Below are 127,818 nucleotides of genomic sequence, written 5' to 3'. Positions count from 1 at the left end.
AGGTCATTTACATGAAGAAAAATGTACAGGCGTTTATGAATAATTTTTTCCAGAATTTTAGAAATACTAGGTAATAACGATATTGGTCTATAATTTGTTAAAAGAGAAGGGTCGTCTTTTCTTTTGAAAATTGGAACTACTTTCGCAATTTTTAATGAGTTTGGGCATATTCCAGAAGACAGTGAAAGATTGAAAATGTAAAATAAAGGTGTGGTTATTTGTTTGATGATTTTCTTCAGTATATAAACACTTATTTCATCATGGCCACTAGATCTACTTGGCTTTAATCTGTTAACAATCTCCAGTATTTCTTCCTCATCTGTTGGGGTAAAGAAAAGGGATTTGTCGCAGTTTGGTGGAAGAAATTCAGTAAAGTTTGAATGAACATGTTTGTTTTTTTTTATTTTTGAAGCTAATTGGGGGCCAATATTTACGAAGCATGAGTTAAAAGCATCAGGGGTTTATGAGTTCTTTGTTGTCATTATAAAAAACGGACGATGTTTCCTTATTATTTTTACCTGTTATTTCATATATAGTTTCCCATAAGCCATTTACGTTATCCTTTTGATTATCAAACTTATCGGAATAATACATTTTACGAGAAATACGAATCAAATTACTGAGTATATTTCTATACTTTTTGTAATCTGTAAAATGTTTTGTATTGTGGGTAGTAATCGCCAGTTTATACAATTTATTACGGATTTTTATTGAATTGATGATTCCCTTTGTAATCCAGGGATGTTTGTTCTTTCTGCGTGTTTTTTTCTTAACTAAAGGAATGTTTTTTTCGATAATGATATAAAAGTTTATCTAGGAAAATATAAGCTTTATCGTAGTTATTTTGAAGATACACTTCTTGCCATTCTTCCTTCACTAAATCAAGATTAAGTAATTCAATATTCTCGTCTGATTCTTTTCTGTACATTATCGGCCTGGGTTTTGAAATACTTTTGACTTTTTCAGAATAACGAAGAACAATGAATATCGGTAGATGATCAGATATGTCATAATATAAGATACCATTAATGAATTTATTTACAGAAAAGTTATTAGAAAAAATATTATCCAACAAGGTTTTAGATGTTTGGGATATTCTTGTTGGGTTATCAATATGGGAATGGAAAGCATATGAAAAAAAGAATAGTTTTTAATTTTACCGCTAAAGTATCTATTTTCGTCATGTCAATATTATAGTCGCCCATAATATAAATTTCCTTATTTTCTTGTGTAATCGTGTTGAGGCATTCATCAAAATTTTCTAAAAACATTTCGGTTTTATGATTTGGTGGCCTGTATATAACACCAATTATCTTATTTTTCATTTTATCATTAATGATTTCCACAAACAGGCTTTCACAACCTTCAATATCAATATCAGTTCTTATTTTTACTCGCAATTCGTTATATATATATATAGGGCTACCCCTCCCCCTCTACCTCTCTTACGATCAGAGCGAAATATTTTATATCTATCAAGGCTAAACAAATTTGGAGACGTGTGCCCTAGCCAAGTTTCAGTTATACCGATTGCGGAAAAGGGAAAATTTTGTAAAGAAAGAAGAAGTAGTTCAAATGAATCAAAATTTTTGTTTAAGCTTCTAGCATTCCAGTGGAATAAGCTAAAATCTTTAATGGGGTTATAATTAGTGTCATCATTCCTATTTGTGGAATTACTACGGGAATTATTAACATGACTTGCAGTGGAATCAAGTGAAGATTTGAACATATTATTGAAATCCGAAATAGTGTAGTATTTACTGTGATTACTTATGATACCCTGGTCAGGATGATCGTTGTTATGAGTCATGAGGATTTGAGTGCAAATTTGAGAATGGTTGTTCTGGGGCCATGTATTTTGTGTAGTACGTTGCAATGTCTGTGCGTGAATGTAAATGTGAGTGTGTGCATGTGTGGGGGTGTGCAGTGCATGTGCGTTGATAATAACAATAATGATACTGATACATTTTTACGTTATACAATAGAACAAGTTTAATGTGAACGGATCGTCCGATTTTCCTCAACCATTCGCTGATGCATTCTACTTTATATGACTACTTTCGCTCCATCCACATTTATATTTGGACTTGGGTTTTCCTTGAATGGTTTCTGACAAATTAGATGCCGGCAGTTTCTGCGCAGTGTAATGGTAAATTTACCATGTTTATGTTAATATGCACATCAAGACAGCCTATGACATTGTGTGACACTGCAACAGTATATACTTAACAAAGAATTTAAATTTCAGAGTCATCTAGCCCTCTGTCTTTACACACTGTGTGTCATTTCACCTATATAGGGTGGGATTTCACGGAGTACGCGAACGATTTGCGAAGAACGCGAATGGCAAAATCCAGCATTCGTATTTTAGTCTGCAAAAGATCGCCAAACGAACGTGAGGGTTCGGAAGCGTCGTCAATTGTTCGCGAATGTCGTTTTTACTTCGGCGATGATTTCAAAAAAGTTTGAAATTTTTGCGAACCTTTTCCGCACACTTGGTCGTGATTTGCACGTGAATTGTTCTCGAAAGTGTCTTTAAAGCCTCGTCATATGCGCAAAACCTTCGCAAGACACGCGCGATATTCGCAAAATGTTCGTGAAACCCCAAACAGACTCCGAAACTTTGGAGAATGTCTCGCTATGTTACGCGAAATCTGCGAAGTTTTTTCCGATCATTTTACGACGTATAATCGCAAACTGTTCGCGTACCTTTTGAGACATTCTCGCGAACGTTTGGCGCACGTTTGGGGATGTATGACCTATACGTTTTCTACAAATAAAAATCGTATAAACATCAAACAATCATCAACACAACTACAGTAACAAAAGAAATTAAAGACTACCAAAGAAAAAGACATGTTTGGTATACCAAAAAAAAAAGAAAAAGGAAAATACACTTAATATTAATCTAAAGTATGCAAAATTTCATTTGAACTGTATATAGAGATTATGTGTTGGAGGAACTGCAAAAAGAAATGAAATGCTTTACTAGTGGAGATAGGTCCTAGGAAAAAAAATGTAGGCAAGCACACGATAGAGAATTGAGAGAAAAAGAAAGGAGAATAGAGGAACGAAAAAAAAATCAACTGAAGACAGCTTCCACCTCTCCTTGGGTACTTTTCTCCCATGATTATTGAACATTTTTCGTTGTTCGCATTTCCGTCGCGTGTTCTTCGTGTACGTAACATGCTGTGCTTTAGCAATGATACACACGACATTCGCACATACGTCGTGGAAACTTCGCGCAAATTGCGCAAGAATAGTTTTCGGCTTCATTGTCGGAACACATTCGGAGAAAAACTTTTCCGAATGTTGGATTTTGTCATTCGCATCCTTCGCAAATCGTTCGCGTGCTCCGTGAAATCCCACCCATAGGGAAGCATACACATCTATTTCTATGCTGATATTCTTGTGTTGTGCACATATATACGTATGTCTGTTTGTGTGCCTCTGTGTGTGTGTGTGTGTGTGTGTGCGCGCGTGTGCGTGTGTGTGATATGAGTATAGTGATACAAGGTTATCAAACAAACATTCAACAGAGCAGCCGTCACAAAAGCGATATGATAATAATATTGTTGTTGTTTTTATGGTAACTTATGCTGCGGTCATTTTATCATGGTGTTTTTGGTGTATCTATAGCATTTAGCAAAATTGTTATTTTGATAGATCCTTTAGGGCCTCACTGACCTCTGGTGGGGCTACGTGAGTGCTCACCTCGCCACAATCTCTTCTGATTTGCATAATAGGTGATCAAGGTATCCTCTCGGATCTGACCTTCTGTATCTCTACTGATTCTGTTCTTTATTATAATCATGTGACTGTCATCCATGCCACTAATCTGGCAAAACATGTGAAATCTCATCAATCAAAACTTCCGATATTCTGTATCTGGTTTTATGACGCTGTTTCGTTCGCTTGACTTTATTCTGCCTGCCAAAGACAATCTAAACAAGATTACGTGACGCGTGTAATCGCATGCGAAAACATCAAACACACACATACACAAAGACAGTAAACGAAGACAAGAACGTGATGAAAACAAACCATTAAGATGGCACATTGGAAAGGACAACGGAACACTGGTCGGAAAACAAAACCAACAAAGGTAGAATAATGATCGATAACTTCTACAAGGCAAGGAATCAATAAACATAGTAGACATCCCCATGAGAACTCCACAACAGACAGTCAAAGAAATTACGCGCGAGTTCGTCAAACTCTTTTGAAAGAAGAAGGTGGATAGTGGCGTGCAGAAATCTAAACATTTTCGATCGATGTGAACAATGTCATAATGTTAAAAGCCTTGAGTCTGCGGTCTTCCAATGAGCATACTGAGAATTGATACAGCCACATCAATGTCACGCATTGTGAGGTGTCGTATGCTACGACTACTATTATTTTGAGCAGGGAAGTAAAAAGGAGTCTCCCTGCACCACTTCCGCTGGGCCTGGTCTGAGCTTTGGCGTGCTCTGTACATTCATCTATTCCTTTTCAATCGGCTGAATGGAATAAACGTTATACAGCTGTATCACTTCATTACATTCCCATATTTTGACAGCGATAAAAACATGTATGATTAAATGAAGAGTGAGAGAGAGAGTATACACAGAAAATATTTTAGATAGTCGATATCTCGGCAAAGTGAGCTTTATTATTCTGCTCCGTTGCGCAAAGGGTGGATTTTATAGAGTAAATCGAGAAAAAAAAAGCCCAGAATCCTTGAGGTTTCATGAGAACCGGACATAAACTTGAAGCATAAAAAAATGATATTAAAGTTTGGCATGTTTTTCACGGAATAATGATGTCACAAAGGAAACATACCTATGGTGACAATCTGTCAACGCCTCGCATGTCTTACACCGATCTACACACAAACTTAACTTTCACTAAATTTCCTTTTTTCAACCATGCCAAAGGAGAAAAGAAGTTTCAGTTTTCTTCGCATCAAAGGTTGTCGTGCTTTGGTATACTTGTTAACAATATAGCTTTGAGGAGGTATGATGCCATTTTTGGGTGTTGAACTATCTACCAAATCATGAATTTATGATATCTTTGCGTGCAAACCAATGAGACAATAATAAATATGGCTGTGCAAGGCAGGACATAATCGGACAGCATCTGATTTGCGTATTCTATTAACCGACAAATATTATACACACAGAGAAATTAGGGTTCTTTTAGGGTTCTTATTTTCACCCTACGAGCAAATCTAACTACGTGGCACCTTATAGGGTTCGGGATGGATGTAGGGGTGCAAATCCGAACCCTAAAGGGAGCCAAGTCTTAAGGGTTCGAATTTGGAACCATTCCATAGTCTTTCCCGAAAGCTGACATGTGGGTATTGAATGGTGTTTGCTTAAAATGCCACACTATTTTTGGATATTATCGTATATTTTTATTTGAAAATATAACTACACGTTGTTAAAGAGTAACAGTGTCATCAGTAATACTGTACTCAAAAAATTACTACTTGAATTAAACATTTGTTTTTTCTTCTCGCACCGGGATCAAGAATATCATTTCAACGACGTTATCATAGAGAGAAAGCAAACGAGTACAAGTACACGTGTTATGCGTGCACGCGTGGACCGTTGAGCACTTGGTCAATGGCAAAGCTAAAATTGCATGCGCACGCCACGCCGTAGGTCGCGCGGTATACGTACGTGCATACTACTGAAGTTCCTCGTTTGGAATGGACAGACGACCGTGAGGTTGGGGTGATGAATTAATCTTTTTGATGAGCCAAACGTTGTGAGTAGATAATTGTACTGTAATTCCGTTGAAAATATTTCACAGTAATCGATGATGATATGTGTGAATTATGCTCATAGAATGCTGAGTGGTGAAAACTGATGCGAAAGAGTTGTATCGAGGTACATGTGTACTAACATGTCAGAAGTGCGATCATACCTACAGTAAAGCATAGCGAATAAGTCAATGAAAGTGCACGGTAATACGGAAAGCCTCAACCAAGGTACTAACTACGACCAACAGCCCCATACGCATAGCGTAATTACGCTATGCGTATGGGGCTGCTGGACGCAGTTACCAAGGTATGTACGTAAATAGGTGACCGGATATAGTCGCATCATTTTCGTTAATGGGAATTATTACGTTTGAGCCGAGTTGAGGCTCAGTTGGATATTGGTTTCTGTGAAGTTGACAGAAAGAACGATGTATGCATGTATGATGTGCCTAATGAAGAAAAATAGTGTTCCTGGTTCATTTAGGAGAATTTAAGACATGTATGAAGATGGGAAGTCAGAAAATTTAGGTTGGCCTTAACTCCTTGTTGTCTATCAATGAAACTAGAATGTGTGTTATAAATTAGCAATGCCATAGTCACAGAGCATAAGCAATGATACACGATATGTGAATTTAGATAATATCCACTGGAGAAGTTGCATGTGCTAGACATGACATAAAATAAGTCACACAAACAAGGTATGTAATGTAAACGGTAAATCACTTCAGAAGTACAACCACTTGATCCCATACTTTAGCAGGTAGATACATGTAGGCCTATTCCAATATTGATTGTATGTTGAACTTTGTTTTATTCAATCACAGGTTGAACCTTGCTGATCCATGCTGATGCATGGTGTTAGCTTGGTCTCATACTGGGCCAAAGGGACCTGTGTTTGATTGATTATTTATCATCGAGTTCGCTATGCATCAAGTTCAATAATGGTCTTCAGGATGAGTGATGCAGGTCAACCTCGAGAGACTGGTGAGCCATATAGGATGCCAGAGCTGGAGATGGAAGATGTTCAGGATGTCAATCCTGGTTCCTCGTTGAGTCAGTGTGGAAGCCATGCCAGTTCTTCTGAGAGTGATGGCCTGAAGGGCATACTATTTGGCAGCTGAAGCAGCTGCTATAGAAACGCATCAAAAACTAGAGCTCGAGGAGTTTCGACTTATGCAGCGTAAGATGAGATTAGCTATGAGACCAAGCTGCAGGTTGCTGAAGCAGAGGAGCAGATATACCTTGACTACGAGAACAAGAAGTTGGGAGTCGGCTTTCCTGTGAAAGCAGAGGATGAAACCTTGCTGTATCCAACTGAATGCGCCAACCAACCAGTACACACGAGTACACCGATTTCCCTGACTAGAGAAGTAGCAAAAAAGTTATTTTGAAATTTTCTTTGACTTTTAGCAGATATAGTCCAAAAGCCAATAAGATCATCAGCATCATGTAGTATCCCTGAACCAGGTTTGATGAAAGCACATCAATCTTTCCGTAGATACATCCGTACAGACCGGGAGACAGACAGGCAACCTGAAAACATATGCCTCCGGCACCATTCAGGGCGGAGGCATAATAATAAGACTCCTATAATATGTCATGTATGTTTAAACCATATAAAATTTGAGACGGGTCACATTGAATCTCCCCCCTCCCCCCCCCCCCCCCCCCCATTAGAATTGCTAAACACCACGGCTCTAGAAACATCTTTCCATTTTAATCCAGAAAGTAATCAACTCCCTGTTTTTAGCCGAGGGTGAGCATGAAGCCACTCCATGAAATGAAGATTAGCATTTTTTCTTTTGCAAAATATATGTGAAAATGTTTAATTTCATAGATAATGATAACTATTTATTCTGTCTTTTAAACTGTTGTCAGGTTATTCCCTTTCTTAGAATGCACTGGCCTTGAATATTTACAAGAATACTCTAAAGAAATATATAATAGAAAAATACAAGAGAACGAACTTAAGAGAACTTGACTTCTATTCACTTTTATCTTCTTTTTTAGGGGGGGGAGGGTGGATTATGGATGAAAATATGAATCTGCTAATGGATATAAAATACTCAAAGTATGCTTTCCATTATATTTCATACTACATAGGGTTAGTTTGTATTGTTCATATTTTAGATATTTCTTCACCATCGATAGCCTCAGTGCTTCAACAACACCTGCACACTTTGAATTGATTGTTTAAGTAGAGAACAAAAAAAAAATAAGTCGCCTGATGTTTTTTGTAGTAGACAGCCACACAATGTATGTCAATTTTGGGCAATCTCTGGCAATGCAATGTCATAAGTTGAGTAGCTTTGTGACACTTGACAAAAGCATGATTTTCTCACAAACCCTTTATGTATGATATAAGGATTGAAAAATAGAGTTTGTTCCAAAACCTGAGAAAACTCAACATATCATATCTACTTTTTTTGCATATAAAAGAACACTGGACTTCACTCTTTAAGAAGGCAGAAACTATTATCATTGCCCTTACGTCAGTGACTTGTCGAGGAAATGTGCATGTTTTTCCTAAGAGAAAAGAAATGTGAAATTCTCTTTAGGTTTTCCTTGAATTGTTCTACGCATGCGACTGCACAAAGGATTTAAAGATTATTAACTTTTGAATTGAATGTCCGCTTTTCAATTTTTTTACTGATGTGTTCTAATCGTATAAGCCAGTGCGGGGTACCACTTTGAGCATGTGCGAAAAAAAGGTTATTTGTACCGAGAGACAGGTTGTTTTTTTAATTTCACTGAGATAAGCATCTGTAATGCTAGGATTATTCATGGAATCCTTATAAATGGTGCCTGCCAGTACATCCACTTGACAGCAAGCCTGGTATTTGGCAATGTTAACACACAAAAAAAGTTTGTTAACATATTCAAAACAGCACTTGATAAAATAGATGATTCCCTAAGTGTTGATTGACGAACCATACTGGTCACTTCATCTACACTGGTTAGGTTCATTCTTTCTTTGAATATGAGTTCCATAAATGGCTATGGTGGGCAAGCTGCTGCATTATGTCACTTTGAGTTGAGTGAAGTGCGTAACCAACTGAGAAAAATGAAAGGTCATTTGTACCTTTGTGCACATGAGCTATCTCCGGACTGGCTTATTGCAGCGCATTCACTCAATCCACATGTAGGTCTATATGAAGGTGGACTTGCCCTCTAACTCTGATTATAATTTTAAGCTTTCTTTAAGTAGGTTGTATAAAGTGCTGATATATTTGTGTAAGGTTTGGTGAAAATTAAGTGTTAAAATGATTAGAAGAGTTGTGAGACTGTATACATCAACACTTGAGGTATTTCTCATGCATGATCATAAATCTGTAAAATATTAATGGTAATAGTAATAATGATAATAATGATGATAATAATAATAATAGTAATAAAAATATATTTTGCTCCTGATCATTATGCTTGTGATGGTGCCAATACCAATACCTGCTTTATGAATGTGAAAAATCGACTGCTCTTTACAATATTTTGAATGTTGGGGCTAAACTGCATACATTGTGTAATTATATTTATGGTCTACTGAGTACAATGTGCTTCTTGTTTCCATCGCTTGAAAAAAAACCCACAATGTATCAAAAAATTTGTTTTTAAACTTGTCTCACAAGACATATTCCTTCCTCTTTATGTCCAGTTTGTAATACCACTGATTGGTTAACCTTATTTTCCCTTTCTGAATTAACATTTTCTGTGGAATTGTTAATGTTAATTTGATGCAATGAAAAGTGTTTTCAGATGTGCTATTCTGCCCAAGATTTATAACTGGGACATATCTTTAGCTGTGTGCATAAAAAAGTAACCAAATTTAGATGTGCATTCTTCATTTTTTAATTCTTTTTTTCACCTTTCTTATCATTGGTGTAATTATATATGAAAAACAAAATGTGAAGTATACTAATTGTATAATGGGGCACATTTGCAAGCTCTCAAGCTTGGAATTGGATGGAATATGTCAGTACAAGTAGTGAGTTTCAAATATATATGACAAAACTTTGCCATACCCTTCATTGTTTTGGCAATAACTTGTGTACCAGAAATCAGAGTTGACATATCGCTGTTAATGTCTAAGAGCGTCATAAAGGTGCTTTTGATTACCGTAAGATGTACCGGTAAATTCAAGGTGCATATCTATGATCCATTCTAGAAGTAGAAGGACAATGTGAAAGATATTTGTCACATAGTTTACTATTACTCTGCGCAAGCTTCAGGGATTTTTTGAGTAAAAAGAATTAGTGCTTTTTGTCAATGTGGTAACTTCCTTTAAAAGAAGAAAAGGTAATCATGTGATGAAAAGAACGAATATTATTTTTCTTATTCAATGCACTGACCAAATTTCATACATTTTTGATTTACATTGCCCTTTTTATGACAAAATATGCATCTCGTATTAGAATTTGTAGAAATACAATGTATATTTCATGTTCACTTTAAAGTAAACCATGAAAAAGAAAATCGCTGTTAACTTGTCCCTCTTCCATGAGACATATATTAAAATGTTAATAATCTATATGTAAGTATGCACTGTATTCATCATGTTTATGTTCTATTTGTTGTTGAATTGAAGTCTCTGACTTCAGTTTTCGAAAGATTGTGGATTTAATTGACTGAGAAACTGTGTGTAAATCTACTGTATGCATGCTATTTTGCTTCATGTCTGGAGTGTTACCTTAGTTAATTGTGAAGTCAGTGAAGGCATCCAGTAGACCTTAGGTAATTGTTTGTGAAGTTAGTGAAGGCATCCAGTATATAATTATTTTGGTTTTAACAAAAAGGTTGTAATTTTCACCATATGGGGTGCAGAAAAATAACCCTATATACAGACGTGTGCAAATTGTATTGCATCCTATATTGCGGTGACTTTATCACCCCATAGGGTGCAAAATTACAGCAATAACAATATGAACCATAATGGGTGCAGGCATGAGGTGCAGAAGAGGAACCCTGCATAGAGGTCTATATTTGCACCTTTTTGGGTGTTGAATATAGGGTGCTAAATAAGAACCCCCAAAAATAGAACCCTAAATGGAGCCGCTGGTGTTACAACGATATGAACCAGAAAGGGTGCAAATTTGCACCTGAATTTTTGTTCACCCTATGGGGTGCAGAAAGGGAACCCAATGGAGGGGTGCAAATATGCACCCCAAAAAAATAGAACCCTAAATGGAGCCGCTGGTGTTACAACGATATGAACCCTATTGGGTGCAGAAAGGGAACCCAGTGGAGGGGTGCAAATATGCACCATATATGGTGTTAAATATAGGGTGCTAAATAAGCACCCCCAAAAATAGAACCCTAAATGGAGCCGCTGGTGTTACAACGATATGCACCCTCTAGGGTGCAAATTAGAACCGTAATTTCTCTGTGTGTACTGCTTCATGAAAACCAAATCAGGACGTCATGACATCATTTTTTTGCATCTTCCTTTTTAAGAGCTAACATAGCAGGATCTATTTTGGGGAAAAAGATAAAAAGATAATGTCATTATGGCATTTGCTTTTTGTAAATCATAATGTGGATATATAGGCCTATACTTTTAGATTGATATTTGCCCACACGTTCACTTGAGCTTCTTCATATTTATATCTTTATTTTTACCTTTAAAAAGAAACGACTTACTTCACTGATGTAGATTTGGTGATTGGACTACTGTGGCCTTTCTTTTCGGTTTCTAACGTGAACAATACTGGCAGTTTACCGGTCTTTATGATCAACTCCCGTTATGTGACATGATGGAGTAAATAAATCAAATACTCTAACACTGTCATTCTGTTACCATTCTCTCCATTCATTCATTCGTTAGATTAGTCAAGAGCAGTAAATTCTGGTGACAATTAATTATTTTCATACATGGGTTTCATATATGTATATATATATATATGTATATATATATATATATATATATATATATATATTATGATGTATGGTGTTTCAAGGTAAATACATGTTATACGGTGAAAGGGCGGATTGGGTCATTGCACGATTTCCTGTAATGTTCTCATTATGCTACTAAACTACACCTGATTTCCGCTGCATTCAATCATGATACTTGCTAGTATACAGGTACTACGCTACACTGACTGCTTCATGCACTATTACGTAATAATCCACTGGAACGTGAACTTGAAACAGTTTAATCAGGTTTAATGCAACGGCGAGACGGGAATACGCAAAAGCTTCGTCTACTGCCTGAACTTGACTGGCTAAACCTCCATGCAGTACTAACTCTTCATTCTACCACAAACCGCACTTCCGAAATGTACTTAATCTCCTCAAAATTCATTCACCCTGCAAATTGACTTTTGGGCATAAGGCTTTATTCTGAAGATACTTTTAACTCTGGGTTGTTGGTGGGTTTTTTTTGTGTGTGTGTATTTAAAAGATCGTTTATCAGAATGGGTAACGGTACGAAAAACGATAGACAGCAATATACTATTCACTACTCCTTATATATAGTATGTCCTTGTTGTCTTTATAAGTTGTTGGCCCAGTATGGAAATTGAAGCTTTCATGCAACAACTGGCTGGCAAAGGTTTGTCGAAATCAGTATGAGGTGAGGAGTGACAGAAAATTTGATCGAAAAAAAAGACTTTTTTTCGCAAGAGAATGGAAGGGCTTCGAGACGACGACAACCTCTTCATCACCTTATCTAGTTTGCATATTAGGCCTTGTGGTAAATGGGGTATCCGTGGGATACTTTGAAATTCAATATATAAGTTATTACGTGTTTTTTTTTAACTTATTCAGATGTTCACCATAATTAAATTGTTGTCCAAGTTTGGCTCCTTTTCATTGCCAACTTGAACATGTGGTGGAGTTCAGCGTTAAAAATTATTATCTGAAGAGGAAGAAAGAGAGGAAACAAGAAATGGGGTTATAGGCATTAATTGGTAAGATATAGGTAAATACGGGTGCAGAGAGGGGGTTGAAGGTGTGAGCCGTATGCAGGGCCTACCTGTGTCATTGGACGCAGCTTCTGTCCCATGGAAGGAGATGAGTTGCAGGACTAGGGAAAGCCACATCAACGCACCGGCTCGAGATGTCCTCAAACTGTTCATCTTATGCGATCTACTTCTAACGCTGATCTTTGTAACTCTGAGACGTACAGCTTTGGAGGGTAGTAGTGATGGAGAAAGCCTCCCTCAGTCAGGGCGGTAGTTCTTTAGACTGATCGCTGTTGATACCCGTCTCGCTACAGCAAGCATTCGCTGCTCTATACTCTCACCTTGAAGCTTTTTGTGTTCGATTTCTGTCAAGGAGACAGGCTCATTATACGAGCATGGCCATTCACGGGACTCCCCCCCCCCCCGGGAGGGGAGGGGGGAGGGGGGGGGGAGGGGGGGAGGGGGATGCTCGATATGGGGGGAGGGGTTCACCGGGGATACCCCCGTCCCTTCCACACATCAAGAGAGATTTTGCCGTTTTAGAATGAAATTCAACGATCGCATTGGTGCACATGCACTTCTGGTCCAATATTTTGACAAAATCTTCAATAAAAAGTAAGAAAAATACTTATATTCTTGGAAAATATGAATAACATTATCATGTTTAATATATCTATCACATCTAGTTCCGCCGGTGGGTCCTTACTGCGTGTACACTAAGTCTATGGAGGTGGATATAGAACTCACCGGAAAATGACAAACTGAATAGCAGTGAATCGAGTGTATATATATATATATATATATATATATATATATATATATATACTATATAATGATAATGTTTATCTCATGCTATGTAAGATAACAATGTATTTAGCGAACACAAATACACACACACACATACACTAGATTCTGTAATTTTTTTCATTTACTGATCAATTACTGATTATCTGAAAATTGAAATTGTTTAGTATCCGCGTCTAAAGAGAAAGGGGATTTTGAAATTTTCTGTAAGAGGGGCAACTAACCCCCGCCCCCTTTTTGCCACCACCGGAGGTAGAGCTTCGAGTCCTAAACCTGTGATAAACGTATCAGCATTTCCCCTCCTTCTCTTTCCCTACGATAAGGTCAGTCGCGGCCATTGAATGGTATTCGTCAGAAAAGACAAGGGCATAGCCTTGGGACGGGGCATCGTGTCCTGAGGTTAATCAATCCGCTTTGCTCCCTCCCTGCATCGAATTCATTTGAAATTAGCCCACCACATGGAGAACTGAAGTCAAGTATTGAAGGGAGAAATGAAACCTATAAAGCTAACAAAATAATACTGACTTATTATCAACATAAAAATAACTGCAAACGAATCATCATCAGTTCAATTGGTAAAAAGTTCTGTTTTTTTTTTTTTGATGATAAAATGTGATGAATCTAAAAAGTTATTACAACATGGCATCAACGAGGCAGCGAAGCAAGGATGAAAGCTATAGCGCTTATCCCTGATGAACCCACGATCAGTCGCGCTTAGGCGGCGCCACGACGGGCATTATAGTATACTACATTTTCGGTCATTGTCATACATTGACCTCTTCGCGGATCACGGAACACTTTGCTTGATGGTCGATTCCCCCCCCCCCCCCTTTTTTTTTTTGCCTTTTTTTCTCGCCACGACCAAGCAAGTGAACTTTTATCGGCTGAAAGGACGAGATCAACAGAGCTCATGAAATCAATCTCTACCACTTCCGATTTAGGGTAGAGGTCAGCGGGGATTGTAATCTAAGAGGCAGTTTCTCCAGGGGCCAGCCTTTTTTTCACAATTAATAAGCATACAATAAAGCCGCGCATATAGGTTTCATTCTAAATAAACAATAAAAGATATATGATCACCAAGAATTAAACCAAGATTTTTTTTTTAAATTACTGCGCTGACAATAATTCGTCTTTTGAGAGTAATAAATGAGCTTCGACCTTTCATATATACAGGTCATTTGATTTTGAGGACTTAATCGATATCTTATTTATTTAGAAGAAAAGCTACAGCAAAACAAATGCAACAACATTATGATGATCTTCTACTCCTTCAATCATGCACTCACTTAAGTGTACCGTTCTTGCAGTTAGTCGTATAAATACTAGTAGGACAGAACGTATTTCGATCAATACAATTCAATTCAATCATTTATTGTCCATACCAGGATATCTGTTTTGTTTACATGCTTTTTATACAAAAATATACAATACATTACATGAACAACATTCAAACGGCATATCGAACATTAGCGTATAGAAAAACACCATTTTTGTCGAACATGAAAACGTGAAATCATTCAACATTTTGGTATATTTCTCATACATTATATGTAAACTGTGAATACAACAAACAACACTAAACTGATACGGGGATATACTTTTCATGTCTCGAAGGTGTACAATAACAATACCTGTTTAAAATTTTGCAAATCATTTAATGACCGGATGGAGCAAAGCAAAAAGGAGTTAGGGTACAGAGATGTTCTTGCTCTGTTGGATTTCAATCTCCTCCCTCTCCTCAACATGGGGGCGCTGTGGCATAGCGGATAAGACTCCCGATTCCCGATCGGAAGACCCGAGTTCGATTCTCGCCCGCAGTGCAACGTCTTTCGACAAGATCTTTTTTTTAAACCTATTCAATGCCCCTCCCGACCCAGGAGTATAAATGGGTACCTGACAATGCCAGTGTAATGGCAGGGTCCTCTGGTAGAGCAGTGGCAACACTGAAGAGGCTACCCTGGATAAATGGATGGAGCGGGCGAATGTCATCGGTTACAATGGATCGGGCCTTGTCTGTATACACAGCCTTGTCTTTACTACCTTTGTTTAATTCATCTCTGCTTTTTAAATTTTTTCCCTGCCTAGTATAATATATGACCGAAATTGAATGTACGGATGTCATCCGCCGGGATATGAACGAAAAGTTCTTATGAGTCAGAATTACTTTATGATTTAGAGTATTAATGTCTTTAAAAGATTTCCAGGAGTGGTTGCGTTACTGAGCACTTCCAAATCAAGTGCAAAATAGATTTTCGACACCACAACAAAAGGTATGTATAGGAAAGTAAAAATTGGGTATATCGATCTCAATGCACTGACACGGAGCATATCATGTATCGAAAATGTCAGGGGATTCCGCTGCCAATGGTACCTTCCAGATGTTTCGACGGTGAATGCCGCAGCAGATATTATAATTCATCTACATGTCATAAACTTCAACACGGAACCATCATGGAGCTATAAGTACGTAGTTCCATGCTATGACAAAGTCGTGACTAGATTGTCCCAAGAATCAACTTATGGGCCCAAATCTGACTTTACCGATGCATCAATGTTTTTCAACGGTCCGTCCTTCTCAATGACCCTCATAATATGCTACCAGTCGTGATCGGGCCGTGTTCACCGTTTGGAAATTGCTGCTCGATGGCCAATAGTTTGGCCCGGTGTATCCTCTTGGCTGTCAGATGGTCATCGTGAGGTGTGTTGTTAGCTTTGTGCATTTTATCATCATTAGAATGCACTTCTTCAATGTAAGTAATTGCGGTCCGCTCGCTTCGATAACCAGAACGGCGATCTAGCTTGTAGTCGATGACGTCCAGGCGAAAAGGAGGGCGTTTACCATGTCTGTAACAGATGTATTTCGTTGACATAATAGTGTTAAAGTCATCATGGCACTGTGAAATAAAGATTTCATGATTATTCTACTAATAACAATGACAAAATAAACAGGAAGCAAGGACATAAGTTTCATTTAAAGGGATTTAAGTTTTGATTTTAGTAAACTATTTTGAATTGAAACAAAATAACTTTTAAGTACCGTCAACTGAACCTTTAATATGTAGGTCCTTGTTTTGCCATGACCAGACACATGTTTTTACTTACACATACAACACATGCATACAAAACATTATGTGGTAACCAGAGTTATTATACTCTTGTACTTTTAAGCTACATCTATTCGATACTAACAACCCACATTTGAGAGGCAGTAATTACCTTGACAAACGCTCCCCTTTCAAGCCCACTGGCGAAACGGTGAAAATGGGCTGGTCAGAAGCAGACACATCTCGGGCCAGCTCCGGGTCGACTAGGACAGGGCGGCGGCGGCGGTGAGTGCACCGATGACACTCGTGAGGGTGTGGATCCTGTAGGGATAGTTTTCTTCGGTTGACGATGGTGTACACGCCGAGAATGAATATGCCTATGCTTTCGACGACGACCACCGACAGGGTGACGAAAAGGACGATGGCGATGTTCTTGGGTTCGTTTAGGAAGCCGTAGTCGTTGTGGTTGCCGGACGTGGCTTGTCCTGAATAGCGTTGGAAGGAAAGATATAAATGTTTTTGTTTTAGTATCATACTAGTAAATGAGACATAATCAAAATGTACTAACTTATTCGGGGGAGCGTTTGTGCTCATTTTGTATGAACATGCAGGCGTGCAGAGAAAATGGTGCTCCACGTACACAGCATCGTGACAACAAGAAAAGGCCCCGTCCACTGTTCGAAGAATGATTTACAATAATAATTATGTCAAATATAAATTCTATTTTTGTTTCAGGTAAAACTCACCATTGACCACCATTATTATTCCTATATTTCACATTTTTTATTGCTCATTACACCATTTACATTGCACATTACAAAATTATTATTCCTTTTCTTGCTCATCATCTTTGACAAAATCTATCAGCGCAACATGGGTTTACTTAAAAAAAGAGAAAAAATATAGGGAAATGATGATAATTGCTAGCTGATTGCAGTGTACTGGTCACTACAGTAGCAATGCATATCATTTCAAACCACACAACTGCACCCGCTTCGGATTGCTTGACATCAATTAGCCACATTAACCAGAATGCATTCAAAGTAATCTTATGATAATTATTGAGACATATGAAAACAGTAGATGTCGCACGATGCCGGATGGTGGTAGAAACTTTCGACGTCAGGTCTTCGTCAGCTCTATTGTCGGTTTATATCATATGTATGTATATATATATATATATATATGCATGTGTGTGTGTGTGTGTATGCATACACATATTTCGATATAAACACCTCATACACATGCATTATAAAGGGTACGAATCAAAAATGAGGCTCTCCTCTATATGCATCGGAAAAAAAAGAAGAAAATAGATGAGATTGTGAACAGGGAAGAAAGAGCAGATGACACGTTTGAAGTCTCATCTGGAAGATCGGCATGAAAGTGCATCTTTTCTTCTTTTTTTTTTGGGGGGGGGCGGATGACACAGTTGATAAGTTTCATGAGTTATATCGGATTGGCCTTCCATCAACATACAGCAAACACGCACATGTCGCATAGATAATAGGGTTATCAAACTTTTGTCATTTTATTTTTATAGAGTAGAAACTATAGACACCCCCAAGAAAAGAAAAACTCAATGGAAATATTCAAACGCCATTTTGTTTGTAAACAGACTGAGGTCTAGAGTAATGTCACTTCACTTTTGTGAGGCCAGATATTTGCCCATTATACATGACAAATAAGAAAGATAGAATTATATGTTCAGAAGTGGTGATTTGAACACCTTTGTGTGTAAGCGAAATCTAATGTAGAATGTATCATTCAAAACCATCTCAACTACTCAGTATCACATGCATGAAAACATATCTACTCATGAACTTGGTCATGACACTATCCTGCAAATGCATGACCTTGAAAAATCCAACAGAAATACGATAAACTTTACAAATATATGTACACATTCACGTGAATTAGAACTTTAGACCAAATTAATGGGTAAGTGAACACAATGCTATTTCAGTCAACCATGCTTTCGAAAGTCCGTAGATCAACAAAATATCAAAAATATGAAGGATTAGCAAGCACTAAGTCATATGAATGGTGGTGTTTTTTTTCAACCTATAGCTGTCCATGCCTCAATAATAATATTGCCCAACAAAATTGAAAGAAGATTGAGTGCCGACGTGCTAATTGACAGATAAACCTGGAAGAATATTCACCATTTAGTGACGTATATATACCATGACAATGTATTATTCACATCAGTTTCAACCATAGCTGTCCATGCATTATTGTCCGTCAAAGAAGTTTGAGTGCAAAGGGTTAATTGATGAATAAAACTGGAAGGAAATTCGCCACTTATATACCATAACGATAAATTCACTCCAGACCTATATAATCAATACATTGTATTAATGGTATATCATACCCAACTCAACTCATCCCTGTTTAGATAGATCTTAAGGAATATCAGCCCACAATTTATGTGAGGCAAGGAAAAACACGTAGTTCGTAATATTCTTGAAAAAAAATAAATCATACCTACAAAATCAATCGTTTTGCCCCAAATCTATATTTCCAAGCCTGTAGAAACCTTTAAGATCATGGGTTGTCTGCACTATCTCAACAAGCGATTTGTTTGAAATGTTGCATTATTATTATCATTTATATAAGATGAATGAAAAAAATGCTCGGTAATTATCGATTCTGGAATCCTCGGAAAAAAGTACATCGACGAACACTGGTTCTTAAACGAAGCAACAATTAGAACTCTGGATTTCACCCTGAAAATGCGGGTGACCACCATACTACAGACAGGGCCAGTCGTCTCTTTTGATTATAATGGCTTTATCTAATTGATTGATTTTCTGAGAGACAATAACTGGGAGTGGTCCTTATAGGGATGGTACAGTTTCGGTTGAGATTAGTCTTCAGGTTTCCAACTTTTTTTATGATGATTTTTTTTTTTTTAGTTAATGAAAAACCGCTTGAGAAATATGAAAGAGCATAACTAGGCCTATATGATAATTCTAAGAGGAATTCAAAGTTTATTGATGAAAATTCGTTTTGAAATGGCTGAGGTATCCAAAACAAAGTGATCCTGCCAAAGGTGGGACCCACTTTTTATTATAGGATCACTTTGTTTTTACTTTGTTTTTGGATATCTCAGCCATTTCAAAACCGAATTTTCAATAAATAAACTTTGAATTCCTAAAATGCACGCATGCTCTTTAACATTTCATAAACTTGTTTCTAAGTATCTCGCAAAAAGTTAAAAGCTGAATCCTCAACTCGACCAATACTATATCATCCATTTAATATGTGGAGAAAAAATAATCACGTACCTTCGGTTGGCGCGACGTTGTAAACGAGAACCAGCAGTGAAAGCAACCCGTAAGTCCGGGCGCTAAAACCTGATGGTAGAGTCCTCCACATTGCGTTGTCTTGTATAGAGATGAGAACGTGAAACAGAAGGGGACAGCGATGCTCAACCGTCGATGAACCGAGCACTTAATGCGGAATGACTTAAAAGAATGCCCTCCTACATGTATTTCATACTAGCGGTATCAATTTATATATATACCGCGAGTAGTCAGCGTATACATGTGACAAAGCACTCACGTGTTATACAGTCTCATTTACCTTGAAAAATATCATGAAGAAAAGAAAATGTCTGCCTGTGTTTTAATCCGTATCATGCATCGATTGTCTGCTGGTATAAAGACTTTTTTTTTAAGTATCGCGTGTATCACTTTCATTTATCGTCAATTTTACGGTTCATGGAATTGGTTCCAAACTGATTGTTATTGTTTGTGGTATAGTTACTTTTTTGTTGGCGGTGTTATTTCTTATTTTTGTCACCAGGAGTGCAGATGGCGGCGATTTCATGTTGGGATGGGGGGGGGGGGGGGGGGTGAGAGAAGGTGAAATAATACCCTCACACAATGATTATAACGCCCGAAGATACTAATATGTAATGATCGTATATATTGTTCATTGGCGATAAGCAGGAACTTGGGGTGGGGGGATGGGGGTTGAGGGGTGGGGGAATGCAAGTGAGCAGTGTGCATATCTTTGGTGGAAACTTTGGAAATTTTTCAATTAAAAAGTAAAAAAATATTCAGGGACAATTAATATGAATAGCGAAATAGCGGTATCTAACACATCTTTATCCGCGAGTGCGCCGAACTTCATTGTGTAAGGTAAAGAAGGACTGAAGGGGGAGGGTGTGAGAAAAGAGTATCATCCCTTAACAGTGACAAGGCTTTTGCATCATTTTAGAATTGAAATTCAACGATCTTGGGGTGTTTTCATCAACGTTTGTCAGCGCTGACAATTTCAGCAAAATCCTTGGTTTTGATTGGCTGAGATGCGCTGGTCACTGACTTTTACTATGGTGATTGTTAGCGCTGACAAACGTTGATGAAACACCCCCAGATGATTCCAGGAATTCCGCAAAGGGGGGGGGGGGGCCTACGCGCCCCTCCATTTTTCTTTTTATTTCTTTAGTTTTAGCAAATCATAAAGGGGCGAGCCCGGTGCGCCCCGTTTGGATCCGTCATTGTGTTTGATGGAATGCTTGGATTTTTATCAATTAAAAAAAAAAACACTAAGAAAATGAATGTTTAGGTACATTAGTGGTGTATCCAGAGGGGGCGCACCGGGCACGCGCCCCTCAAAATTTGTTGTTAAAACAAATAAAAAAGATCAAGAGAAAAAAATGAGATGTAACCCGGAAGTAGCATCAGAAATATTATTGGTAATCCCCTTTACGGAATTCCTGGATCCGTCCCTGATTATATACGGTAGGAATGGTTAATTCGGTGTATCTGTCACCGCTTGTTCACGTGTTCGTTTTTAACTAAGTTTATGGAGGTTGACCGAAGGAAAGGGTGTCCCTCCGACACCGTCGGAGGGAGCTTTATATTTTTAGGATTGAGATTCAACGAACCTGTGGGCACGTTTGATGGAAAATTTTCAAGCAGAAGAAAAAAAAGATACTCGTTGAACATGAAACTTTGCAGGTATAAATATCCTCGAAAAATACCTGTATACATTAACCACGTATGCATGTCTACGGATACACAACCATATACCCCATGCATGCAGTTAATGATTCACCTTGATAAACTTGATCAAAGATATATTTTGCAAATGTGACCCGAGCTTGCCTGTTTTTATTGCTTAAATATTCCCTCCTATATCAAGTCCTGGAAGGGAAATTATTTCCTACTCTTTGCAGGATATAGTACATACTACATCAAAATCATGAAAGTATTCACACTCTTTATTTTATTCGAACTACCCTGAGGGTGTGTACAGTTCTGGTCAAGGTGTAGATTTAGCTTTTAACATTTTGCGAGATATTCAGAAACCACTCTATGAGATGTCAAAGAGCATGCAGTTCTATAAAAGGGGTATCAAAAGTTTATTCGATGAAAATCGGTTCTGAAATGGCTGAGATATCCAAAAACAAGGTGAAACAAAGAGATCCTAATAAAGTTGGGGCATGTCGCCTTTTATTATTAGCACTTTTTTGGATATCTCAGCCATTTGAAAACCAATTTTCATCAAATTAACGTTGAATCCTTCTTAGAATTACATGTTCTTTCATATTTCATAAGAGGCTTTTCATTATCTCACTTAGGAATGTTCAAAACATGAATCCTATACCTCAACCAGTACTGTACAGTCCCTTTAATCTCAAGAGGTGACCTTTATAGTCACTCAGAAAGAAAAATGTATAGAGAATTCAACATTTTCACTTTTCTAGCATAATGAAAGAGCATTTGGCTTACCTCTTTCAGAAAGCAGGGGGAATAACGTCACCCTGTCGCAGTCCCCATCCTTATTAAGGGTGAGGGAAAACCTTCAAACAAAATGTGGTCATTGACCTAATGAGAACTTCTTTCTTTGTCGGAATTTCGGAGCTTGGGTATTTGTTTTATGTTCATCGTGTCACTGCTGGCAACCAGGGACAGCCTGGTGGTAGTGTCGCTGCCCTGAAAGTAGTAGATGACAGGTTCGAGTCGTACTGGTTCCTTTTTTCCGACATGTTTGTTAATTTACAGATCAGCAGTTGCGATCTAAACAAATATAATTTGTAGAGGAAGACAAAGTGAAGAAACTCGCACCTGAACTTCTTTCTTCTCCTTCTTCTTCTCCTCCTTCTTAGTTTTCTTCTTCTTCTTCTTCTTCTTCTTCTTCTTCTTCTTCTTCTTCTTGCCTCCTTCAATAAGCTTATTATACAGACTGTTTGTGTTTACAGTACTAATTGCCGTACTAATTCACTTCCATTCGAGTGTTATTTACACGTTATGCAGGTTATCTATATTCCATAATTGAATCTATCTTTCCTAATTTTTCTTTAGCGCTCAGAAACATTGTAATAAGCGCTTTATAAAATAATGATATATATTATTTATTATTACATTATACAATACATAGCAAATATGAAGAACAAAGACTAGCCACTGTGGTAGATGTGGTAGATGTGGTAGACGCCCATATTATCTTTCGCTTTTCAAAATCACTCTTGTCTCATGTTACACTGCAGTCTATGCGTTGATGCCAACTCGTAATCATAATCGTGCACTATCATGTCTGGACAGCGAGTAAAAAATGTAAACAAAACCACGCCCATCCCGATGTGATCTGCGCGCTGCGCTGTAGCCATGCACGCTGGCAACGTCTACTGAGCTCGCTCGATGCATGCATGACCAATCAAGTGCTCTTCCTCAGGAGCGCAGGTTGATCGCAGGCTAACACTACGTCTTCCGCCTTGAAAGAGTAATAATAATAAAGATAATAACCAGAATGTCATCGTCTGGAAGAAAGTGCATCTCTCCCGCCATTGTTTTTGTGCTGAATATGCTCATCAGTGGTTCCGAAGGTAAATATTGTCAGAGGACGTGCCATACATGATTTGGCCATGACGCCAGCGTGTGTAGTCCCACGTATATACATTTATGTTCTAACCTGAGTTACCTTCCAACTATGTCATTGTCAGTTTTGTTCTTTCAGATTTTCTGGAACGATGATGTAATTTAAGTTAAGTTAGAGTCTGTTCTTCGATCAAGGTTGATTTCTTTTCTCTGTGAAATAAGATGTGTGCATCGTTGTCGTTGATCCTGAGTTTTGCTGTCTTTCCAATTCCAATAAGCCAGTTCGTACACAGGGGTTTTTATAGCTCATAATTCATGAATTACCATTATCACTAACTACTAGTATGTCTATACACAGTCCTGTCGCTGTACACAAGTGTTGCTAGCGCACGGCGTCTGGTCAGGCTACATGTGCACGTGTACGTTGGTACAAATGACCTTTCTATTTTCTCAGTTGGTTAGGCACTTCACTCATATTCAAAGCAACATATTACTGCCACTGGCCCACAATACAATTTATGGAATTGCCAGTTCGCGTTAAACAAAAAATGATCTTGCATAGCGAGACCAGGTGACCAGAATGATCCGTCAAACAACCCTCGGGGGAAGGATCCATTTCTTTGTTTTGTATTGAATTCATTAAAACATGTTTAAGATTATATTCATATTGCCAAATACCAGGTGCAGGTTTCCAGTCAGGTGAATGTAATGGCAAGTATCATGTACAAGGATTGCATGAATAATCGTTATATGACAGCTCATGCTTAAATTTATCTTTGTGAATTTAAAAACCATCAGTAGTCGCATCATGCGTTTTGGTATGAATGACCTTTTTCTGCTCATGCTCAAACTACGAACTGGCTTATTGCACAATTGGCAATAAAGTTTGAAACTGAAGAACGCAGTAAATTTAAATTTGAATTATGAAACTTTAAAGGTACGGTATGGATAGTCTACTACAGATAGCTTTACAATTCTCCTGTACTATCTGTAGATCTAAACTGCTATATTTAGATTTAGGCCACTCTAACTGTGACCAGCATGGCAGCCAGAACAAAAATACAGCACAACTGTACAATGGAGTGCCCTGGGCGGGGTTAGTAGGCCACATAGGCACAATGTCTAGACTCGTCGTGAAACATGTTTAGGGCAGAGACTCCAACCCCAAGCACCTTCTGATCTAGAGATTCTTCCGCCTGAAACCCCTAGCAAACGGGAGACTCAAACTTGATATGCGCGCTTCGCACATTACTAGTGTGAAGTTCCTTGCGGCCAAGGTCCAGGGCTCTAGGGTTTCAGATGCTCTCTTGTGCTATCTAAGGCTTATTTTTCAACATGTGATGATACTAAGTAAGAAATCATTTCAAGCGGGAGACACAGAGCCAGGGCGGGAGATACTGAATCTCAAGCAGGAGAACGGGAGATTTTGCAAAAATGGGCTTTCGGCGGGAGATCTCCCGTCGAAAACGGGAGAGTTGGAGTCTCTGTTAGGGCCTTGACGGGATCTAGATCTATAAAGTTTATTAATAAAGCTTTTTATTATATACAATTTAAGTGGTAGGGAGAGATGCCAGTTGCTGGAGAGTGAGAAACTTATAGGATTCTAATGTCATTATCCCTAATCTGATGTAATAACATCCCTCAAGTAGACTCTACTCATTTAACCAAATTCTAAAAGGCATTCATAGAAAAAGCAGAAACCACAGTCTCTTCTTCCACATGTTGACTGCTCTGTTAACCTATTAAGGAGGAGCCCTGAATATGAAAATGCGCAAACAAATTTCTATGGGAAATGGGTGTTGTAGCAAAGTCAGCCTGTCCTCAATGAGTAAAGAAAGCCCCGGTATGTAATCTAGCATATGATATACATGATAGAATCTAGATCTATATGTTTACTGACTGTAAACAGTCAAGGTGAAATGATTTTAAACTTGGAAGTAAAGTTTCTGATGTATATTACCGTCAAATAAAACAACCATAAAATGTACTCAAAGGGAGTAAGTTTACTGCCTATAAGATCTAGAGATGGTGTCAAAAGTCATGATTTGCATCTTTTTAAATGTTTCTTCAACAGTGACAACAACAACAAAATCTTGGCAAAATGTTTACAAAAAAAGAAGATATTTGACTATAAATATATCCAACCTCCACAAATTCTGAATGTGTCTCTGCATTTTTCTAACATTTGTACCTTTGAACTTGAGACTACTGAAGATAGATTCCTGTACCCATGCTTTCAAACTGATGTGGAAAATATGTAATGCATGTTGTGTTTATCATTTCATATGTTTCTTAGCTGCATCGGAGACCACTGCCATTATTGTGCTGAGCGTTGCCACGGCGATTCCTGCCCTTTTCCTGCTGACATGCTGCGGCACCCTGATCTTTATCTGCCGCTATCGTAACAAGATACCCATCTTTAAGACGGCGGTGCGCCAGGCCAAGAAAGGTGGCAAGTCCTCGGCCGGGGGGCAGACACCTAAGAGTGCTCCACCACCACCACCCGGCTACCCCTACCAGCAAGGCCAACCAGGAATGCCTCCCCCTGCAGGTCAGCCCACTGCACCCACTTCGGAACAACCCTCCGCCCCTCCGGCAGAACAACCACCCGGCGGTAACGGGATGGAGAATCCAGTGGACGTCGATGAAGTCGTGGTGCCGATTCAGAAAGACTGAGTGCATGTGCAATGGAAAGTGAGTGTGACATGAGTAAAAACACTTTTTTTTTTAAAACCAGAAAGATAATGAAGTCTTTCACACAATTCTATTTAGCTACACACTCTATTCCAATGCAGTGTTTGCTTCCATTGGCTGAAATATTTATCCAAAGTTGTTTTGCAGCACATCCACTTTGGTGAAGGCTGAATTTTGTGTCTTGGTTAAGAACAATACTCAAAGAGAGCTGTGTACCCAAGAGCTTGTGAGAATATGAAATATGATTACCTTTGTTTGTTTTTTCTTAACAAAAAGAAAAACTGACATATAGAATGGAATCAAATATGGCAGGGTATCGTAAGCTCCCATCTAATTAAAAAAGTAATAATTTCACAAATTTCACTTCTATTATCACAGAACTGCCATAGGTAATACTTATGTCTCTAAACTTTTCAACTTTTCTAGTGAATTGCTATTTTTAGGTGCATGGTTTTAATGAAAAAGAGTTGAAATGGACAGTTTGTGCTCCATTGAGTACTTTCTATATGTGAAGAAAGCAATGTCTCACAGGCATGCAGTCCATCTTTTTATGCCTGTAATCACATTCTATCTTAGATTTTAAGATTTTATTATCAGAAGATTAACATTTCATATACTCTTGTTTTCTAACCTTTTTGTAATTTGCCATTAAGTAACATCATAATCTCATCTAGTGTCAAATGTGGCATAATAAGCAAATAATTTGTAGAGGGCAAGGAAAACTCACACCTCAACAAGCAAATAATTTGTCTCAAAGGTGAGATGATTATTTTGCTTGGCTACAAGGTTCATATGTAACATATTTAGATAGCTAAATCCAGCATTCAGTAATCATTTCACCCCCTCCCACTAAAAAAAAAGACATACAAAAGGAGAAAATAATGTCAAATACCTGATTAGTCCTGTACAATATTCATTTCAGTAATGGCAAGTGTGCGATTACTCAATTTGTAGATCATGCATTCTTCTGTGAAGCTAGATATCTTTTGAGCATACCTAAGTCTTCAGATACTACATCTCTCTAACCATGCAAATGCGCTTGCTCTGAGCTACAACATAATTTATCTAAAAACTCTTTTTCATGGGGGGGGGGGGGGGGGGAGGAGGGGTGGGTAATTTCCACAGTATCTTGACTGCAATTTGAGTTTGTGATAAACCTTTGTGATAATGTTGCAAGCCAACTGACATGCTAAACCACCACAGCCCTCCACAAAGGACACTGGGACACAATGGGGTTATAGAGGATTATCTTCAAGTAGAAATCCATGGATCCCTTGAAAGGTCGATTTGAGGGATCCGAGTACGTGTAGGTAGCGTTTCTAGTGACATTATATGTGATGCAAAATTCTCATGTCGCAAATGACATGGTGAAATAATGGTTGACTGCACTTGGCAAATAAACATCAGGTTTGATGTTCAAAATCACAACATTCTGAAACCTCTACTTTGCTTATCAATCTGTGTGTAATTACCAGCATACTTTCTCATACATAGCCATAGACATAAGGACCGACATTAGCCCCCACCCCCAAAAGAGGAAAATTGTCATGTTGACATAACCTGCCTTATATCATCATAAAGATATCCCTGCTCCTAGGTGTTGTTTTTTTAATTGATATGGATAATACATATATGATCATTGCCTGTGGAATAGAATTTGCGGTGCAGAAAACAAGGAAGTGTTTTTGGACCGAAGAGCTGTTTTCCCAGCCTGAAATATTTGCTTCAAGGAGCTTGGCAAGACTCTAATCTCCTCCATTTTTTCCCTTTGAAATGAGAACTTGTTTGGGTGATATGTATGCCTGTACTGCTGCATATATTGCTCAATGAAAGCCATTCATATCAGATGTATGCTCCATTAAACACAAACAAACAAACAAACAAACAAACCCTACCTAAACTTATTTTTCAGTGACTCTGATACATCATTATTGTTTTCTTGCCTCAGCTTGGACCTGGTTGGACCGAGAAAAAAATATAAACAAAAGCTCTAGAGTGCTCAGAAGATTCCAAAATTGTGGTTAGCTTTTAGATTGTTCACCTTCTTGTGTGGTGTGGTGTGGAGCAAGCAGAATTTAACCTGCATGAAATATTCAGTCATGTGAAGAAAGTCATTTTTGTGTTGATGAAATGCTATGACAGTAAAATGTGTTGTGTGATATCGATGAACTGAAATGTGAGCCATCTTTGCATACCATAGTGATTATAATCTTATCACTGTGGTTTTATTCCTAGAGGGATTATATTAGTGACTGTAAATCACGAAAAAAAAAAGGGATTATCAGATTACCCTGATGATGCATGTTGCCTTCGTTCATTCTATGTTGGTACGGGTACTTTGTGATTTTCCAGTTTAAGTGAACCCCTGCAGTAGATCTCTATTTTATGTGACCCCAGATTTAACATGCATGTAATAAACCATCTTTCTGGTTTGTAAGGTACCTGGGAGAAATTTCATTTGTCGTGTTGGCAAGCAGATTGGAGCAGAGGAATGTGCGTCCATGGATAAATCTGCGAGGTAATTTTGATGTTAACAGTTGATTTTGGGGAGGCTGCCATGGTACTTTGTAAAAGATCTTAGAAGATTTGAATTGCCATTGTCAGTATTTGAATAATAATGGTACTCTAAGATGCCAAAACTAATAGTTTTTAATGATAATTTGTAAAATTTCATCACTTACGTGAAATCCATGTGAAATACACCCACATCATTTAATTAAAGTAATATTTCTGCCATTAATATTTGTACCATTCAAAAGCTGTCAGAATTTTCCCAATTCATATCCCCCATGCAAGACACTCCTTCATTGAGTTCTCTGTTCATGACCAAATTCCTGTGTACTAGGATCCTTCAACAAATGAAAAGAAAAACAAAACAAAACAAAAAACAAAGGAAACAGTAAGTTCTGTCCTAGATTATTGAAACAAGGACACTTTTTCAAGGCAATGTTTACTGCAGTATCCAACTTAATGCCCTAATCCATTAGCACAGATATGTGGTTTTGAAAGGGGACTATTCACTATCACACCTTAATCCAACATTTTATGTCATTGAAGAGAGGCATCTAATAAGTTGGCCTGTGTTAAATCCCCATCTAATGCTCTAATTTCAGGAAATGCACAGATAAGAGGGTTTGCTTACTTTTCTTGCCAACTGTTCAATGTCAAATTGATGTTAGCAAGAATTTCTCACTAAACTGCTTAAAATGTAGTGTTTAATTACTGAGTACATGTACAATGTTTTGAGAGATATTATTAACTCTGTAGGGTTTTAGTCAAAGTACTGTGAGTGTGTATGAGTGTGTATGTGGGGCTCAACATTAGTGGTGGCCCAGGGCTAGTAAAAATTGATGTTAGTTAGTGTCAAGCCCTTGTGTATGTACTTGTATGTTGCCATCTGTTTTAATTTGCTGTTTGTTACTGATCTGACTTAGTACCCGATACTTTTATATTGAACAAATTCTCACTGTGTAAAAGACTTCTTTAGATACCGTACTGACTTTACACTGCATTTTGGAGAACACACTTTAATTGGCATGTTGAACACTTGAACTGCATGAAATCAGATATTTATTGCCAAGGGATGTTTTCTCCTGTACAGACCTGGGCCTCATTTCATAAAAGATGTTAGGATGGCAACTCTTGCTGGAATGGCAACTTCCAATAGCAACAGCCAATCAGGACGCTGGATTTTTGTCGTTACTATGACAGTTGCTATCAACTTTTTATGAAATGGGATCCTGGAGGGTGTTTCACAAAGAAGTCGATCTTAAAATTTAAGATCAACTTAAAATTACATAAATGTGTGTCTTCATTGGTGTTCCAACTTCTTAATGACAATTGAAATTTTTGAGACCTTTTCATGCAGTCATAAATGTACAAGATGAACTATTAAAGTAACAAAGGAATTATGTAAATTTTGATCAGAATTTGAAGTGGATTTTGAAAGCTTGATAAAACTTTATAGGGAAATTAGTAGCATACCATAATTCTAAAGTTGATTTTAACTTTTGAGATCAACTTTTGAGTGAAACATCCCCTTGAATTGAAGTTTGCAGTCTTGAAGTTGTGTCAGCACGATTGTTGAACTGATGTGTTAAGATAGGCATGATGCTGCACATTTTTGATCATGGCTGCTGTGTTGTTTATATACATTTTCAATGCACTATGGAAAGTTTCCAGCTTTTACAGTATTTGCTTTTGGAGAATGTGTGTGGTGTGGTGTGGTGTGGTGTAGTGTACCTGAATTATACTGAATTATAGTGTGGTGTGGTGTTTGTGCATGCTTCAGGACACTACATGTGTGTGTGCGCCATGTTACTTACTGACATAAAGGTAACATCTGAGCATGTCCCAAGGTACATTGTAACTGTCATTTTCAGAAGGAAAAAAAAACTTACTGTAGTTGTACACTACTGTCAGGGCAGTATGAAGTGTTTTGTGTAAAATGAAATTAGGCATTTCATATGTCAAATATAGTTGTATGTACGGGTCGCCACACTATGAAGGCAAAATTAAGTTGATAAGAGCACACAGGCTTTCCAGTCTTCTGTTTTTGTTGTCAAGTTATCTATACGAATTTATCAATATGTTGTACGAGTACATTGTACGTATGTGGTAGCCAAGAGCATTTACCATTTGTAATGTCTGTTAATCCAAGAAGTTTCTTGCATTTCTTTCTACAGCATATGTAAAATGTTAAACTGTCAAACATTGCAAAATGAAAAAAGAAGAAGAAGAAAGTTTTAGGGCTTGTGTATGATTTGTGCACACGGGGGAGTGGAAAGACTTTGAAACTTTGTTAGAACAGAGAGCCATCCCCTCCAAAGATTTTAAAGTTTGCCTGCAACTAATGAGAAGTTTTACACATCAATGATTGCAGCTGTATTCATATTTTGTTTGTATGGGAAGAAGATCCACATCAGGGGGCTTTCTTGTTGCAGGGAGTCATGTGTGCTACTCTACAGAGAAACATTTTTTTTTTTTTTCATGTATAATACCCAAGCATGAAGCTTACAACACATCACTGCAGTTGTGTAACATACTAAAGTTGACATATATGGCTGACACTGATATTATCCTTTTAAGAGGCTTTGTACTCACCTTGATGATAATTGATGAGAAAATAATGTAAGTACATAAAAAATCTTGACCACATCATTTGTATCTTTCTTTCATGCTTTAAATTTCCAATCTGCAATTAAAAAAATCAGTGTGGTACCTTTGACAAGTATGTGACAAAACTTTGCGATCTATCAAAATGATTTAATACCATTGAAAATTATTTGACATAAAGGTTCATAACTTCTTGCCTCATGAAAGCTGAAAGGAAATTTGAACAAACCATCCTTGTCATGTTAACTTTGTGATGCCATTTTCTTTATAACTGTTTAAAAAATAAAGTAATCCTATTATGTGTATATATTTATAGTACATGATATATAATTTTGTATGCAATTTTGTACTTTCATTTGATACTGTCTCATGTACAAGATCAAGCTGTTTCAAAACATTGATTTAACACATTAGAAATTGAGACAGAATATTTATATGCATGTTTTTTTGTACAAATGTATAGTATGAATGTATGTATATATGTTAATGGCTCTTGGTTTTTTTGTGTACCAAAAGCATATGTAATAAAATCTTTTTATCATTTGATTATCTGATATTACATTGTACAATGTTTGCATTTCTTCTATTTGTGTTCACTTTCTTCCTTGTCTGGCTAAAACTGTCAATTCTGGGAATCAGAAAGCAAACAATAATTTGTATTTACACTGAAATAAGTCCCTTAGCATGAAGGCAAGATACGTGAAACAGCATCATCAAGGCATACATGTAAATTAATTTTGTAATTCATTTTATTACAAATTTCTGTGATATTCATAACAGGTGTACATTACTTGGACAAGCAGCAGAATTTACACTGAACCATTCACGTGCCTACATGTATAAGCCTAGATGAATACATGAATTCTAAAAAGAGGGTAACAAGACTGTGCGTCTTTGGGTGCGTTTATGCTCAATTTGCGAAGACAGAATCAGCACTTTGAAATGCTGATCCATTCAACACGATAAGAGAGAATCGCCAATCATAAATGCACCTTTTTGTGCATTTTACATCTTCACTTTAAAATGGTTCTCATATCAGAGTGAGCCGGAACGCAACAGTGTTTTGCGCTAATCATGTTTCGAAACGCCGATTATGGCCAAAATAAGTATTGCATGAACGCACCCTTACCCTCTCCAAGCAGAAAAGCTTTCTTCTGTCCATGACTAATACGCTTGGTCTCAATCTTCATAAGTACACCTCTCCATTTGCCTTGAGAAAAGTAAATTTCAGCTGATGCTATTTTGAAAGCATGAAGAAAGCTCCCACCTGGCCTTGGGCAGTCTCTAATTAAACTCACAAGGAAGTCTTGTCCATCCTTTATTTCTGAACCTTTATACAATAACAATGCGTAAACTGTTGATAGTGTCCCACACTTGTTGATTGATATGTGATGCGGACCTCCCTGTCACTGGTGAAAAGACATTCAAATTCCTGAAGTTTCCCCCCAAATATTCATAAACTTTCTACCATTGAAGGTTCTCCCAGTATGCATCCAGGGGTCTAACCTTATCATTTTCACTACAGGCATGGTATCTAACAAATTATCTTGATGTTTCATTTATACAGTGTACACACACTTCTGTGCAAATCTGTGATCGATGTAAAGAAAAAGAAATTAGACATTTTGGGATGAATGACTGGGAATAATAAATAGGACCTACATGAGTTGTAAATGATAAAAGCTTCGGGCTCTGACACAGTCAACCAACTGCAAACCATTTCCCAACTTGATTACATTTTGTAGTAAACACATCAACACATTGCCCTTGCTCAGAAGAGATGATAATGTCACACTAGCCATTTGATAACTATCATTGGGGGATATTGACCCAAATTTACAAAGTTTGAATTTGATCAACATGTTAGCTTAACAGTCTTTAGGCTAAAACAAGCCTGAAATTGGTATACCTCGTACGTTGTGCATGTCAGCGTACCTTCATTATTGCATACTTGTTGGCATATGCTTACAAATTATGTCATGCACATTTACCAGCATGCAATCAACTTACAATGTATTTGCATAATCCACTAACTAGATTTGAATTAATTTGAGAAATTTTAAATATGTATGTGAATTCTGCATTCTATTATCTCTGGGCCATTATGTTCATCAGCAGCAGAGTTGCCAAAGGTAACGACAAGAAAATATGACTGCGATATTACATTTTTTGATGAGTGCAAAATGCTGGTGTTAATTTGGTCACAAGAAAACTTCTTTTGGCAATCTGTTAATGTGCACTAAAAGAGCAACTCTTGACAAAGTCAAAGAATAGTAATCTAATTACAGTTGAACCTCTCTTATCCGGCCTCCCTTTATCCGGATCTCTCTATTATACGGACGCAATCTCGCCGTGATTTTCTTTTTTTTTTGATAATTATGGAAGGAAAGGGGGATTCCCAACTCCTTGAGAACTCCTACACAAACACACATGAATTACATATACTTGATACATTTCTTAATAATTATTTAGGTAAATCATCCCAAGAATTTATAAAAGAAAATGATTTCATTCTTGCAAACACGAACCTCTATTTTGGGGTCTGTTACCGAGTGTAACAATGAAAAGGTTGCAGTATACACATTACTACATGTGGTACTACAATGGGCTACATCAGTACATGTGTATGTATATGTACATGTATTCCGTAAAGCATTGAGTCTCCAGTATCCGGCCAAATCCCTTATCCGGATGAGCCCCGGTCCCGACTTGTCCGGATACGAGAGGTTCAACTGTACATGAAGAGGATAAAAACCAAACTCTGCTGCAGGGAACAAGAAATCTATTCCTTCTGAGCCACACTGATATGCATGAAAGACTGAGTTTTTATAGCAGTAAACACTCCGCGTCAATTTCTATCATGAGAACCGGATCAGGCTGCTGATATGCTATCTTTTGGTGAAATGAGATGAACAGATTACAGGTTATCACTAGATGCTGAGCAATTTCCCATTCACTGCACAACAGAAGCTTGCATATGAAACCTCCCCACCATACAACTACAAAGGTGAACATGAAAATCTGCAGTAACCACAACCTGTGGATCTCTCCAGAATAAAGATGTGTTCCTATGATGCCAGGCCATGTCGAGCCAGAGAGTTTCACACACCGTCAACATTCCATTGGAGGTTACCAGTAATTGTAAGCAACTTCGAAAAACACTGACATTGACATGAGCTGGTCTAGGAGACTTTTAACATTAAGGGTAAAATCCAACCATTGCTGATGGTATTTTCTTGAATGAATGACAGCAGAGAAAATGACAGTGAAATTGAAACTTTTAGGTCCAGAATCTAAGAGGAGGATAATGTTATCTAAATGTAAGTAAATTATCTAACACAGCATACACTATACAGTACTATGGTCTTCTTCGAATACCTGTACCAGTCATGCCAGAATAAACTCTCCTGTATAAACCCTCCAGTTCTGGGGACCAACCATGTTTTGTTTTTTGTTATTTCCTCAACTGGATTATTTTCTGTAAACCTTAACCCAATTAATATGACTCCACTTGTCCTTCTACTCAGACTGGGGATAAGAGGATACGAGTACATTGTATTGAAATGTTAGTCAATCATCTAAAACAGCATACACTGTACTATGGTCTTTGAAAAGCATTACTAGTACCCAGTCATGCCATCGTAAACTCTCCCGTATAAACTCTCCAGTTCTGGGAGAGTGTTTTTGTTTTGCTTGCTCTACAGGATTATTTAGCACAGACCTTCACACAGTTGCTATGACTCCACATGTCCTTCCACTAAAAATAAAGTTGTTGTGTCCACATTCTACGACTCCTGCTGCCCTCTATCTACAGAGGAGGTCAAGGTCACTTGACATTAGGCCCATTCACATAGTCGACAATAGCCGCTATTATTTGGGTCGCGATTTAAATCGCTAAACAAAAACTTTTTTAAAAAAAATGTGTGTGGACATACTAACTGTGATTATTAGTGAGATCCAAATCGCTATGCATGCACCACTACAAGCGCAATGTTTCTGAAATAGTCATGCTTTTTTCTGAAAAGTCGCGATTATTTGTGGTGCAAAGTGTGTATGAACGCTACGCAAAATGTCATCAGGTTTTCATATCCCATTATGTGTGGTGTGCAGAACAGTGGGGTCAAAGTCGCGTCAAACTCCGAAACCGCAGCTTGACCTCACTCAAATCGGTGTGATTTGAGTTGCTGTTTATCTTCGTGAACTTGTGCAATTCAAGTCGAGATTTTGTGCATGCCTGTGTTTGTGTGAACCAGAGCATATAAAAAGTGTGACTTGAATCCTAATTTCTGTTAAATTTTTTCAATGTGTCTGAATGGGCCAATTCTCAGTGTCATTCAATGCCTCATTGCAGCAAGTAATACATACACGTTAATCAACCAACATACAAAGCAAAAAAACAAAAGAAATCATAAAGAGTATTACACAACTCGTAATCTGTGCCATAAATAAATTAAAACATACTCCTCATCGATCAGTTATTAACTTGAATCAGAATATGGACAATAGAAGCACGATTAACAAATTTAAGGGTGGCTGAAACATTGCCTTTCATTTTCTATGGAAATAATAATTCATATTCTTGATCTCCTTCTGACAGCTCTTCACTGTGTATCACCACTCCCAGCAGTACATCACACATTAACTTCATTGTGGCAACACTCTGGGAAATTTGCACTAACCCCAAATACTACTATACATTAATTAAACTTGACAAAAAAACAGTTGTTGTTGTTTAAATATTTCCCTCATCCTTCATCGTCTTCGTCAGATGAAGCACATGTTAACTCTGTGATGAAACCTACTCTACATCAATTATCAACATCAGACGAACATAATAGAAATGACACCAGCTATGTTTCATCTACATCTATGAGTCCTCTTCTTTGATAGAAAATATACAGACTTTTCTCTTGCATTTCATGCATGGCATTTATACAGTACTTGTGTACAGAACATACGGTGATACATTATAATACCAATTGATGCATCCAAAATTTATGAATCACATTGTCGAAGATCTAAAAGAATCAGGCATTTTACAAATGTACAAAAGACCACATAAGTCACTGATTCCCTTTACACATATATATTAAGAACAATTCTGTTTTTCTTTCATACAACATACACAGAAGACATATGGAGGGTAATACAATAATATAAAAACAAAAACAAGAGGACATACAGTATAGAGAGAATAACCTCTTGTTCCACCAAGAATATACTATAATTGGAGGGGGGGGGGGGAGTTGAAGGTTGGTTAACATAGAACAAAACAGGATCAGGATGGACAGTTTACCTTGACCCAGAGAAGCAAACTGCTTGACATACAACAGACGGAATTTCCTTTTAAAAATCTGATTTTGGAGAGGAAAATCACATTTTCATGAAATTTTGACACCACCACTAGCCCACTGACCCTGGGCCTGTGACATGTCAAAACAACAACAACAACAACAACAAACAAACAAAAAATGCTTCCCTGGTAAGAATGGGCAAGTATGTCAAATGTTGCTAATTCATTGACACTGATCCGAAAATTGTAAAGCATCTGCACATTTCCCACCCATTTAGGCTCGTTATTCAATGATTTTGTACGGGTTGCAGGAATTCCATCTTTCTGTATGATGATGCAATTTTCCGCAGTTTTGAGTGGTTTATATTCGCTTCATTTTATTTTCATTTGAAAGATGAAAAGTCATACTTTCAAGAGGCAATATCGTATTATCGTATTTCACTCTGTTTATCATAGTAAATACTGTAAAATCGTATTGGCTGGCATCTCTGTTAACCCCACTGTCTTGGACATTATCCATCCGGAATTCTTGGTCACGCTGCCACTTGTACACGTGATAGCAGGCTAACCCATCCGTTAGCATACCTGTGCATAACTGCATTAACTGGTTGTACATTGAGTGTGCCCCAGATTTCCATGCACCTCAATCTATTCATTCATTTATAATAAAGGTTTCTTGCTCTGTGGTCATGCATATCCCTAGCTGAATCATGCGTGACTGATTATGTGAAAAGTAACCAAAAAAACAAACAAACAAACAAACAAACAAACAAATGAAAATAATAATAATCCTCTAAAACAAAGGAGGCAAAGACTGACTAAAAATATGTGAGGAGACTCTACAACCTTAAAGGGATGGTATAGCTTTGATTGAGACTTGGCTTCAGGTTTCTATCTTTTTTGGGAGAGATAATGAGAAACCTCCTACAAAATATGAAAGAGCGTGTAATTCCTAGGGAAATTTGATGTTATTTGATGAAAGCTAGATAGATACATAGATAGATAGATCTTGGTTTATTTCATCAGAAGGAAAATACATAGCATCAAAGTACATTTCATCAGAAGGAAAATACATAGCAGACGGAAGATACATTCCAACCAACATACCAATTAAATAGCCCGAAAATACAACCAACCTACCAGAAAGCTGGTTTTAAAATGGCTGAGATATCAAAAAAAAAGTGATCTAGATAAAAGTTGGGACCTACCTTTTATTAGCATCACTTTATTTTACTTTGTTTTTTTATATCTCTGCCATTTCAAAAATAATTTTCATCAAATGAACTTTGAATTCCCCTCAGAATGGTATGCTCTGTAAGATTTCATAACCCAATTCTTAGTATCTCGCAAAAAGTTAAAAGCTCAATCCACATCTCCACCTCTACTATACTATCCCTTTAAACAGAAAATAATTAACGTAAAAGCTTCAAGAAAAAGCTTTAAAATGTTTTAATAGATATTAGTCCAGGCTAGGCTCCATAGAAAGTGCACCTAACCTTGTTTTTTGATATATACAATGTTTTTTGATGGTTTCTTGTCAATTCGAGGGTGCTGATTCCAAATCCGATTGATGCCACTCGCGTAACCTTGAGCATTTTCGGCAAAACGCAAAAATCCAAAATGGCCGCCAGATATGCTAATTTGGCCATGATAATCCCAGTTATGTCAATTTTATGACAAATTATTCCATCAAATTTTATAAATGTTTGTACCTAGAGTAATTCTACTTGCACATGCAAGAAATTTTTCATTTGAAGAGGTACATTTAGTATTTTAAGCTTATTTTCAATTCAAAATGGCCGCCACTCCTATACTCATGTACTATATGAATGGCAAAAAATATGCATAGAAATAGAAGACGAATTTTCAGTCACATACCTACGCTTTTACCAAGTTTTGCATGTGCAATGCAAATCTGATGAGTGCCACTACCAAAACAAGCAAACAAACAGGCAAACAAACAGAAAGTTTATTGTTTATAGGCTTATTATTATTCTTCTTAATACAAAACTTCAAAATGGATGCCACTCATATACCCCTGCACAATATGAACGGCAGAGCGTGTGAAATACACAAATTTTCTCTTTTTTTTTCCTGTCACTCAGGTACACTGTTTACCAATTTGTGTGCTGATTATAAATCAGAAGATTGTTACTAACAAAGGCTGCTTTATTTTTTTATGCAAACATCCAAATTTGCTACCTCAATCTGAATTTTTCTCTGGGTATTTGGAAAAATCCACCAAAACTTGAATTGACGCCAACATCAAGATCGTTTATCAGGAATTATTAGATATGAACATTTGATACTTACTTGCCTTGAGATGTTCAACATCAAAATATTCATTCTGATTTACTGAATTAAAAGGCTGAATCCTAGATGATGACACAAATGAAATTTCCAATTAACTGTCCTCAGTGTTCTACATTATCTAAAAGCGATATTATACAAACTTTTCAGTCCCCTCATCCGAGAAAAAACATGAGGCAGGGGAAAGTGGAAAAAGGGACCACCTCACTTCCTGAACAGTGTATTGTCAAATCTCTGAAATGAAAGCAATGCCCCAAAGTTTTAATGTTAACCCAGATGAATTATATATGGTATTGAATTTTACCACCGTTTTTTCGGAGTGAATGTGTTTGAGTATAGGCCTATGATGTCGAGGGAGACTCTGAGATCTGTACAGTGCTGCCTCATTCTGAAAGCAGTGTTATAACAACTTCACACTGCTTGTCTTTAATCTTCAGCATTTGCAGATTCAGGGTTGCTCTCGGTAACCAGACCAGCTGTGTTAGGACTCTGAATGATGGCCTCCTTAATGGTGGCTGTAAACTAACTCCACTAGAGGTCTTTTTAACATATATGTGGTGACATTACATTCACTTCACGGAGGAAGTTTGCAGATGATCTTGCCTTTACGTCTCATAGAAAGTCCTTGGATGACATGAGCCGAGTACTGACTCATCTCAAGACAATAGTGGAGTACTTCATCTTCTGGAGACTTTGCCCCAACCTTTATTAGATTATCATCAGACCCATGCCTTCCATCTTAGTAACCATCTTGCCAACGCTATGTTCAAGGTAGCCCTCTGTGGCAAGCCTTCCAAGCATAGGCTAAGGAAGTCCACCCTCCTTCACTGGCACTCGATCACTTTCCCTCACACTGGAAGGAAAGGATGGCAAGTGTCACCAGTGCCGTCAACGCATACCCTGACCTTCCAAACACGATAGCATGGGGGGGGGGGGCATTTCATGAAGCGTTTTGTCTGACAAATTTGCTCTCAGCCAATCAGATGCAAGGACTTCATGAAATGCCCCCTTGAACAACCTGCCATCAATGCGCCTGAAATCCCACAAGCCGAGACTTCCCTACTGTAACTTGAAAGCTTTGACCCCAAAACAGGTTGGCACAGATGCTGGTCTGATGTCATCTCTGATACCACCCAAGTTACCTACAACACTGTCTCTGGCCTGGCAACAAAGCCACAGGGCTTCAACGGGTGGTGATCAAGCAAGTCTTCATGTCTTCACCTTGTTTCTATATAGCAAATAATCGCCCTCTGACCCCTGAGGAAGTGCTGAACATCACCAGATGTGGTTGCAATTAAAGCAATTGCAGGACTAATATGCATCTTTAGCCTGAGAATTCTGCAAATTTGGGGCTGATGTCGCCTGCTGCAAAACATACAATTGAAGGGTTCTTTAAAGACAATAAAAATGACAGTTTTAGTTTTAAGCCAAGACTGAATGAGATCATGATGTCAAAGTTTATTATCAACACCTGGGAACTGTGAGAGAACTGAAAGAGGTATCTCACATTGCTCCTTGGTTGATGTTTAATGAACAGTTTCTACGGTATTGCATTAGGACAGTTTCGTTTATGCCTTCAACAGATTTTGTTGTTGTTTTAATTCAAGAAGAAAATCAGTTTTGCTCGATAATATGAAGGCGGCATATCTAAATTAAATCATATCAAAGTGATGGAGGTTATGATCCATTTCGAACTCGCCTCAGGACTGCTCCCTCCCCCCCCCCCCCCCCCCACTCCTTGCTGAAAAAAAAATCTACAATGTAAAGGGTTTTTAGTTGTGTCATTAATGTCCGATGTGTTTTTTTTTCTGCAACCATGTATCTCTGCACTTACTGTATAGGATTTTTCTGTACTTTGTTAATATGGTTTTAGGGGAATGCATAATACAAGCTTTGCTTTCTAGCTTCCCCTCCATTTTCAACATTATTTGATAAATACCATGTATCTAGGCTCCTTAATATATTGTGTTAGTATTACATTTTTATATTCGGCCGGCATGTAGAATATGATGGTATATTGATTCCTTGCGAGGCGTTTAGTGAACTTATATTGTTGAGACTTTTGTTGAGACAAAATGAAATATATAAGAAATTGTGTTCAACATCGTAAGGTTTATGAATATTAAATGCTCATATATGTAGGCCCCCTATATATTGTAAGTGACACCCAACATATTGCACATGCAACACTTTATGATAGCGTAGGTACGGGACTGGAAATACAGTAAGTTTGTTCTATATTTCCATGCATATGTTTTGCCATTCATATAGTACATAAGCATAGGAATGGCGGCCATTTTGAATTAAAAAATTAGCTTTAAATGCTAAATGAACCTATATGAAGTGAAAATTCGCTTGCAAATGCAGATGGAGTAACTCTAGGAACAGAAATGTACAAAGTTTGGTGGAATAATTGGTCATATAATGCACATTATTGTGTTTATCCTGGCCGAATTAGCATATCTGGCGGCCATTTTGGATTTTTGCATTTTGCCGAAAATGCTCAAGGTTACGCGAGTGGCATCAATCGGATTTGGAATCAGCACCCTCGAATTGACAAGAAACCATCAAAAGACATTGTATATATCAAAAAACAAGGTTGTGTGCCTTCTAGCCTGGACTATATTGGCATAATACTAAACCTGTGCCTGCAAAATGTTGGCGAATCATTAGGTAGGTTTCATACCTTTTATCAGAACCCTTATCTATGGCTCACCTTGGGTAACCTTTCGGGGTAGAAACAATTCTGAATTTCTATCACACATATAGCTGCATTGCAAGCGGTATATTTATGATGAAAATGAGTGCACCAACAAAAGCAGTGGTGGATCCAGAGAGGGGCGCACCGAGCATGCGGCCCCTCTTTATTTTTTGTTTAAACAAAAGAAATAAAAAGGAAAAAATTGGGGGGGGGCACGTGCGCCCCCCCCCCCCCCCCCATTCAATTCAAAGTGCCTCCCCTTTAAGGAATTCCTGGATCCGCCCCTGAAAAGGGCTCTCTTCCTACTAATTTTCATTGGCTTCATAATCTTGGGTGTATTGAAAGGATTTTTTGCACGTGACGGATTACAGATTTTTCATCTTCCTCTGTCCATTCACAAAATAGATTTCACAATATCATGTACTTATTTCATGTTCTTCCCAGAGAAAACATGTTATTCAGGAAAAATATATGTTATCGAGAAAACTTATTTCTCTTCTCTTCTCTTCTTTCTCTTGTTAACATTTCTCTCTATTACCCCAATCTTCAGTTACCATCCCCCCCCCCTCCCTCCATCCCCACCTAATTCCAATGGAATTTCTTGGGTTGACACAAATCAGTCATACAGGTCACTTTTTATTTAAGGTTGGCACAGAATTAAGCAGAAAGAAAATGTAATAATGCTTTAAAACTAAGTCTATCTTTCAGAGTTTGTTACATATTCAAACAGCATCATGCTAAAAGGGTCCCCACTCTCACTTAAATACAAGTTCGGTGTTGGGTCTATTATGAATAATTCTATCTCTCACAAATATCTTTTCAAAATCTCGAACATTATTGTGCAAACAAGGCCTGCTCGATTTGAAAGGCAACTGCAGATGAGGTTCCTTCTTCTACAAGACACCAGGGAATTGTGCAAATACTGAATTCAATGAACTGTAAAAAGTCCATCACAACTATACCCAGGGCTCCCCACTAACCCATTTTTTCTCCTGGTTCCACCTTTCTGTCGGGCCAGTAGGTACCAAGTTTTTCCATTTTTTACTGGTCCATTCTTGAAAAAGTTACTAGTCCAACAGTGACTTTTACTGGTCAGGGACTGTCGGACCAGTGCTAGTGTGCTGCGTTGCTATCCAAAAAGAAAGAAAGAAAGAAAGAAAGAAAGAGAGAAAAAATAAATAAATAAATAAATGAAAAAAATGAAAATAATCATCAGATCAAAACTGTGGAGACCTTCTAGCCAGTACCCTGGAGTGTACTTTTCAAGGATATTTTGTGGTGTGCCATCTGTAGCTAAGGCACTGTATACACCATTTATTTAGTCTAATTTAGAGTCTAATTTTGTGCAAATCAGCTGCTCTCCAAATCAAAATGTCCAGTTGTTGCTCTTTTTTTCCCCTTAAATGAGGCATTAAAATCCACTAATGTCCTCAAAAACTAAACTGCTATTCAAGGAAGTAGGTTTTATTTGAACACATCTTTAATAATGTAGGGTATTATGTTTACCATTTCATTGTACATTTTAAGCACTTCAATGTGAAAAAGATATGCAATTGCTTTGGAGTTTAAGTATGAGATAATACTGATTCTCCTGTCGCAGTCTCCACATTGTAAACTGCTTATATTGCACTGCACTGCAGCACAGCAAAAATGTGACATCACAGGGATACGCAAGATGGCAGAGTGCAGGCTTTCCCAGGAGTTGAAATAAATACAGCAAAGGCAATGGAGACACCAATATTCCCCCCCCCCCCTCCCCCGGGAAATTTGCGTGCCCTTCCCAAATCCCTAACCCTTTCTCCACCACTCATTTGGATATATGTGGGTAGAAATGATTTCAAGGAGGAAAACAGTCATGTCACCTGCTGAAGGGGATTCCACTTATTTGACAGGAAGGGGATGGAAAAAAAATGAGCATGAACACTACAATACCAACATGATGAGAATGATGGCGACGACAATGAGGAACCAGTTTCAACATCTTGTATGCACAAGCACTATTTCATTACATGACATACTAGTCTCACTGAACCAGGAGAGAAAAAAATCCTGTCAGAGACAAAAAACACATGACCAATTTTAGCGATGCAAAAGGGGGGGGGGGGTGACATCATCATGTCCCTCCTTCCCACCCCGCCCCCTCCCAATCACATCACTTGGGGATAACAGTGACTATTAGAAGTAAAAAGATGATAGAGAATTGTTTCTGTGTGCATTTGGCGTACATGCATGCATGCAAAGACGGCTGCCGCTGTCATGAGCCTTCCAGGTCCACGGTTTGCGCGTTGTTGTTGGGATTGCTGCTGCTGCCGGGCTCCGCCACTACCATGGACTCGTTGTTTCGCAGCCGCTGGACGATGGTGGTTCGGCACAGAGGACACTGTTCCAGCTGTAGGGCACAGTCCGGGCAGAATCCGCTGAGGGGAGGCACAAAAAAAAGGGGGACGAAAATTCTTTTCATTCTACCCGTATTGTGTTTACTTCGACAAATCGCACATCCCTTGCCTTGGCTCTTGTTCGCCAATAACCAGGGATGTCTGAAATCACATGTCTATGAAAAGAAGGTTTCCACTTTTAATCCCACTTAATCTCTATCAAATCTCAATTGAATCAGCGCACAGTTTCTGCACTGATACACCTGAATGGCTTAATACAACTCGCATCATGGAATATTTTTCAGGTAATCAATGGACTGTCAATACTTATAGCTTTGCAAATTGTGGGTACATGCATGGTAACATTAATGGGTAATGGTGCCTATTCAACTGATAAGTCTCTTTCTTGTCAATAAGAAATACACATGCACTGTCTCCAAATCTAAGTGACTTTTAAGTGACTACGTGACTACTTGCCCAGCATCAATAAGCCAGTTCACAGTTAGTGCATTATGTCCCAAATGACCCTTGCACCACAGACTTTCAACTAACATGGAAAAGTCTTGTGATGAAACATTCATACATGTATGCCACATAGTAATCAATGTAAACAAAATGCATGGAGAGCTTTTGTTAAACATTATTAATGAATCAATTTAACCTGTACGTTTCAACAAGTGTGACACACATCACTTCACATAATAGATAGAGCTTGCCTAAGGATTCTTTCCCTTTTGAAGTCAATGGCAAATTCATAAAACATTCTCAAATGACCATTGTTTTGCACATGCACAAATCACATCCGTGAACTGATTTTAATTACTGTACTGAGGACTGAAAATGTACATAATATTCAGACTGTAAAACACAAAGTGGAGGTGGGAGCAAATTGTGTATCACAGGTGAACAGAAAGAAGAGGCAAAGACAGAGACAGGTGATATATACTGCAAACGCAAAAATGTTTGTGGTACATTCATGTTTGCGCATTTTGTGGTACTTTTGGCTTGCACAAATTCTTTAACCTTAACCAGGCCGGGCTTTTTCGGGTGTTCTGTGGCCCTGGGGTGATTCAACCCCCCCCCCCCCCCCCGAAATCTCGGCCGTCGATTGCGCAATCGCCACAAAAATTGGCACATGCATTACCTGTGGCGTAATCTACCAAACTGTACAAAAAGAAATGGAAATTTTCGTCAAAATAATTATGCTAATATATGCATAAAACCATACATTTTGCTCTAAATCAGAAAGTAAAGCTCCTAGAATCCTAATTTTTGGTGATAACATTCTTTGTAGCAATCCTAACAATGTACTCGAAAAAAAAAAATCAGTTATCAAAATCAATTTCTTATGTATTTTATTGTTTTATGAATTTCTTATGTATTCTTTGTTTTTAGACCTTTTTGTTTTATCATTTATTTCGCAAAATTTATGACAAAACCTATTTCAAGCATAATTATGCTAAAATTAATTGATCTCAGCATATGAAAGTGAAAATAATCATATCTTTATGAATAAGAAGAGAAAACTCCATGTGCATAGACTTTATACACAAAATCACGTTTTTGAGCCATTTTTGGTCTGACAGGCATGTATAAAAGGTTGTGCAGGGGTGCAGCGTCATAACGGTAGGTATGCGCGATTTTTGCGAAAATGGTGTCAAAAGATGTGTGAGGCTTGAAAGTAAAAAGTCAGCGAACGGCGCGGTCAAAAAATTTCGTGCGGCGGAGTAGTCGCAAAAAATGTCAAGGGGGGGGGGGGTTGATTCAAACCCCCCACCCCCCGGCCTTTTTAGGGTTAACCCACGGAAAATATCTTTATGATTTTCTCTGCACATTTTGAACAGGTTGAATCATGCACTTCGTTAGTGGTGCCTCCCTGGATGTGTGTGTGTGTAAGTTTATGCATGTGCTTATGGCGTACTAGCTAGTTGGTAGTAGTAGTAGTAGTAGTAGTATTCATTTACGAGCATGTGTGTTTGGACGTATACAAGTACTATTAGTTTCTGTGCAGGCCGTACATTAGCATGGATTGGACAGCACATCACATTTTATGCAAGGAGACTTTTTTTTTCTTTTTAAATTGAAGGGAAAAAAATATGAATAAGCAATATTCACTTCCTAGAGCAAAGTCCAGAAAGTGCGAATATGTTTTTGAGCTCCTCAGAAAACATCACCGTTTACAGTGCTGGTAGGTTTCCAAGGAAGTAGAGAAGGGGGATGAAATCTTACCCATGTCCACATGGTCTGAAGATGACACTAGCCTCCTTGTCAAAGCACAGGCTACAGGCAGTGTCGCTGATGCTCATCTGGTGTATCAACTCCATCTTTTTATGTCTGCAAAGTAATTTAAAAAAATGGTCATTACAGTTCACTCCTGCTGTTTCTGCATCTAATTCCCCTCCTCCTCCCACATTTTAGCTACAACTATGCCAGCTTGATTCCTTCCTACTCCCCACCATCTTTTAAAGGGATAGTACAGTATTGGTGGAGATGAGAATTGGGCTTTTAACTTTTTGCGAGATAGCAAGAAAACACTTTTGAAATAGTACAGAGCATACCATTTTAAGAAGAATTCAAAGTTTATTTGATGAAAATCGGGTTTGGAATGACTGACACATCCAAAAACAAAGTAAAACAAAGCAATTGTGATAAAGTGTGGGTCCCACACTTATTGAATCGCTCTGTTTTGGATATCTCAGCCATTTCGAAACCAATTTTCATCAAATAAACGTTGAATTCCTCATGGAATTACATGCTCTTTCATATTTCATAAGAGGTTTCTCATTATCTCACAAAAAAAATGTTAGAAACCCGAAATGAGGTCTCAACCAAAACTATACGATCCCTTTAAAATCATGCCTGAGAAGGTAGCATGGTGAGACTGTCAAAACAGAGATTGGACTATGAGAACTTTAAATTTAGATGATTGGAGCCCAGAACACAGAACGGTCATGAGGACGTCTTGCCTTGAAGTGTTGAATCAAGCTTCCTATGTCGCTCCTTTGACTTTGCACCAAACATCCCCCTCCACCCCCGCCCCACCTTGCCCTATTACAGACTGGACATCGTTCAATACTTTTCATCACTTCCCTCTCTCGCAAGCATTACTCTCTAAGTTTGGGGGGAGAAAGGTCACAGGTCACTCAACTGAAAGTAGCCAAGCATATTTACAATGCAATACAACAGAATACACTTGATGTTTCATATGTCTTACCATTAGGCCTAGAGCACTTACAGAAATGCAGATATAACAAATTTATAAACATAGTCAAGAATGATGAATATGGAAACAATTTTGGGCAAACTTTAATTTATCATTTAGACATCATACAGGAGTTTCATGGTGGATTTGAAATAAATATGTTTTCAGAGCTTTTACAAAGGAGTTTACGGATACGTGATACATACTGTCTAATGATTAAAGGGAGACTAGTCAACAACTTTGGATATGTGATACATACTGTCTAATGATCAAAGGGAGACTAGTCAATAACTTTGATGCAACTACCGTAAAGGTCCTGTCACCTGCTAGATTTCAGAATAGCCGAGTAGAATATTTTACACTTGAGTGGAGAGAAGCAGGGTTGATGATCGTCGTGCTAATAGAATCTACAAATGTATCTTCCAGATCTCGGGCTATGGCAAGCCTAACGCAGTAAATCCTGCAAAACTCTGGACCATTACATCTTGACTTGTAAGCAGGGTGAAAGTTTGGAGTCAGGGTCAGTGAAGGTTTGCTCCCTTTCCTCAGTGTCACAGCTTGTGGCCCCTTGCAAGAATTGAGGTTGCTGATTTCATTCATTCATCCATCCATCCATCCATCCATCCATCCATCCATCCATCCATCCATCCATCCATTCATTCATTCATTCATTCATTCATTCATTCAATCGATCAATCAATCAATTAATCAATCAATCGGTTTTTATTGTTACTCATCAAAAAATCCGAAGACTTACGGTGTGAGCTTACATTAAATTTGACATAGAAATAAAATCAAAACATGAAATTCATAACAGCTATCACAAAATTATGGCAGTCTAGCCAACAGAAGATTGGAGCGCACACTACAAACCTTGGCAAAATCTTCTTTTCGTCTGCGGAGAGTCTGGCGTACTCGTTGAAGGTCTTGAAGCGGCAGTCTGGGGGGTAGCGGAAGGGGGTCATACCAAAGTTGAACTCGCACTGTTGGAAGGACATGAAGCTCGCTGCAGCAAAGAACCCCGTCCTGGCAGATGGACATGGACATGGGAAAGAAGAAAACAAACATAATCACAGCACCACTGACTGCCATCACTGTAGATCTGCAATGATTTAATGTATACGCCATATATATATTTAGGAACTCTATTTTTTTTCTTTTTTTTTTAATTCGGACTTCCTGACAATATTGCGAGTGGTTAAATTTTATGACCTTGGAGTACAATACTGACTGGAGAAATGTATGCGTACACGTCTAATTCCTGTCAGGATGAGAAGTATTTTTTGTGCGAATTTTCAAAATCGCGAATAGCACCAGACTTGTTGAAATTCACAAAAATAAAAACCTCGCCAAATGTATTTTAAATATAAAGTAGTAAGCTTGACTGATGTCATCATTGTGCAATAGCACAATGGAAGCTTTTTATGAATAGGCAATAAAAGTAAAGATAATAAGTAATTCCCTAATTAAGGCACTGTTATTGGTCATTATTATGTACACACGCACAGTAAGTAGGATCTTGCTAGCCTTTTCTGGTCTGCATTTCACCATCAGGTTTACAGTGCAAGCTTGGCCGGGAGGGCCCCATTGGAAGTTCAGCTTCATATGAAAACCTCAAATCATTCTAGCAGCAATTGATATTTCAATTTGTGTAGAGACAGGCCTGATTTTCATATATGTGAACATTGATACAGCACACATCACACTTGATCCTCTTTCCATAACAAACTATATTGTGAATGCAACTTGTAGTTCATGTGCAGCTCACAAACTTTCACAGAGACAAGGTAGAAGAAGGTAAAAGACATGAAAAATATCACAGTACAGACCTGGATGTCTCATTTTGATGTTCATTTGCTTAATATTGATTTCCCTATGATAAAGTTTGACAGGCATACCTGACAGTTATTATATGGTCAATATTTGGCTGCTAAAGTTTCGTTGAGCCTTAGACCACATAATTATGATGATAGTTGGACTCCAATCTTTTTTTCTCTCTATGAAATATTGTGTGGATCTGAAGATATGATTTTTACACCTATTTGCAGGTAATAATTCAAGATAAATCAGACTTGGTCCCTGTTACTGAGAAAGTTTGTTGTTTTGAATTTACTTTCAAAAACACATATTGCTGAACAGCTGCCGCTTAGCAGGGGCCATGATGGGTAACAGATAATTAAATCCTTATAAAAGTTTCCTCCAGAAACTCACTGTGCTGATCTGAAGACCTCATTCTCGGGGGGGAAGCGGGTGGCCGTTGAGAGAAAACACCATTCGCTTCTGATCCAGATCTAGAAGGAAACCCACCACGTCACCTACAACATGCGATGGAAAAACAAGATCGGCAGTAAGAAAAGTAGCTGTGAATATCTGGACATGATAGTCGCAGTAAGATTTAGGTAATGAGTTGGGACTCTTTGTGCCAGTATTCATTTATATATGGGCTTCGCCTACAAATCATGACATTAGCTGTAAAACACAGCAAAGACTTGGCCACTGTCCATCAACTCCACCAATAGCCTGTTTTTCTCTAGATGTCCTTCGGCAATTCATTACATACATCATACACGAAAATAAGACTTACAAATAACAATCAATATTTTCAACGGTCAAATAAACTTTTCTTCAAAGAAACAACTGTATCTACATCTATGCATGTACGTTTGTATTTGTTTTGTTGTATAAAATGAATTGAATCAATTATATGAAATGAGATGGAATGAAATAAAATAAAACAAAAATTGGTGCTGAACATACATAACTGTAAAAACTTAACATTACACTGACATACATACAATGCATTAACTTTAATTGACCTGAATTATGAGAAGTTGAACTGCTTACAATCTAACTAAATTGAACTGAATTGAATGAATGTTAATTGAAGTGATATAAGCTACCTGCTTTCCACGGGGGATGTCTATGAGGTCTGCTCTTTGCATTGTACCAGTAGAGTTGTCTGCAGCCGTCGTAGGAAAAGGAGAACTCGTCGTCCCCGATGCCAAAACCCTCCTGTTGGCATGACAACAATATGGGGTTACAATTTTACATAATTTTTGCAAATGATTATACTACATCATATACATGAGAGGTATACCTGAATAGATAGACAGATAGATATCGATATGAAATTTATTTTGGAATATCATTGGCTTGTTTGTGAATGACTCTATGATCTACAATTAGAGCCATGATCATGATATTATTCATACAGTTTCTTGTTTCATCTTTAATTCTTTTTCTCTCCCTTCATAAGATTCCGCATTCATAATGCTGAAAGTGTTGATAAGTTCAAATCATTGCTGAAGTCTTATCTATTTTATTCAATCCTAATTTTGTTGTTGTTGTTGTTGTTGTTATATCATATGTACATAATGCTGTATCTTATTTCAATATTTTTTTTCCCCCGGATTAACGTGCTTAGAAACATCAGTGTTAAGCGCTATATAAGTGCTATTCATTATCATTATCATTATGAGATACCTGACGGAAGAAAAAAAGAATAACAAGTTTTGGCAACACGTGGAGCTGCATATTTTCCATTTATTCTTGCTCTTTTACAACTTAGAAAGTATAATGTTTCATTTTAATCTATTACATCTGAGTATTTGAAGTACTCTTAACTTCTCTATGCCTTTAGACTTCTTTTCAAATATAAAATTCCTTTCTCTATTTCTGCCGTAAGATCACTTTGTTAATCATTTTATAATTTTCTCGGATAACTGAATGGGATTTATCTATACAAAGAGCCATACTCTCATTCTTCTGAATTCTTTTGATTATAAAAGGATAATTGTCAGGGGTGTAATATTTATCTCCCCAGCAAGATGAACGACTAAATGCTCTGAAAGTTATCACATTCCAAAGGTTTATACATTGTGCTGTTATCTGATGTTGAACTGCCATGCGTGAACTTACATGATTGAGGAATTTGCTGTTCTTTGTCGCCCACCCAATCTGCATGACGCCATTGGTGATGACCCGCACTTCGTAGAACCAAACACCGTTGTCCACACAGAAAGTACATCGGACACTCTCAAACGACGAGGCATCACTTCTTGCCTGGGATGACCACATAGCAAAAGAGACACTTAGCCTTACCAAGACTCATTTCATTTATGAATTAATTTCATGAAAATCCATTCCATTCTTGATTTGTATTTCATATACAGCCGACTCTCGTTATAACAAAGTCCTTAGGACTGGCAATTTTGTTTCGTTATATCAAAATTTTTGCTATGATTGAAAAAAAATGAAATATATAATGATAGATAGATAATAATTTTGGTTATTTTGTTGTAACGAAATCTCATTATAACCATGTTTGCTGTAGCAGGACTGTGGATTATTAATGCCTATGGAGGCAACATCACAAAAGTATGACCAGTTTGGAAGGGGGGGGGGGGGTGCAAATGTTACTGAGAGGTTACACATTCTGGGTCACTGTCAAGGGATCAATCATTATGGGAAAAGTATTATTCACAGACCTCCCAACCTTTCTGACTGAAAAATAGGGATGATTTGGCTCAAAAAGTAGGAAAGAAACAGCAGTTCTCATGGGAGTGTGAAGTAAAATTATCCAGAAAAATAGGAAATTCCTGTTGAAACAAGAGCTGGGAATGGTCAAAATTCAGATTCTTTCCTCCAAATTCAGTATGGTTGGGAGGTGTGTACTCACACCCTGCAGTGAAGAAGCTCTGTGATTTTGTCTACAAAATTAACATATCCATAATGGTACTGGGTTTAGCAGCAGTCAGAGGGAAAGAAATCTCTTCAAGCATTCAAGCATCCTGATTTCTTGATATGTTCTGCTTGGGATAGTTTCTTTTACAGTTTGTAGCTGCGCAACTGGTAATGACTAGCTATTAAATCAGTTTTTCTATATCATTATGACACTTTTTACATGGTTAAAACATACAATGACTATCTCTTTGACTGCTACCACTACCTATTAATGGCCCATTATTTGACCCTACCCAACAGGAAGTGCATGCATGTGCAGCTTAGCTGCAGCAGCATCACCAGACTGTACCATGCATTTTTAGTCCACAAATGAAAATAAGTAAACATGGGATGAGTTTAAGGATTACAATGCTCGCTCTGTCCAAGATTCTTATCAGGGGCGGGGGCAGCCGTGGGGGCTGTGGTGGCTCGGCCCCCCCCCCCCCCCACTTTTTGTGCACCATACAAAGGAATTACATAAGGTGTCATCACTTTGGGCCCCCACACTTTTCTTCAACCCGGAAGTACGTAAGAGGCACTACAATGGGAGGGGAGAGAATGAGCTGAGGACCTTTTTTTTTTTTTTTTTTTTTTTTGCTTGTCAGCTGAAGAAACCCGGAAGTGGATGGGTAGAGATGAGCTGAGGACCTTTTTTTTTATGTTTTTTTTGCTTGTTAGCTGAAGAAACCCGGAAGTGGACGGGTAGAGATGAGCTGAGGACCTTTTTTTTTTCTAATAAAACCCGGAAGTGGGCCCCCACACTTTTGAAAACCAGTGCGCTGGCCATGCTTATAACATTTTTATTAGAAAGAAATTTTACAAAATTCATAATCATTATTGAAAGTATGTTAAAAATGTCTTAAACAAGGATGAATTGGAGTTAAAATTGTTAATACAAAGAGCTAAAATTTGGCCACTATGATAGTAGTGTGTAACTGTACATCTTAAGAACTCAAGATGGCGCTACACAATGCAGTAACCCAGGGTATGATGGTTTCCTGGGGTGACGCTTTCTGAACCAATCACAAAAACCCCCTTCAATCTTCTGCATTTTCCACATTTCCTTCATCCTATTTCCTATCATTACCACATCCTTGTTGCACATTACTTATTTGTCGGTCTTTACACTCATGAACATTGTCCCTACATTTACATTTGGTATCTACAGGTACAGTTTTCTTCTTCCTTTAAAACTCCTGCTTGTGATCTTCGCTATCATTTTTCCACACATACACAACTGTACATGGCTGCACTGCTGACCTCTCTAATGGCTCTTTTATCTTCGCCATGCAGTTCTCAAAGCCATTAACATTCGGCCCATAAAACCATCACAATTGTTTCTCTTTTCTTGTGCAGTGTTCTTAAGACATGAAGGACATTAAAGTCCACCCAAAGTCCATCCATAAATCAGTCTCTTCTGCTTGCAGGAATTGGTGGGGAGGGGGGGGGGGGGGGATGAATATCGCATCAAATTTGACCCTTGTTCCTCCAGCACTGACACACCGGTCTAACCAGATAGATCAATGCGTTGACTGCAGTGGTTAGCTACGGCCTGCTAGTCTCACCTCCATGCCGTTGGGCGATATTTTTAGGTACTCGCTGACGTCATTGTCATTGAGCATGGCATTGCAGCCATCCAAGTTGATGGCCTCATAGGTCAAAGGTCTCCCGGGTAGAAAGACTATGCAGAAATAGATGAAAACACAAAAACAAAGAATGAAATAATAATATATGAAACATATGCAGTTGCCAAAGAAGTCACGTGGGAAATTCAGAAAAGGTACAGACATTCACATCCAGATATGGGTCTCCTCTGTAATGTGATAAATGCAGTGGTCGTGAGCTAAACTGTTGTGGTTTTTCCTTGATAGGGATGACTGCCGGAAAAATCTTTTCTGAATAGCACAGAAAGTCAACCAGATTTTTGTTTTGAAAGCTTCTGCTCTTTTTGCTTTTCTTAGCCAGTTATAGGTTGAATTCCCCACTGCCTCAAAACTAGAAGACAAAACCCTGTTCTTAGCCTTAGAAAGTACTGGATATGTCATATATTTTGTGAGGTTCTTATTTCTACGAATTTCACAAGTTGGTGCTATTCATGAATTTAAAGGGTGTGTACAGTTCTGGTTGAGGGTGAGGATTTAGCTTTTAACATTTTGCGAGATATTCAGAAATCACTCTATGAGATGTCAGAGAGCATGCAATTCTAAGGGGTATCAAAAGTTTATTTTATGAAAATCGGTTTTGAAATGGCTGAGATATCCAAAAACAAGGTGAAACAAAGAGATCCTAATAAAAGGCGTGGCCTGTCGCCTTTTTATTATTATCACTTTTTTGGATATCTCAGCCATTTGAAAAACCAATTTTCATCAAATAAACGTTGAATCCTTCTTAGAATTACATGTTCTTTCATGTTTTATGAGAGGTTTCTCATTATCTCACTTAGGAATGTTCAAAAACAAGAATCCCAACCTCAACCAGTACTGTACAATCCCTTTTACTTGTGAAATCATTCTCTCTTGATAATGAATGCGATGTGCAGGCCCTACATTTCTCTGTTCATTACTGTAATCCATGGTCATAAAATTCAAACACTTGCAAAATTGTTGGAAGGTCCCAATACATGAAAAAATTAGACTTGCTAAATATATGGTGTATACAGTAAATGGTGACTATTGTATCCGAAGACCTACCACCTTGAGATGACTATTACTTGGTGGGATGAAATATTTTGGCATCTGGGAGGGCATTCAAAAGCGGCTGTAACCTGCATCACTTACACATACGGTGTAGTACACACAGACAGACAGACACACACACACAGACTGGACAGTCCCTGACCATCTGGGTTTACTTACAGAGATTGTCGAGGCACCAGCGGGGCACAGAATCCCACCTGCCTGAGATCAAGGTCTTTACCATCCGCCCACTGCACCAGGGGCACCAACTTCTCAGCGATGCCAGCTTTCTTTATCGTCAGCTTGTTCTCACCTGCGGGACAGGGAGAGGGAGACGGAATGTTTAAGATATTGCTTATTTGAGATCATATCGTCAAATGCATGACCTCTGTGGTTCACATGAAACCATGCACTGTAGAATTCCACCCATTCACAACAAATGTAAAGACTTGGTGACCAAGCATTCACATATGCCTCACCAATGCTCTAGAATAATCTCCCACACAAGATCAGGGCTCCATTGCATAAAAACTATGGTATACAAATAGTGAATGGTCACGAGTGCAATGGTACTACAAGATTTCGCACGAGGTGAAAGATAGAGGCGCTCTATTCAACGAGGCGAAGCCGAGTTGAATAGAGCGCCTCATCTTTCACCGAGTGCGAAATCTCGTTCCATTGCACGAGTAAAGACCATACACTATTTGATTTATACAACGTCCAAGTAGATCTTTTTGGTCTAAGTAGGCCTAGAAGTCTATATATGTATGAAAAACATAGCCATACTTACATGTGGATCCACTGCGATTCTCTTTCTGGCTTGTGCAATCAGTGCGTTTAGATACAGGTCACAGCCTAGCGCTCATACACGTACACTACCACTACGAAGGCCTACGTACGCGCATGCATGTACCGCACACGTACACTGCGCTAGCTGCATGCGATCCTCAATATGCAACACACAGTACACGCAGTACCGTACAATTTCTCGAACCGTGGAATAGAACGAAAAAATCGAACCAAGTTGCACGCAAAAATAGAACCAAAATTGCACGGCGCGCTGAATGGAGTACTTATTGAATATCACGTGACCGACAATCCTCCAATCAAATTACAAGGATCTACTTGGACGTTGTATAATAACGCTTATACAATTAATAGTAATTCTGCAATTAATGGTAACCATCGTGGCTTTGATTTTGTATGGAATACTGTAAAGTTATTTTCCAGCATAAAATTTTCATGAATTGGAGCCAACAGTCTTTTTTCTCTCTCTCTGTTCTGCCATGGACGTCACTGCCCGTTGGCGATCACTGATGTAGTATGTTTCCGCCATCTCCCTCTATCGTCGCACGAATGCAGCAATGTAGATCCTTTCTCGCCGACTAATCCAGCCATTGCAGAAAGGAAAGTGAGTCGCTGTCGTCCACATGATCTCTTCCCATTCACAAATCCAGACAGTACTAGATGATCAGTTTGCCTCTTCCTCACGACATGGCCCAAAAACTGCATCTGGCGTTTCCTGATGGTCGAGAGCAGCTCACGTTCAGCCGACACCATTTCTAGTACTTCTGTGTTTGATTTTCTTTCCGTCCATGATATTTTCAACATTCGCCTGTAGCACCACATCTCGAAACTTTCTATTCTGTGTCTCATCGGCTTATTAACTGTCCATGTCTCGGCGCCGCATGTCATAGCTGACTATATGTATGTCTTCAAGAACCGTTTCCTTGTGGCGATGGACAATTTGCGGTTCATCATCACCTTGCGCATGTTCTGAAACGCTGTCTTTCCAATGCCAATTCTGCGCTTGATTTCTTGTTCTGAGCGGCTGTCTGAAGTCAGCAGGCTACCGAGGTAATTGAAAGATGACACCTGCTTCAGCTCTTGTCCATTTATCATTATCGAACATCGAGGTGGCTGCGCAGTTTTGCTGAAGACCATGGTTACTGAATTCGCGATGTTAATCGATAGCCCCTTTTCCTCGCTTGCTCTGGAGACAACATCCATCAATCCCTGCAATTTCTCTGCACTGTCAGCTAGACAGTCTTTTTAGCAGCATAAAATATTCATCAATTGCCGCTATCATTCAATGCATGTAGTGTAAACAAGAACTTTTGCATGCATTTTCATTTCACGATTCTTGGCTCTCAAGATATTCACCAAATTAAAATGCACAAAAACATTTCTGGTTTTACTGCAGTGTTGCTATGGTAGTTATCACTGATTCCAGAGTTATGATTAATTGTAATTCTACCACCGTCAGTTTTATACAACAGGGCTCTGTTTAAGAACATACACAACCAGTTAAAGTTTTTAAGACACTATAGAATAATGCCTTTTCTTTAAAGACAAGTTGTCATGAAATATCTTTCATGCTGACGATACTTAATGTGATGCACAGTTGAACATACCTATAGCTTTGTCTAATACGCTTATTTACTAATCACTTTTAACATTAGCATTATCATTAATATCATTTTTCTTTGAGGACATGATCATCATGATCATCATCACCATCATCAATACAAACTAGCTCATTGCCTAGCTTGTTTTCACGTGAAAGGGGATGAATGTGGAGTGATGTAGGCATAACTGATCATCGACAAACATGGAACAGCAATAAGAGATGAAAAACAGCATGGAAGAGAAGAGGGCTGGTGCTATGTGACATTATGAAAAAAATCCTGAAAGAAAAAATATATACAAATATAAACAAAACCAAAAAAAAAAAAAAAGACCCATCACACAAACAAAGAAAATCATCAGACAATTCAGCAGAGGCGGGACTGGTGGCCCAAAGACTTACTTGTTTGGGAGAATTTTTCCAGGGCTATGAGCACATACAGTGTGATTTGAGGATGAACTTCACTTGTCTGCAAAAGAAAATAAAACATACAAAAATTTGATTAAAAGCATGTCTGAAGTTGATTAGCAAATCCATGATAAGTACGACCAGTATATCCTTTGAAATGGTTATAAAATTCCTCAAGCTGTATTCTGTTCACCATTCTGTTCACCCCTTTGCCCCCCCCCCACCCCACCCCCCCCCCCCCCCCCCCCCCCGCCCCCCAATGGTCGCTGAGGGGCTTTAATGTCAGCTGTACAGCCACTGTCCACATGTTTCGCTGGTACCTTGTGCATTAAATGGGGAATGGAACCCAAATATGATATATATACACATGGATTGAAAGAATACAGCAATATCTAATTGTAGAACACATCAGCAAAGTTTGAAGAATATCAGACAATAAGCTTCCGATCAGTCATCATTGGATGAGAAAACTACTGCAGTTTGTGATGTCACATGTATACAACCATATTAATAAAGAAATAATAAAAAGAATTCCACAAAATCATTTTTTTAAACAAAAAGTACACATTACCCTGACTTGTCACTGACATGTTGAAGGTAATATTATTTCTCCTCTTTTTAAAAGAGGTAAGTCAAGTGCTCTTTCATTATTTGAGAACAGTGAAAATATGTTAAATTTTCTATGAATATTTCTTATGTACCCATGTCCATACGTGATGTCATAAAATGTTATAGTTTTCTCATCCAACGACGGCTGCACCAAATCTTTAATAATTCATAACTTCTCAATGGATTGTCCCAATTTCCTTATACTCTGCAGATGTTTTCTACTAATATTGGTGCATTCCCTCAATTAATATAATATTTGGGATTCATTCTCCTTAAAACAGTGTGATACTTATTTGGACTGGGAAATCCAGTCCAAATAAAAGTTAGTCTGATAAGAAAGAGTAATTATTACGAGTTCAATGGTTAGATTTTGATCGAAATCGGGTGAAAAATAATGAAGTTATGACATTTTGAAGTTTCGCTGATTTTTGAGGGAACAGTTCTCATACGGTCAATGATATGCAAATTTATGGCAAAGTGAGCATGTCATACCCTCACAACTTGCTATACAGTTTGTACATAAAATTTTGAAATTTCCAGTTTTTCATTCAAACGCAATTATGAGGCTCAAGGCTCAAATCCTAATATAAACATATCTAACTGATCACTATTCTGAAGTTATTCAACTAGGAATAACATCATGTTTCAGACTTGAATGATAGAAACATTGAATTTTTAATTTCATAGTACACGATCAATGGAAAATTGTGAGGTTGTGACATGGTCAGCTCACTCATTTGCATATTCGTATCCGCTGTTCAAGAACTGTTTTGCAAAAATTAGCAAAACTTCAAAGTTTCATAACTTCCTTATTTTTCATCTGATTTCAGTCAAATTTTTACTGTTGAACTCATAAGATTTCACTCTTCTTCATCACACTAACTTATTTGGGGACTGGATTTCCCCTTTAATGGAGTAATATTATTAACGTTCAGTGTGAAGAGGTCTTGAGAGCCTGCTTTAGCAACTAAAATGCCTATAGGCTCTCTCATGTTATATTCTGCTTTCTCTTCCTATCTTTCTCTCTTTCTCTTTCTTTCTCTCTCTCTCTCTCTCTCTTTCCAGAAAGAGGCATGATCACACATACACAACAACAACAACACACAAACACACACACACACACCCTTTCATCTCCCATACATACTGTATATGCACAAACCTTTTACATTTCTCTATTTCTCTCTCTGTCACATGAGTACATACTGCTCAAAAGTACATAATACTGTAAAAGTGGATATTTTCGTGTGAGTAATTTATCACGCTCGGTTGGGTGAGATGAAATCTGCATATTTTCAATTCTGTAAAATCAAGGCATTATTCACTGGAGTGTATGGCAAGTAAAAATATTTGTGTGCTTTTATTTTTGTGCTAGTTGCGCTAAATGCGCGAAAATTTCCACAACCTGAAAATTTCCACTTTTACAGTATACGCTCTTAACATTTTTCTCCTGATCTTTCTCTCTTCATATGATCCACAACATCACTGCTAATCATTGTGCCATTGGTTTCAAGCAACACCATGCAGTGCATCCTATGGCATGCATTCACATGCATTACCACTTTGAAAAGGGGGAGCTTCCTTTAAAAAGTCTTTTAATAGGTAAAACAAAAGCAAAAAATGAAACCCCCATGAATATGTGCCAATCAGTGGAGTTAACTTCTGTGCAGCATACCCAGTAGTACCAGTGAATGCCCACATCTTACAATACTCTGTATTTCTGCAAAATTTCCACCATGGCTTGAAACCGCTCATGTAATGTAATAATCTCTAATAAAACAAGCTCTTTCTGCAAATTAATAAAGGTTGATTAATTGCATTTGATGATCAGGATGTCTGGAAACTAAACACTAATAAATTTGTTTTCAGCTGGAGCCGAATTTCATGCGTCACTCAAAGAATTGATCATACAACATGGCATAAATGTATGCCACATGCATTATATGTACAAATATCACAGTAGACTGAAAAATGAAGACAGAACTTATCTAAATTTGACATCACTTTAAACAATTAAGTCCTGGGGTATTTTTGTTCCAGATATTATCTCTATGTCCTCATTAACATGACAGCTCTGAATTTCACAACATATCTTAATATATTACAGACAGAGATTGTAATAAACTGGCCGAATTCATTAAATTTGTGCAAAAAAAAAAAAAACCAAACAAACAATAAAACTATGCCAAGCTGAGGCAGACATATCGTACATTTATTCTAATTAAATGTGTTGTCAATCTAAGCACCAGAGTAAATCTATCGATTTAGAGACTTCTGATAACTCTGCAACTGAAATACATACAGATACACGATCACAAAAGAGCTCAAATAAAAGGAAAGCTTTAATTTCTGCCTCATTAAGTACTAATCGATGAATGATAATACTCGCAAAACATCACAGAGCACCAAACAAGAGAAGTGTGGTTTCTTGGACTGAAGGGTCATAATGGGCATAACTGGTTTCATCTCATTGTTGACTGGTTGATAAGTAGGTTAATCAAACTTGAGGATTTAGTCATTTCATTCATTTCATCTTGGTTTTGGTTTTTATTTCACTCTTTTATATCTAGCTCTTGTTTAAAAGGGTACTGCTGGCATGTGACTTGCTTCCTTTTGCTTGCATTCTGTCACACTCGAATTTTCAAGTCATACTAAGACCTTTCAAGCAGAATATGTGGGCAAAAATCTGTGTGGATATCTGAAAGAAAATTCATTCCGATGACATCATTAACTGTCCAAGGAATTTGTTTGTTTGGGTTTTTTTGTACTATATGTGACATTTTCACTTTCATCTCAGATTTGCTGATTCCTGGCAATGCTACCTTACACACAAAAAAGTCATTAACAGCCTGTCTCCTTTTTACAGCATGTTACATGCTCATCCTAGTCATTTTAAAGATGTACACTCCAACTCTCTTAACATCCACACATCCACATCTTATTATGGACTGAAAACCCACACATATTTTCAACATGTCTCTAGTAATCACATTGTGCGTATGCATGGCAGTATTAATTGAGTGATAGTAGGCAGCCTTCCATTTTCGCTGCACACATAGTATGTGGCCGTGATACATTACTACGTAATCATACGAATGAGGACTCATCCTCTTGCTTTCACTTCAGCGCTCTCCTAAGAAGGATGTGGTAGCTTTTTGCTGAATTCTGTGTCAGTAGTGGTCATAAATTTGTTGTCTGTCCTTTCAACGCAGAGAGTCCTTGTGCATGGTACATTGTAAATTATTTGTTTCATTTTCCTTCATTTCTTAATGCAAAATTCTTTGTTGTTTCTTAGCAACATTCTGCCATGATTCAAATACCAAATTTCAGTGTTATTTCTCTTTGAACCAAACAAAAACATTGAACAGACAAAAAAATAAACATATACAAATGAACAAATGCAAAACAAAATTGAAAATGCACAGAAGGCCACTGCATTGTATCCGAGAATAGAAGCTTGATAGATATGCTAAACAGAAAATATACATTCATGGCCGAACTATGATCCTTAGAATTTCATAGAAAGAGTATCAATTCAACAATCTATGCATTGATGACACTGCTAAGTTAGCTTGTAGTCTCTATTTGCAAAACAACATACAAATTATGAACATTATTATTTACTTTATTCATTGAATCACATTAATAGTAAAACTATTTCAAATTTTGACTTTTAATAATTTTGTGTAACAAACAGGTGTGCAGTAGATTGACAACATTTGAAATAAAAATTGTCATGTTGATATTTTACTACCACTGCCCTGGTAAAGTTTAGCAAATTTCAGCTTATGGGTTTCTCAGCATTAAAAAAGAAGTGCTCGATGAGAAAATTCAAGTGAAATATAAATGAAACAATAATTTGAAGGGCTAGTAGACTGAGACAGTTAGAGGAAACTACAAAAATATTAACCAAAAAAAAAAAAAAAAAAGGGGCATGGAAAGAAACACATCAGAAAAAACATACTACAGTATTCATCGCATAATCGGGACAGGTTGGGAGTAGCAAACACGGCCCCTTTAAGCGAGGTGCCCGATTTCGCGATGAATACTCACCATACACTAACGGCATACGACATGTACATGTAGTGCACACACACACACACACACACACACACACACACACACACACATGCATACTGACGTACTGTACATGTACATGAATACACAACACGCTACCCCTCGGCGCGACCCTCCAGCTCTCCCTGCATTCTCGCAATGATGTAGAGTAATCGCAACCGTGTTCGATTCTTCTTCTGTCAATCACGCGTGTACACGTAATCAATGTCAGCTCATAGTCTAGATTCATAAAACGTTACGTATTCGCACATACATTGAGCCCTTCTCATCTTTCACGCTCTCCCTCCCACTCTCTGCACATGCATTGAACCCTTCTCATCTTTCACGCTCTCCCTCCCACTCTCTCCCCCATTTCACTGAATACGTTACTGTTCATAGCCCTCATTTCAATCACGTAACTTTTGCCCAGTCACAACTGAGGAAGATTGTGACGTACACACAGATCACAGTGTACAGCTGTATTGAAAGTTGAAACCAAAGACAGTAGATAACAAGATACGAAGGCGCGCGATAACAATGGACTTTGCCCTCAGAGTGTATGACTGAGATTAAACAACGCACACAGCCTGGGCTGTATGAGCGAGGCATGTTTTTTATTGGATGTGAATCGAGTAGGAATTGCAAGCGAGTGCGAGCACATGGCTTTGCTTATGTAGGGGAGAAGAATGTTCGCGAAGGCATGTGCTTTGCAATGGCATGGATACTTATACACGGCGCTTTCGTGGCTATGCATGTACGTGTACTGGATGGACGGAGGTCAAAACACACCAATCCGAAGCTTGCTTTGTAAGTTTGTTGTAAACGACAACTGATACCGAATCTTTGAAATATTGTTGTGGTATTTTGGTAGATTTTTTGTGTAAAATATTAACAAAATCAAAGATCGCTTGAAGAAAAACTGTCCCGTTAATCAGAGGTCCCCGCCCGATTATCCAGTGAAAATAACGTGCGTTCGAAATGTTTCTGGGAAGCGTATATCATTTAAGCGAGGATCCCGATTATGCGATGAATACTGTACTAGTAACACACCAAAAATCACCAACATGGCAAACACTCACTCCATTAACTTTATAAATATCAAAGTTATTTTGTGATATTCCTGACTTAACTGAAAGAAAAGCTATTAATATGAAATTTGGGACGGCCAAATTTCTTTCTTTCTTTGAGATTATGTATACTGTGGGCACGGCAAAGATCAGCAAAAAAACAAAATAACAAACAAAAAAACTGTTTAACTAAAACCCCAACAAAAAATTAGGCCAAAAATGTGGCATTATCTGTATTTTTCACTTAAGAGAAAGGAAAGCAGTGAGCCCTAATGGCAATCTGAAAAAGAAAAAGAATTCAATAACTTTTCACCAAAGTCTAGTGAACCATAAACATTCTAACCCCAGCTCCCTGCCAACAGGAAACGGATAGCTTGATTGTCCAGTCACACGTGGCCCTAATTGCGACACCTATTACGTTTCTATTTATAGCTGGCTGTGTAACCAGCCCTGCGAGCAGCGTAGATGTATTTGATTGGAAGATACTGAAAGAGGAACCCCTATCGTCTCCATCTTCCTTTAAAGGTACTTGTAGCAGTATTGTTTTACAAGTTCTCCTCTTCTTCCTCTTTACACATAGACCTGTTCAGTTTGGGCACTGTATTTTGTGGTAATGTCTAATATAGACATGGGGAGGGGGGAGGGGGGTGTAGTATGTTTAACAATAGTTAATCTACTAGGAATGCACCTGACTTGTTGCATAACCCAGTGCATCATCATCTTTTCTTCTTATTTTGGAAGCCCCCAATTATTGCCAACATTTATAAGTTACAGTGTTTTAAAACTGAATATGTCGGTAAAGTTTTTTTTTTGTGGATGACAGTGGGTATTGAAATCTAGAACATGTACCAAATTCTGGATGATACTGCTCCCTTGCCTAACAAAAATAATTGACAAACAATGTTGAAAATAATATTTTTTCGGAACATGCTCCTTTACTTTCTTGAAATATGTTCACTTTAACATCGAATGCATGCCATAGTGCATATTACATTGTATTTGTGGATTCAGTCATTGTGGGCAAAGCATCTAGTTTCATTTTTTTTTTTTTTTTTATAATCGTTGCATCATTTTCTTTGAAGCCAGTGGAAAGGATGTACATACATAATATATGTGGTGAAAAATGGCTCCTGGTATTCCATGGTCTGAACACTTAATTGCACTGTGGTACGATACTAATCTATGACTATATCACGCTATAATAAAACCCCATTACAGCCAGGCTGGAGTGATTACAGACTAGTGGTTAAAATAGCTTTCCTATGATGAATCACATGCCAGTCTTTCATTTTGTCAATCCTCTATCTATCTACCATCATTCAGCAACTTTTAAAAGGGAATATTCTATTTTAACAAGCCTCTAGCTTTTACTGAATTGTACCTGATGTGCTTTGTAAGCACTTGATAATGTATTTCCAAATGATTATTAATCAAAAAATCAATCTAGCTTTTCTATAGTAAGTTCCACAAGTTTTTCATTCTATCCACCTTATCTCTTTCTATCCAGTTATTCATTTATCCATCTGTCTACCAATTTCTCTATCATCTATCTATCCATCTTTAGCTTTTCTATATTGTGTCACACACCAGTCCTTCATTCTGTCCATCTCTATTCAGCTACAATATGTATAAGGTATCCATCTATCTTCCTTTTTACCTCGTCTCAAATCCCTTTATCATCCTTGTACAGTTTCTGATGTCTCAAAAGCCAGAATGTCACTTTAAAGAATTCCAGGAATTCATTCATGTACATGTAAGTAGACTTTCATTACGGGACAACTCTAGACAGTAATTTTGCAGGGATGCGTTGCAGGTACAACAGTTCCTGTCTGCTGGGTTCGGTACAATGTGCACTAACAAGTAAGGTCATCATTGTTTTAACAAGGCATGAATAAGCATAAAGCACAGGTTTAACAGAACGATGAAAATGCAATATAACTGCAAAAGGCATGTTAGTTTTACCTCTAAAAACAGAACAAACAAAAAATGCAGTTTAAAAAAAGACATTTTGCATCAGATGTCCATGAAAAATAGGATTTTTTAAAAAGATTCATCTGTCTTAAGGAGGAAAGTCCAGTAGATTTATTACAAAAGTGTAGCCAGTATATTCAATATCCTCAATATCCATCTAACATTCATGGAAACTACTGTATGATATGTGACCCTGCACCTCAAAACAAACAAAAAGTCGCCAGACATGAATTTTTAGTTAAGACCATATTCTGAAAGAGCAGACATTAAGCTTTAAAATGATGTGTAACTCAAATCAAATGGACTCTCCTAACCTATCTAAATATTGGAAAGAAAGCACAAACTCAGGAAAAGTGTGAACTGAGAAAAGAGGCTCTGAAGTACAGTGTCTATTCAAGCGCTTAATCTTTACCAAACCGTGCTGACTGTGCGATGAATGGGACAAAAAACAGGAAGTAAACCACCAGAGTAACAACAATGAAGGGATTATCAGATCAAGCTGAAATCAAGTATGCCTCATTAACACATTCTGTCCATAATTAATGCCAACTTTCAAAGCAGTGGCACTATCCTTTCAAAATTTATTAGAGTTGAAAGTGAAGAGTGTGGACAAGGTTTTTCAGAAATGAAAAAGGGATTCTAAAGACACACCTAATCACACTATTCTACCAAAAATATTCGAGATAAACTGCTAAGAAAACACACTTTCCTGCCCGTTTTATGATACCAAATTTTAGCATAATGTAAAAGAAGACCCGCTCTTTCAGAAAATATGAAAAAGTCAAGTTCGGCTAAGTTGACCCATTTCACTTATTTTCAGTCCTCACGCAAAATCAGTGTGTGCGACTTTATGTTCGTTTTGAGGTGCACGGTCACACATATGCATGTGGGACTAATCAACAGTTAGCATACAATTGTTTTATTGCTTGGCAGCACATTATAGAACATAGTCAACAGCCCCACCCACCCAGTCCAGTCCAGCCCAGCCCATTTAAGAAGTATGCTGCTATTCACATTCAATCCTTCTACAAGTTTATTCAACAATCTTTGCTCTTTTACAATGATGTAAAAACTTGTCTTTGGTGACTGCATGCAGATGCATAGACGTAATCACATAGTCTGAGCTTGTTATATTAGTAATATTCAAGTGAATTAGGTGATGTAAACATATAGGCCAATGTGTTGCTCTTTGTGTAGAGTATGGACCTCAATTTCTGACCCCTCAATTAAGGCACTTACATGTAATTAAGCTTGCCAAAGGTCATAATTCCAGGCCATTCTGATTAATGGTAATAGTAATACCAACTGTGTACGTAGATGAGCCTACGTTTGGCACGATCACATGATTCTACAATGCATTGTATGAATATATTATACAGTACATTCCTTCATGACTTTACAGCTACGCCAGCATGGTTTTACATTTCACTGTCTGTACCTCACAATGGCCCATAAGACACATGACTCTTGAGTTTAAAATAAGGTGAGGCAGAAATACCGCAGACGACATTACCCGACACCAATTATATTGAAGCTACATGTAGTGGCTGGAGAGGAACTATGATGGGAATGTCAAAGAACTTCAGACATATCATTCTTATCTTTTACATTAAAGAGTACTTACTAATTTTGAGTAAGTGAGAATTTAGTCAGGGGGAAAGAAAAGTAACATAAGAATGTCATATCTACAACTGTAGTATAGCTGCTGAGGAGAAAATAAATGTGTATGCAGAAATCAATTCCTGTTCAATACATTTACACTAAAGGGATTCAACAACATGTAATAGTGCAACTGTGCCATTCACACAGACAGGGTACAATATCAAAGCAAGGAAAGAAAGAAGTACCAACCCCACAACAATAACAGCATAATCTCAACAACAACAACAACAACAACAACAACAACAACAACAACAACAACAACAACAACAACAACAACAACAACAGCAGCAGCCTCAGCACCAGCAGCAACAACAACAACAACAGACCTGCAGTTGACCTACGGAAACCTATTGCCGTGGCGGATCGGGGGGGGGGGGGGGGCACCAGGTGCGCGCCCCTCTTCATTTTTTTTGTTGAAACAAAAGAAATACAAAGAAGAAAATGGGGGAGCATGTGCAACCTGCTTTGATTTTGTAAAGACGCCTCCCCTTTACGGAATTCCTGGATCCGCCGCCCCTGTATTACAGTTTCAGAGGTTGCAACAGGGACTCACCAAGATATTGAACAAGTAGTCAATGATTTCCGGCACCAGGAGGGAGACACTCTTGGGACCGGCCAGCTTCTCAGCGATGCAGCCAAGCACGGCGGCTATGTTTCGATGCCTCGGTGGCCGCAGCCTCGCCTCCTGAGCAAGCTGGCCAGATATACTGAGGGCGCTATACAATCGCTGGACAGTTTCCTGTATAATAAGAAGAAGAAAAAGAAGAAAAGATGACATAGAGTTTGGTAACTATGGAGATGTGCACACCAGAATGGCAAGGTCGGGGGGGGGGGGGGGGGGGGGGGGGGTAGAAAACTTACATGTATGTAGGAATAGCAGTAGAAGAAAGTCAAAAGGATAGATTGAGTAGTGGTCCCACTTGATTTAAAACTTGTAAGTGATAACAGCAGCTGTAGTGTCAGTAAACTCAGTATCAGTACAAACAGTTCTGCATTTTTAATACTCAACATTTGTCAGAAAGGGGGGGGGGGGAGGTGGAAGAAAGAGAAGGAAAAGATCAATAGTGTATTCCCATGACCTGTGAGAAGGACTGGAGATTAGAATCATTATTGTGAGAGTCTCCCTCCTTGTCATAATGCACATTCAATTCTGTCTGGCTCCAAAACGACTTTCCACAGGGCATGCACAAATAAGAGTGGAAAAGGCATTAATAACTTATGTGTTGCAGAAAAATATCTCAAGAAGAAAGGGGACTGTTTACATGTTACGATAAACCTCTACAAACTTCTTACTGGTAAAAAGAATTCCTGTATACAGAGTGATCTAAAGAGATCAGATACTTTCCAAACACATATTAGTGAGTTACTTTGAGAGATGAAGTAAATTCAGAGCACTATGGATACAGAGAAAATTTTAGGCACATATGACAAGCATCATTGGCAGTTATAATGGGTTTTTTGGTTCTTCACAAAATTCGGGATTCAGGTGCTATTCACGAATTAAACAACACACAAAATGTTTAAAGTAGTAACCCTGACTCCAATGTGAATGTGATGCACATGCGTACATGTGCTGGTATGCAGTACACAGTATACGAATGAAGTTGCATGATGATACAGTTTAGTAGGCCTAAGTCTTGGCACGCCTACAGTGTGAATGAATGAGCGCACTTCTTCCTAAATGTGAGAGAATGATACTGAAAAATTGTCCATTGCCGGGTTCTACGATCATAGATTTAACTACATGTGAAATTATTGGAAAGTCTGATTCACAAAAAATTAGACTCTCTAAATTTATAGCGTATACAAAAGAAATCAGAAATGATATATAACACACATCTCCCTTTCACCCCATTTACTGTTTATGCCATATATCTAGCGAGTCGAATCAAGACTCCCTGACAATTTCGTGAGTGGTTGAATTCACTTTCATGGAGTGCAGTGATGAACGCAGAAATGTACACGTGCAAGTGACATTCATGTCAGCATACGAGTCAATATTTCTGGTGCTGTTGAATTTGTGACTAGCACCCACCTCACATAATTAGCGAAAATAAAAACCTCGTGAAACATATATGGCGTATACAGTACTCAGTCATTTGAATCTATAAGGTAGCATTACACATCATATAAACCTTCGCTTTTTGAGATCTCATGACAAACAGGGTCATGACATTACAGAAGTGGCTCTTGAGTACTTGTGTTACAATCAATTCAAGATTTTGTCACATGTTTTCAGAGATGGCATAACGTTGTTTTTATTTCTCTGATTAATGCCCTGCAGCCAGCAGCTCTAAAGTACCACTGATGGCACTACAAACTGAGTGGCATACTTCCTATAAGATCTAGAGAGGAAGTGTAGTACTAAGCCAAGGCAATGAAAGAAATGTTTCCCAAGTATTTCTACATTGTACCATCTCAAATTGGAAATTGTATAACATGATGGTATGATGAGAGGATCACAAAATGTTTCAGTATGAGGGTGAATACATGAAAATTGTGATTCCTCGATCACCAAATATAAAAAGCTTCATCATTTCTACAGTTTCTATCTTCATAGTCCCACATGAGCATATTGTGTCCTTTATAAAGCCTTTCACTTAAATGAGGCAAGCACAAATTGTATCATTGGCTTTCAGAAGTAGTGCAGGATAGCATACTGTAAAACATGATATATTCGCGGCATGAATTTTTTGCGAATTGGAGCCGACGGCTTTTTTTGCGGCATGAAATTTTCGCGAAATGCCACTGGCATTCAATGCATATAGTGTAGACAAGAATTTTCGCGTGCATTTTAATTTTGCGAATCTTGGCGCTCGCGAAATTCGCGAAATTAAAATGCACGCGAACATTCCTCGTTTTACAGTAATTGTGAATCTTGCATCACTGACAGTATTGATTCTTTTATCTTTACACTTCTTCAAATGAAGAAGCTTTATACCACACGTATTCGGTACCAGCTGTTAAGGGTAGCCTTCATTTGCATATTAGGCCAAGTAAAAAAAGAAACCAGTTTCTCGTCCTCGCGCGCATCGATTTTGGCCGCCGCATCGATTTTTTTACTATTTACTATTTTCAAAATGGCGCTGAAAATACCAAGAAATTCATAATTCTCGTCCCAGCCCGCTCCCCGCCCGCATCGATTTTCAGTTGCCGCATCGACTTTTTTGATATTTACTATTTTTTCGGCCGCCGAAAAAAAAAAAGATCGACAATTCACCTACCAATCGTGACGTCTCATTTCTAATTTTTACGCCTTGCGTCCTCTACTTAGCTGTAGACTGTAGTACAGCTGTAGCTTCTGTGTGTAGTGCGTATGTAATAACGCATGCATTTCACACTGCGAGCTCGGCCGATCGGCAAGAAGGAATGACCCACAAAGCAGTCGAACTGCACTGTAGTTGGATGGGCGGCGCGGCGGGCCGGCCTACTGGGCTGTGATGTACAGCGCACTCGGTACGTCGAGAACGCGATAGCGGCAACATTTTTGCGAACAATCGCTGTTATTCCACGCATATTTCGCGCGTTGTTCGTATTTTTCCCCGTTTCTGATATTTTAAGCGGATAAATTGTACTGTACAAATGCTTGTGAGGATTGTACGGTATCGAGTTTGTATACATTTTCATGTCATTGTGACTATGTGCATGTGTGTGCAGTGTCGGAAGGTACGGTGCCAGCAGGGAGGTCCACACCTCCCTGGTGCCAGTGCAGTAGCCGTGCCGCACCGTATATCGGCAAAGTGTGCGTGTTTTGTAGCTGTCCAGGGTCCCCATCCCCTGGTCTGTCACAGCGATACATTCTATTTTGCAGAGAAAATGAATGCGCTTTTCCAGCAAATGTAGAATTATTAAATGGGTGTATCTACAAAATAAATAACTTTTCCACGGATTCTGGTTTGTCTCGTATTTCTGCGGGATACTTTTCTTCACGATGTAAATTCACGGACACAGCCGTGAGTGGTATCATCTGTAGTGTGTACTGTTATACAATCATTCATCATCCAAATAATGAGTGATTATCAAATGTCTTTTTAGAACATGAAGAAACATCTTTAAACGTTTAATGCTAGAATGCCATATCAGTATCATTTTGACATCCATCTGCAATTGTACAAGCCAGTTTCCAGTTGAATGTGCTACAATTGTACTGTGAAGAACTGCAGATATACATACCAGCTGTGTGGACACAAAAAGTCACAAACACCAATAAATAAAGCTAGTGTTTTGAATATCATGGAATTTATTTCAGTCGTACATTTGTTGAAAGACATGTTTTATACCTGTTTCAATTAATAGCACAATACATCAGAATTGCAAGTACACTGGTATCAGAAAAGCCATTACAACACTAAATACCAGTATTAAGATGGTCATTTTCCCTTGACATCTGTAGTGGAAAGAAAAAGCAAATGTATTTCTGCATGCATGAAGTTTCATTTCAAGTATGGCACATATATCTATTTGTTTGAAAATGCACAGAGTGCAGGCAAGACGTACACTTGGGACCTGGTCTCATAACACAGCTACCAGAGTGATGTTTCATTTCATAAATTGAATATAGGAAATTGTAAAGCCCTCTCTCGTTACCTTTCTCAGAATTACCGGACGAGAAACACATATTACTTTCATTTTGACGATCCTTGAAAAAATAGTAAGATATCAAATAGTAAGGACCTCCCTCATCGCCTTGCTCAAAAAACCCGGACGAGAAACTACTTTCTTTTTTTACTTGGCCTTATATAACAAGGAAACACAGGAGGGAAAGCCGGAGTGAGAAAAGGAGTGAGATAGTATCTTGAAAGAGACCATAAAATGTATCTTCGTCCATGAGATCTCTGAAAGATTGATCATGCTGTATAATCGTAACCAAATGGCTCATGGCAATTTTTATGCAAATATACACAACTGTTGTACCTTGCGACATTTTTATGCTGTTTGCTGTCTACAAGTACACAAAGTAGACCTTACCCAGTTCGAAGACAAGGGTTAGGTAGGGTGTTTTTTACTTGATGCAACATCCTCCCATTATCATATGAAATCAATCTGCAGCTGGTATACAGCAACAGAAGAGCACATGTCAACCTTTCATACTGAAATTGTATTCCCAAATTCACAGATACTCCAACCCCAAGCACCTTCTGATCTGGAAATTCTCCCGCCCGAAACCTCTAGCAAACGGGAGACTCCAAGTTGATGTGTGCGAAGCGCGAAGTTCCTAGGGTTCTAGATGTTCTCTGGTGCTATCTAAGGCTTATTTTTTCAACATACGATAGCAATAAGTAAGAAATCCTTTCCACCGGGAAACACAGAGCCAGGGCGGGAGAAATCAAATCTCAAACGGGAGAATGGGAGATTTTGCAAAATTGGGCTTTCGGCGGGAGATCTCCCGTCGAAAACGGGAGAGTTGGAGTCTCTGAATTCACTGTCCTTCTTCCAGGACATGAATGGTACAGTGTTCACAGGATAATTCCGAAAGGCTCAGCAGGAACCCCACTTAAATGCAACAAAATTTAATGTAACAATCATTTTATGTCTTATTTTCACCCCTTTCCGAACCTCAAACTGCTCTACTGGGGGCATATTTCGGCTGAAACACTTCTATTATTCAAGCAGTGACAACAGTATCCAAAACCTCTCTCGCAAAGGAAAGCTTTAACAAGACAGCTTCAGAATATGATGAACTCACCATAGTAGGGAGGGGGCACTCATCGATCAATAGAGTGATGACAGCCGGACCGAGGGGGTCGTCCATGGGGATCACTCGTATCATCGCCTGAACGACCTCTGACCAGCCATTCTCTGCAAATCAGAATCAGAATGATAAGGGGGTGGGGAATGACGTAATTAGTATAAAATGCACATAACTCATCATCCCATATATCCATTTACTAATGTCAAAGCAAAATTTTCCTACAAGTAATTTTTCATGCTCAGTCGGGTAAGATGAATTTTGCGTGTGTTTAATTCTGTGAAATCAAAGCATAAAATCATGTTGCACACATGAAATTTCAGCATACTGTGATGTACCGATCAATCATGTAATTGGTACAAATGGTGCTTGCCAGCACATCCATTTAACAGCAACTGTGTTTATTAAAGCCTGCATGGTATTTGACAATATTAACAGCAGAAGTATGTGTTGATGAGTCATTCTAGTCACCTAGTCTACTCAAGTTTATTATTATATTTTGTGGGAACGTGAATTCCATAAATTGTTACATCAGGCAAGCTTATAATGCATTACATGGTGTACGCGCTCTGATAAAAGAGAGAACAATACACATGAGCTCATTTCAAAACTGGCATCTTAAACTGTAGCTTAATCTTTACTTTTACATAATAATAACACCCATCCCTGTTTTTCTCAGGAGGTCCCCAGTGCAGGAGATCATCACTTTCTTGGAAATGCTCGATACAAACAACCACATCACAACCATAGCTAATGAGCTGTGAGAATGTGCATCTGTGCTGTGGTACCATCGTTACTGTATTAAATGATGAATTTCCATGCAAGAACAACAGCTAATCAGCTCTCTGGCTTTACACTTATTGCCACAGTACTAACACCACAAATCTCTGATCCAACTGGGTAATGGCATAGCATTCTCCAAATGAAGAATTTTATTGCAAAACAACTGAACTCCAGTCTTGTCAATTTGAAATATTTGTGATTAAACCTGCTAAAAAAAAGAGAGAAAATAACAAGAAAGACATTTTTAATCATGCCTTCAAAAATATTCCTTGTAATGCAACAACTGAGATGTCATTGGGAAGGTTTTATTTTGCTCTATCTGATGTCCAGCCTGTGGACTTACTATGAAACGTTTAAAAATGGAATTTAACCCATTTTGCAAGTTCAATTTTGAAGAAACTCATATGGTTAGTTTGATTCAACTATGATTTGGAATCGTGCCTTAAAGCTTTCCAACGCATTCAATTACACATATTGCTAACATATAATATGCCCAAAAAACAAAATGTGTATACACTACACTGTGTATATGACCACTCTGCATTGTGCCTTCACCGTACAAGAGTAAACACATTGCAAAAATTGTGGGATTATTTTTCATTGCTAACAAGTCATAACGAATGTATGGAGATAAACAATGGAGTATGACTCAACTACAGCTGGACTTTGAATATGACTTTTTGAATTTGACACTGGCAAGAAATAGTGCACTGTCCTCTAAACTTAAAGGCATAATTTATAATTTGCAGATGAAATGAAAAATCAGCTTTAGTGCTTCAAAATAGTTCTAAGATGTGAGTTAGGGATAGAAACAACCGATGTAAAAATTTGAATCAGTATGATTAATGTTAAGTATTGTTAAATATATAAAATGTGAATAATAGTTGTAATAAAAATGTTTCTAGACTAAACCGTCTACAGTTATGCTTTATTGAGAAAAATAGTGATATCTCCTTTTATCTTGGGCTTCATTGCAAATTTTTTACATGGTAGGATGTTTTGTGATACAACTGTCCTACACATATGCATCAAATGTGATATCTGGAACATTTTTTAAACAATGCTCCCAAAGGTAAACTGTGCCTTTAACGTACAGGTATTCATATTGCATGTTTTGTGCATGCTTGTGCAGCACAAAAGCCATGGAGGCATTATATCATCTGTTATTCATTTTCTATGAAAGCGAAGGGTTAGTCTATAGCTCATAGAACTTGCAGTCATAAACATGATCAGACATGCTGGAATCCAGCATATTATATGGAGGCGGATGCATCAGTGTCACATATTGACACAAAAAGAAAGAAGCTTTTGAGATTATAAATACAATGACAAAGAACAATGGGCATGTCTTATGACAAGTACACTTTATACCACTTCACATCGTTACATCTATTTCATATAAGCCTTCAATCTATCATAGGACAATAAATATGCTTACAGCATTAATATTAATTGCATGATCCTTCTATTTGACACAGAATGGTGTGGCATCATACATCCAGAAATAGACTTTAATATCATTGCATGGACGTGCACAGAATATTGTCTCATTTCTTTCACTGAAATAAACTTGGTCAATTGTATTCATTTTCTGCAGAAGTATGGTCATGATATTTTGATAACAAGCAGCATTCAAATATTATATTTAAAGAGGTAAATCATAAGGAAATACTTATACTTTTCCATGTGTTCTCATTGAGTATGCAAATAACTTCAAAGATAATGCAAATCTAAGTGAATGTTTTGCCCAGAGATTTATGAGTATATCTAGGTCACTCACCGCAACACAGAAATTTTTCACAAATTTACACATAAGAGTGCAATGAACATATAAAATTCACTCACAGTCACATCTTATCATACTTTTTCATATTTTGTATTCTTCACTCATTAATTCTATATCTTTCAGTATTAGGAGAATAGTTGTCATCTTTAATGATATCGGGATAGTAAATGCCACATACATGTTTTGAAACATGTGCGTACAATCATCCATGCTATTGATTCCAACATAAACCTTTGGCCTCTAAACTTGACTACATACAGGTAGCTTTTACCTTCATCATTAAAAAACAAAACAAAACAAAAAAAAACAAATCAGTTCATCATGGCTGGTTCAATCATGTGACAAGTTCAACACATGGTTTGTTCCAAACTCATTGTGTTATCAAGGAAGTAGTTGGGCACAAATAAAGATGTGTATACGGGCAGCTAGAAACACAATGCCTGGAAGCATTACAGTACAACAATGGAGAGTAAAAAAGTTTGCATGGTGTAGACTACAGAAACCCATTCTTTCTCTCTTACCCCCCCCCCCCCCCCCCCAAAAAAAAAAAAATGATTCTGTGCAGGTTTTTTGTGAGGGTCTGGTTTTACAGGGCCCTCCCAGTAGAGGAAGCCATGTCTGCCCTGCCTTTCAGTCGGACGAGTTTCAGCACAGTCACAACTGAATCATTTCAAAGCATCATGGGTGAAATGTAATCTTGCAATATTCTATTGTTGTAATCTTTGCTGCGAGTCTGACTCAGTGAATGGAAGTTTGACATGAAGCAAAAGAGACAGAAACAACATAAAACACACACAATGCCCTATTAGTCCATGACACCAGTCTGCAGTTCTGAGTGAAACAGAGAAACACTGTCCAATCATTGACAAATTAATACCAAAGGATATGTATGCAGCCACACGGAAAATTAGTCAAAGTAATTATATACTTCAATACACTTTTTCTTCCATAGAAAGATACAGGATTCGATGTGAGGTTCTTTGTTTGTTTGTTTGTTTGTTTGTTTGTTTGTTTGTTTTTTGGATATCCATTACCATCACAGATCAATACAAGCCATGTAACTGCATGTCATTGCTGGACAGTGTATACATACATGTACACTGTACCAGATACCGTAGCTTGGAAACTTACACAATTTAAAAGTCTGAAAAAGCACAATCCTTCGTATTTCACCCAGACTAGTTTTCATTCTATCTCATTATCTCGTCATGGTTCTAACTGTTGATCTAGATCCCTGGGCTTCTTGAAACAGACATGGTACTGGCTCTTGTACATACACTGGCACTACAGTATGAGAAATTCATACTTGTAGGCTTGTAGGAACTTCACAGTCTCAAGTTTGCTTTCCATAATCAATGCATTTTATTGCTTTGTATTACATGATCTGTAATCAGGAAGTCTTTATAATGACATCACTGTGTCCTTTGGTGCAAGTTCCATTTGATTCTCCTGGGTGACCTGTTTTGCTGAGCACAAGTGTAGCTAACATGCATTATCTCATGAGCATCACACACTTGACACATCATACACTTGCCCGTAACCAAGCACCAACATTCATGCATCATGAAAAAGTAAGTGTGATGCTATTAGACATGGTCTACTCCACTACAACAGCCTGTACAGCCTTTTACACCGCTGCTCATATAAAGGGGCCTGCCATCTTTGTTCCAAACGTTGCCAATTCATACATTCACCTGGGTCGCAAGAAAAGGTGGATCTACGCATTGGTTAGAGATGTGTTGTACATGCCCCTGGTACAAATGAAAATGGAGATCATCTCCATCTGGCTGATGAGTCGAAGAATTGTACAATACCACAGTATTTCCTATTGACCACTGTCCATTACAAAATGTCTTGTGTCACATACATACTTAGTATACTGCTCAGCAGTTTTCAAACTTGTTATCAAATAATGGTAGCAAGGTACAGATTCGGCCAAATCATGATAAGCTGAATATCTGCTGAGGTTAAGGAGTAGAACCACATGGTTTCCTGCTGAAGGCATTTTCACATCAAAAGTATCCTCCACCGATGTCTCAGTAGATCTACACTACAATATGTGACCTGCCACAACAAAAGGATCCTTAAGTCACTGACGGCTGAGCCGAGAAAATCATGTTTGAAGTCATATCATTAAAATCCCTCAAAACTATCGAATTTTTGTCGTTGGCATAATGTTGTAGTCTAATATTGCATCTATCATCTGCCAATATTTCTAAGCTAAATGATCAAAGGAAAGGCAAGAAATTAGCGTTTTTCTGGGCCATGATTTTCCAACTTTCAACGGAACAGAAACGTGTCTGAAGACTTGGATTTAGCGCTGCAGATAGACTCCGCCCCTAGCAACGAGGGAGTGATCTTATTGGTCAGTGCGTGGCATCCTGGTTACTGATTGGTCGTGTGTAGACCGCTGTCACTGAGCATGAAAGAACATTGCGGAAGTTGCTATGAGCAAGAAGTGAAAACTGTCTTTCCTCCCTTTGATCACAATTGCATCAGAAAGAAAACTTTGAAGGCGGTTTTCTTGAAACACTGATTTCCTAGACCACTCAATATGGTCTCATAAAGTCATCAATTTCTCCACAACCGCACACTTTTATGAGTCATGTTATATAACATGAAATGAAAGCGGAAGAGTAAGGGAATAATGCCATGTCATTTTCAGAAAATCGACCTCCTTCGACTTTTGGATCCTTTTGTTGTAGCGGGTCACATACAATTGTATACACATGCCGCTTTATGGAGCATGTGCTCCCTTTGAAAGACTAGGAACTAATTGTTCCATGTCAAACTATCATGTATGCACTTTGAACTCCCACATCCAGTAGATAAATTATGCATCGAAGACCTGGTGCATAAGGGCCAACTGTTCAACTCAACCACTGGCCATCTTACTGTGTACACAGTATTGTAAAACGAGAAATGTTCGCGTGCATTTTAATTTCGCGAATTTCGCGAGTGCCAAGATTCGCGAAATTGAAATGCACGCGAAATTTCTTTATCTACACTATATGCATTGAACGCAAGAGGCAATTCGCGAAAATTTCTTGCCACGAAAAAGGCTGTCGGCTCCAATTCGCGAAAATTTCATGCCGCGAATATATCATGTTTTACAGTATACATACTTCATGGTGGTTTTAGAATTGAACATTTTATGAGTCGACTGATGTTTGAAAAACTGCCAAAGTGTTACGATATCACCTGTCATGTACCATGAATGCAATGTGTATTGTCTCCTTGGTTGGAAATTCCTACAATCTTTACTACTTGAAAAGGAAAAACACATATTTCTCATTCTGCAACTGGCTCTCAACCTCAAATCTAAAAATATGTACCAGCAAATTTGTTTTAACTGTCATGATTTGTGAAATATTATCCCACATTATTCATTCGTCATTTGTCTGTGATTCATCATTATTTCACCGAGTCTAACAGCCTCAGACTACAGGATATATACATGTATGTCTCATCTATGTGTGTACTATATGTATTACATCGTAAGCTCATTTTCTTTAACTCAGCTTCTTAATCTTACTTTGAAGCTTCTAATTTTCCTTGATCTCTTTACAAAGCCAACCAATTACTGCCCATAATCAAAAAGGTAAACACTTGAAAACGACAAACAGATACTCTTGTACACACATGTACACACGGTTTGCAGCATTCACTCATTTCAGAGATGTGATGGGGAATATATACTGAGGCCTTTTGCATTGCTTTGTATTGAAATGTATCCAAAAAAAAAAATCTCCATTATACAGCACTCTACATGAGCTCACATATAAAAATCATAGCTAAGCTACAGGTACCTCCCATTGATTAATCACGCCTGACAAACCATGATCAATGCAGTCTGGTGTTTTTTGTTGTTGTTTTCCACGTACTACAAGCTGGGCAAAAATACACTATGTCTTAATGGCGTATGTATTTGACTGTGTACGGAAACTAGCACAGAAGCATATAACTGCAAAATATTACAATATATAGAGTGCTATCATTCAGCTATTACTCAATGTAAACATTTGAATGATAGTAGAATTACAAAGAAACATGTCTTTCAGACTAGTACTATAACTGCACACAGGTAATGGCATAGACTACACATGTATATCATACACCCAAAGTACAGATATATGTATGCAGTTTTATTCAAAGTAATTCTCTGGGAGTAGTGTATCACATAATGGAAATATTGATCTGAATACATTGCAGGCTCATTGGACAACATCTGCCTTGTAACTATTTCATTAGCTGTAACACACCTGGTATTTTGAACATTTGATGTGATGAGCATTCCAGAATGTGTACCGACAAATTTCAGACGACAAAATATCAACTGCTTCACTGTATATGCCAGTTATGCAAGGAAGTTTGCAAGGACACTGTGACTCTAAAGAGTGCTGACAGATTAAGAGGCAAATTTTCATATTGATTACAATGCTGCAAAATGATGGTCCCAAGTCAAGAAAAAAAAGGGGGGAAATTAAGACTGACCCCACGTACATGTACATGTGCCACCTTTCAGTAATCATAATGTCATCTATCGTAATTACACAAAACAAATATATTGTTCGAACTTAAATAAAAAAACAGCTTTACAAAATTATGTTTGATTATTAAAACATACTTAATTTCAGGTATTGCATTTCATCCTGATACACGTGAAATGCTTTCTTAGAAGGTACAGATGAAATCTGAACTTCAATATTTTTACATAAATTTGTATTCACCATTTGTAATTGGAATGCTGCGGCACAGTTTGCATAATTCAATTCCTTTGCAGATGGCATTCCAGTATATGTGGCATTAACATAATCAATGAAATCCAACAAGCTCAGAAAATGAATATGTTACTAAAGACACACATACACACACACACACACACAATAATAATAATATAATAATAATGTTAATGTTAATGATAATGATAATAATAATGAGAAGAAGAAGAAGAAGAAGAAGAAGAAGAAGAAGAAGACAAAGAAGAAGAAGAAGAAAAAGAAGAAGAAGAAGAAGAAGAAGAAGAAGAAGAAGAAGAAGAAAGAGGAGAGGATACTCAGATCACCTAATTCAAAGAGTTATGACTTACCTGACTCTGCTATTTCATGTAATCTCAGCATGGCATATGGGGGCTCTTGTTCACTGTAACAAATGACAAAACAAATAACTTCAGGTTGGCAGCTAATATGCTAAATGGTGGGATAAACTTTTCACATATTACTGATCTTAGATATCATGATCAAACGTCTACTAATCTAGTAGGCTAAAGAAATAATACTATTACTCTTAGATGAGTTCAATGAGGAAGACAGTAGTCACAAAAATAAGCCTTTTTTTACAGTAAAGTTGGTATGAAACATGACTGGCACTTTTAAATCATATCTGATGAGAATTACAACAATGATACCCCTTTACCTTTATTTTACAAGGTTTTCTTTTTTTCTCTTAATAAACATAAAAATACAGCAATATAATACAACACACAGCAATAATTCTCCTGACAGAATGTGATTGCTATTACAATATCCCTAAGTAGTAAAAAAAAAAAAAAAGAAAAAAAAAGATGTGGACTAGAATGCAACACACACACACACACACACACACACACACACACACACACACACACACACCTTGATCATCTGCATTGCCAACAGCAACAGCTGACATTTGACAGAAGAGATAATATTTTCTTTTCTTCAAACTGAAAAGTTTGATACACAATTGCTATACAGGGAAAGAAACAAATTCTCTCTGACATTTCCCCTCCTGACACTTTGGTTCCACTCACACTGGAAGAGAAAAGAAGCACAAGGGGTTTCAAGCAAAGAGTCTCAGAAGTGATAAATCATTTCTACAGCTGTAGATGCACAATGCGAGAATATGAGCATTAACCTTTCAGTTCTACATTTTTATACTGTGCACACAAGGACTCTACGAGCAAAATTTTACATTCGTTATTCTTCAGATTACAGTATATATTTGCCCAATGACGACAGATAGAATTCAATAGTGAATCGAAATGAAGCAGACTCCATTGATCAAATCATCAGACGGCAAAGCATAAAATGCTACATCCTTTAATCATTACGTCACTCATAGGAGAATCCTTGCAAATGCAGTGCACTCATGATTAGAACACTCTCAATCAGCTCCACTGCCCAGACAGGCTGACTGAGCTCTCTGTCACAATGTCAAATTAGGCGTAAGTGGACTCTCTTCTGTTTTCAAGTAACTGTTGCTTCCACCCTGATTAGGTTGGCAAGGAGCTTAAAGGGGAAAGAAACCCAAGTATACATGAAGATGGAGTGAATGCAGCCATATTAGAAAGACACATCAGTGAAAGTTTGAGGAAAATCAAACAATCTATTCAAAAGTTATGAATTATTAAAGTTTTGGTGCCACCATCGCCAGATGAGAAGATGAAAACATTTTGTGAAAAAGATAATATGAAGAAAATTCAACACATTTTCACTTTTCTAGCACAATAAAAGAGCACTGAACTTAGCTCTTTCAGAAAGCGGAGGGAATAACACCCTGAGCACGTGCCATAACAAGTCGAGGGAATGCGCATGTTTCATAAAAATAAAATTTTGCAGACTTCTTTTTATCATTTTCCATTCGTGATGTGACAAAACGTCATAGTCTTCACATCCAGCGATGGCGGCACCAAACCTTTATTCACACTTTTTGAACGGATTGTCTGATTTTCCTTTAACTTTCACTAACGTGTTCTACAGACAGCTGCATTCACTTCATCCAAATGTACATATTTGGGTTTCATTCCACTTTCAGGGGATGGATCTTGTCTGCCTTGTGTCATATTATCTCAAAGAAATGGTGATTTTAGTTCAATGCCAATGTGATGAAAGCCTCTCTTCATTCACTTTGCAAGTGTCATGTCAGTGATCACAATTTTCAATGATTTTGCTAATATGGAATGAAGCAAACACCATTGCAGATTTACAGTCTATTCATTCAAAAGTAACAAATGCAAGTGAAAGTCATTTTGGTTGAGTTTGTGATATAGAAAAGACCAAAAAATAATGAAGATTTGTTTCAAAATGATCATTTGCTATCAAATTCCATGCTTGTTCATCGTTGAGACTATAATCTATTCTTACATTATTATGGTAAAACGAAAGCCAAAGAGACTCAACAGAACTGCAGATTTTGGCATTAAAAATCATGTGAAAAAAAACAACATATAACATAACAAAGGTTCTACATCTACAGTAGACTGCACTACCAAAGAACATAATTCTGTTGGTAATCTGACAAAAATGTGACAAAAACTTGAAATTCATGACAATCCAGCAATCCATCATCCCAGAAAATAAATCCGTCCCATAGGAATTGTGCAGCACTACTTGACGTCACACAGATGAACACAACTCCTCTATAAATTTATATCCATCCATAGGTGCGCACCACTGGGAACTTACTTATCCACGAGTGTTCTAATGACTTCCAACGTCCTTAGCATTAGTGCATCTACATGCTCAGACTCGTCCTCATCGCTGTTGTAGGAGGAGTCTGATGGGAAGGCCAGGGGGGCAGCGGCCATGTTTCGGACCACTTGCATGAACCGGGGCGTGCCCTCAGCCGTCATCTGGGCCCGGGCCTGCCTGTTGGAGTTGAGGGGCTGCACCGCCTGGGCGCTGTGATTGGTCGGGCTCTGCGGGGAGGCGTAACGTGCTGTCTCGGAGTAGCGCTCGCCACCATGGTCGAGGGTCCTGCGTCTGTGATCCTTGCTGATGCATGAGTTGCCCATGGTAATGCAGCGCCGTAGGAAGCCGACAATCGCAGGGCCGATCGGGGGCCACTGCCGCACGACTGTCTCTCGAAGCAGAAGGTAGGAGAGCCAGGCGGACACGATCATGAATGTAACACGGACAAGTTTGGCACAAGAACAATCAGGGGGTTCCACTTCTGGCAGCTCCCACTTCCTGTTCGATTCATGCCCTTTGTGTTTGTCGCCCTCACTGAAACAGAGATTTTCCACTGCTTGAGGTGATGCCGCAAATCTGGAAAGAAGAGAAAAAGACTACTTTAAAAGACATATTATGATGCCAATCATACTGCCGATCTCCTAACCAATACCACTTTTATCAGCAAATTTGCCAATCCAATTTTCTGATCCGATCATAGCTCAAGCTTTCACCACTAACTAAAAACATGGTTGATGCAATAACATGCAGAACAAACAGACAGGATTACGTATGACGGACTGCCTCGACTGTGGTGCTAATGTACTTTTGCATCCATGTAGATATGTCGGACTCTACTGAACTAAATTGCAAAAAAAAAAGAATGAAAAATCACACAATACACTGATTAGCTTACTTCCAATCACTCACTTAAACTTGAAAGAAATCAGTCACACCAGGAAGCATTGATATACATGTAGTCACTATAGATGTCAACTTTCACATTTCACTCAGAACAACTTGCTCTTCACGAGCCATAGTGCCGCCGGAGTGGTGAACGCTGCATTGCCTGCACAGTCTGAAACTGATGTCAGCCATCTACTGATATATGCGAAAAATCTTTCAGGTACAACGTCGATAGTGACACTTTCCAACAGCCAATTTGATTCAAATTTACACGAGTGATTTGAAATAAGTTATTCAATGTTAGTATAGAATTAATATCATGTGAATTTGGTGCCAATTGGTTCAGCAGAATTTGAAACATCTATGTGAATACGAAAGTACATTAGCATCCTTGACCGTTAGCTGTAGTGTTGACATCTAGACTCTACTGTCTTTTCTGTGCTCTGACTGTACCCTGTAGACATTGGATAGTTCTATGTTCTAGACACAGAGCCCACAGAGGTATGTTAACGTCCATGAGTATAGTTGGGTGTCTTACACATCGACACCCTGTTTTTCTATCAAAACATCCTTAAAATATCTCACAATTTGCCTCAAATTTTACTCATGTGAAAAAAATACTCTGAATTCACAAGCGCGCATCAAAAATGGGATTTGCGGTACACGCTCCAAGATATTAGACGGTCTAAACTGCTTCGAACGCGTGGGTTGAAATGTTATTTTGACGTGCTCAGTTGCGCCGTATTTTGAAACAAGCACCCCTACCCTCTATTGACAATACGTGTGAAATGCACGTAATGCTTATTCTATGTCACATATGTGCCATTCATAATCTACAATATCATTGTTTTGCTGTTGATCTTGTTCATTATCGTTTCTTTTTTTCAGTAATATTTTGACATCATCAAATCCCCAGTGAAAAATGCAAAACCACTGGCACTGACCGTGTGCAGTCTCATGCATGAAAGTTTGTTCTTTACGCGCAATGCTATAAATAGCTAATAGAGGGGTGTCGGTTTCAATGTACAGTGCAGTGTCGATGTGTTGGACACCTATCTACACTAGATTTCTAGATCTAGTAGAAATAACTACTAAATATTAGGCTAGATGGAAAATAGATGATGAATTGACTGCATGATCGCACGACTGTAAAATTATCAAGTGTAGAATGTATTTTCATTTTGTTGACTAACTACTGTAGATTTCTAATCAAGACATGTCACTAGTGTAAAACGGTAGGGGGGTCTCCTATGATATTACTAAATAACACATTAAACAGTGATGGTGTAGATCTACCATGATTTTTGCTTCCCAGCGTTAATCATCAGCAGAAAGACCGACCGGACACCGGTGTATACGTACGTGTGTAGTCGTGGTAGTGACTCTTACACTCTATAGATTCTACTAGTGTTTTACGTTACTCGTTAGACTACGCAGTGCAGTCATCGTTCGCGGTCATGCATACACTCGCACTCGCACTTTGTCTTCAGCACGTTATTACAGTACAATTCTTACCTATCTTAGAATTATTGGCAGATGTAAATACGCCATCATTCTGCACAAAGAAGTATACACGAGATATTATATGTCACCTGGTCTAGCTGTCTAGGCAATGTCGACCTCACATCTCCCCCAAATAAGTAGGAAGTAGATCGACCCCATCGTCCACCCGAGATTGTCACCATCCCATTCGTATACGTACGTACACACATAGGTAACACACACGAATGAACACGAACTGCAACTAGTCTACGGTGAAGGCCACTGGATTAGTAAATATGGACATTACTACTTCTTTGTGCTCGTCAAAATAAACATATTTTTAAATTAAAGAAAGTGACCGCGGATATTAATATTTGATTGTGTTAGTATTATGTAAGGCTTTTATTGAAAATTACAAGTTTCGTTAACTGATCATATTTTGCAATGATAATATGGGCTTTGTTACAGTAGATCGTTGTATTGCAATATTGTGTATAGACTGTACCTGGGAAGCAGACTACCGGCTCACCGACACTGTACTTACGTCAATCACCGATCTCTGTAAGACGGGTGATTATTAGCATCAAAGCAACACTCGCCGCATAGTAATTTGCAGAGGAATTAATTTTTTTTTTTTAAATCTCAGACAGTGACAAAAAGTGAGAAACTACGGTGTTCATTGAAAATCATTAGCGTTTTTGTAATCGTCAGAATTTTCTTTCTTTATTCGTTTATCTTTCTTTCAGTTTCCTAGGCCGATATCTCAAAATGTCGTTGACATGACCAATTCACACGAAAATTTTCCTCAATCATTTATCATGGCAATCAACATTAATACGGTTAAACTTTCAGTTACGTTCGATCATACATGACGTCATTCTGTTATTTGTTTTTTATATGAATCAAATGATTGATCAAAGTACTTTTGTAGCCAAATTATTAATCATTTAGGGGGTATTTTTTTCTGAGACATAAACTTTGAGGTCGAGAGTCACCAGCTTTGCTTATATATTATATAAGGCTACATGAGAACGTTTCAGACAGACAATTCTGATATGGGGTGACTTCATGTTGTTTAGAATTCATTTTCTCATACTTTGTTTTTTTGAACGTTTTTTATTTCTCAACTTTATCCCAAATTTCAATACGTTGTAGGTGACACAATTGCCTTTACGAAGCAGTATCACAACTTGACATCTCGTCATCGTGGTGGAAACCCGATTAATAGGCGGCATACGTGTATGTCTATATACGGGAGACATTTTCCCCAATCATTAATTTACATGACAATGTCAATGGAGGTGTATCTTCCTCATTATTATTTGGTCAATTTCCTCTTAAATCGGAAAATGTTGTAATTGAGTCTTAAAGTTTTTTGTGATGTTGCATTCCGAGTTCCCTATATAATCGACATTTTGTAGGCACATAACATGTGATCAACCGATCATAATTATCATCTTATACGATTAGGCCATCTGCTTATGCAAATAAGGGTCAAAGTTTATATCTTAAATGCTATGCTTTTGAAGGTGAAGATGGCCTTTGATAACAACATCTCGTGTCATAATTTAATTTTGTTTACGTCAGAATTCCCCTTGGAAAATGCCGTTTATATCGACCATGCAGATTAAAGGGATGGTACAGTATTGGTGGAGATGAGAATTGGACTTTTAAATTTTTGCGAGATACAAAGAAAACACTTATGAAATAGTACAGAGCATACTATTTTAAGAGGAATACAAAGTTTATTTGATGAAAATTTGGTTTGGAATGACTGAAACATGCAAAAACATAGTAAAACAAAGCGATCGTAATAAAAATGATGTGGGTCCCACACTCTATTAGAATCACTCTGTTTTGGATATCTCAGCCATTTCAAAACCTTTATCAAAACATTGAATTCCTCATGGAATTACATGTTCTGTCATATTTCATGAGGTTTCTCATTATCTCACCAAAAAATGTTACAGACATGAAATTCGGTCTCAGCCAAAACTGTACGATCCCTTTAAACAGTGACTCACACTTAGGTTTCTCTCGGTTTTGTGTATCAAGAAGTGATCGTCCAGTTGTGCCTAAGTTAATGTTTTGATGACCATAACTTTAACTTGCAAAAGCATCAAACAAATCGAGTTAATATAAGGCAATAATAATCATGCAGAATGATGAGATTCAAAGTAGATTACTTAAGATCAAAATTTAAACGTGAGGATGCCCTTAAAAACACCAGTGACGTAAACATTATTTTGTAGTCTTATTTTTTTTTTTCAAATCAACATCCTCAACTTACACGCACTATAATAATATGATTAAGCAAGGACATGTTGACATGAAAAAATCAGAAATTCAATTCATTGGGCCTTTGAAATAATTCCCACACACTCCGTCAACACGCAGACAAATTCCAGTAATTTTTTTCTTCCTCGGGGACTTTTGTTTGTTTGTTTGTATGTTTGTTTGTTTGTTTGTTTTCAAAATGTGACCAAATTGCATGTGTAACGTTTTACCAGAAAAAACATCTCAAGATAACTTCAAGTCTTTACCTTGTCCTTTGGTCATGCAAAAATGGGAGTCAAACTTAATTGACATAAATAAGATGGTCCGATTCTCCTGTTGTTGTTTTTTATTTCCTGGGGATGTTTTCCTAAATGTATTGTTTTGATTTGTTCGTTCCCCACTACCAAAAGACGACGATTACCAGCTGATAATATAGCGGACCAATATATATAGATCCTGCAGCGTATCAACCTCCTTGCATGGCATGTCTGTGAGGAGTTCGACTGTATCGAAGTGTCGTGATTGACCTATGGCGTCTATCATCTGATTTGGCAAAAATATGATTTATAATTCAATTCAATTCAATTCAATTCAATTCAATTCAATTCAACAGGATTTGTTACGACGATATGACATGATTACAATAAATTTCTTCTTGTTGTTCAATGTGATCAACATTAATTTTATATGAGGTTGAGCTCTGGAGAATGAAATATTACTCCAACCCATTTAAACACGCCCAACCCCTGCACCCCCCCCCCCCCCAGTATTATATATGAATGTTGAAAGCATCCCTTATCTCACATAGTGTCAAAACATCAGAACGCGGGTTTCTTACAGGTTTTTCTGCCTTGAAACTTGAAGACCCCCCTCCCCCCCTCCCCCCCCCCCCCAAAAAAAAAAAGAAAAAAAAAAAAATCCAGAACAACGCTCAAGGCTCCTCCCCGACTTTCCCCTCCTCCCTATAGCCTCTGCTCCTCTGTTTTTCCTATCCTATACCAAACCTTCCTTTCCCAGCCGCTTTGCACGGCTAACTTTATAGCAGTAATTCAGCCCCTCTTTTACTGTATGTTACAAAACTTTGGGGAAATAAATTATACCGAATTCTATATGCAGGTAATGATATACAATGTAATTTGTCTTCGATTGCGATAATGGATTCTGTGTGCGGGGCAGGGTAACTCAGTTGCTTGTGTGTATGTGTGTGTGTGTGTGTGTTTGTGTGTGTGTGTGTGTGTGTGTGTGTGCGTGTGTGTGTGTGTTTTACGTAAGGTAAAAACAACAACAAAAGACAACAAAAAAGTTCAGTAATTCAGTGGTTTCAAACTTCTTCTTCTTCTTCTTTTGCGCTTGAGGACTCGTCGATAAACCGAACTTCATTTCCAATACTAACTGTAATCAGGATATAGCGCTTCCAGGGAACTCATCGCTATTTGAAAGATTCTCTAATGGCTATTAATTTCGATTCGGTTTATTTCATTTCCAACACATCGCACAATTGCCACATTTGAATACACATACTCATGAAAAGTATAAACAGCAATGAAAAACAAGAACAGTGATACAATTTATAGATTTGTAAATTTCAAGACAAGTACAGAAAAAATGGTTGGAAATGGAGGGGGCTGCTAAAAAGCAGAGCTTGTAGTCTGCAGTCCGACCCTCATAAAAAAAGATCTCTAGTTACAAAACAGATAAAACGAGGCAAAAAAGTAAAGGAAGAGAGACAAGACAAGAAAGTACACACATACAGACACAGTGTAACAAACAGCTCTCTTGTAATTAAGGGAAAGAGGAAAGGTATAAGTAGGCCTAAGTGTGGAATGAATGAGGGAGGAGGAGACACCTATACATAGTAAACAAAAAGAAGAAAGAAGGAATTCAAAGAGGAAGATGATGGGTCAAAACCAGGGCACGTGAGGCATAAGGGATATAAGCTCCCCAAAATAAAGATTTCGATTTCGATTTATTTTCTTATTTCTCGATGAAAAAATACATCAAATATAACAAAATTAAATGAAGTGCATGATATCAAGCTGGAGACATACATAAAATATTGCAAATATATAAAACATATAGTGGTCGATCTATGACGTTTTGAATCTGTGAATGGATGCTAAAGAAATATGAAGGAAACCTACTTAAAAGCGAGCTTGTTGAGCGTATCATAGGTCCCATTAAAATCGAGTTAAAGATTAAGATGGGGAGCACGGGTACAACAATGACCGAAAACATAGAGAAAAAAAAAGTACATTGATACAGTTATATAGCAATTCTTCTCTAATGCAGATTTGGGGTCGGATAAGCCACATGCTGTAGGCGGATGAACCATTGTCGTTCTGGCGATAATAACAATATGACTCAATATATGATAACAATAATACGGTTAAAAATTATTAAAGATTTATACATTGCGTGTATTAAGGAGGGAACACATGCACCTGCAAATCCCCCCCCCCCAAAAAAAAGAAGACATTCAACAACCAGTTGTACAGTGCAGAAGGAATTAAAATACCAGCTGTTACCTCGCCCCAAATGTCTTCAAAGGAGTGTAAAGAGGAGTTGTAGTAAACGATAAACGATTGTGGTAAAAAAAGGGACTTGAAATTATAAGGCTTTATACAAAGATATAACTCATTATGAAATGTAAAAATTTCTTTAATTTAAAGGTAAAGGAATTCAGACTTAAAGCTTCTTTTCTATTACTATCAAGAGAATTCTAAACTTTCGAACCAGAAAAAGAGAATACAGATTTGGCAAAAAAAAAAAAATAGTCCTTGTTAAAGGCAAATGAAATTAATTGGATTGCCGGGTAGGATATAAATTAAGAGATTTTTTATTAACATTATTATAGAGTCAAATACTGACACTACAGACATGATATGCATGTGTTGTCGCAGCATCAGCAGTATAGTAGGAAGTAGTGGTAGTGAAATATAGTGCAATGTATAATTTATGTAATAGTTATGAGCATAATGTGGTATCATATAAAGGAATATAATGTATAGTAATACTTATATAGAATTGTACAATATATGACAAGTGATTATAACAAGTAAGTTATTGTTCATTATACTAGCAGTATAGGTGTTCATGTTCAATAATCATTCACAGCTCTCCTCCCTATCCGCAGTCTCGGCAATGTCGCGATGTTTTCAATTATTTTTGTTGATCATCTATAGTTTGTAATTAAGATGCGCTTTTAAGAGAATCGATCTTCGATAATCATATAACTGCGAAGGTAACAGTAAAAATGTATACAGTATGTATACATCATTGATGATCGAAGATGCCAAGCCTGTACAAGATACATGCCGCTGAGGGCGGCCTTTCACATTGTACTGAGTAAGTTCCACTAGCAACATCAAGATAATCTCCAAACTGTCATCATCTGTCCTTGATTCTTCGTAAATGACTTTGGATGTGTTTGTGTCTTTGTTTGTTTTGTTTTGTTTTGTTTTTGTTATAACTATCTCTCACACGGGAGCAGAATCGATGCAAGTTGATGCAAATGCTATAAATGCCTGTCTTTAAACAGAATAAACGCCATCACGGATACCGTAAGTTGCATTACGTTTCAGCTTCTGACATTTTAAAGTTCATGTGGGAGCAAGTAACTGCGTATAAAAGAAAAGTTAATTTCAGCAATTTAACTTTTTTTTTCATTATTGCTATAATGATGATATCAATCCGCCAAAACGATTTATGATGTTGATAAGGATGATGATAATCAAGGAGATTATCACACATCATTTTCACAATCTCCGTTGTTGTTGTTGTTGTTGTTGATGTTGCTGTTGTTGTTTATAAAGCGATCAAAATTCTACATAAAACCTTGGAATAAGGGTTCCTCTCCAGCTGACACACCTTTATAAATCAGAGGTATAGCATATCCCTATACATTATTGCACAATGTGGCTTCAAAATTTAATGAAGTCATTGTTTCTCCCGTCATTGTATGTGTGTGTGTGTGTGTGTGCGCGCGCGTGTATATTATGTATATATATATATATATATATATATATATATATATATATACATATATATACATTTCATTTTCATTTCATTTGATTTATTGTCCATTTATCATGGATAATCTTTTTTGTCCATATATGCTTTACAAAATATATATACAATACAATTATACATAAACAACATTTAAATGACATAATTATAAGACATGAGAGAGGCATCATTTTGCCAACATTGATATATATGTATCATATATATATATATATATATATATATATATATGATATAATATGTGTGTGTGTGTGTGTGTGTGTGTGTGTGTGTGTGTGTGTGTGTGTGTGTGAACATTAGGGCACAGTCTATACAAGAGACATAGTTTAAACCATGGTCATTGTCTTAAAATGCAATTCTACATAGGCTGAAGTGATCTGTTCTTTAAAACCTATGACTAAAAATCGCCCGGAATTTCTTCCCGTCGAAGCAGGGAAGGTGTCGACCATATACCATCCCACCCATCGGCCCACAGCCCCCGACGCCCCCCCCCCCCCTTAAAAAAAACCTGGAAACAAAAACAAAACAAAATAAGTCAAGACAAAACGGCCCCTGTAATTTGATTATGTCTACAATGATGATAGGCCTAAAATATATCCATGTGCTGCTATTTATTTATTTATTTATTTATTTATTCATTTATTTATTTATTCAGTTTTCTTTTAGCAGGGTAGCCCTTTCAGCTCGCTTGGAACTGCTCTGCCAAGGGGCCCTGCATCACGGACAAAGTACAATTCGAGTAAAAAACACAAAGTTACAAACACGGTAACAAAGATGGAACATAAAACACAAAATATACGTTCATTTAAAGCGTACAAGAGAAAAGAATTGTACACAAGCCAATGAAACAAAAATGGAACTATCGAGGAGTTGTGATCTAGAGCGTCTTTAAACAGGCTACTGCGTGTCTTTTGTGTTTACGAATGTTTACGAATGTTTAGAAATAGATGATATTGGCATAAACAATATTTTTTTTTCTAAAGAATAGACACCGGGTCCTGCAAAAACTGTGGAATACCAGAAACCACACGATATTTTTTGATTGAATGCTTTAGGTATAAGATAGAAATAACAATGTTTTTAGTTGAAATAAATTGCGAGGAGGTTAGAAACATTGAGACTCCTGAATTCATCTGAGTAGGCTCCTATGTTATACTCACACTGAAAAGCATTAGTGGTCTTCGTAAGACGGACACAAAAATTCCCTTTCGTGCTGTTGCTTTTTCTTTTTGTTATGGCCGTGCATCTGTAAATTTTCGGCTTTTTATGGATAGGCCTACATGATTCCACGTTACCGCAAGCATGACGAGAAAAGAGGCTTAATTTTGTCATCTATCATAAGACCCCATATACGAGCTTATCAAAACTAACAAACAAACAAATACATGTGCTGCAAAAGCGTATGTTGTGATTCAGTGGAAGTGGGTTCACACCATAAAAGATCTATACAAGTCTATCTTGTGGCACACTATTGTTTTGTAAGAATAAGAAACGTAACACCAAAATAACAAATAAGCAAACAAATAAATCAGCCAGGTTATTTCTTTGCAACCGCCCTCTGCCATATCACGAAGTTACTGTAATTAAATTGTCCCATCTGTAAACCCCCTTTTTCTTCCCACTAGAAAGCGTTACAATTTTACATCAAGGGACTGTGACCGCGTCTAGCCCAATCAATTAGGAAACAACCAATGAACGCACAGATTGAGTGCTATTATGGTCTTAGTGCTGAATATTCATTGGATCAATGTGTACCCGTGTCTAGGAAACGACTGTATACCCGGAAGTTTAGTTTGTACACGTCCAGTATCACGGCATGTAGTACAGTACAGTATATGACTGCTTGCCTTCTCTGCATTTGGCATTCTGTGGTCAAAGCTACATTGGTGAGATAGATTAACACGGCACAGTTATATTATAGCAAGCTTTATGCTTCCTGCCTGAGAATTTGACGACGCTAAATTTTGTTGAATATACCGTTTTTGACACTTTAAGAAGCTGACAACAAGGCAAACAGAAAATGGAGTTGGAAAAGACCGCAGAATCAGTTGTTGAGACCGAGAGGAAACCTTTGAAAGATTACCCAGGTTTGATGGACGACGGCCATCCACTGGCGTCTAAATCGGCGTTCAGCTTCGTTCCTACAACCAGGAACGATCCTGCTGAAATGAACGCGTTTAACAGTAAAGTTGAGGTGAGCATCCTTCAGGTTTTTATGGTCCCCAGGTAGCCTATTTTTCACAATCACATGTTGTTCGTGTCGGAAATACGAAATACGTTTGTGATATCTATAGAACGTCTAGACTTTAAATATTAGTAATATTATCATATTACTAGTACATTTATGTATGTATCGGAAATTTGGAGGGATGAAAAAAAAAAAGAATGGTCTTTTTTTTTTTCTTTTTTTTTTTAGTTGGAAGTTTGAACTCGGTACTTCACTTGTCTTGCTGGTACTAATCAATCTACTGTAAGGAATGCTATATCACAACACATGGCTATGACAAGATGTCATTATCGCAACTCAAAATGCAAGTCTGTCTGGTTGATCCCTGCATAGGGGTGTTGCACAGTATCAAAGGAGAGAAAGAATAAAATATTCCCTGTGGAACAGACAGGGTTGAAATGGTAATGCAAAATCACCAGTTGCAAATTAGAAACTCGCTCACTTATGAACGTATTTCAAAATTGAAAGTCCATGACCATGCAGTATGTGATGTCATTTCATGATTGTGTTCCATGCAAGTTCATCATTTTTATAATACAAATGTATTTTGTTTTCATGGCTTCTTGTCATATTGTTTCTCTGCAGCCAAAGGCCCACTCCACGTACGACAGACTATTCAACAAGCCAGAGGGGTATAACATGAAGCTACATCGTTGCGACAGAGAGCATGCAAAGTCAAAAGGACTTCATGTCAATGATGAGGTAAAAAGAAGCAATATCCCCCCCCCCCCCCCCCCCCCAATACATGCTTGCGGTTTGAGAATTATATACCACATCCATTTTGGGGTGTTTACACTTCAGTAAGATCTATGTATTACATGTTTCATTACTTATTTCATCATTCTGGCCAAAAGGCGGTACAGCAATACCCTTGATAGCTTGAAACAGGGATTTTTGTGTCCACTTCATAAACATGTTTGCAATCATTGCAATTTGTGATGACTTGCCACAGCAACGATCTGAAGAGGTGCAGCTGATGTTTGTTTGTTTGTGTGTGTGTTTTTATGCTGCCATAGTATCTGCATAGTATTTGTGAATTGTCTTGCTGCAATAAGTCAGTTCACAGAACTCTGAGCACTGTATGTGCAGATGAATGTCATTACAGGCCTTCTCTTGAAATTGACTCGTGACTGAAGTATTTGAAAAACTGGACAGTGTTAGGTCTGCATGAAAACTTGTGAATATTCATGTATGCACAAGGCACGTATTGGAATGTACAGAACAGGAGAAATTTCAACCAAATTGACAAAAGCCAGCATGCAGCACTTCCATGTAAATAACCACATTTTGCCAGCTTGTTTTCAACTGCTTTTGTTTTTAAAGATTATTCCATGTGTTGAGAGTCCATGGTTCAAAGGTTGTTGCAGACCACTGTATAAATCTGGCTCTTTGCATTGTGAATTCAATTGTGACCTGTGAATTTATCAGTACAAGAAATGGACAGAAGTTGATGTATCCTGCACATTCTATCAGAGAAGTTTGCGAAGGCAATGCAAATTGCTTCATTTATTTAATTAAGATTGATTTATGTATTCAGTCAAGAAGACAAGTAGTACACATTTTGCATGGACGACCCATTTAGGTATAATGCAGCCACCCCGGCTGGCCACCAATAAGCACATGATTAATGTAAATTTATGTTTTACAATATTTTTTGACTTTGCAGGAGAGAGTAAAAGTCACCCCAACGCTGTCGTCCACAGTGTATGGCCACAAGCTTGAAGATTTTGTTGATCCCCCTGGTCGAGCACATGTGCGGGTAGGCCACGTCAACTCGGAATTCTATCGACGGAATGGAATCAACGTATCAGGCGGTGGATACTAAATATCATATGACTATTGACACTTACGCATCACCTTCTGTGAGTTTATCAAACCAATTTGGCAATATGGACAGGTATAGCAGAAAGCATCAGGCATGTCGTGCCATATGCCAGGAAGTGGAGGACAACAGAAGCAGCTTAGGTGCCTAATGAGACTCCGGGAAATCATGGTAACCCTGAAGAAACAGTCTTCTGTGCTCATCATGTATAGTCTTTGGGACCAAAATTCTTTGAAGATTCTGTGAGCCTATGATGAACAATAACAGTGATGCACAATTTGATCTACCGTAATTTATGTCAAGCAGACACATTTAAAATCTTGTGGCATATTCTTTAAAGAGTAACTTTCAGTTGGTGTCTTAGTATAGTATTTGTGTCTGAAGATAAGAGTGAATGCGCAAATGGAGTACAGTACTGAACGGAGAAATGTATGCGTGCACCTCACATTCGTGTCAGGATCACAGTTGATAATTTTGTGTGTTTATTAATTCGTGAATGGCACCTGACTCACAAAATTCATGAAGATAATAACCCTTACGAAATGTATGGCGTATACAGTATACATGTAACTCGTGTACACTGTAAGGTTTCACGACTGTGGACCTATTAAATTACTTTTTTTTTGAGGGGGGGGGGGGCTCTATGACCTTGCTAAACTAAAAATACTGAGATACTGTAAAAGTGAATATTTTCGTGCTACTAATTTTTCGCGCTTGGCCGGGTCAGAAGAGTTTCGCGTGTTTTTAATTGCGCGGAATCAGGACGTCACGCACAGGAACATATGGCAAGCAAAAATATTCGCGGGCTTTTATTTTCGCGCTAGTTTCTAGTTGCGCGAAATGCGCGAAAATTTTCACTCTTACAGTACTTACTGTAACTTTGTCAGCATAGAGCAGGAATGAGAAGAGAAGGGCTAAAACAAAGTTAGAGTATTATTAAGCTTATGATGACAGTGTAAAGCGTCCATCATATTTTGCAAGGCCTTTGGCATTCATGAATCAGTTAATACTATTATTTCAATTGAATTGTTTCTCCCATGTGATATTTCTCATCCCCCCAAAAATCTTGCATATCACAAACTCTGAGTGGCCAATTATGCAAGCTAGGTTTTTGACTTGTGTGACGTAACCCCAAATCTTTTTAGCAAAATGTCCCACTCTTATACTGTCTATGCATATAATGTGACTGGGATGAGTCGAGGAACAAGCACAATGCAAGAAAGCTTGCCAACCAACCAACCCAGGTCATGTCTTTTATCCAGAGGTATTTTTGAAGATTTTTTCTTATCACCATGTGAGGAATTGCAGCTGCATCACAATGACGACCCTTGACTGTAGTGGCAAAAAAAATTGTCAAATTGAAAACCTATAAACTTTTTTATGCCCATTTCAAAGAGTGGAAAAAGTAGTAGTGAACTAAAGGCACACATGGATTGAATTGCATCACATGAATGGAAAAAGAGGAGCGCTAGGCAACCAGAATGTGACAATAATATCAAGCTATTCAACAGTGCATCTGTGACAGGGCTCTACAATGGTGCTTTGCGTATTGGCTATACAATGTACTCTGAATTGCTGAGCCATGATAACCAACTAAAGACACCCGCACATAAACAAACCCACACACACTAGCTCCTTCATAGAGGTGTGCGTGGACACCACTTATCTGGAAAAATGCTACAAGTGTTGTGGAGGATCATATGCATGGTTTAATTTTCCCCAGCACATTCCTGGTAGAACAGGCTTACTGCACAATATTTTGCTCATACATATGTATCTTTACTCTTTAACCCTATTCCCACCGGGGGGGGGGGGGGGGGGGGGCATTTTGCCCCCCCCCCCCCCCCCCCCCCCGATGATTCGCGTGATTATTCCGCAACGCATAATGCTCTCACTGCGACATTTTATGACTTTTTTCTTTCAAGTATCGCGCAACTTTTGAGACCAAATTTGTTGCTCCCAGGCATACCGTTTTGAAGCCACGCTCCTTTGAAAAAACTTTGTCGACTCAAAAATTGCTCAAAAACATGATTTTGTGTACAAATCCAATGTAAATTGTGTTTTTGCAATTAATTCATATAAAAAGAAATATTTTTACTTTCAATGGCTGATAATGATTTATTTTAGCCTGATTATGCTTTAAAAATTTTCTGCAACAAATTTTGACGAAAAAAACAACAAAATCAAAAGGTAAAAAACAACGAAATACATAAGAATTTCAATAAACAATAAAATACATAAGAAATTATTATGAAGCCGAATTTTTGCTTCAATATTATTGTTGAGGATATTGAAAAGAATATGTTCACCAAAAATTAGAAGTCTTGGAGCTTTATTTTTTGATTTATAGGCAATTTTTTGCATAAATTACCATAAATTAATTGATATAAAATACGTAAATTAAAATGTGAAAAATCTAACTATACAGTTCTGTAGATTACATTAGCCTCTACCTTAGTGCAAATTTTCGCAAGGATCGCGCGATCCATGACCGAGATCTGAAGGGGGCGCCGAAAAGACCCCCCGGTGGTTTCAAGTCCCTCAAAAAACCCGGTGGGATTAGGGTTAAGACAACTTTGGTGAGCCATTAAATTCACGATTGAAAACTAGACTGACAGAATGAGAAATTGGTGTGATCCCATTTCGAGAAGGAATCAGTAATTTAAATCTTCAGGGGACAATTTTTCGGCTTGGTGTTCATTTTGTGAATCCACTCACTAGTCAACTTGCAACATTGCTGAAAAGAAAGCCACTACAATACAATCTATATACAGTAGCATAATTAGTTACGAGTGTGGAATAGAGATTTGTAATACAGCTGTATTAAAACTGATGGGTCTGGACTTGGAACCATAAATATTTTAGGATCTGAAGAATGCGTTTTGGCACAGGATTTTGTATTATAGAGATGTCAATAAATTGCTTGTGTAGGTACGTCTTTGTGTCACTGTCCTTTTTTTCACAGTGATTTGTTTTTGATTGTTTTTCATTTGACTGTAGTATGCAATAAAACGTAATGCATCATCACAAAAGCCGTATGTCGGGGGAAATAATTTTTTTTGGTTTTTGGCAAATATTTGCAAGATGCTAAGCTTTAAATTGAAATATGATTCACCTGCTTAAATTCGAAAACTCTAAAGGTTATATTGACGGAGTCCATTTTACGCCTATTTTTCATTTTATGATCTGATTTACAAAAGGGCAATGTAATGATGCACCACTTATGCGTTTCATTTGCAGTGTGAAGGCTTGACATACTGTTACCTACATTACCCCAAAATACATATACATATGCATATCATACATATATCTATATACAGTATATACAGTGTATTAGTATAAATTATAAAACAGAAATGTATCATGTTATCAATACCGACAGTTTATGGAACATGCAAATTTTTGGGCACCCTTCCCTTTGTTAAAAATTACTTGACAAAGGGCTGGGTGCCTGAAAATTTGTGTGTTCTGTAAATAAACTGTGGGTATTGACAACATTATACATTTCTGTTCTTTAATTTCTCATATTATTGATAATATCATTTGACCATCACGTGGACTATAAATTACTTATATACATGTGGTATATATATATATATATATATATATATATATATATATATACTGTATATCACACAACCAATAACCACATCTGCTTAAACACCAACTACGTAATGTAGAGACATAAACACCTGTAATCAAGGCTGAGTCGAGAAGGCTGAAAGCTTGGCAAAATAAAATGTGCAAAAGCCACATCATTAGATGTACCAGCCCCAGTTCATTCATTCATTCACTCATAATGTTATGTATATATACATGTATATATCTCCAAACATGTTAATATTTCACGTATTGGCTCCGCGAAGAAATGAAGAAACAAACTAGTAATGCATTTTTGGCCAATAGAGCACGAGTTTATTGGCAAAAAATGCATTACCAGTTTGTTTCTTCATATATACAGTATATATATATATTCACACTTGTATATAGTAGTGAGGGAAGAAGAGCTAGCGGACATTGCGGCAGATGTCCATTTGCTCTTTCTTTGTTACGAAAACTTGTATACAATGCAGCACCCATCACATACGTGGCCAAGACAACTTCACGTTATGCACATATCTATCTATCTATATTATCAAGGCTTGACATTAGCAGTGGCCTGATCAGGCACTTAAGATTCTAACTGGATTGTTATGTTTCTGTTTATTTGGGCCACCAAAATTTAAGATTTAATGATTTAATGATTTAAGCGGACCGAAGGGGCCACCAGAGAGAAAAAGTTAGTGTCAAGCACTGTTATATATGGTATCAAACATGCGCTTTCCTTGCAAGGATAAAGCGTTTTAATGCCATTTTAGGTTTTTATCATATATATATATATATATATATATATACAGCTGTATATACATATACATATCTATATCTATATATATATATATATACACATATATATATATATATATATATATATATATATATATATATATATGTATGTGTGTGTGTGTGTGTGTGTGTGTGCAATACATGAGCATATTATAACATGTGAAATAGCTGCTTCAAAGGGCTCCTGGGATATCATGTCCAAGCAATTTGATATCCATCTATGATCACTATCTTCTAAATATTTGTCTGATAAAAGCCCTTGTACTCACGAAATTCCTTCCTTTTCAAGATATTTTCAGTAGTTAAAAAGAAAAGCAACATTACACAATAATTAATTTTGAAAAAAAAAATAGGACAAAAACCAAAATCTCTTTGTTTCTGCCTTTCATGCTACTTTACAGAGGACAATCACACTAAATGATGGACTATTAAACAGACAATATTCTTTCAACATTCATGCTGATTTCATTGTGGTGGAATAGATCCCAAGTACACTTGATGTATAGACAGATGCCTCTGAAGTCGAACAAAATTGAACACATAAGAGTATGTATGTACAACTGTACATATGTTCCTATGCCCTACTGAAGGACAATCAACTCACAGGGCTATTTGAACAATCATAAAAACTCATGAACAATGTGAATGATGCAAGAACAAATGCAAGTGTACTGAATGAAAGAAGCGCAATAAACTTTAAGTTAAAGAGTCGAACAAAGAATATTTTCACTCACACACACATAATGTACTTGCTAGCTAATATCAGCAGTTGTTACCTTCACACATCCATTTATTTTTTCTCAAAATGATTTTCGAGATTGAACTGCCAAATTTGTTTTGTGCTACAACAAAATAATTTTTTTCACTTTTATAAGATTTCACCTGTCAATGACATCAGAATAGCATATCAGTGTTCAAATAACAAATGTTTTTAGTTCACTGTAGTGAGAAGTAGCATTCATGGCAGTCCTCTTCTTTTTCTTTGAATACCAGAGACCCCTTCCAGTCAAACTGACATAAAGCATTTGATCAAGGATGAGTCAATATGAATGTTGTGATGTTAACTTCAGGTGAACTTTCAATCAAAGAAGAAACTATAAGTGAGACCATCCCAGTCTTTTGGGAATAAGGGTTACAGTGTGTACACATATGTCCTTTTGAAATATATATACATCCTGCGGAGCATATATGAGTCCTTAGCTATAATACATGTCCTGAAGACAACAATCTATGCATAACTTATTGCAAAGCTACATGTACATTATAGTGTCTTCGGGAGGGTGTTTAGGACTTGGAATGTTTCAGATTAAATTACCTGGTAGTTTCTGTACACTGAAATAGCAAGCAGATCTCTTGCTGAGCTTCTCTTACAAATAATATCCTAAACTCCTAAGTGTACTACTTCCTAAACACACAAGAAGCAAACATGTTCTTCGACTGATAATATTCCTCATTCCACTGTACTAATGCATGTTCTTCTTCAAAGAAAGAAAAAATGTGCATAATGTCAAGCCATCACAATTCTTAAATAGCAAGACAGACTTTTTCTTTTACCATCAAATGATCACATATACATGCATTAGTTGAGTCTCCTTTTAGATGAATGACACATTGACATTTTTTTTTCTCATAACATCAATCACGTATATAAAACATCAAGTCTTAATATCCCTTGACAGAAGAATGCATCACAATCACTGAAGTGGGGTGCATTGTGAGTAACCACTTTGGGTTGTTGATACACAACTTAAGCATTTGAGTAGATTTGAGCAACAGCTGATAAAAGTAAAAAGTTTTCACTTGGCAGTCCAACATTCATCATCTGGCAAAGTATTTTGCCAGACTGATCATGGCACCACACTGAAAAGAGGGCCACAAATATGTTGCAACACATTTCTTTGTGTGTGTGTGTGTGTGTGTGTGTGTGTGTGTGTGTGTGTGTGTGCATGTGTGTGTGCGTGTGTGCATGTGTGTGTGCGTGTGTGTGTGTGTGTGTGTTGCAACACTTCTCCTTATCAATATAACAATCTTACAACAAATCTACTGAACAAATGATCATTCATGTCTTTCTTTTCTGAGGATTTGCAATGACCCCATTTAAACATATCCTGATGCCAAAATGTAGCTGAAGTGAAATGTACGAAAAAGCCACGACAGCACTTCACATGTCATTAATGCTCATATCAGCAATCACATAAGCAAGTTTTGTCACTTTTGGTTTAAACTACAAATGTGTGTAAATGTTATTCTACAAGTCCCAAATAACCATATCTCTGTTGGCATACTTGAGTGCAGTTGGTATTTGGCAAGTTGCAGTAATTCTGTTTCAAGTTGGCAAGTCTACACAGTCAAACATTACTGGACTGTATGCAATCAACAATGTTGTGTAAATCCCTCGTTCTAAAACCAGCACAAGGGCTTTCCAGCAAGTGTGTCATGCATGAACAAAATATTTCATATGCAAAAGGCTAATGAGTGATATTTCTACAAACAAAGCCTGTGGTCACTGTGATGCTATTTCTTGTGACAATGACTCAGCATCCTCATGAGATACCACTAAGGTAATGCCCATAAAAGTATAGTATTGTACAGAGCAATCAAACTAATGATGATAAACGGTTGCACATTAGATAAGTACATTCATTAATTAGTCGCAAATAATTGGTCTCCATAATTTTTCGAACAAACATCTGCTTTCCATGACACATTAGGATGGCATTCAAAAATTTGTGTTGGTAGTGGGTGAAACTGAGTAAAAAACAAAGGCATTGGTGAAAAAAAAAGTGCAATCCCAATATATTCCTTTCCTGCTTCTTCCTTTTGCCTGTGCTGAAATGTATACTATATGCAGGTCCTCTGCAAGCAAGCACATTGTAGGAAGCATATTTGCATCGAAGTGGAATTGCTTGAGGACTTGGCATTTCTGCAGTATGACATTACAGCATGTGTAACATAAAGGTTGCAAAAGGAGCTACAATGCCTTTGTGAATGTGCACTATAAAAAAAGTACTATTTTTTGAGACAGACTTTCCTCTTCACATGCTGTTCTATGTGCTCTGGAACATCCATAATGGTGATTGTTCGATAACTGCACTTGCGACACAGGAAGAATTCTAGCTGATATGGCTTCTGAGACCCCGAAGTGGTGCTGAGGCCCTTGGTGAAGTACTTGTCAATGATGTCATTTTCAGTTACATAGAGCACACTTCCATCATCACCATCATCATGAGGGCCGTTGCTCGTGCACTGCTCTGGAAGATTATGGCCTGAGCTTTCTGGGTGCAGCGGACTCCCACCACTCTCCAAATCTGGCTTGCACATCTCGGCTGTCGACTCCTCTCTCTGCTGGAGAGCAGCTTGTTTCACTAACGAGTCCAGTGGAGGAGGGTCACTTATGCTGATGCTATCCACAAAGGATACGCGCACTTCCTTGCCAATATGGCTCTGCAAGTGCTCTGTGAGATTAGCCCCACGGAGATCAGCTTTCCCGCACTTGGGGCACTTGTAACACTTGAGGCCAAAGCACTTGCCCTGTGGGAGGTCGGTTGTGTAGCTCATGAAGTAGGACTCCAAGTCATCAAAAAACATGTTGATTGTATCCCCCTGGTGGTCCAGGAGCTTATCCATAGACTTAAGGGAAGAGGTATCAGAGTTAACTGCACTATTAGGTACAGGTGTGGCATTCAGTTGTGCCGTCTCGTCACAATCACGCATCACTTCATTCTCAGAAACTGTGTGCACCTCTCCTACACTCTCAGGTTCAGGCAAAGCATTCAGTTGTGCCGTCTTGTTGTCACAAGCATGCATTACTTCATTCTCAGAAGCTGTGTGTACATCTCCTACACTCTCAGGTACAGGCAAAGCATTCAGTTGTGCCGTCTTGTTGTCACAATCATGCATTACTTCATTCTCAGTAGCTGTGTGCTCTTCTCCTACACTCTCAGGTACAGGCAAAGCATTCAGTTGTGCCATCTTGTTGTCACAATCATGCATCACTTCGTTCTCAGTAGCTGTGTGCACCTCTCCAGTCACAATATTCCCCTCAGAACAGTCTTTACCCTCTGGAATATCAAGGAGTTCCTCACCATCCAGTCCTGGTGCATTATCTTCCACACATTCAGGCTCAATGTATTCATCACTCATGCCTACTCTGCTATGTGTTCCATTCCCGCTTGCATACGCTGAACTTGCATCATCAACACTGGCTACAGGTTCCTCCTGTCCTTCTGGTAGATTGTCAAGTGTGTCCATAGCATCTGGAGGGGAACTTTCTATTTCACAGGAATGCGGTCTGGAAGAGAGATGTTCTATATCCATGGGGATTATCTCATGATGATTCTCCCCTGCTGACTCCTCTTCAGTCTTGGTTGTTTCTCCCTCTTTGTGGATATTGATGGGAATCAAGATGAAGACAAAACAAAAATTCATTATTACACTTACAAACATTAGTAAAGAGTCATTTGGCAACTGCTGATCCACTTGTTACGTATTACTGTTTAACCTCACACTCATTTAAAACAAATACAATATACCCTATCATGACTTGCACATAAATAACATGGTTGCGCATCAAGATGATTGATATAGCTATAAACAGCTTGGTTTGTTAATGTAAACAAATTTTTGTACCCCCCCCCCCCCAAAAAAAAAAGATCTTGATGTCAGTTATGAAGTACAAAATACACATCAATACGACATCAAATCTTAATGACTATTTTACACAGAGTTTTAACTGAACTCTCTCCTGTTAATGTGACAACAGTCAAACCTGTCCAAAGCAGCCATCCAAAGGAAATGAAGAGTGGCCGTCACAGACAGGTGGCAGCTATAGACAGGTTTCCGACATTTCGTGTACATTGCCTGCACGTATAGTGTACATGCATTGTTATAAACATCTGTAGGAATGTACTTAAATGTATATGAAAATGAATGTGTATATATATGTATGCACATGTGTGTTTCATGCACTGAACAATACCTTTATTGGTCGAGTCATAGCTCAGCGCAGAAAGTAAGCTTTTCACTAGTGCATTGCAATTACTGAATGCATCGGTGGCAATGAGCATTAGCCATAAATGACCGACATTGCTGCAATGCAGAAAACATGTTGAATCATCAGCTTGGTTGCGGCTCTGTGTGGGGTGTGTTGCTACAATCAATGGACAGGTTAGAATTTACTCCTGGGGAAAAAATAGCCGGCTGCTGGCTGCATTAGACAGGTGGCTGCAAAAAAACATGGCTTTTCTTTGGGGGGGGGGGGGATTTTTTCAGTGGCCACATACGGTAGGTGGCCACTGTAGACAGGTTTGACTGTACCTGTTTATTTTTGTCTCTATCAACACATGAATGATCCTTTTCTGACCTTCTATCGTCTCTGACAGAGGGTCTGCATCCTGGGCGTGGCACTGCTGTGCCCCTGTGTCTGCATGGGTTGGGGCTGGCTCCTCCTGGTACTGACTTGGCAAACATCCAGTCCCACCATGTGCAGCATCCTCAAGTGCTAGAGCATCTTGATCTTCCACTGGTGTAGACTCTGCATCTCTGTGGCTTGGAGCGGCAGTGAGAACCTCCCCTTTGACTGGATCATTCTGTCCCTCCTTACTTTCACTGCATGAAACAATAATACATACAAGATTGACTTTGAAGGTGGGTTTGCAATTGGGCTACTAATTGAATTATGATTTCTTTTACATTGCTGACATGGAAGCAATGGCTGTTTGTAAGCATGTAACCATGGGATGGGAGACTCAAAGTCCCTTTTGCAGGACGAGGCCGTGATGAAAAAAAGCCCTGTCAATGGGAAACTGCTGCCCCTGGGGGGCTCAAACAGTGGACCTCCCGATTGATATGCCATGGTCTCATCTGCTATGCTTCTAACATATCAATGCAAATCATCAAATCAAATCATATTCCTCAGGGTACAAGTACATTGTCAAAATTCAGCATACAATAATGTATGCACTCTCAGTTTTGATGATTTTATATGCTCATGTTTATAAATCTACAGATATATCAAAGGAAAAAAAGAAGAAGATGCACTGCAAAGCACTAAGATAATGCACTTTCAAACATACTTGTTGTACAACCTGCAGCAAAATTTGGAGATATCACATCACATGCCACATCACTTCACATGCCACATGTTTGACATGATACACAGCAAATTATCTATTAACCAATATAAACCAAAAGTATGAAAAACTATCAGTAACCCAGCAACTTCATGCAACACCATCTTGGAGTCCATTATGGAAAACAGGATGAAATCTATCAAACTTACTTACATCAACATTTCTAAATTCAAAACATTATGAAAGTACTGACATACATAGTATATATCATAGTAAAGAAAGATTTACTAACCTCACAGAAAGGTTGCAGTCTTGTGTTTTGTTCTCTTCTTGTGGTGCAGCTTGAGAGAGATGAGCCCTGAGATGATTGACCATGACTTGACGATTAGTGCCGGCGCAACCAAAGCTGCACCCACTGGCTAGACATTTGTAGAAACGACCTCTCAATCTCACTCTTCTTCCCCCTAGTCCACAGAGTCTTGTTTTAGGGAAAGGCACGTGACAAAACTTGTCCCCGATCTTTACTTTGTTGAAGTCTTGATGAGTTGATGCGTCTTTGAAAAGCTTCAGGAATTCTTTCCTCGGAACTGCAGGAGATTTTGTCGAGGAATAGAAGACCATGGGTTTGTTTTTTCCCTTTACATGTTTGTCCTGTAAGTGACAGGCAAGAGCTCTCACGATATCAACTTTCCGATCCATTGTCATTGCTTCTTGGAAGTATCTGCAGTTCCTTATTCTGCATCGGAATATGCACAGTCCAAATCCTCTTCCTTTCACTCTTATTTGTTTGTCCCTCTTTGGTTTTCTAAGCCTGAAGAATTTGACAATCTCTGAAGATGAAAGTCCAAACATTAACCGTTTCCGATGGTGGAATTTAGCTGCCCTGGAAGAAACATGTTCCTGATCACACAGCATACTAACTGCTTCAGACTTACTCTGTTGAGGAGTGCCACAGCTTTCTGAAGTCTTCCCAGGTTCCTTCATGAGTGTTGACATAGCCTCAGTATCTATCACTCCCCCACCAGAATCAGAAGAATGCTTTGTTCCACTGCTGGGATTGTTGCTAGCTATTTTCCCATGGCTTTGATCACTGCCTTGACCTTCTTCTACAGCACCAATGATCGTTCCAAGACTGTCACTATCACAAGTAGTAGCTGGCAAAGTTGCAGCTTCATTAGAAGACTCAATCGATATCTGATTTGTATTCTCTCCATCTGCACCTTGTCCATTACTTACATCTCCTCTATTCTCCTGGACTTCATGTGTCAGTCTTCTCTTCTTGCTTGCTGTCACATCAGTGTCTTTCGGACTAGCATTATCATTATGGGGATCATGGGATACTCTCCTTTTCACAGCAAGAGCTCCTTTGTGGGAGTTGACACAAATGTTCCAGGATGGCACCTTCCTTCGGATAAGGGATCTCCATTTTGGCATTTCAGTCTTTGTTGATTTTCTACCAATGATAGACTGCTGTGAGGAAGCTTTTCCTTCTGATTCTGACTCTGTCAGAGTCCTGAGTGATCTCACATTGCAAATCTTGGGCATCCAGTCAAATGTCATCTCCCCCTTGTCTACCAGTGTTTCTTCTCCAGATTCTTGAGGCTCTTGAGTTGTTGCAATCTTCCATTTGGTCACGAGGCTGGGGAACTTCTCTCTTAGTTTGTCAATATCTGCTTGTGTCAAGACACTCTCAGCTTCCTCTACCATTGTCTGCTTCTCTGTATTGGCATGAGACGAACAGTCACGGGACTCCTCTTGCGTTGCAGCGAATTTTGCAGCTATGTTAGAGAGGACATTGGCAGGAAGTTTGAGAGGCTCTGAGCCAGTATCCAGTGCCTTTTTGATAGCTACCTTCAGTGTCTGTGAGGAATGTGTCTGTGAGCTGGGAACACTGATGACTTTGCACACCTTATGCCCCAACTTGTTGATAGCGACAATCCTTAACTTTCTGACTAAGTTGTCGTCTGCTGGAGAGTAAGCCGACATGGTCTTTGAAATGGACTGGTAATCTTCTTTGGAGATGAGCGTGAAAAAGATATGCTTGATCAGATGGGAACAAATTGTCTTCTTGTAGCACTTTGACCTGGCACAATTACCCCACATGCATGTGTACACTTGCTGTACTTCTCCAAGGTGAAGATTGGCTTCTTGCGTGTCAGCTAGAGTGAAATGCGCTTGTACCTGGCTAAAAGTCAAGCGAAGGGGTCTTGGAATAGACTGCCTTGGCAACCGTGATCCACAGCTAGCAAGCATTTGCAATGGCACCAGTATCTGGAAATGGACTCGTATGTGTGCAAGCATGGCTCGGATAGTCCTATTCACCTCAGTTTCACAATTGCGAAACTGGCACATCATCTTTGTGCTTGAGCTCTTCTTGAAGTAGCAAAGAACCTGTTCTGGCTCCATGATCAGAGGCTCACATGTGAGTGTAGAGTCTACATCATTTCCATAATAATCAAGCAGATCTGATGAAGAGTCCTTCTGGGCTTGTTTGGCCTCTGGAGAAGTTGATATCACACTTTTTGATCCATTAGTCTGCATGTCGTCAGCTTCATCAATGATTTGCAAGTAATCCGATATGTCATCCTCAGTCAATGTAACAGGACTACCTGATTTTGATGGAACTCCCTGGTTTCCCATTTCCTGATCACAAACATTGTTTGGGCCATCAACTGCATTATCTACCACATCATCTTCATCTGAACTGAGTTGGATGACATCCTCTGAAGCTTTGTGAGTTGAGACTGCACAATTGTCAACATCAGCGAACCTACGTGAAGGTCGTCTCCAGTGTGAGCGTAACTGAGATCGTGTCTTCCCATTATTCCATCTTCGCGTACTTTCGCCTTGTTTGCATCTAGATTTGTATTTTGCTTTCACTGGAATGCATGCTGTCAGGGTAGACTTGACTTTATTTGGAGACTGCAGAGTCTTAAAGCTACGCATCATAGTTCTGCCACCCCTAAGGCGATTACCAGCATTTGACATACTGCCTGCAGCACCATGGCCACTGCTACCATGTATTAGTGCTGTATTATCTTTGGGTCGTAAGGAACCATAATAGCATGTCGCACTTGATGAACTGGATCTGAGTGATGCAAGCCGCAAAGCTTTCCTGAGGCAATCATCATCATCATCACTGTCGCTCCTTGAGTGTCTATGCTTCTTCTTTTTCTTCTTTTTCTTCACAACTTGAGATGATGTATGGGACTCGGTTGTCACATAGGTATACAGTGAACCTTCTTTGGCTGAAGTGGGTGCATTTTCCATTGTAAATGGAGGCACAATGTAGTCAACCCATTCCAGTGCCTTATCAGTGCACGGCTTGCACTTCCGTCCTTCAGACATGCCTTCTTCTGTTTCTGGAAGTATGTTCAATTCTACTTTGGGTTGGATGTGCTTAGCAAGATGAAACTGCCTAACAACATGACCATGACTTGTTCTGATGATTCTAGACTGGCAAATTCTGCATGTCACATAGAAGTTGTTTTGCTCACAAGGCTCATAGAAAGATTCAAGTACTGCAAGCGGTGCATAAATCTTTGTGGTCAAGGTTGTCGATGGTGCCAACTTGCTGCAATGTTTCATGTGGAGTGCCAACTGGAGGTGCTGTGGAAAACATGCATTGCATCTTGCACATTCAAAGAACACTTCATCAGACAACTTGGCCAGGTCATTGGGAACAAGGTTACTTCTTGCAGCTGCCGCAGCTACTACAATTTTGGACAGCTCTGCATCAACAGGCTTTTTTTTGTTCACAGCCAGATCTTTCTTCTTTGGCGGCTCTTCAAACACAGTCACTTTTTCTTGTACCACTAGAGCAACTTTCTTTTCTTCCTTTGTCACACGACCTGGGAATGCTGCAGTGTCTAAGCATACTTCAAGGGCAAACAAACCATCCGTCTTGTGAGCATTTGGTAAGTAAACTTCTTTTGGTCTTGCAATCGTCACTGTAGGTGCAGGAGTTGCCTTTGATACTTGTAGTTTCACAGGAGATTCCTTTGGAGTATTTTCCAACTTGCGTGATCCTTTTCTGAAGTTTGAAGTTGCATTGGAAGGTGTATCTGGCAGTTGAGGCACCTTCCTGGTAGTGCTCATCTTACTGGCTGTGCTAATCTTACTGGCTGTGCTCCCCTGTTCAGTGGATGTGGGAACAGTTGTTGGGGCTAGTTTCACAGGTTTCTGAACAGAGGCCATTGAAGCTACAGATGACGTTGTGCTTGGTTGAGTTGTTGCAGAAGTAGTCATTCGTAGAATTGGTCTTTGAAGTGTACCTTGGTTGCCTTGTGGGAAACCTGGACCGAGCAGCAACTGAGTGCCTTGAACCACGCCTGACGTGTTTGCGCATGATACAGCTCCTGGAGGAATTGTGAGCAGCAGAGTTTGGCCTGGCTGCAGAGTTGAGGATTGAAGAAGCACTGACTTTGGAATAGACAGTAATTGGCCAGAGTTTGACTGCACCAATACATTTCCACTAGATGGCACATTTGCAGGCATTGGAGCCGGACTTGGAACGTGAACAACTACTGAGGAAGACTGCAGAAGCTGTGGTGAGACACCTGGGGTTGGGCATGTAGCTTGTGGTCTGACTGTTGTTTGTGTGGTCTTTCCCTGTGGTGCAATGATAGGAGCTAAAACAGTTTTTTGGGTAGGTCTTAAAGGCATAACATTTGCACTTGGCATAGCAGGTGTTGTTACACGTGGCTGGATTGGAGTTGCTAGCGGTCTACCACCACTCAGTGGAATCAAGAATTTTGTTCCGTTTTTTTCAGCCATTTGATAAAGCTGACCATTAACATGCACAAGTTGCTTGGAACTCGATGTTGAAGGCTGGTGAGAAGCTACAGGTGCTGGAGCAGCTGGTGGAGTGCTGTTAACGACTGGAACTGTACTTGAAGGAGTGGTTTGAGATTGTGGTTGACTTGCACTAGTGATTGAGTTTCCAGCACTTGTTTTGGGGACTGCAGGAGACTTCAGACTAGCAATAACATCATGGCCTTGTTTACTTTGTAACTTGACCTCCCTTGGGATAAGGAGGGGTCCTATTTTCTCATGTGGCCTTGCATTGTTCTGCCTTGTGGGTGTGCCATTACTGCTGCTCCCTCCTTTGTTTCTTTTAGATGTAGTGGTTGATTGCTTTTTTGACAAGGTTGGAGAGTAATCCTCATCATCTTCATTGTCATCAATTACACATAGATCATCATCGTCACCATCATCATCTGAACTGGAATTGGTATATTCTGTATACTTCCGAGCAGTAACTTTTCTTGGTGTTCTACGCAGGACAAGGCTTTGATTATATTCTGGGGGTTTTCTGCCTTCCTGGGCATTAGAGATCTGCATTTCGATGCCTTTTGATGTCTGATTACCACCTACCCTAGCAGTCTTTGATTTTTCTGTACATCCGTCAGGTGCTTTCACATTCTCTCTATTTTTCTTCAGACTTAATTTCACAGTGTTGTCTTTTTCATCATTACCTGTAATGTCTATTACTTCTTCAGAAGGTTTAGACTGATTTGTTGGCACCGCAGTTGACACAGCTTTACTACTCTGTACTTTCTCTGTGTCATTACTACCTGCATTCTTGTCAGTGCTTTTCACCAGCAAAACTTTGTGAACACTTCGTAGATGTTTGTGTAAATCTGCCATGTCAAGTTTCTTATTGCAGAAAAGGCAATCCACTGACTTCTGCTTAGAGACAATGATAAGTTTATGAGACTGCAGAAGGTGCTTGTTGAGCTCTGCTCTTGATGGACTGATGTGTCCACATCGCACACACTTATACATACTTGTAAATGCTGGCTTTTTGTTTTGATCTTTTGGTGTTTGGGAAACAACAATGATATCATCATCCTCATCATCTTCTTTGGCTGTTTCTTTGGGAGGAGAGAGGTTTGTGTTCACAGATTTCCTTGATTCTTCCATAGCAGGTTCCTCTGTTGTATCTGGTTTCCGTTTTTCTTGACCAGTCAACTGCTGATCTAATTCACACTTCCCTGAATCATCCTGGTTTTGGCCTTCAGTATCAGAGAGACTACCTGTTTTCTGTGGATCAGTCAGTTCATTTGGGATGATGGTGGCCGTTTCCACTTCTCCATCCTTCAATGGCGATTCTTGAACTGCTGTATCTTTCTGCTGAGAATGGTTTTCTTGACAGGTGGACTCTCTATCTGGCAGTTTGTCACCTTTCCCAACATTCATATTGTCTCCATGGGTGACATCATAGCTTTGAGGTTCTTGCAAGACTGAGTTTGCACTTGTATCATCAAGAATGCTCACCTTGTCATTCTCTTTTGACAGGTTTTCTACACCCACATTTTCTGTTTGGGGTTTCGTTCTGCATGCATCTGTACTACCAGAACTACACATCCTGTCAGCGTCTGTTGATACCTCATCGGTGACTCCACCCTCTGGTTGTGCCTGTTGTTCCATTTTTAGGTATCATGCAGATACCTACCTGAAGTAGAATCACCTCATGCACTCATTTCCCTTTCGAGAAATTCTGACTGATACATTACTTTTCCATGGTCCAGAGTACACCCCAGAAACTGTTGAATTCATAGCTCCCACACTCACAGAACAATCATGGACACTTCCTGTGCAGAGTCCATTCTCGAAGGAATCCAGAGATAGTGAACACAGTGAGTGTACTGTACAACAGCCAAGTGTCACCTGCAAGTAATTTGTAGTAAAGAGAAAAGGACACAAAATAAAAATCATACACAAAAACATTGCAAAACAGAGCACAAACTTATAATCTGATGCTCATTGAAGGAAAAGCTGAGCCATGAATTTTTGCAGCAAAGCATTGGCGTGAACTGAAAGCAAACACAAGCCTGTAATGGTTTTGAGATGGTAATTTATGTCATATATCGGTACACACAAATATTAAAGACATCCTACAGGAGAAAATATGCTATAAATCCAAAGTACAGGCTTGTTTTTCACATGCTCTGCATGGGATGACCCAAAATCTATACCTTTTCTCTGAAGTGATACTTGATGTGATCAAATGTCATAACCCTGCATAATGATCAGAAATAGTGGTGAACAGTACACTTCAAATCAGAGAATATCTGCAGTTTCTGCATGGTCTGAAGGCAGCAGTTATTCTTCATCACAAACAAGACATATTTTATAAGCAGTCAATTAACTCTCCAACTGATGTACAGGTAGGCATATAATGTACATCAACTTAGGCTGGTTATTCACTGAATAGTGTTTGATGATTATTGTAAAATAACAGCAGTTCCTGTATACATCAAGTGATTGTTTGAGAACACACATATGAACAGACATTCATTTGGCCTAAGATTTAATTTTACGGTTATCTAATAAGGCTGCCAACTCTCATGCAATTAGCGTGAGACTCACGCAACTCAGCAAATTTGAACTGCCTCACAGTGATGAAAGAATTAATACGCTGTATCAATAAACCAAAAGTAAAAAAAAAGGAAAAGTAGAAATTCCGCGGTGGGTAATATATGTCCCCGCCGGAAGTAGCATTTTGTAGCAAAATGTACAATACAGGTCAAAAATCAAGGTCAAAGAGGTCAAGGTCAACAATCAAAGGTCAAAGAAGTCAAAGGTCAAAATTCGGTGTACAAGTTTTGAAGCCCTCACCTAGTGCCATCACATTAAGCAAACGGAATCGAAATCGGATTAGAAATGGCGAAGGAGTAGCATTTTGTAGCCAATGTACAATATAGGTAAAAAATCAAGGTCAAAGGTAAAAGAAGTCAAAGGTCAAAATTCTGTGTAGAAGTTTGGAAACCTTCACCTAGTGCCATTACATAAAGCAAACAGAATCGAAATTGGGTTAGAAATGGGGAAGGAGTAGCGTTTTGTAGCAAAATGTACAATACAGGTTAAAAATCAAGGTCAAAGATCAAAGAAGTCAAAGGTCAAAATTCTGTATAGAAGCTTTGAAGCCCTCATCTAGTGCCATCACATAAAGCAAACAGAATCGAAATCGGGTTAGAAATGGCGAAGGAGTAGCATTCTGTAGCAAAATGTACAATACAGGTCAAAAATCAAGGTCAAAGGTCAAAAAAGTCAAAGGTCAAAATTCTGTGTAGAAGTTTGGAAGCCTTCACCTAGTGCCATTACATAAAGTGAACAGAATCGAAATTGGGTTAGAAATGGCGAAGGAGTAGCATTTTGTAGCAAAATGTACAATACAGGTCAAAAATCAAGGTCAAAAGTCAAAGAAGTCAAAGGTCAAAATTCTGTGTAGAAGCTTTGAAGCCCTCATCTAGTGCCATCACATTAAGCAAACAGAATCGAAATCGGGTTAGAAATGGCGAAGGAGTAGCATTTTGTAGCAAAAAAAACAATACAGGTCAAAAATCAAGGTCAAAGGTCAGGTCAAAGAAGTCAAAGGTCGAAATTCTGCGTAAAAGTTTTGAAGACCTCACCTAGTGCCATCACATAAAGCAAACGGAATCAAAATTGGGTTAGAAATGGCGAAGGAGTAGCATTTTGTAGCAAAATGTACAATACAGGTCAAAAAATCAAGGTCAAAGGTCAAAGAAGTCAAAGGTCAAAATTCTGTGTAGAAGTTTGAAGCCCTCAACTAGTGCCATCACATAAAGCAAACGGAATCGAAATCGGGTTGGAAATGGCGAAGGAGTAGCATTTTGTAGCAAAATGTACAATATAGGTCAAAGGTCAAGGTCAAAGGTCACAACTGAAATTCTGTGCAGAAGATTCAAAGCTCCCATGTAGTGCTCTCATAAAAAGCACACAGAATCAAAATTGGCTCATAAATGACAGAGAAGTAGCAAATTGAACATTTTGATCACACACAGATGCACAGACGGACAGACGGACAGATGGACACACACACGTACGGAGCCCGTTTCATAGTCCCCTGCTTGAACTCGTTCGGCGGGGACAAAAATGTCTCCAAAGTCCCTGAAAATCTGAACATTCAATTTGTCCAAGGCCAAACTTTCAAGATTTTCCCACAGGCACACTATTTCTTTATGGTACAGTGTATGCATACAATGTACATGTGTTGAAATCTTACTGAAGTATGCACCAGTGTGCATCATCTAAAATTAATCATGTAATGCAAAATTGTCAAAGCTCCCTGACAAAGCAAAGGGGCTGGGTTGGTGGGCTGGGGGAGAGACACCCTTCCACCCCCCCCCCCCCCCCCCCCCCCTCCTCAATGTGATGATTGCTTTGATCCTTCAGGTTTAGTCAGTTGATCACTACCTCACAGTGTCTCACTCCAAACTCTCACTCATGGATAGCAGCCCTGCATAACTACGATTATTATGACTGGTCATTAGCACTTTAATGTCGCAATGCATAGTAAATGTACTGTAGGTGTGCATAAAAGGGCGGTTTTATCATTTTGATAACTTGATGGTTGCTGTAGAATTCATTCAAATGTAAGGACCTGCTTAATCATGATCTAAAACAAATATTGTATTTGTCATACACATCATTTTGTTTGGGCATTAGTATGTAATTACCAGTACCCACACTGGGTCGCAAACAGTCTACCCTGTAAACACCCTCACACATGTAACTTTCGTGTAATGTGGGTGTCATTGCACCAAAATCATTGGTCATTGCTGCCTCAATAGCCAATGTTCATTTTAGACAGAAGGTCCACAGACAACCAGCCAGTCCTCACAATCCACCTAGGTAATCATCAATGTCATCTAACTGTAATTGTTTGAAACTATGCAAAGATGTATTCAGTGTTTTTGCCATGTTATACACCATTTAAAAGAGGGTACCGGTAAACTGAAAATTTCCCCCCCCCCCCCAAAAAAAAAAGAGAGAAAAAATCCTTTGATAAATTTCAAATATCACATGAACATTACAATAATAATATGTCAAACACAAAATTTCATCATTAGCATTCTGATTAACATGAATTTTTAAAGATATATGAACAATTTACGACACTTTTCAAATTCAAATTATTCAAATTATTGTAGATTAAGCATCTTACAATGTATAGGTAACCAAACAGAATATCTATAAGGTATAAAAATCCAAATCAAATTTACAAGTGTATCTCTTTTCATTGTACGAGCATGATACAATGTACATTGTAATAGTGAAACTGCAATATCCGTGTAGTCCCATTTTTTTTTTCTGTGGTACTCTGTGCAAAAACATGTATTTTGACATCATTTGCAGAAACTCTGTGAAAATTCATTTTTATAATGAATCTCATATTTCTCTCTATCACTCACATGATATGAATAAATATCTGACAGTACTAATATATGCATTTTCACCAAGATACCAGATATCATCAAAATGGTACAAGATGTATACTTTGGGTTACATCAGCGGCCCTCAGCAGTTTATGGGTTGTTTTCATGATAAAAATATATACACAAAAGTATGTAGACACCTTCCTGAAAAATACCGAATGAACTGACAGTTACTGTGCTACAGCTTACGGCACAAAAAAAAAAACAAAAAAAAAAACAAAGAAATGTCACTATGGCGACTGGTATGCCTCTACCATAATGCATGGATCTCCTAGCAATTAATAGGTCTGTAGTACAATGTCTTGACAATGTGTGATGACAATTTCACATTTAACTGGCAAAATATTGAAATGACAGGTTTGTCACAAATGTGTTGAATGTTTACTTATAAATTTCCTTGAACTAGGTTTGCTATATTGTCGTACAGATGTACATGTACAGTATTTGGGCCATTCTCCTAAAAAGTGTGCAAAACTGTGATTTTCATGTCGTCAGCATGTTAATACAGCTTAAATTGGTATTTTGTTCCCCAGAAATCAATTTTTGTTAGTTAAATTCATCTGAGAGGTTAGACAGGTCTGTAAAATACATAGCAATAAAGCTATTGGGACATATGTGACCGTGCACCTCAAAACGAACATAAAGTCGCACACACTGATTTTGCGTGAGGACTGAAAATAAGTGAAATGGGTCAACCTAGCCGAACTTGACTTTTTCATATTTTCTGAAAGAACGGGTCTTCTTTTACATTATGCTAAAATTTGGTATCATAAAACGGGCAGGAAGTGTGTTTTTTTAGCAGTTTATCTCGAACATTTTTGGTAGAATAGTATGATTAGGTGTGTCTTTAGAATCCCTTTTTCATTTCTGAAAAACCTTGTCCACACTCTTCACTTTCAACTCTAATAACTTTTGAAAGGATAGTGCTACTGCTTTGAAAGTTGGCATCAAATATGGACAGAATGTGTTAATGAGGCATGCTTAATTTCATTTTAATCTGATAATCCCTTCATTGTTGTTACTCTGGTGGTTTACTTCCTGATTTTTGTCCCATTCATCGCACAGCCAGCACGGTTTGGTAAAGATTAAGCGCTTGAATAGACACTGTACTTCAGAGCCTCTTTTCTCAGTTCACACTTTTCCTGAGTTTGTGCTTTCTTTCCAATATTTAGATAGGTTAGGAGAGTCCATTTGATTTGAGTTATACATCATTTTAAAGCTTAAAGTCTGCTCTTTCAGAATATGGTCTTAACTAAAAATTCATGTCTGGCGACTTTTTATTTGTTTTGAGGTGCAGGGTCACATATAAGAAATATCTGAAGTTTGATGTAGCCTTAAATACCCCATGTCACCAGACAAAGAAGTGCTTTACAATGTATAACAAGTTGTTACTTGTTAACATATCATTCAAATCAAATTTTTTGTACCTCATCCCATTTCCCCTCGAGTGCCTGAATGAAAAATAATATTACATTTACGATGTTTTGATATTTCTCTGAGAGATCATTTACAATTGTATGTCCCCAAATCACAGTCAGATATGTTACCCTTTTTTAGACTCTTGAGAGAAGATCAAAGAAATGCCGCATGGCAGTGTAGTTTCATGTGTTAAAGTCAACCTAACGTATCCATGGAAACATGATTTATTCACTGAATCTCTTATTACGAAAAAATATACTGATCTGAAGCCGCGGAAGCCTAATGCTACGATGAGCTGATATCAGATACGTTACTTAAACTTTGCTTCATTTAGAAAAAAGTATGCTGTAAATAAAAACAAAGCTCAGATACTTTTTAATGCTTAAGGTAATGATTAATCACACAACAGGAATTGTTGGAGAAACTGAATATTTTTGTAGATATTAGTGTGAAAACGGTAATGTCGCATCAGATACGTTACCATCCAACATGTCAGATATGTTACCAATAAAATGTATCGTGCAGCAAGGTTAACAGCAATGCGCTTTTGCGCACAGATTTAACCAGTTGACAACGTGCTCTATATGACTTGCTAAGAAGACATGTAGTTCTAAGAGGAATTAGAAGTTTATTTGATGAAAATCGGTTTTGAAATGGCTGATATATCCAAAATAAAGTATATAAAAGAAAGAGGTCCTAACAAAATGTGATGGCTCAACTACTTTTATTTGGACATCTTTCTTGTTCTTTATTTTGGACATCTCGTCTCAGTCGTTTCAAAACCGATTTCATGAAATAAATAGGGCCTACTTAATTCTTCATAGAGTTGTATGCTCTGAAGTATTTTGTATTTAGTGTGGATTTCGATTATCTTGCAAAAAGTTAAAACCTAAATACTCATCTAAACCAGAACTGTACTATCCCTTTTTGTGGCATTTACAAAAAGTGCCATCAGATATACGTTACAAATTCATTTTATTTCTGCTTTGTTGTGTTTGTGTGTGTGTTTTGTTTCACGATAACATAGAAAGACTTTAATGGCCGAAGTGTGGGACCCACCTTTTTTTTCAACTTCACAGCAAACGCAACTACTTGAACGGTCTACCTTTGTTCATTATAATTTTGCATCTTATCTATATAAAATGGAATTGGTATTATGGTTAAAGTCAAGAGCACTTCCTTCGTTGTAGGTTTATATTCTGAAAATGACAATAGGATTTGATGTCTATAACGTTTTACATCAGGTTTTTGAATCACATGTTTGAGTGATCTGAGTTTGATGTAAATCGGTAGTTTATTATGTCAGTGAACATAAATACTTTGTCAGATATGTTACCACTGCTTATTGGTTATTGAGACCTAATCTATTACAAACAGGAACAAAGGAAAATTGAATTCATGTGTATCATTTGCATCAATCTTTTCCAATTTCATTCTTACCGTCTTCCATGTATCATAATAACAAAATTTCGGAACTATGAAGAAAAGAAGTATTGTGGATTTGTGCCTGCTTGGCTCTTGTACTTCACGTACAATGTATATATATATCTCAAAGTTCTATTGAAGAGTTATAATCTAATCTTCTATATATGACGAGAACATTCTTTACGTTTAGAAGTGCAGTGTTCTAACGAAAATAATCATACTGTGATGTTCTTAACAAGTTGAAATGAATATATTATTTAATCTGGCAGAGATGTTACCTGGCATTTGCTATTTATGAGAAGTATAATACTTGTTCATAAAGTTTCATACATAATCAATGATATTATTGATATAATTCAAATGCAGGTAAAAAGTTAGATTAGGGTACAACATATTCTAAGCCGAAATATGTATCACATGTTCTTGATCTTTATTTAGCCTTCATTTTATAAATTATGATCATTTTTTATTACAGGTTAGATCAAGGCTGACTCCAAATGTTTCCATGATGTTTGCAGGTATGTTTAAGCTTGTAGTTTTACATTAGCATTGCCATTTTAAAGCATGAAATAAGCAGACAATCAGCAGTTTTCTAAGATGCTACCTCTAGTAACGTATCTGATAAGGTTTTAACATGCAAAAAAGGCCTCTACGTTTGGAAATGTTTCTAGAAAAAGTATGGGCTCTCAAAAATCACCCATTGATTGTTTTGTATTCCTAAGGGATTGAAGTTTCTGAATTGATTAAAAATGAATGAAATCTCTGATGCTGAGTTTTTGCCATTTGTACAATGGTAATTGCACACTTTTTCGGAGAATGGCCCATTTAGGGATTTGAGGATTTTTACTTGAAGGTATGAAGAAAAAGTATAATTTCAGTATTTAGAAAAATTTCCTTGCATTTTAGCCTGGTATTTGACACATGACCTTTGCCCCTGGCCTATGACCCAAAAATTCCCAAGAGAATCACTGTCAGGTAGAACAGGTATTTACTAAGTTTCATGATACCTTGAGTCACTATCAAGATATATGGAGGAAAAAGTGAAATACAACATGTATAGCCCTTTCACTTGAGCTTTGACCTTTTGGCAGGAAATTTCCCAGAGAATTTCCATTAGGGTACATAGTTTCAAGAAAAATCCTGCAAGCATTGCATTAATATGAGGAAAGTAGTTAAGTTTTGAGGAGTTGACCTTGACCTTTGACCCCTGACCTTTGACCAAGGATCCCAAAATTACGTAGATAATCCCTGCCAGTCAGTACATGCATATAGTGCCAAGTTCCATGAAGATACCTTGAACCATTTGCAAGATACGGAGAAAAAAAGTGAAATCTTAAAATTTTTCACCTGACCTTTGACCTTTACCTCATGACCTGAAACTCTCTGGATAATTTTTATTTGGTAGTTTGAGTACATACAATAAGTTTCAAGAAAATATCTTTAGGCATTGCATAGATATGGGGGAAAAGTGAAATTTTGAGCATTTGACCTTGACCTTTGACCTCTTGCCGATTCCACCCAAAATCTACTCAAGTAATTGCCCAGTAATACTTTATACTTGGACCAAGTTTGGTAAAATTCCATTCAATATCACTCAAGTTATCGCATAAACAAATGGGGACAGACAACCCAAAAACATAATGCCTCTGGCACCCTTCGGGCATATAGGCATAAAAATGCACACAAAGGCAAACTCCTTCGACTTCCCTTTGAGACTGTCTAGAGAGTAGACACCTTACATCAAGGCAACACAAGACATACTGCTAGTACACATGCAGAAAACAAGGAAAACATAATAAATTACCGTAAAACGGGGGTGAATAGGGACAAATTTAAAGTTCTCATGATTGTACTTTTTTTCATGCAGCCCAGAGACTCAATCTTATGTGGGAATTTTATGTCCACCTAAAATACCTTTAATTTGGTATTGTGAAAGAAAATAAATATTTGGGGGAAAAGTATGTTTTTTGATAAAATGATGCTGTCCCTGTTGACCCCAAATTTGGAGTCAACAGGGACAACACTAATTTTGATCCAAGAAAAGCTGTTTGGAGGCATTTTTTTTTTCAATGCATCCAATGAATTGGATTAAGGGAACAACTACAGAGTTTAAAAATGATATACAAACATTTGAGAGCAATCTATTCCATTGATTAATCAATCTTTGACAAAAATTTCAACAGCCCAACAAAAAGAGCTGATATTAAAAAATGTGACCCATCAGGTCAAAGGTTAAGATTGAAAAGTATGGTAAGTCAAAACTTTACTAATCCATTGAATCGCACTCAAATATTAACCCATTTCTTCTTCAAGTGGCAAATCATGATGTACAATCTTATTCATACACTCTAAATTCAGTGTAACTTGACTCTTATGATGTCGGGGATATTTTGGGAGTTCTTACAGCAATTATAAGCTGGCACCTATAGTATGGGTCTGACCCAAACAGATGTGTTATTGGCATTAAAACATGCAGAAGACAGAGAAAAGGGTCATAAAATACAAGTGGAAAAGTCCTAGTCTGTCTTAGGCAGTGAAAAAAATTCCCAAGAGGTTGGGTGGGGCCGGGGTTCCCAGACCCTTCCTCCCCAAGTTAGGGTTAAGACAGCAAAGTTCACTCTCATCTATGTATACAAAAGTGAAACCACATATCCAAAGATCTTATTGCTCTCTTGTCAAGAGATGTAGAATAAAAATTCACACTTTTGGAAATAGCTGGATATAACAACATTTCAGAGCAATTTATGACTTTATAATAGTTAATCATAGAGAAAATTTAAAGGGCCAATCAAACCACACCATGGTGTCCCTATTCACTCCAGTCTAACTGATTTTTTGCCCAAGAGAAGAAAAAATGTGCTGTCACAAATTCCTGTTGAAATAATTATTTCAAATTTAGAGGTGTGTTGTAGGACCTAATAGGCTAGATTCATGAACCTTTTTTAGCGAATTTCATTAATCAATGGTCACAGGAGCAGAAAAGTTTTGACCGCCCTGATTTTTTTGTGATTTTTTAAAAAAAAACTTTTTATTTGGACCTCCAGTACCCTTTAAAAAATTTTTCACATCAGAAGGATCACTTTCTGGACACTGTTGGATGGTCCTTCCATCCTGTGATAAAAATAAGAAAAAAAGTTCAAGCAAATTTGAAACATGCACATTCAAAAAACTTTTCGCGGTTTTGTCCCTATTCACCTCGCCGTCCCTTTTCACCCCGTTCTACGGTATAGTTGTGTTGACATAGCATCCCATGTTGTGTGACAAAAGTGAGCATTTTGAGACTAAATGGCAACATTGGACCACTTTGAAACGTAATCGAATTCTGTATTTGCTGTGAAATGGACTAGAAATTTTCTATAGCTCAGACAATACTCCACTTTGCAAATACGTGTACACTGTACGTCAAAATGTTTTTGGAAAATGAATTCATGAGGAATAATGCCTCCGGCACCACTTCGTGGCGGAGGCATAAAAACAAGAAGATTTCTTATTCAAATGCAAGTTGCAGATAGGACGAGGTTCGGGCTTATGCGAACTTACTGTAAAGCCTACAAGTCAGACCGAACCTTCCAAGCTGTTTCCCACATGTATCAACAAGAAATGTCGCTATGGCGACTGGTATGCCTCCGCCATAACGCATGATTCTCCTAATAGGTCTATAGTACATGTGGACACTGTGTGATTACATTTTCACAAATTGACAAAATATTAAAATGACATGTTTGTCACAAATGTATCTAATGTTCACCTTCCTTGACCTATGTTTAATTGGATGAATAGAAGAGCATGTATTTGGGGATTTAAGAACTTCAACTTCCACATTGACCCTTTCATAAGTTTACGCACTTGAGTTATTTTCAAGGTATGGAGAAAAAGTGCAATTTCTGTATTGAACAGTAAATTGTTATCATTTCCATCTGGTCTTTGATTCATCAAGAGAATCACTGTCAGGCAGAACAAATGTACTAAGTTTAAAGATAACTTGAGCCACTTCCGAGATATGGCAAAAAGAAGTAAGTTCAGCACTTTCACTTGATCTTTGACCTTTTGACCTTCTTGGCAAAAAAAAAAAATAAATCCCAGAGAATCTCTAGTGGGTTATACATGAAGAGTTTGTTTGCAAAAACCGATAAGTCCATATTTGCCAAATGGAGATATTTGCAATTAAAGGTCAAGCAAAATAAAGAGAATAATAAGAAAATTTTTGCTTCTTTTGACCATAACTTCAAAAATATACACTGTACCTCTATATATATATATGTAATGACCAATATATCATTTAAAAGGTATTATTTTGTACTTTATGACAGAGATTGTACTTCAAAATCTTCAAAAATGGACTTATCGGTTTTTGCAAACAAACCCTTCACATGCATACATCAAGTTTAAAAAAAATAATCCTGCTGGCATTGCATATTTATAAGGAAAATTTTGAAGTAATGGTATTGCCCTTGACCTTTGACCCCATGAACCACAAATTTCCCACATAACCACTGCCAGTCAGTAGGCCTACATGCATATATACTTTGTTCCATAAAGATACCTTGAACAATTTCCAAGATACAGAGAAAAAGCGAAACTTTAACATTTTACTTGACCTTTTGACCTTTGATCTTTTGACCTCATGACCCCAAACTTTCACCAGAGAATCTTAATTGGGTAGTACATGTATACACTAAGTTTCAAGAAAATATCTTCAGGCATTGCATCTAGATATGGGGGAAATAGTGAAATTTTAAGCATTTGGCATTGACCTTGACCTTTGACCTTGAGCATGTGCACCCAAAAGTTAATAGGCACAAATTCACCCCTTAATACACATACATTGTACATGCCAAGTTTCATTAGGATACCTCAAAAGGTTTTGATAGTTACCCTGTCCACAAAATGCATTACGGATGGACGGATGGACGGAAGGACGGACGGACGGACAACCCAAAGACATAATGCCTCCGGCACCACTTCATGGCGGAGGCATAAAAAAATCACTTATTCATCTCCCATGACACTATTTTTATTAACTGTGTCATTACAATTTCTGCCATCTGAAACAAATCTTGCTCAATTTCTCACAAAAAGAAGGAACTTAGTATCTTTATGATATTCAATCCATTTGGCTCACTCGGAACCCATAATGTTCTCAAAATGTTTCTATCAAAAAAAACTTGGCAGACATGGATACTTTTTGATGTTCAATTATTGAGATACGCTGTAACTCATAACAAATGGCATTTCAAAATTGGGTCCGTCTAAATTGTGTATTTTTATACTAATAATTCATACACATCTTACCGGTGGGTACTCAATTAAAGTTTCAAAACTTTCACTTACGAAACCACAAATTAATCCAGTGATAGCACATACGCGTGTAAATCAATTTGGCCAAAAGGTTCTGACTTGGACAATCTTCCACTAACTAATAATTCATGTACAGAATGATTAATTCTTTGAAAGCTGCCCTGAAAAGCAAGTTCTCTTTATCAGCATACAGATTAAAGGCCACTTAGATGTACATGATTATAACAATATTTAATTTTTACTGCAGTCCACACACCCTTCACTGAGCGAGAGAACAAACATACAATGTATTGGGGGTCAACAGTATTATTTTTATCTATTTATTTATTGTGGCCCATTCAGGTCACTAAAATCTTCAAATTAACAGGAAATTTTGGTGGCCTGAAAAAGAAATGCAGGGCCTGAAATAAAAAGAACACCATATCATTAATGCCCAATCGCGTCACCAAAAAGGAAATTTGGTTGCCCAACATCAACTTTTACTAGTGGCCTGTGGCCACCTTGCCACTGCTGATATTGAGTCCTGAACATCTGAACATGGCTCTTATATCAGTGTTAGAATATGTAAAAAAGTTTATGGAAATTCCATCCTGATAACATGTTGCTTCCTATGAAAAAAAAAAAATCACAACAGATCAGCACAAATTGGAGGAAAAAAAAGACATCCATAAAAATGCTTTTAAATATTAACGTTAGGGCCTAGAGATAGGTTCCTATATTTTGAGAGAGTAAAGGACAAGTTGGCATCTCTGATATACTGTGGGTGATAATTGAGCAGCTAAAATATGAAATTGATATTGTCTTCCTCTTCTTTTTTTTTTACTTCGCTGAATGTTGATCAGATATTTTTTATTCTAATACTAGTGTAACACTAGTTAGGTCTACTGTCTCAGTTGTAGTTTAGGACTTGTGTAGTCGTAATGCAGTGCTGAATGCCTGAATTGCGCCCCCTCTTTTCTTTCATTTTATAGATACGAGTAGCTGAGCTCTGCTTAGCTGCACTTCATCCATGCAAACCGAAGGAGGAACACGCCGCCGCGCCGCGCGGGCAAAAGGAGTCGTAAGAGTATAAAGACCGCTAGTGTATCGGGGTACAAATGTATGTGTGATGGTGGTGTTATTGCTGGCATCTTTTTCGTGTCTTTCTTTCTCCTTCTCCCGCCACACGTCCCCGAGCCCGGCCCCGCGCCAGCCGCCGGGCTGGATTCAAGCGATATGGGCGATGTATCCTTGCCCCCACTCATTTACACCATGGTCCATGCGTAAATTTGACAACAAATTCCGTGATAGTGATGTAGACAACAGTACACATGGTACACTTCACTTAAATCGCAGTCCGTACCATAAATGCACACAAAATACAGCGACGTTACGTTACGACCTGCAGCACAGTAACTTTTACTTTAGTAGTACGAGCGAGTGGCGATGCCTAGCCTATCCATCCACATAATGACATAACGCCCGCGCCGCCGCCGCGCTGACTTGCACCAACACAAACAGCAACACCGGCGGCGAGCATAAAATACATACGCCAGGTGGCTCTTCTGGACAGTAGATGATGAAAAAATTTAAGTACCGCTACATTGGAAAACCCCAGATGTCTACATATACATAATATACACATGTAAATATGTCAAAGAAAAACATACTTACTTGTCTCACACATGCGCAAGTGGGGACACTTTGTGCCACCACACACCGCACATCAGGCAAAAACCAACGAGAGGTTTCAACGCAGACGACGCGACCAGGCGAGCTCCGAGGTAGAGTACGGGTTCAATCCTTCTGCACAACAGTACATAAGCTCAGCTCAGTAGCAGAAGACTTTACAGAAAAAGTCACGATTCATGCTCAACCACAGAGTACGTCGCCAATTACTGCAGAAACATAACATCAAATTAGAGGTGATTTATCCGCATTCAAAATTTGGCAATCACAAAATGGCGTTTTATGCACTCTGGGTAATATTCTATGCAAATTAGAATTACCCATGATTCCTTAACCGCGCATGCGTTCTATCAGTATATTCTTTGCTCGAGATGTGTTTTGCATGTGGTAGATGGAGTACACGGACGCACACGTAATCTCACGATCAGTGCATTTGCTATTTGCCATCACCAAACGCACAACCCAAGTGATGAGTCTGGTAAAGCAACCTACACACACTCTCCTTCGCGCGCACAGAACGCATTACATACACACAAAAGGCATAGGAAACACTCTCGAACTGTTGGCATGGGTGCGCGTTCTGTTCGTGCGTGATACATGTACTACTTACTCATAATCGTCACCCTTTCTCGCGCTCTGTCCGTGGCTTGTGTGTGTGTGTGTGTGTGTGTGTTGATTGGAAAGGCGTGTTTGTGTGCTGTTGGTGCTGTACAGTCTGTGGGAATTCAAAGCATCCATCGCTCGCGCGCGTATTTTTCTGTGGGGATGATTATCATGAACTTTGGATACATGTGCAGTATTGTAGTTCGTATGGAACTTTTTTGTTGTAGTTGAGTGAGTAGAATGTGTGTAGGACTACTGTAGTAGTCTGCGTATCCTACTGCGCGCGTACGGAATTCGAATCTTGACGTCTGGTATGATTAAATGGGCTGCCACGTCGCGCCATGCGGAGCTAGCTATAAAAGAGAGGATATCGACTTCTATACTGGGGTACTATAGTATACATGGCCGGTAGACCTACCCAGATCTGGGTTCATTTCCACTTTCCCTGTTAGTATAACTATAGCTTGCAAGCGGCTCTGAAACAGAACTATATGATTTTATAGGGCCTATGCGCGCTTTTTCCGTTCTCGCGCGCGAATGCAAAATCATGTCGACCGCTTACGTCTTCTGCTGGCGAGAGCGAGCCAAAAGGAGGACGCCGCATAAAGCATTTGGTGCACTGTCGTATTTGACATCCAAGTCATAAAATATCATGAATCCCAGGTGATCACATGACGTAATGTGACGTCACACAAGACGACTTACTATTTTGAACAACGCCCTTTAATATCCTCAAAATGATTTCTGCCACTCTGCTAAGTGAAGATCCTACGAAAATTATAGGTTTAGGTCTGACCATAACTACAAACCACCATTATATATTAAAAACCTAAAATGGCATTAGACTTTTTATCACATATTATTTTTGGTACACAGCCAAAAATAATATGTGATAAAAAAGTCTAATGCCATTTTAGGTTTTTATCACATATTATTTTTGGTTGTGTACCATTAGGAAAGAGCATTTATGCAGTAATCCCGCAAACAAATCAACAATGTGGTCAGTTCATATATATATATATAAGAAAAAAAATGCAGTTAGCAGACCTCTATAATTATCACCTGTACGTATTTAACATTGTCACGAGCAAGACGGCTATTTTAAGGTAATTCAATCAATGATTGGAAAACATACGATTTCATATATGACGCATTTTCCCTATGTGAAAACGCACTCATTGTAATGTTTGTACACAAAAACTTTCTTTAACTTTTATTCTATTTTTCTTTCAAATGTGGTCACATCAGACAGACGTTTTCCCCCGAGGACAGGTGGAAGGCGTATGCGTTATCATTTATACAAAGCTATAGGTTTGAAGAAAAACATTCGTCGGATGAAAAATGAAAATCAGGTGAGGCTTTTCCAATCATATTGGAGGAGGTATTGCTTATGGCTCAGTTGGTCAAGGGCCAATCCTCCCTCCTCGGAAGACGTTCGTTATTCCGAAGGTTCGTTCTAAATGTTAAAATGAAAATATACGGGTTAATCGTTATTCCGAATGTTCATCATTCCGACGCCAACAACGAACCTTCGGGATAAGGAACTGTATAGCCCCTCGTCCCCCTGGCTCCTCCCTCCCTCCCCCCCCCCCCCCCCAAAAAAAAATAACATGGGAAGAACATCGATCGTGAGTACAGAACCCTGAAAGTCATTGAAAGTCATGCGTTTCTTGTGTCCTTTTATCAACAACATAAATG

At 38.1% G+C, this 127,818-nt stretch overlaps 4 protein-coding genes across 4 annotated transcripts; 2 read left to right on the top strand and 2 right to left on the bottom strand.

Annotated features, from left to right (window-relative positions):
* The first annotated feature begins 23,256 nt into the window (after positions 1-23,256).
* On the top strand, positions 23,257-26,386 carry LOC139721464 (uncharacterized). Its single transcript, XM_071632781.1, has 2 exons — positions 23,257-23,331; positions 25,620-26,386. The coding sequence occupies exons 1-2, from the start codon at positions 23,310-23,312 to the stop codon at positions 25,997-25,999; spliced, it is 402 nt and encodes a 133-aa protein (XP_071488882.1). The 5' UTR covers positions 23,257-23,309; the 3' UTR covers positions 26,000-26,386.
* Positions 26,387-43,561: 17,175 nt separating this feature from the next.
* Positions 43,562-84,874, bottom strand: LOC139721463 (RING finger and SPRY domain-containing protein 1-like). Its single transcript, XM_071632780.1, is given in 16 exon segments — positions 43,562-43,853; positions 46,041-46,145; positions 47,887-48,039; positions 49,225-49,256; positions 49,258-49,328; positions 49,914-50,025; positions 50,932-51,075; positions 53,301-53,416; positions 54,591-54,612; positions 54,614-54,723; positions 57,220-57,286; positions 67,141-67,326; positions 72,274-72,386; positions 79,935-79,987; positions 82,288-82,869; positions 84,771-84,874. Coding segments are annotated over 15 exon segments (1,884 nt in total). The 5' UTR covers positions 82,725-82,869; positions 84,771-84,874; the 3' UTR covers positions 43,562-43,690.
* An 8,106-nt stretch (positions 84,875-92,980) lies between these two features.
* Positions 92,981-95,430, top strand: LOC139721431 (cilia- and flagella-associated protein 90-like). The gene is made up of 3 exons (XM_071632746.1): positions 92,981-93,154; positions 93,773-93,889; positions 94,854-95,430. Exons 1-3 carry the CDS (start codon positions 92,981-92,983, stop codon positions 95,010-95,012), a joined length of 450 nt encoding a protein of 149 aa, XP_071488847.1. The 3' UTR covers positions 95,013-95,430.
* A 5,969-nt stretch (positions 95,431-101,399) lies between these two features.
* On the bottom strand, positions 101,400-108,679 carry LOC139721482 (uncharacterized). Its single transcript, XM_071632798.1, has 3 exons — positions 105,756-108,679; positions 104,755-104,999; positions 101,400-103,771 (listed from the first exon to the last, which is right to left on the bottom strand). Exons 1-3 carry the CDS (start codon positions 108,449-108,451, stop codon positions 102,402-102,404), a joined length of 4,311 nt encoding a protein of 1,436 aa, XP_071488899.1. The 5' UTR covers positions 108,452-108,679; the 3' UTR covers positions 101,400-102,401.
* Positions 108,680-127,818: the final 19,139 nt, after the last annotated feature.

This window comes from Diadema antillarum, unplaced genomic scaffold (genome assembly GCF_040938485.1).
Source record: "Diadema antillarum isolate AM-2024a unplaced genomic scaffold, OU_Dant_1.0 scf00000143, whole genome shotgun sequence".
NCBI lineage: Eukaryota > Metazoa > Echinodermata > Echinoidea > Diadematoida > Diadematidae > Diadema > Diadema antillarum.
The sequence above is the reverse complement of the archived record's forward strand: the minus strand, read 5'-3'. Positions and strand labels throughout refer to the sequence as shown.

What these genes read in the sequence shown, in the direction of transcription:
- LOC139721482 (XM_071632798.1), bottom strand. Translation starts at nt 108,451, where the DNA reads ATGTCAAATGCTGGTAATCGCCTTAGGGGTGGCAGAACTATGATGCGT. An exon ending in GACTGCAACCTTTCTGTGAG is followed by an intron (nt 105,000 to 105,755) that starts GTTAGTAAATCT and finishes TGTTTCATGCAG; the next exon opens with TGAAAGTAAGGAGGGACAGA. An exon ending in TCTGTCAGAGACGATAGAAG is followed by an intron (nt 103,772 to 104,754) that starts GTCAGAAAAGGA and finishes ATATCCACAAAG; the next exon opens with AGGGAGAAACAACCAAGACT.
- LOC139721464 (XM_071632781.1), top strand. Translation starts at nt 23,310, where the DNA reads ATGCTCATCAGTGGTTCCGAAG. An exon ending in GCTCATCAGTGGTTCCGAAG is followed by an intron (nt 23,332 to 25,619) that starts GTAAATATTGTC and finishes TATGTTTCTTAG; the next exon opens with CTGCATCGGAGACCACTGCC.
- LOC139721431 (XM_071632746.1), top strand. Translation starts at nt 92,981, where the DNA reads ATGGAGTTGGAAAAGACCGCAGAATCAGTTGTTGAGACCGAGAGGAAA. An exon ending in CGTTTAACAGTAAAGTTGAG is followed by an intron (nt 93,155 to 93,772) that starts GTGAGCATCCTT and finishes GTTTCTCTGCAG; the next exon opens with CCAAAGGCCCACTCCACGTA. An exon ending in GACTTCATGTCAATGATGAG is followed by an intron (nt 93,890 to 94,853) that starts GTAAAAAGAAGC and finishes TTGACTTTGCAG; the next exon opens with GAGAGAGTAAAAGTCACCCC.